Below are 144179 nucleotides of genomic sequence, written 5' to 3' on the forward strand. Positions count from 1 at the left end.
ATGTTTGTCAGGCTTGTCTCTAACTCTTGACCTCATGATCCACTCACCTCAGCCTCCCAAAGTGCTGGAATTACAGGCATGAGCCACTGTGCTGGGCCTATCACATTTTCTTTATCCACTCATTGGTTGACAGGCATTTAGGCTGGTTTCATATTTTTGCAATTGTGAATTGTGGTGCTATAAACATGCATATGTAAGTGTATTTTTCACATAATAACTTCTTTTCCTTTAGGTAGATACCCAGTAGTGAGATTGCTGGATCAAATAGTAGTTTTACTTTTAGTTCTTTAAGGGATCTCCATCCTATTTCCCATAGTGTTATACTAGTTTACATTCCCACTAGCAGTGTAAAAGTGTTCCCTTTCACCACATTCATACCAACATCTATTATTTTTTGATTTTTGATTATGGCTATTCTTGCAGTAGTAAGGTGGGATCTCATTGTGGTTTTAATTTGCATTTCTCTGACAATTAGTGATGTTGTGCATATTTTTCATATGTTTGTTGGTCATTTGTGTATCTTCTTTTGAGAATTTGTCTATTCATATCCTTTGTCCACTTTTTGATGGGATTATTTTTTTCTTGCTGATTTGAGTTTGATTCACAGTTCCACCAGCTTAACATGAGGCATGACTGGGAGGCCTCAGGAAACTTATAACTGGTAGAAGGTGAAGGGAAAGCAAGCATGTCATACCATGGCAGAGCAGGAAGAGCACTGAGAGAGTGAGGGGGGAACTGCCCCACACTTTAAAATCATCAAATCTCATGAGAACTCACTATCTCGGGAACAGCAAGGAGGAAATGCACCCCCATGATCCAATCACCTCCCATCAGGCCCCTCCCTCAACACATGGGGGTTACAATTTGAGATGAGATTTAGCTGGGGACACAGAACCAAACCAAAAGGTGTGTAGGTTTCTTTTCCTTTCTCCGTGTGCACACCAACATATATGAACTTATATACAGAGGGGTGTTCAATTACAAAGATAAACATGATTTTGTGACCTTTTCACCTAAATATAATGAATAAACTGCAAGCCAGCAGAGACAGATCAAATTCATGATTTAAATTGCTGTATATTTTTCCAACTACAGACACTGCTATGGCTCACTTCCTAAGAGGACCTCACTTGCAGTTTGCTGCAACAGACCTGCCGACCTCAGAAAACCTTAAAGGTGGCTCTCTAGTGAAGGGCTTTCCAATCTTTGTAGTTGAGAAAGAACGGCTGTTTGAAACTGAAAAATTCTGGGAGCAAAACAGCTCCTCACAGAAACACATCAGATGGTAAGAGGTCTCACAGGCCCATGAGAACTGAAGCCACTGCATCTCTCACCACTTAGTTTGCTACTGCCCCAGAGATGTGTATAACCGGCTGCTGGCGGATGCTGAGGAAATAATAGCTTGAGTAGGCCCGGAAAAGTTAAACTCACGTACAGGGCATGGGAAGAAAGATGACCAGCAAACAGAAATACGAGAGATGTCTAGTGAAGCTGAACAAATGGAAGAGACAGAAGAGAATTTTAATGAAAATATCATGGAATTATAGAACCGAAAAAAAAAAGATTTTCAGAAACTAAAAAAAAAAAACACCCAAACGATTTCTTAATTAAAAGTTCAACATCCAACAGAAAAAGAGAATGACTGACTTTGAAAATAACATTAGTGGTCAGAAGAATTGCTGGAGAAAATATCTCATAAGAGACCCAGTGCAGATAACCTGAGGGAAAAGACCAAGCTGCATGGAGGTCAGATCCAGGAGGCTAACTAAAGAGAAGGAAAGGAACATGAGAAGTAATAACTGAAAGATTCTCCCCGGGCCTGAAAGCTTGGGGGATAACTCCTGTCTCTTCAGGCCCGGTCCCGAGGTACAAGACAACTTGCCCCAGCAGTGTGGGTCAGCAAGAGAGCAGAAGCCGGAAGAGGGCAGGCCAGAAGACAAGTACCCCTGAAGACTGAAAGAGAGGCTGTCAATGTACCACATAGCCATTATGTCAGACTGGGATACTTCCTGTTTGCAGGAGACTATAAAACTCCTGCCTCGCCCTCACTTGGGGCTGATGCCATTTTAGGCCTCTGCTCATCGGCAGCCAGGCACTCATTAAAACGGCGTGTTGCCCCACACTGCCTTGTGTTGTTTGTTGGCGTGCTCTCGGGGGGTTTGAACTGATAATAGAGACTTGCATCTGGTGCCGAAACCCAGGAGGGACTCCAGTCCGCGTTCCGGTGGACCTACTCCTCCACCCTGGAGAGAAGGCCAGAGCAGCCAGACAAAGGAAGCCCCTCAGCCTCCAGTCACCTCTCTGTACTGCACATTGGTCACTGATCTCACCTACTGGTAAGTTTCCTGGAAGCCCAGTTAACAGAGAAAACTCCACACAGCCTCTCTTGCTTTCTCTGGTCCAAAAATCCAACATTGGTCCAAGAAGACTCCAGTGCATGCCAGGCACTCACTGATCATCTGGTCTTAGGGGCACGCCTCTAAGCCATTTGATCCCATTCCAGGAATGAAAAGGACAGCAGTGACGATCACTCCTTTTATTGTCTCCCTCCAGCCATCCAGGATGGTCTCCTTTTCCCTGTTGTCCCGAGCCTATCCTCAGTTAGGGGAACTTCCCAGTCTTGTGTTCCAAAGGACAGCCCTCTAGGCTGCCTCATAAAAAACCTGCAAACCTTAGGCCTCAGGCAAGATACCCGCCCTAAGCGCCTTGTCTTTTTTTACAATTCTTCTGTCTGGCCACAGTACAAATTGGATAATGGGTCCAAATGGCCCACAAATGGAAATTCGACTTTACAGCTTTAACTGACTTAAGCAATTATTGCCGAAAACTGGAAAAAATGGGAAGAAATTCCTATGTCCAAGCCTTTTTTGCACTCAGATCACAACCTGACTGCTGCAATTCTTGCTCACCTGTTCAAATCCTCCTCCTCCATTCTGGCCACCCAGATCACCTTTCTCCTCCCGACCCTACCTCTTTTTCTCATTCAATCCAGCAGACTGCTGTCCACCCCTCCCAGTCCCTGCCTCTCCCTCTGAACCACCTTCTCTACCCGCCCCCCAGCCTCCTCTTTGTCTTCTCAGCCACCATCTTCCCAGCCGCCATTTTCCCAGCCTCCATCTTCTGAGCTACAACCTTCCCAACTGCTACCTTCCCAGCAAGCACCACCTCCAAAAGTATCCACTTCTTTTCCTACACCATCCTCTTCTCAGGACAATTCTAGCATTGTATGTACCTATTCTCCTCTACCTTACACCCCTATTTATCCTCCACTGCCTATTAATTCAAGACTCGTTCCCCCTTCGAATCTTCAGCAGGAACCACTTCCAGGTTCTTCCTTCTCTCTGGCACATACTCAGGCATCATCTTTGGCCCATGCCCCACCCCTACTTCAGCGCCTGTGCTAGAGTGCCCTCTTTGGGAAGGAGCAGAAACTGAAGGATACGTAAGAGTCCATGTTCCCTTCTCCCTCACTGATCTCTCTTAAATTAATGAAAGACTCAATTCATTTCCAGAAGACCCTACCTCTTATATTAGAGAGTTTCAGTACCTTACCCAGTCTTATGAAATAACTTGGCATGACCTCTATGTTATCCTCTCTTCCACCCTCACCCCAGAAGACCAGGACCATATCTGGACACTAGCTCAGGTGCATGCTGATACAGTTCACCACCAGGCTTCTGCCCAGCCTATAGGCACAGAGGCAGTCCCTAACCCGGACCCCACTGGGATTAACAAGAGGGTCCCCCTGGATACCACCGTCAAGACCACATGATTGTGTGTCTCCTTGCAGGACTCAAAAAGGGTGCCTGTAAAGCAGTCAACTACGAAAAACTGAGAAATCACCCAAGGTCCCAACAAATACCGAGCCCTTTCTCTCTCATTTAACTGAAGCAATGAGAAAGTATACCAACTCAGGCCCAGCCAGCCCAGAGGAACCACTATCTTTGGTTTATCTCCCAATCCACCCCGGATATCCCACGCAAGCCTCAGAAACTTGATGATGGCCCTCAAACCCCACAATGAGACCTTCTTAATTTAGCCTTCATAGTCTTTAACAATCATGATGAGGAAAGTAAAAGGCAAAAACAGGCAGAGTTTCAAATGCTTGCCTCTGCCATCAGGGGCCCTGCAGGCCTATAGGGCCACAGCTCCACTTGGAAGCCACCTAGTAATCCACCTCCACCTGGTGCCTGTTTCAAGTGCGGCAATAAAGGCCACTGGGCCAGATAATGCCTAAACCCAGGTAAGCCTACCAGGCCGTGCCCCCTCTGTGGAGGACCCCAAGGGAAGTTGGACTGTGGGCGGCCTGGAAAGGACTGCCCCCATCCCTTCCTGAGCCAGCCAAAATCTCCTATTCAATCTAACTGCCTTGCCGCTGTAGACTGATGGTGCCCTGGAATGGAGCCCTGGCAACTACCATCTCTACATCCGAGCCAAGGGTAACCCTGATGGTGGCAGGCAGGCCAGTATGTTTTTTAATCGATACTGAGGCAACCTACTCTGATTTACCTAATTTTTCAGAACCCACCGGGTCCTCCAAAGTCTCTGTTGTGGGAACTGATGGACAAGTCTCCAAACCCTGAGCCACCCCTCCACTCTTCTGTCCCCTGAACACCTTTTCCTTTACTCACTCTTCCTTAGTCCTGCCCTCATGCCCAGCTCCACTCCTAGGCAGAGATATCCTTTCAAAACTCCAGACTACTCTCCATTTCCATGTTCCCCACAGTACCCAACACATCCACCCAGACCCCTCTGGTGCTTCTAACTTTCTTCTACTCCTCCAACCTCCCACCCTAAAACATGCAACCTTTCCTTATCCCCCATCCGTAGTTAACCCCGCTGTTTGGGATACTTCCACACCCTCAGTCGTGAAACACCACATCCCTATTTGCATTACCCTTAAAAACCCCACCCAGTTCCTATCACAGAAGCAGTATCCCATCCCCCAAGCAGCTCTCGTAGGCCTAAAGCCTATCATTTCCCACCTCCTCGCAAGTCACCTACTCTGCCCAACAAACTCACCTTTTAACACACCAATTCTACCTGTTAAAAAGTCAGATGGAACTTACTGCTTAGTCCAGGACTTCAGACTCATTAACCAAACCATACTTCCAGTATGTCCAGTAGTTCCTAACCCATACACTTTACTCTCTGTAGTTCCCTCCAAAACCACCCATTTTTCCATCCTTGACCTAAAGGATGCTTTTTTTCACAATTTCTTTGCTCCCTGATTCTCAAAACCTCTTTGCCTTTATGTGGGAAGACTCTGACACCCACTTTTCACATCAGCTCACCTAGTGCATACTACCTCAAGGTTTCAGAGACAGCCCCCACCTTTTTGGACTGGCCCTTGCTTGCCACCTTTGTACCTTATCTCTAAAACCATCCATTCTCCTTCAATATGTTGATGATCTGCTCCTGTGTAGCTTCCTCTCAAAAGGACTGCCATGCCCATACTATCTTTTGAACTTCCTGGCAGAATGGGGATATCAGGTTTCTCCTAAAAAAGCACAAATATGCACCTCCTCAGTCACCTACCTAGGCCTAGCCCCTACCCTGAAAACCCGAGGGCTCACAACCAACCGCATATCCTTCCAACTGCATGTCCCTCCCTCCTCCACACGCTAAGCAAGACATTCTCTTTTTTCTAGGACTACCAGGATACTTTAGGCTCTGGGTTCCCTCCTTTGCTCCACTTGCCAAACCATTATACCAAGCGGCTAAAGGTCCTCTCCATGAGCCTTTAAACCCTGCACAGCATTATTACCCAACCTTTCCTTCTACTCCAAAAGGCTCCCACCTCAGCCCCCGTCCTCACTCTCCAAGACCTCACCAAACCTTTCTCCCTTTATACCAACGAACAGTGTGGAGTTGTACTAGGCGTTCTAACCCAGTCTAAAGACCCACTCTCCAGGTTGTTCCCTACCTCTCCAAACAGCTTAAAGCCACAGTTCTCAGCTGCCTGCCTCCAGGCACTGGTGGCAGCTGCTGTCCTCACCCTTGAAAGCCTAAAACTATCTTTTCATGCCAACATTAACAGTTTATTCAACCCATAACATCAAAGACATGTTAGCTCACCACAGTGCACTAAGTCTTATCTCTCCTCCAACCGTATACTTTATTCATAGAAACTCCCCAAATCGCCAGGCTAACCAGCTCCCCTCTAAACCCAGCCACACTCTTACCTGAAGCTACTACCGCACAAGACCCTGCACACTTCTGTGTAAACATTGTTCAAACCTTTCTTATACATTTTCCAAACCTAACAGACCAACCCCTTCCAGATGCCTCCTTTACTTGGTTTGTAGATGGCAACTCCTTCCTATATCAAGGACGCCAACATGCTGGCTATGCTATAGTGTCACCCCCCACACTATTGAAGCCAATCCGTTTCCCCTAGGCAACACCTCCCAGAAGGTGGAGCTCATTGCTCTCACTCAGCTCTCACTCTAGCAGCCAGACAACATATTAACATATATTCAGATTCTCCACATAGTGTACTCACACTATTCCATCTGGAAAGAATGGGGTTTGCTAACTGCAAAAAACACTCCTGTCATAAATGGCACTCTCATCAGTAAACTCTTTCAAGCTGCCAGACTGCCACAGAAAGTTGCCATCATTCATTGCAGGGGCCGCCAAACACCAGACAGTCCTATATCACCCGAAAATGCTCTAGCAGATCAGGTAGCCAAACAAGTAGCCTTATAACCTGTGCAAGGCCAGTTTTCTGTCCCTGTCCTCGTTCTCTACTCTTTACTCCTTAGAAGAAAAGGAGGACTTCCAAGCCCAAACCTTTCAAATGCAAGGACAATGGTATGTCAAGGAAGGGCACTTCATTATTCCTCACTCTCAAACAATCCCCATCTTCCAAAGCCTCTAAAACTCTTTCCATGTCAGTTACAAACTTCTCTTGCAACTTCTCCGCCCTGTTCTCACTTGTCCTCACCGTTCTAGTCATGTTCGAGAGATTACTCAATCCTGCTCTATCTGCCACTCAGTGTCACCCCAGAGCTCCCTCTGGCTACCACCTTCTCCTATCCACCAAGCCCGGGGCCAGGTACCTAGGCAAGATTTGGCAAGTAGACTTCACTCATATGCCGCCCAATACAGAGCTCCGCTATCGGCACTTTCTCCAGGTGGGTAAAAGCATTCCCAGCAACTTCGGAAGGTGCAAATATCATCATGCAAACCCTCATCATGCATATAATTCCCTGTTTCAGACTCCCAACATCCATCCAGTCCAATAACAGGCCCGCCTTTATCAGCCAGATTACCCAAGGTGTCTCTACATCCTTAGGAATAAAATGAGTTCTCCACACAACCCTGCAGGCCTCAATCTTCAGGCAAAGTTGAAAAAGTCAACTCAGTTCTTAAAAGCCCAACTCACCAAGCTGGCTCTAGAAACCTGTAGTCGGTGGACAAAAAAATCTTCCCTTCACGCTCATGAGACTCCACACGACACCAAAAGCACCTTCTTTTTATAGTCCCTTTGAAATCATGTATGGCCGAACTTTTGTCCTAGGGCCTCCATCCTTACCAGACTCTGAGCCACTTGGGAATCACCTCCCCTCCCTGATCCAGACATGGTCTTTCATTTGTGAAGCAGCAAATGAGGCCACGCCTCTCCCTGTAGATACCTCCTCGTCCTCTCATCGTAACTGTCTTGCAGGCAAAGACATGTTTATCTGCCAACCTGACCCTCACAAAAAGCTACAACCAAAGTGGACAGGCCCCTACACTGTGATACTCAGCATGCCAACTGCAGGGAGAATCCAAGGACCCCCCACTGGATCCATCGCACCAGGGTCAAGCTCATCCCCGAGGCTACTTCTTCCTCCAGAACATCAACAGCTAAGTGGTCATCCAGGCCAATTTCTCCTACCAAGCTTAAATTAACCAAAAATTTTCTTAAGGACCAAAACTCCCTGGAAAGTCTAAACATGAGGAAGACTAATCACCTGCTTTCAGAAACAACCTGCATTGCCCCAACCACTTGCTGTGCCTCACTTCAAACCAAATTTTTTTTTTTTTAATTGAGATGGAGAGTCTTGTTCTGTTGCCCAGGCTGGAGTGCAGTGGCATGATCTAGGCTCACTGCAACCTCCACCTCCTGGGTTCAAGTGATTCTCCTGTCTCAGCCTCCCGAGTAGCTAGGATTACAGGTGTCCACCACCATGCCCAGCTAATTTTTTGTATTTTAGTAGAGACGGGGTTTCGCCATTTTGCCCAGGCTAGTTTTGAACTCCTAACCTCAGGTGATCCGCCTGCTTTGGCCTCCCAAAGTGCTGGGATTCAACCAAAATTCTTAATACAGAAATATCCCTCACGACAATCCTAATACTGTCCATAGCTGTCCTGCTGTGCACAGCAGCCCCTCCAAGCTGCATGAGTGTTATCAGTCTTTCCACTATGGAGGGAAAATGCAATAATCCTGTACTTACCATACTCATAGGGAAAAAGCCTACTATGGAACTTTAGTCAAGGAATGCGGTGAATCAGGGAAAAGTTATTATAAAGTAAAAAATCTAGAAGTATCTGGCAGTCGTAATGGGGCTATATGTCCAAAAGGTAAGCAGCAGCTTTGCTTCACTAAAATTGGACAATGGGGTGTAAACACTCAAGTGCTAGAAGACATAAAGAGACAACAGATTATAGCCAAAGCAAAAGCCAAAACCAACAACTCCCCCTAAGATCACCCATAGTAATTCCATCCCTTTATACAAAACTACAAGCAGACACATCCCTGCCCAAGCCAGGAAAAAAACGTGATCTAGGAGAACACATCGTGCTTGCCATGAACATGTCCAATTGCTGGGTACGTGGGGGAGCTTGTATGAGTGAACAGTGGCCGTAGTATGGGGTAGACATTCCCCCTTACTTACTATCATCCCAAAATTCTAGCTTCACTTTCTCTCCTCAGGAACACCTGAAGTCCTGGACACTTACCAACCAAGTAAGAGGGATGGTATGCATATCCCTCAAGTGGACTAATAAACCCCATCGCACCGTAGGTGAAAACCCCTGTCATTAAACCCTAACAGTCAATGCCTCCACAGCAGAGTGGTGGCCAAAGTTACCCCAGGAGCCTGGTCTCCTTCTAAGTTAAGCTACTTCAATTGTGTCTTGTCAAAAGAGGTCTGGTGCTGTACAAACACCACTAACCCTTATGCTGCATACCCCTGCCTAAGTGCATTATGGGACAATCCTATGAACACCAGCCTGCAATGGATTGCCCCTGACGGATTCTTTTGCATATGTGGAACCCGGCTTGCTCATGGCTACCTCATCACTGGCAAGGTACTTGCTTCCTAAGCACTATTCAACCTGGATTCTTTTTACTTCCAAAGCAGGTGGGCGTCACCCTCGGAGTCCCTGTGTATGATAACCTAAACAGAGAAAAACAATCCTTAAAGGTCGGAGGAAGCTAAAGATGGCAAGAGGATGAGTGGCCTCTGCAATGGATCATCAAATATTATGGTCCAGCCACTTGGGCTGAGGATGGTTCATGGGGTTATTGCACTCCAATACATATGCTAAATAGAATAATTAGACTGCAGGCTGTTGTAGAGATAATCACTAACCAAATCGCCTCAGCCCTGGAAATGCTGGCACAACAACAAAACCAAACACGTGTGGCAATTTATCAAAACAAACTAGCACAAGACTACTTATTAGCAGAGGAGGAGGGGGAGGTCTGTTGGTAAGTTTAGTATCTCTAACTGTTGTCTTAACATAGACAACAACGGAAAAGCAGTTCTAGAAATCACTTCAAACATCAGACAAGTAGCCCATGTACCAGTCCAAACCTGGAAGGGATGGGACCTGACAAACCTTCTAGGAGGATGGTTCTCTAACTTAGAAGGATTTAAAATGCTGGTAGGGACAGTAATCTATCGTTGGGCTCCTCCTGTTTCTCCCTTGTGTTATCCCATTGATAATAAAAACCATTACAACTCTTGTTGAAACTACAATTAACCACCAGGCAGTCCTGCTACGACGACACAATAGATACCAACCTGTCTCTCAAGAATACCCCCAAAATTAAGTTTCTCTTCCTTTTTCTGAGGTGCCCATGCCACCCCCTATGTCACACCTAAAGTAGTTACTGAGAAAGTTGTCCCTTTTCCCTTTTCCTATAACCAAATAGGAATGAAAGATTCTCCCTGGGGCCTGAAAGCTTGGGGTGATAACTCCTCCCTCCTCAGGCTGGGTCCCAAGGTGCAAGAACACTTACGCCAGCAATATGCGACAGCAAGAAAGCAGAAGCCAGAAGAGGGTAGGCCGGAAGACAAATACCCTTTGAAGATTGAGGGAGAAGCCGTCTAGGTACCACGTAGCAGGTATGTCAGACTGGGACACTTAACCATTTACAGGAGACTATAAATCCCCTGCCTCACCTTCACTTGGAGCTGACGCCATTTTAGACCTCAGCCCATCTGCAGCCAGGTGCTCATTAAAACAGCATGTTGCTCCACACCGCCTCGTGTAGTTTGTTGGCGCACTCTCAGGGTTTGAACTGATTATAGAGCCTTGCAATAATAACATAGATAATGGAAGAAAACATTTACAACTTAGAAAGTTTTGAGGCCCTGAATATCAAAGATAAAAGAGAAAATTCTGCAGATCTTTTAGTAGGGAAATAGGCTATCTGGCTCAAGGGCCTGGCTGACACTGAATTTGGGTCACACACCAGGTGAGTCCAATGTGTGTACTTAATGCTTCACATGGAAACAGTATTAAGCAGATTGTTAAATTCTTCTAGCATTCAGCAACTTTCCTTTGTCATGTTGTGTCCCTAGGAGCTAAATACCAACCTTAGGAACTTTATGGTAGTCTTTTCCTTCCAGTCTTTCTACCTAAAGTTGCAGGCACCAATTTTTAAATGCCATAAGCACAAATTACTTTGGTAACAGTAAAAAATTAAAAATATGAGAAAGGAGGTATTTCATGGGTAAGACAAATGCATTACTATTAAAAGAAACCACTATATTTATGAAATGGATACAAAGGTAGTATGGTGATAGTTAAGAGCAAAGCAGAGACTCTGGATGTCTGCCACTTAATAGTTGTGTGATTTTGGGCAAGTTACTTAACCTTTCCATGTCTTAGTTTCCTGAAAATTAAATGAGTTAATACATCAGCACAATTATTAACTCTGGCACAGAGCAAGTGCTTACTGGATCATAGCAGCGCTCCTGCTGGGCTGCTGCTGCTGCACTGGGAAAACAGCACTGTACACAGAACTTTAATGTTGCAGTCTTGAATTTAAATGCCAACTTTAAACTTAAGTTTCATACCACAGCCATGGTAGTTAATCCTTTATGCTTACATTTTTCATATCTAAAACAGGAGTATGAATACCTACTTCTTTCAACATCTGTCATTTAGCCATGAACATCAAGTGAGTACCTAGATACTAGTATGACTAAGACACATTTCAGCCCTAAAGGAGCTTACAGCTTAGTGAGTAAACTCAAGAGCCTTGCTTTCCTTTCACGTGGACATTTCTTACAGCTCCCTTTGCCTTAGGGGATAAAGAAAGGGCTGCAAGGGTCAAGTATGTTTTTTAGTACCATGAGTACTATGATTTTTTTTTTTTTTAAGTGACACTAATCTTGTTAGCAACTGTTGGGCAAAAAATGTGGCCAGTTCTGACACTGTATTTTGCTATTTTAAGAAAAATACTATGAAGTAATTGAGTCACTAGTAAGTAAGCATTTGTGGATGATATGACAGTCTTAAGAGTGAGGGGACCAGTGGGGACCAGGTCCCTATCTCTGATCAGAAAAGAGCATAAAACATTTTTAAAAGATATTTCTGTTCATAGGCTGGAACTGTGTAGTTTACAACCTGCCTCTTTTAGTGATCTTTTAAGACCTGAGTGTTCCTTTGAATTAACAGCTCTCAAGTCATTGTCCAAGAGGAGTCACTATCACTTGATCCTTTGTAAACCATGTCCATTCCCTTTTAGAGTATCCTACCTTGGCACACACAGTGGGAGATTACAGCAAACAAGTTCTTTGTCAACTTGGACAACTTCATCCCAATAGTAAAGACCTTATTTTAAAGCTTCTTGATGTTAAGAGTGCTTATTTTGATCATCCCCATGTGAGTTGGCCACAGAAAGGGTGGGATAAGCTGTTCTCCTTTAATCTTTTAGTTAACAAGGGGCTTTAGAATGTCTAAAATAATAATAATATCAGATAATCATTAGTATAAGATGAATAAAAGAGACTATGAATTCAAAAGACAACCTGAATGTCCATTCTTTATAAAAAAACGATGTATAACGTTTTCATGTGTCATTAGCAGTTGGTATTTAATAGTTATGACTTAAAATTGTATGCTTAAAACCTAACAAATTATAATGGCAACTCAGCATATACTTGAAGCAATATTTAGTATATTGAGACATTTAGTATCTTTAGAAAGTATGTAATTACACCATTATTAAAAATTAAAATTCAGAATATTTTCCTTTATGTTTATATATCACTAAAATATAAAATAATTATATACATTATTTAAAATCATACTGACAAAGATTTACTACAAATTCACTTGAATGGTGTCTACAGATATCACAAAGAATCTGACTTCTGTGTGTGTGTGTGAAAAAATCCTCTAAAAACCAATATAATTTAAAAAGAAATTAAACCAGAGATAAATAAGAATTATCCAGCAAAAAAGGAATAGTAATAACTATCCTATTTTAAAGTTTCAGTTAGATAAATTATGTTTCAAAAATCTTTACATAAAAACTCTAATACCATCATCCATAAATCATAAAATATAACAACTGGTAGTATATTTATTTTTCTACCGAATCACATTTTAGACTCAATAAAAATCTACTTAAAGAAAATAAATTTGACAATCTATTCAAACATGGTTACATAAGAAGTTTTAAGAAACTGTAAATAATTCTTAATACTCTCATTTTGATTTTCTGACTTCTCAAGACTATTTTGTATTTCTTTCAAACACACTTCCTGATGTTGTGCTTTCTAAAGAAAAAAGGAAAAAAATACAAATAAGCAATAATGGCATTCATTTCAAAGAACCAGAGTCATAATATTAAATATATATATATACAATAACTAGATAATTCTTTTTTATTTTTTAAAAGAAAGAATACTCACATCTGATGTGCTCATTCTTAGAGCTCACTCTTCTTTAAAATTAATAAAGGACACACATAGTTTATCTCTACTGATATTAATTTATAACACACATTCATTTAGCCCCAAATTATTACATATTTAACATGATTAACTTAATAAACAGGTTCTTTAAACTGTCATAATTTCTATATAATTTAACATATTTTCATATTACTTTTTGCCATTTTTCTGTCTAAAAGTTCAAATTTTATGCCAAATTAAATGTCTTAAAAATTGATAGAATTTTAGTTTTGATAATGTCAAGATTTTATTTTTAGAATCCCTTAAAAAATAAAAAGAATTCTTCATATTACAGTTGGTTTTTGAGGAAAAAATTTAAAACCCTGATACCTTTTTTTAACTAAGGTGCATATGAATTCCTAAGTAGGTAAGTTCACTGACAATGCTTTAGATAAATACAGGTTGCAAATATCATCTAGCTTCCAGTGAAAATATAGACACCTAGATAGATAAGAGAGAACTTTTACATCCTTCATATCAGATGTTCAATGACACCTGATACCTTCTGAAACTAAGCAATGCCCAGCTCAGGAAATGGGGTGGGAACAAAATAATGTGCTAGACTGGGCTCTACAAAGTCACAGGATGAATATAGTGAATCTTTATGGACATCAGTTTTACTCAATTTGTAAAGGCAAATAGTAACACACACTTATTTTGTAGGGTAGAATGTAAAATGTCAATGGATTTTAGGGTAATAATACATAAGACTTCAAAGACGTTTCAGGCTTCAGAAGGGGTGTCTTGGATTAAGCTGCTGAGGTCTCCTCAGATCTGTACACCTATCCTGTGCCACCCCATTAGGGTACTTGGACAGAAAATACAAAAATCCCTGCAGGTAAGCAGGGCACTGTGGGAGAAACCAGGGATATAGGCAACTATAAGACAGGCTCTCAGGGTGTTTACAATTCAAATGGGGCTGAAGCAGGCATATTAAGTAAATATTGCCCACTGAACTGTACCCTGGAAGGCACAAATACACAAACTCATTTTTCAGCAATGTTTAAATCTATGCTTAGAATTCTAGAATTTTACTAGTGCAAAAATTATCAGGCTTGGCCAGGCATGGTGGCTAATGCCTGTAATCTCAACACTTTGGGAGGCCGAGGTGAGCGAATCACGAGGTCAGGAGTTCAACCCCAGCCTGGCCAACATGGTGAAACCCCATCTCAACTAAAAATACAAAACATTAGCCGGGCGTAGTGGCAGGTGCCTGTAATCTCAGATACTTAGGAGGCTGAGGCAGGAGAATCTCTTGAACACAGGAGGCAGAGGTTGCAGTGAACTGAGATTGCGCCACTATACTCCAGCCCAGGCAATAGTGCGAGACACGGTCTCAAAAAAAGAAAAAAAAATTATCAGGTTCAACAAAACATCAGATCTTAAATCTATTTATTTTAGCAGCTTTAGACAAGTACTAGAGACCTTATAGCAAAACCCACTTTATTTATTTTTTCAGAGGCTTCAATTACACAAAAAACAGCACACATATTTTACAATATTAGAAACTCTAATGGTGAGTTAAAAAAATATATAGATATAAATGGAAGTTCTGTGCTAAATTAAAGGTGATGGACGTTTTGTTCTGATTAATTTGTCATGAAACTTTTGATGGCAATAAAATCAAATTGTGCATGCCAAAAATCACTTAACCTTTGAATCTTTTAGGTTTTCAACTTTTTAGACACTTGTGAATTAAACAGTAAATTTCATGGAGTCTCTGGATCCTGGAAAAAATAAAGTATCTATTCTGTATGTCATTAATAGATAATTATTAGGTAGTTTAATCATGACTAATGCTAGCTTTCAGAATATTCTATGACAATTGACTATTTCATTAGTATTCAGGAAAAAAATAGAAGACGAAATAAACACAGTCAATTTAGTATTTTCATTTCATGGCTGCGTGGACTAAAGCATCCATCTCATATACAGATCTAATAATACCGAATATTTAACACAAAATTGTAACTTTCAGAAATAAAATATTCATTATTCAAGACAAATGTAAAACTCACTTGTAATAATAGTTTAAATTGTGTTTATCTTTAAAAAATGAAAAATTCATATCAGGATGAAATGAAGATTATATCTATAATTTTCATTAAGTGCCTGTCATTGCAAAAGTAATATGTAGGAAAAGAGTCTGATGAGATTTGATGAGATTTGAGGGCAATCCAATACATGCCATCCAAGGAGGCAGAATAATACATTATTTGGCATAATATTTCTATTTTTTAAGTTTTATATTACTTTTTAAAATATTATCAGTAAAGTGATAGCCATGATTCACTTTGTACTTTAATCTACATGGTAAGACTGTTAAATGCTAATTTATTTTTTATGATAATATGTTAAACCATACTAATACTTACATTGTTCATTTTGCAAACAAGTTGATTTTGTTCTTCATTTTTCTTTCTAAGCTCAGTTTCCAGATCTAATATTTTAATTTGTAAAGCCCTCTCTCTAGATGACATTTTCTCTATTTCTTCAGCAACCTGTAATTTTTATCAAGAGTAAAATAACTAAAGTGCTTTCATTAACATATGATTTAAAGCCTTGACATAGTTATATTGTACCTCTTTTTTCTAAATAGATATTACTTGTATATTATATACAAGTTTAAAGAAGTTTTATCTTGAAGAAGCACATATAGCATAAGTATATACTATACTTATCTTTGCAGGATGAAATATCTGCAAAATTGGCTTGAGATGGAAGAGATGTATATATTTTCACTGCTCCATGACTTAGGAAGGTGTTTTCCCCAACAGTGTATTTTAAAAACAGACTGAGACCAATTGCCATTTTTATAGCATTTATATTCACCAGGGTGTTAAGAGCAGTGATGGAACATAGAAATTTCTCACTAAATGCTCATTATACACTTGGATTAATAGAATTGGGAGTGAATTGGTATACACACTTTCTACAAACACACACACACACACACACACACACACAGACTGGTTCTTCATTCATTCACTTCCAAACTGGTCTGAATTTGAATTTTCATATTTATCTGACTACTTATTTTAGCAGAAAGTCTAGCTTAGTTATGTTCATCCAAGGAATCAGATATGTGGAAGCCTATTTGTAAGAATACTGGGTTGGAGCCACAAGAATCAGAGTAGAGGCAGGGATTGGTCCAGAAACAAGGAGTTAGTGGAAAAGACTGTCCTCTAACCTAATTCCTATGAACTCAGTTCTAAGTTATTATAAAGATTTCTTCTGCATATATTCCAAGTGCAATTATGCATGAGAGATGACAATGTGATCTGAAGCTTATGGGAGAAAGGGCACTTAGGACAAACATCGATGCCCTTGGCACCATCCCCTCCGTGTGGACAATGGTAACAGGGCAGTGATGGCTCTCTCACATGGGCAGAAACTACAGATAGCCCCATATTCTACTACAGCAGGAGAAAAAGGGGAGGACAGACATACCTCTGGGACTCTAAACTCTTTAGGAAGGAATCTGAGAGCACACCTGGCATTTCCAAAATACACTTGGGCTGAACCCTACCAGACTATGCGAGTTCTGAGAGCTAAGGCCAGGTCTTATTCAATCTTTGCGTCTCAAGCACTAGCAGAGTGCCTGATACTGAAGTATTCATTGAATGCTAACCTAATGGGTGTAACTGAAATTTAATATTGTATGTATTCATTTATGCCACAATATTTGTCAAAAGGGACTTGAACTTTACAGCTCACTGAATCCTGATCAAAAATAAAATTTTCAATTATTTTCACATTCAATTTGGTAGTATATAAAAAAGGTATGGGAGGAGATTATGTCTTCAAAGTGTCTTCCATCTCTGCCCTTTCCCCAGCCACATTACCATTTATCTAGTGAAGTAACTCTAGCCCAGCAATATATCTGTTTTGCTTGAAAGGGAAGATAGTCAAAGAACAAAAATGTAGTTTCTTCCTTCACCCTGTCATCAGGAAAAAAACAGTAACTATAGGTTTGGCAAGATGTTTAAAAAGACGACTCTTTGGTAAATGAATTAAAAAGTTTCTAAATAAAGGTCATGTATACCTTTTGTCTTCCTGCTTCTAAAGCAGCTTCCAGTTGTCTGGCCAATGCTGTATATTCTGCAGATTTCTCTTTAAACTTAAGATTGCAGTGCTTAAGACATTCTTCTTCATTTGCCAGCTTCTTCTCAAGCTCTTTATTTTCTGCATCCATCTGTTCTAATTTTCTTTTTACAGAAAATATATATTTCAAAATTTTAGTGTGCAGAGAAATATGCAGCACCAATGTTAAATAATTTAATACTTACTGTTGAAGGTTTTCACACTTCAACTGAATAAGATAGTTTTCCTCTTCCAGAGAAAGCTTCATCAGAAGATTGTGATTTCCATCAACCTAAAAGGAAAAAAAAAAACACTTTTCTTAGTCATTTTCTTCACAGTCAACTTCCAAAGAAATCCACATAATTTACTGTTAGAACAACCACAAGCAACAAGGTATAAATGTTACTACTCTTACAGAGAAAGACACCAGGAATATGTTATATTGTTCAAATGGAAGTTTTAAATTCCTGGTTAAATTTAAAGAAGCTATGTTGCCTGTGTTGGAAAATAATCAACTGAAAAAAATTCAGGATGATGGCAATTAAAACATTGTAAAGGCAATCAAAACATCTGAACCTTATTAAAGGACATTTATTAAGTTGAAATATGAAAAATTTTAAGCAGTATTATTTCCTATTGTTGGATACCTAAAGGGTTTTTCTTATGGTTTTCTGTTTCACCTAAAAATGTTGATTAATAATTGAATATCTGTGAAGTTGAAACTGTAAGTAAAAAACATTTTTGATGGCAATAAAACATTTGAACTTTATTAAAGAAGGACATTTATTTTGTTAAGTTGAAATATGAAAATTTTAAGTGGTATTAATCTCCTATTGTTGGATACCTAGGCTTTCTCTTACGGTTTTCTGTTTCACCTAAAAATACTGATTAATAATGGAATATCTGTGAAGTTGAAACTGCAAGTAAAAAACATATTTTTGTGAAAAGCAAAATGAAATAAATCAACCAAAGTCACACTCACCCATGCAAAGACAGAATATTTGTTTCACTGCTTCAAAATCTGATTTAAATAATGTAAGAAGCTTTAAGGGAAAAAAATTCTCATAATTTCAATTAGTAATTTAAGCTAATCTATGTCATTTGATGTTTTCCTAGAAAAATATCTTCTCAGGAATTTAAACTCTAAAATTTTGTCTGCATATTTTTATCTTTTTGTAACTTTTAAGTTTAGGGGTACAAATGCAGATTTGTTACATAGGTCAACTTGTGTCATGGGGGTGTGTTGTACAGATTATTTCATCACCCAGGTATTAAGCCTAGTACCCATTCATTATTTTTCCTGATCCTCTCCCTCCTCCCACTCTCCACCCTCTGAAAGGCCCCACTGTGTGTTGTTCCTCTCTGTGTGCCCATGTATTCTCATCATTTAGCTCCCACTTATTAAGTGAGAAAATGCAGTAATTGGCTTTCTGCAAACTTAAAATCCAGATTATATTTGGAAGATAGACAGGGAATGCTTCCTAAAACTGTCTTGAAAGTAAAAGAAAAAAGACTTGTCACCATCCTTGAACTGTTTCTTTAAAAAAACTTCATTAATTAAAAAAAATTGAGTGCTTACTATGTGCTAGGCATTGAAGTACGAGATGGCTACATGATCCCTATTCTGATGGCCTAAAAAGTATACTAGAAAAAAAATAAAACAGACTGGAAAAAATCCCCAAAAACTTAACATACGATTCTAGTTAAATTCTAATTTTTGTAATGTAAATTTCAATAATTTACCTTATCCTGACATCAAGGAACATATATGTAAGTATAACTTTTCTCCTTTCAATCTATTACCATGTCTTCAAATATCTATAGATTTGCATGAATAAAAGAGAAATTTTAATTACCAATTTTTCACCATAAAATACTAAAAGAATAGTTTGCAAAATAATATTATAGTATCTGCATGAAGTTGATGCTTTACCAAGTAGATGGGAATTTAAAAATCAAGCCCTGACATGAGTGCCCTCAACTGGTGAAATCATTCCAAAGCATTCTTTAAACGCATTTAGCAAAACTCAGGACTGTTGGACACCTGGCCCTGAAGCTCCCTAATGGTGTGTTCCTGGTCTGCACATTTCCCCTTGCAGCACTGCAGACTCTCCTGACACTCGTGAAGCCTCCGTTTGGCCGCCGTCAAGGAATCGCCGACATGCTCTAACTCCTTCAGATGAGACTCCATCTGGCCTCTCATCTGAGTTGTGGCAGTAGAGAAATAAGTGCAAAATCACATTCAGCATTAATATTTTTTATTACCTTAAATACCAGATATGCGTGTAACATAAGTATTCTAGGTATAATGGTTTTAAATAAGAAGACAACTGAATAAATATTAATTTAAATTCTGTTAAATAAAAATGTATAACTAAAAAGTGGGATAGACTTTAGTTTTCAAAAAGTTTCTTGAGCACATAAATAGGGTAAATTAGCTGGCAGGGTGGATGTTTAACTAATTTTTAAAAGCAAACTTTTAAAATCCTGACATTATATTCAAGCATAGACTATCACTAATAATCACTGCTAATAGAGCTGTAGTTGTCTACTGCCCAGCTATCAGTTCTAAAGGAATTGTCACTTTTCATCATTTGATCTTATAACTCAGATACTTACCTAAATTAGAGTAGCTTGTTTCATTCATCTTAGCCAAAACTGGTGGGGTTTACTGTTTATAATTTAAAAATAGCTACCATCATCAGTTCTCATTTGACTTTAATTTGGCCATTAATGTTACTATCAACAAATCTCTCTAATTTCATCTACATTCATCTGTTTTGGCTACTGCAGTTACTCACTGCAGCACTGTTGTGGAGATGTGAAAAGCAGCAACCTTAAGAAATGTTTGCACTGCTGATAACCAAAAATAGCCAGACTCTTTCCCCGAGATTGGAACACCAAATAGTTTCTGTATAGTATGTGGCAATCTTGATTATAAAAGATAAAACCAGAACAAAGGATCTCTCAGTGTCCCTAAAACATCTTAGTGGCCATGAGAAAACCAGGAGACTTAAAAGAGTGAAATAAGAAAAAGAAAAGTTCCATTAAAAAATAGTTTTCTTGTTAAATACCAGTAAGAAAACATCATGACCTCACAGTATCTGAAAAAGACAGGCTCCAGCCATTTCTGCCATTTGAACAGGTTTGTAAAATATGCTTTTATTTACAGTGCTGCCTAGCAGAAGAGGAGACGTTTGCATTGGTATGTCTCATGAGAAAAAGAGACCAAAAGACATGAAATGGTTTCTTCTTGGCCTGCTAAAAATAGGTGAAAAGTAATTCCATGAAAGCAGTAAGTTGTGCATTCAGTGGGCTATCTTTAACTCTGTATAACTGGAGGATGCTTGCTCTGGCTGACTTCTTCTTCACATTGTTGCCTCACTTTGACTTCTCAATCCTAAGACAGAGGAGCGACCCAAAGAGAGTGACCTTACTAGATTCAGTTGGAACTGACCACTAACACCCCATGACCTCTGCTGCCAGGAATCTGCATCCTACAACTTTCACTGCTTCCTTATGAAAACAACACAAAAAAACAAACAGGGATGCGGTTTCATTTAAAAACTTTAAAATATTCACAAAAACATCAAAACTTGCCAACACTGGCCTTCCCTTCATTCTGTTGCAATAGAGCCAATGAAAGGAAATGACAGTTTTTTAAAAGATATTATTTTTCTTCAAAAATGCATTTAGCAGATAATATTGGCTTTGCTTTTTTAGACATAAAAGATTTAGAACCAGAAAAAAGGGGTGAGATTAAAAATGTTAGGTACTTAGGTTTGAATACTATTGATTGATAATCATTTTTTGAGCTATTTAAAGTCTGCTGTTGCATCGGAAAAATTAAACATTTATGCTATTTTCCAATTATTAAGAAAAAAGTGAAAAAACATTCACATAAACGAACAACATTTCCAGCCTGGAAGAAACATTATTTCCTTGGAAAATGAACTCCTACAGAGGTTGAGACAAGCTCTTACCCAAGTATGAACTAGAGAAAATGACCAAAATGAATAAATTTGCATACTATTCATAAAATAAAAAACACATAAATATTATTTTATTTGAAATTCCAAACGTACCTTCTCTACATTTTTATTTTTGGTTTTTATTATTTGGTTGTTTTTACGTAGCAAATTTTCACATCTGTTTTTTACTATTTCAGCTGTTTCTTGCAACTTTTGTACCTGAAAATAAAGTATATTGTTAGAGAAACATGTATTTTAGAATCATGAAAAAAAATCTAAAATTTAAAATTTCATTTTAAACAAGTCATTATTTTCCTATCAATGTCATTGATTGGTTCATCTAGTGTTATTCCTTCTTTAAATATGGAGTCACGCAGTGCTCTAACCCACAATGTTTATCTGATTTACCTGTCTTCTCTCACCAATATTTCTAGACTCTTTACTTGAGCTTTGAAGATTACAAAGATCTTCATTTGCAGATCAATGTCACTTCAAAGAATCAGTCTCTGGTCCAAACTAGCTTCCATTTAAGCTGTTTTTTCCACCAAATCAAATCTGCTAAAAAAAAATTATAGGCCCTGCACTCAGAATATGGCAACTCAACCACAGTATTCCTGCTGGGGGATTAAACCCAAATAACCAGCTGGAAGACCCTGATGAATAACAGGTTCCACAGTCCACCACAACCTCCATTCCTATCTCAGACCTGGATGGCTGCTTCTAATTGGATGTCTCAACTCTAGATGCAGCCTCTTCCTTCTTGCCTACACTTTGTTCCCCTTAAGCTTTCATCCTTAGTTCATTCTTCTTCCTTTTTTTTTTTTTGGAGACGGAGTCTTGCTCTGTTGCCCAGGCTGGGAGCACTGTGGTGCAATCTTGGCTCACTGCAACCTCCACCTCCTGGATTCAAGCAATTCTCATGCCTCAGCTTCCTGAGTAGCTGGGACTACAAGCACATGCCACCACATGTGGCTAATTTTTGTATTTTTAGTAGAGACAGGGATTCACCATGCTGGCCAGGCTGGTCTCAAACTCCTGACATCAACTGATCTGCTCACCTCGGCCTCCCAAAGTGTTGGGATTACAGGTGTGAGCCACTACACCCAGCCAGTTCATTATTCCTTAATTCAAACTCTTTCTTACTGACCAGTGTGCTACCCATTACGGAAGGACCTGCATAAGTTCCATCTTTCTCATGAAGTTTTTTTCTTGAATACTATATTTCCAAAAAATAAAGGTTTTCTATAAATTACCACTGAACATATGCTGTATTTCATATATATTGTCATATGTCCTTTTCTTGGTCTTTCATGTGAATAAATCTGAATTATACTTTATTGAGAAAGGAGGCATAATGAACTTTAATGACCCTAGAAGGGAGTCGTTAATCTAAATCAATACTATTAAATATACAAGATGACAAAAAAAAAAATCAAAAACAAGATTAATAAGAATACATTAAGGGTCACATTATACCTATGCAATTAATTTTAAATCTACTTTTAGGAATATCCAGTATATCCATATGCAGTGTTTTAATCAGGAAACAGCAGAATCATTTATTTATAAAGATATCTGGGATCTTAAAAATTTTTGAGACATTTTATAACCCACAATAATAGCCCCACCTCTCTTCAGTTCTGTTTATTTAGACTGCAAACAAATAGTGTTTTAAATTGTCTACCAATTTTAGTAAACACTACAATAAATGCAGTAGTCACCTGAGTTTTATACATTTCAATAAGTGTTTTCTGTTTTTTTTCTACTTCTTGCAATTCTAGTAGTTCATTTTCAACAGAAACAACTTCATCCTTCAAAGAAGCAAGTGTAGTCTAGCAAAAAAGATATAAATAGATTTTATAAGTCATTAGAATACATTTATACTCCAGTGCTAAGGAATTATTATAAAAACATAACTCATGTATTAACAAAGTTAATAAAATAATTATTTTTGATTGCATGCAATTACCATCTAAAATTTAGAAATTTCAAAAAGTAAATGACTAATACTCATGAACAACCTTATTAAGATTTACACCGGACACATGATTTTTAAAACTTTTAAAGTTTACTGACAAAAAAAAAAAACAAAACTTGGAACGTAGACCATGTTCCTAGATATGAAAAATAAATACTGTTGACATTATCAGTTTTTTCCAAATTAATTTAAAACCACAATTTCAAACAAAAGTATAACACATGGGGAAGGAGGATATGACAAAACTAATTTAAAACTAATATAGAAGACTAAATAGGAAAGAGTGACACCATTTTGAAAGGAATACTAGGTGAAGAATCTCAGTACTTAGTAGATATTAATATGTATAAAGAATTAAAATTATTAAGATACTAACATTTGAATATAGAGGTTAATAAAAAAGAAAAATACACAAAAATTATACTTAGTACATGATAAAGGTTAGATTTTTAAATCAGTGGAGGAAACATGGACCACTAAATAAATGGCAATAAGACAACTGTTTATTAGAAAAAAATAGGTTAACTACCTGCCTCAACCCAACACTAAAGAAGCATCAAATGAATCAACTAAAAACTTTTAAAAATTTCAGACAATTTGGTAAAACTTTATTTCTTTTCAGAATAGCAAAACTCCTAAAGAGCATAAAATTAAAGGAAGATAAAGAGAAATTAAAAGTCTGAGATTTTATCTTCCTTGCAAGCTTACTAGTTAGCCTACTGAAGTTTCATGGATGCTAGCAGAAGGAACAAGATTCCTGGATCAGATGCAGGGGACTTAGTACCCACAGCAATAGGAGTAGCAAGACTGTCAGCAATGGTATCAGTTTCCTGAGCCTCAATTTCCACAGAGCAACCCAAAGAGGCCAGGTGGCAACTGCATGTGCAGTCAAATGCACTACAGAAGAAGAAACCTGAGTTTAGGAAACCCAAATTTCTCACAGCAGGCAGTGAGTATGTCTACCTATGCTCCTAAGGGAGACACAGTTATCATAGTCCAAGGATATCTACTATACAAGCATCCTTGAAAAGACAGTCTACATGGACAATGTCTCTGCTTACAAGATATGCACAACTGTGAGAGCACTCTCAAAAGAAGCTATTTTAAAAAATGTGAGTGTATCTCTTTCCAAAATTTCATAGCTTTCCAATATAAACAAAATATGAAAAAAATATTGGCAAATGACAAATTGGATGTCTTGTCAAATGACATTTGTCATTAGAAAAATAAAACAATTATAAGATTATATGCTTAATATATAGTTATATATTAATTAGGACAAAAAACAAGTATAAAAGATAATGAGTACGTAATTCAAAAAAGCATAAATGTGAATGATCGATGAATACATAAGCCAATACGTTCACTAGTTAGTTTTTAAAATGTTGTAGGCACTGAAGTTTCTATTAGTGAACAAAACAGACAAAATGCCCTTGCTTCATAAAGCTTACATACTGGAGGGGCGGGTAGACAGACAAAAAACAAGAATAAGCAGTAAAATATATCAAACACAAAAGCAGCTAAGAGTGACGTGAGGGAAGGCCTCCTGAGAAAGAGACTTTTGAGTAAAACTGACAGAAGTGTGTCTGTTTAAGGGAAAAATATTCCCTTAAGGGAAAAAGGCAACAGTGGGAGGAGGCCTAGCAAGTTAGGGGAAAACAACAAGAGAGCCGGTAGAGTAGAAATAAGAGAAAAAAGGGGAAGAATGGAAGGAGATGAGAGTAGAAGAATAAGAGAGGTAATAGAAAACTAGATGCTATAATGCCTTGTAGGTATTTGTTAACCAAGATATCTCTGAGGGGGGCGGGGTTGAGCAGGGGAGTGACATGATCTGATTACATTTTTATAAGAACAACTCCACTGCTATACTGAATGCTGCCTGCAGGGGCCAGGGCTGAAGCAAGGAGAATGGTCAGGAGGTCACAATAACAATGAGAGATGATGGAGGCTTGAATTAGGGTAACAACAGTGGTGCTGGTGAGAAGTAGTCAAATTCTTAATATACTTGAGGTAGATTTGATGACAGACTGGAAGCAGCATATGAGAGAAAGGATTATTTTCCATTAACTGGGATGAGAAAAACTGTAGAATTAACTATTTTGAGAAACATCAAAAGCTCCATTTTGGACATGACAACTTTGAGACACCTGTTAAATTTCAAAGTGGAGATGTCAAGCAGACAGCAGAATATATGCCTGGAATTCAGGGGCAAGGTTAGATTAGAGGTATAAATTTGAGAGCCTAGAGCACATAGATGGTATGTAAAGCCACAAGACTAAATGAGATTACTTATAAAATTTGGAGAGACTTGTTTTAAAATTAGTACTTTTAATTACCTAGTACTGGAAAATGTATAGGGACTATTTTACTTATGGTATACACATTTATGTTGGGCAATTTGGAAATATAGAACAATATTAAAAATGAGTCGGTCTTTTGACCATACAAGTAAATATATCCTAAGAAAACAGATAAGCAAAAAAGACTCAAAAAACATTTTATTTACAATAGTAAAAAACTGGAAGTAGCATATATATTACCTTTAATTAATATGTATATTAATATATACATATATTAATAAAATCAAAAATTATATATATACTAAAATATTAACCTCAGTTATCTTTCAGTTATGAGATTAAAGATGACTTAATTTTTTTTATGCTTTTCTGTTTTTTCTAACTTTCTGTAAGAAACAAATACAACTTTTTAACCTTCCAAATAAACTTTCTGTTGTGTCTAATAGGGGAGATTGCTGGGCCTTGGAAGCAGTATTCAGTTTATTTTTCATTTGCAACTTTAAAATCTAAAACTATTCTAAAGTAATTAAAAGTAATAAAACACAAACATCTAGGCTGCAAAAAAAAAACTGCATTTACACTGCAAAAAAACATATGCCAAACATATTTAAATGTTTTCCTTAAAAATCCAGAAAATAATGCATTAAAAATACATTTCTTAATTATTAATAGGATATGCTAAGATACAAACTCTAACTCAATGACTTTTGTAGTCTATATAATTCCTTCATCATTTTATCAAAAACTAGTTTATAATTAATATCTTTCTAATCCTTTCTCTCTGAAGGATTTCAATAAGAAAATAAACATTATAAAATTGCTTCTTCTTTCCAAATAGAGTAATTTAAGCATTCATTTAATAAATATTCATTGAGAATTAAGTATATATCACACCATCCCTGGGCAACCTGTGTGTAGATAAAGATAGGAGTTTACAAGGAGCGATTCATTGAGAAGAATTTGGAAGGAATTTGGGAGGAAGTAGCATTAGAGCTAAATTTTAATGGAAAGGTAGGATTTAGATACTGAGAAAAATAAAATTCTAAAGTATAAGAATAGGAAAACTATAGGAGTAGAGGCAGAAAATATGAAACAATTGCAGAAAATGAGATTTCATATTTGTCTAGAGCTCAGAATAACTAGAAGACCACATTCCCTAGTCTCCCTTGCACCTAGGTGGGGGTCATGTGCCTAAATAAGTAAAAGAGTTAAGTCATATGGGAATCTGGGGAAGGTTCCTTAAAGGAGAGGAAATTATTTTTTAAAGAGAGGTATGCATTTTTGTTTTCCTCCATCCTGTTGCTTGAAACTTGACTACCATGACTGAAGCTCCAGCATCTATTCTAGATCATGAGAATGAGGGTCATGACCTAGGGATGGCAGAACAGAAAGCTAAAAAGCTAAAGAGCCACATCAGCTTTGAAGTGCCAACTCTGGACTTTTTCTGCATAATAACTATCTCTATCTTACTTAAGCCACTTAATTTGGGTTTTCTGTTATATACAGTGAAGCTGAATCTTAACTAATATAAGACTTGCTGAAAAATTTAAAATACTTCCCTAGAGTTGCTAGTGTATTTTGTTTTCTGGAATTTTCCAATACATTTTCTAGCAAACTTTATATAACTTAAAATGTGAGACAAATCAAATTTCTAACTATAAAATGTGAACAAGATTGTGTCTACTATTCTTTTCCTGTCTTCTCCCAAATTCTAATTCTGGCTTTGCCACTAAACTAGTTGTATGATCTTGTGCAAGTTATTTAATCTCTCTGAGCTTCAATGTATTCATCCATAATTAAGAAAAGTATCTTTATTATGGTATTACATGAGAATTAGAAGTAAAAAAAAATGTAAAGTACTTATCAAGTGCCTCCTACATTAATGGTAATTGACAAATAGTAACCATTATGGTTGCTACTCTCCAGAGTCATTTATTAAATAACTAATATATTCCAGGCACAGTACTAGGCACTAGAAGTAATGGGAGGATAAAACAATCCCTGGCCCTGGTATGTGGAGGATGTAGGGAAGAATGGCCCTCAGAGGGAGACAAATTATACAAACAAGTAAGTATAATGAAGTTCTACCCGCAAAATTAATATAGAGAGAATAAAACAGAGTAAAAAATGGGGAAAGGTTAGTAATGTGCCCTATCAGAGAGAATGTCCTAGGTTTAAGGAGTCTTTTGCTGGAGAACTAACCACATTTTAAAATCTCCCTTCATTCCCAAGACCAAACTAATATAAAGGAATAAGATGTTTATAAATCAACCTAATAAAAATAACAGACCAGGGGCCATCAAAGGACAAAATATTTTTAATGCTTCTGGAGAACTGATGACTGACTAATGAATCAGGAGGGTCTTTAGCCAAGAAGGAAGTTCATCCACCTGCTGAATCTAGAGAGGCACAGGGTTAAGGGCAAGAGTGAGACTTAGATTTGAAAAAGATTAATTCAAAGCTGATGAATAGAACAGCTAACTACCACTACCCTCTACCCTCTACTCACACACTCAAGGCAGAACACCTGGAACTAGGAGTTTACTTCCTAACAAACAAAAATAAGAAAAGTCCTTCTCTAAAGAACTTGAATTAACTGTTTGGGAAGAACAGAGGGATGGTGTTGGTGACCCAGAGCAAAGACGGGTCATTTGTATTTTGGCATTTTTTTTAGCTACCAGTAAACTGCTAGTTTTCCAATAGTTGAGAAAAGTGAAGCGAAACCAATCAAGTGACAAGAACAATCTGCATATCCATTTAGTTTTCTCCTGTTTTGCTAGTCTTTTTATTGTCTCATTTGTAAATTCTTAAATGTCAGAGTGGCTTGCATCTGTAATCCCAGTACTTTGGGAGGCCAAGGTGGGAGGATCACTTGAGCCCAGGAGTTCAAAGGCCAGGAGCCTCAGCAGCATAGTGAGACCCCACCTCCACACATGCACACAAATTAGCCAGGTGGTGGCATGTGCTGTGGTCCCAGCTACTTGGGAGGCTGAGGTGGGAGATCACTTGAGCCTGGGAGGTCGAAGCAGCAGTGAGTTCTGATAGCACCACTGCACCCCAGCATTGGCAAAAGACCAAGACTCTGTCTCAAAAAGAAAAAAGAAAAAAAAGTGTCAGGAGGAAACAAATAAACTGAAACACTGAAAAGAAAAAAGAAAAACGAAAAATCCTTATAGGTATTTTTAGATACTTGACGATAGGAACACTTGGGGAATACTTTTTTAAATTCTTGGAAATTAAACTTTTAAAAGATGGATTAGAAGATAATGACCAAAGAAGTCTGCCCCCAAAATTGAACAAAAGCCAGAAATTGAAGACACAGTATCCATTTAGGAAGTCCAACAAATCAACAGTACAATCAGTAGTACACCCAGACAGAGACTGGAGAAAATGGAAAGGGGCAGGAGAGAGTATTACCAAAGAAATAATATAAAAGAATTTCTCAGAGGTAAAATAACTGAGTCTTTGGATTTACAAGGTCTACAAAGTATTTAGCACAAAGGACTGGAAGACACATCTAGATGTGTGTGAAGTTTCGAAATACCAAGGATATGGGAAATCTCTTGAAAATTTCAAGAAAAATAAAAAATGTCACTACAGAGGAATAAGTATCAGACTGGTGGCAGATTTTCTCTACCAGCAACTCTGACTTATAGAAGACCATGGAGCAAAGCCCTCAAAGTTCTCTGTAAAAAATTACTTTCAATCTAGGATGCTATACCCAGCTTAAACCATTAATCAAAATGAGGACAGAATAAAGGCATTTTTAGACATGTAAGACCATTTAATGTTTGTAAGACCATTTAATGTTTACTTCTCATTTTCTTTTTCTTAAGGGAATACTATTTGCAGATATATTCCAGTAAAAAGAAGAAGAAGAAACAGGATGTGGGATCAAGGAAACAGTGGAACCAGGATAGCAGTCAAGAAAATTCCAGCATGGCATCTGGGCAGCAGGCCTAGAGACTAACTCATTCAGATGAAACAAGAAGACAGAAGGTCCCAAGTAGAAGAAATCTGGGGAAAATAGGTTCTTCAGAGAATAGAGACAGGATGAAGAATTTCAAGAAGAAGAAAAAAAAACCCAAGACTATGATAAGGGCAAAGGGTACAACAAGCAGGGTTTTTGGAAACTCCAGGAAAAATTTAAAAGTTGTAAAATTTAAAAAAATTATAAACATATTACTTGACTGTGTAGTGAAAGAACAACTATAAAAGTCATTGTTATTAATATTTAGAATCAGTCTATAAAAAGAGCACTTCAAGTTACAGAACAACTTGTCAATTTAACAATACTGGCAAGGTAAAAGGAAATTGCAAAGTGAACGTGGGGAGAACAGGTAGTTGGAAAATATCCTTATTTTCCAAATAAAAGGTGAAGATACATAATCTGTCCTGTGTTTCACTTTTCTGTCAAGTGAAGGTCATCTTACAGTATTGGTAAGCAGGGGAATGATGTATAGCAAAGAACTAACTTTTGTTCAGATGTAATTTTTTCTAGTTTGTTAATTAATTGTCTGAACCATGTAAAAAACATCAGCTGAATACAAAGTACACAAACACAGCTGAACACAGCAAGCCACAGAGGTACACAGCACTCTACATAAAGCCCATATACTCTATGTTCATCCTCCTCTTTATTCTCTTTGATCATGAGCCCTACCTTGGAAGTGCTTATTGTATATTGCCCTTATGTTCATATCTTCTGTCCATAAAAATCTTAACTCTTTTAGCTTCTTATATCAAACTACCTTCACTTATTTTTTAAAAAGGATAAAGTTATATGTTTGTTGTAGTATTTATTAGGAGTTTGACATGTCTTTTTAGTTGTATTAGTATTTATATTATCATTTATGTTAGCACTCTACTAATTAGAAAGTCAATATAATTGACTAAATTTGACAAATCAAGGAATAGTAGCATAAGTATATATTTTACAGATATGCAGATAACCATCAGAAGAATAAAAATAGAAATTGTTTAGAAATTCATTTTTACCTGCCAAATTAGCAGACACTATAAGTAAAAAAAATACATTTCATTTCCCGTGCTGATGGGGTATAGAGAACTAATCGCAATAAAATACGTTTTTAGAAGAAATGTAGCAAAGCATATCAAGAACATTCAAAATGTTCATATTCTTTGACTCAATAATTCTACATGGGAATAGAAGCTAAAGACAATACAACAAAAAGTTTATGCACAAAAAAAATTCATCAGACCATTATTATTATTAAATGTTAAAAACGTTGGGAATAACCTGAATGACTAACAAATAGGGAATCTCCTAACACTTCTATATGGAATATATATTACAGAGTAATTAAAAAAGATGCTTATAAAGAGTGTATATGTTATATATATATATATCACATCTGTTTCCATTTTAAAGTGAACAAGGCAAGACATTATTTTAATGACAACTATTAAAAAAACAGAAGTATTACAAAATATGGTTATCTCCAAGAAATATGGGATCAGTGATCATTCTGTTCTTTTCTTTCTATATTTCTACAGTTTCCATTTTTACTGTAATGAGTATATATTTGTCACTCAAAAGATAACACTGAATAAACTGTTAGAAGTTGGAGGAACTATGTTCACTGAATAACTGAACTTCTTTTATTAAGAAAACACAAGAAGTTCCTATTTCTTGAAGGACTATAAAGGACTTAAAAAATTTCTTGAAGGAAAAAGTTCTAATTCAGAATAATGTCACTGCTAAAAAAAAATGCTATTAAGGTAAATTGCAATTTTGATTTTTTAAAATCTTTCCTAACAAAAAGTAGCCAAAATAATTGTATTACTAAATACATTAAAGGTGAGAAAAGAAGACCTTGCTACTTTCTATGACGTATATGACTTAGATTACTATTTCCTCCACTCACTCCTGAAGGAACACAGCCAACAGGACTAGTAATTTCAAGTCCTCCACTTCAAACTAGTAAGAGTCTTTCCACTTGGAACAAAACAGGCTTGAGATTTGTGAGCCTAGCCTTGTCCCATTGGTCTAAAGGAGACTAAAACTCAACATCAAGATACCAACTTTATAAACCTACAATGGGAAAGAACCTTTTTGGCTTGGGCAATCTGTTGTCTTCTGCAATATATAATAAACAATCTTTAATTACTATACATTGTACTGCTTTATAAAGTTACCAACTTTATAAACCTACAATGGGAAAGAATCTTTTTGGCTTGGGCAATCTGTTGTCTTCTGCAATATATAATAAACAACCTTTAATTACTATACATTGTACTGCTTAACACTATGTATCTCCCACAAAGACAGATCAGTATGTAGACTATAGATTGGCTCCCGGGAAAATATGCTAAGACCTACAATGGATAAAATTCTTTTTCCAGCACATGACATTTTAGACATATAGCGAAATAAGGGTTTAGAAAGAGTAAAAGACATTTGGATGTATCCCCAGTTTCCTTCAGAAAAGTAATCTTTTAAAAAAGCATTTAACCGCACCTGGAAAAAAAATAAAAAATAAAGCAATTCAGAATCTTAAAGCCTGGAATGCTATCATTTTATTAAAATAATTTCCTTTGGTGATGATTTTAAATTATGTATATTTTTTCTCATAAACAAACTCATTTTTAAAAACTCACTGCAGTTTTTATATAACGTCTACATAATTCTAAACAGCCAGTAATTACGTTTCCAAGAAACCAGTGCATTTCTAATGCAAAACAAACAAACGAAAACAAACCTTAACTCAGAAAAAAAAAAAGCCTTAGATCTTCACTTAAAGATCTTTTCTCTCAAGGATCATGAAACATATCTGCAATATCTTTTAGGAATTTAACATGTATTAAGAACATCTTAATATACAGAATAAATGTATTATCATTTAGTTAATTCTAAATACAGTGATAGAATTAAACTGTTATAAATAAAACAAAACAATGTTAGATGCTTATTTTACAAGTTACTCTAAAATGTACTCTAGCTACTAATATATTATTTATCCTGTGCACACAAACTTTATTTCATGGTTTAAAAAGATTCTTTTCTGCCTTCTATTTTCTGTCCTCTAAAAGTATTATTATGGAAGTGAAAATCATGCCATCATCTTTCAAGTTCCATCTGGTTGTTATATGTATCTCTGGTTGACTGTAAACTCAAATATCTTTTTTTCTCAGAAAGTTTAAAAGCTTCTCCCCTGTCTCTCCTCTGGTACCTATGGAAAGCAATGACCCGTAGGATTTGAGTAAGTTGGAAAATTCTTTCTGGTTATAAAGCAGCCAAGAACATACTTTCTGGTTTCAAACAGACCAGGCCTGAGGCTATATCCTATCGTAACCATGACACTTAGAAATAATCTTATGTACTAAAGTTAATGTAATTTGGATGATTCATTTAACTGCTAAAATTGGATAGTAAATCATTTATTTTAAAAGTTGAGGCAAAGAGTCAGCTTCATAAATCTTATTTAGTACTGCTGAAAATATATCCTGACAAGCATAAAAGACAAGAGCACTGTTCTAAACATACTCTTTGTTCAAGCTACTTCTATTAAGTAGACTACGGTCATTACATAATATATGCCTGCACAAACATACATACATAGTACCTTTAATTTTGTATTCTCAAGATTCAGAGTTTCATTTTCATATTCAATTGAGTGAATTTTTCTAAGAATTTCTTCACATGAATTTTTTCCATGGTCTTCCATTTTCTTCAAATCTTCCAAAAGATTAATGATTTGCCTTTATAAAATGAATAAAATATTTTATAAAAGTCATAAAAATTTTTACTCAAACAACATATTTTAAGTGTGTTTTTGAAATCACTTTGGTAGGGTGTACTGTTTCAAATAGGGAATATACAAAAAATAAACAGAATTCATAGAACAACAAAAATAGGAAGTCGTAATCTAAAAGGGTACAACCAAAGCAAATCATTAGAAACAATTACCCACTGATGATACTGAAGAAAAATTATACAACATGCTCTTTGATGTTCAATAAAACTTCTAAACTATTATCCACAAGTATGCACATCTCTCTCTTCCTCTCATAAACATGCGCAAATATACATACAATTTTAGGGACAAGGTTAAAGAAAAGAATCAAGTAAGGCAGTAACAACTAATCTTTAGAAATGAATTATATATGGTAGTTTTCAATGACAAAACTGAAGAGAAGACACAGAAAACACTTAAAATCAAATATTCAGAGTTCATTATTGTGTCATCAGTAATACATTTCAAATAATAAAATACATGCATTTTTACTTTTCATTTTCTTTGTTATGCATTTAAGTCACTTTAATTAAGGAACAATAACTTTTAGAATTTTTAAAACAGTTATAAATTTTTAAATATATTTTTACATATTTTTGTTTAAAAGAGAACATCACCTCCATTTAAGACAAAGTAAATATTAACATTTACTACAAATAACAGATGGCATACTGAAATAATGAATGATAATCTACAAGTTTAAAATTTCAAAATGTGAACACCAATTCACTTTTAATGAGCAATCATTGTAATTATTTTTAATAGTAGAGTAAGAAAACTTTATAGAATTATAAATAGGAAAATATCAAATCACGTAAGTAGCACCTTTACCATATATAATCTAAAAAAATCGAAATACAAACAACTCAAAGAGTTAAAAGAAAAAATGAAAATTCTTACTAAATAATAAAAGATTCTAAATTTCTTCTTACTTTTTCATGGTTTCAATCTGTACTTCCAATTCAGTTTTTTCTATTACAATTTTCTCATAATGACTTTTCCAGGCATTGGAAGCTGAAATTGTTTCAGACAACTTGGCTTCCTAAAGAATACATAAAAGTACTCGTCCTATAATTTTAAAACATTTTTGTTTTGTTCAGAACTCTAAACACAAATACATTATAAACAAGGAAGCAGTCATCCAAAAAGTATGAAACTTTAAATACAGAAAATTGTACACGCATGTTTATAGCAGTGCAATTCATTATTGCAAAAATATGGAACCAGCCTAAATGCCTATCAACCAATGAGTAGAGAAAATGTGGTACATATCCACCATGGAATACTACTCAGCCATTAAAAGGAACAAAATAATAGCATTTGCAGTAACCTGGATGAAGTCGAGACCACTATTCTAAGTGAAGTAACTCAGCAATGAAAAACCAAATATCATATGTTCTCACTCATAAGTGGGAGCTAAGCTATGAAAATGCAAAAGCATAAGAATAATATAATGCACTCTGGGAATTGGGGGGAAGGGAGGGAGGGGAGTGAGGGATAAAAGACTACACATTGTGTACAGTGTACAGTGCTCAGGTAATGCGTACACCAAAATGTCAGAAATCACCACTAAAGAAGTTATCCAGGTAACCAGAAACCACCTGTCCTGCAAAAACTATTGAAATAAATAAATAATGTAAGTAGACAACTTTGAATAGGAACATTTTAAAGTATCTATATTGCTATCATTTTATATACACATAGTGGAAGTTTCAACTTAACATTCTAACTATTTTTAAACAATATTTCACAATTAAAATAATTTCTTTTCTTTTTAGCGAACTTTCCATTTTTTTAATATTCTTTTGCCCTGGCTGAAGTGCAGTGGTGCGATCATGATGGCTCACTGCAGCCTCCAATTCCTGAGTGTGAGGGATCCTCCTGCCTCAGCCTCCCTAGTAGCTAGGGCTACAAATGTGTGCCACCACTTTATAGAGGTCACCCCATCAGCCTTCAAACGCTGCTACTGTCCACAAAGATATAAAAGTGGTAATAGTGGCTTATCCATTTTGAATGTGAACTCCATGAAGTAGGGATTTTTATCTGCTTTTGTTCATGGCTGTATTTCTAGGGTCTTGATTGATAGTATATGGAGCACAGCAAACACTCAATAAATAGCTCAAATAACTCTCTGCAGATCCACCTAAAGAGCTGTGCCTCCTGTCTACATTCTACAGAAAAACAAACACATTGGAAGGCAACAATGCCAGTAATTATAAATCAAAAGGCCCAGAAACAGTAATGATAACAATTAACATGTATTGGGTTTTTCTTTCTTTCATCATTAATCCATTTACTGAACAAGTATTTACTGAGAATCTATTATGCACAAGACTTCTTAAAATTTTTTCAAAGTAATACTTTTGATATATTGAAGACTAGCTTGTTTTCATATTTTGTATATGAAAACATTGTTTTCATATTTTGTATAAAATAAGCTTTAATATAAATTATGAAGTATAAGTTTATAATGTAAATTAAGATATTTAGAAGGTTTATCAGTAAGAAAAGAATTTATGTATTAGCAATATAATTATTACCTACTTCATTAGTATGACATTCCCAGATGTTGAAACTAGTCAGTGATGGAATCACCTTCCTAGAGATTTTTAGAGTTGGCCTACCTTTTCTCTTTACTGTAGAAAACATCTAAGCCACCAGAAGAAAAATGAGGATCTGTCTAGTTTTCAAAGAAGGAAATGGGATAATTCTTCAGTGTGCAGAATTATAGAGCATTTAACATCCTGGCCCCTGGGCACTAAATGTCAGAATCAGTTGTCTCTAGTACTTTCAAAATCCCCATTTCTTCTTTCATCTGTCCTTATAACATGCAGATATAAAGCAAAATCCCCCTTTTAACCTTTCCTTCCACTGCATTGGAACTGCATCTGAACTAGTACTAGTGACCTTCTAATTACCAAAGACCATAGACCCTTACAAATCCTCCTTGTCCTTGATCTCTCTTTCTGTAGTCCTTGGTAAAACGTAGGCATTGTGTAGATATGTGATAACATTTTGTTAAACTATCATTTAGCCCTTGTTGCTGAACTGTTCATGTTTTAGACTTAAGATACTGTTTTAAATAATGGTACCCTTACCTTAGGTGAACAGGATAGTAAGCTCCTGCCTTCTGAGACTTATATTCAAGTAGAAGTAAACAGTTAAAAATAAAACAAAACACAACAGCAATGATAAATGGAAAAAATAAATGATATGGTTTCAGATTATAGTGAATGCTATAAAAAAATTAAGACATTGATATGATTGTTTTGGGACTACTTCAAAAGGATTGGACAAGAAAGGCCTCTCTGAAGAGATGTCAATTTAAAAGATACCTGAATGATTAAAAAAAGAAAGAGCTATTGTGAGCCAGAAACGAACATTAAAGCCAGAAGCAACAACAAACAAGAAAAACAACAAAACAAAGAAAACACTTCATGCATTAAAGGAACAGAAAGGAGGACAGTGCAAAAATGTATTTTCTTATTTATTTCTCCCTGCAAACACATGAGAAAGGGAGTATTATGATCCCCTATTTTATACATGAAAAAATTGAAGCCTAAAGAGGTTAAGTTCCTTATTCCAAGTCACAAGGTTAACAATAGGAAGAGCCTTATATCTGGGGTGTGGTAGTGATGCTATTTAAGTAAAATCCCAAGAATGTTAACAACTCAATTAGTTTTTACTACTCAAGAATCTTTTCAGGCCTTCAACCAGGTCTACAACTTTCTAGACTTTAAACCTATTCTTCAATGTTTTTATCTAGTTAAATTCTTCTGATGATAGGTTATAAATATTAAGCCTTAGAATGTTAATGCTTGAGCTTATAAAATACTATTTTGTTTACAATAAGCTTTTATACAAGTCTGTTTTCATTTCTGAAAGCCTCTAAAAATTCTATAAGCCCATAAGTTCTTAAGAAGCAGGATATCAGTGAGACATTTTTTAATAAAATCAATTAGTAATTGAATAAATATAATTTGTCAAAAACAACAAAACACTATGCCCATTTTCAAATTTGTACTATAGCCAAAGATATATTTTACATGGCGTGTTTATTTCAGCATATGGTTTTAAATGTATTACAGAGATTAAATGAGGTTACTGAATAAAGTCATAGGGTCAAACGACATAAATCAGCATTTCTCAAACTAGTGTTCCTCAGAACCAGTTCCAAGAGTTGCTTTGTGGGTAAAGGAATAGCTCTGTGGTTAAAAAAGTGTGGGAAACACTTAGTTCAATACCCTTCATTCCACTGTTTCTGAAAGCCTTCTCAGAGCCTTTAATTTGCTAACATGGACGATAATGTTCCAAGTGGAAATATGTATGAAGTATTACCCTTAGTTAGTTAGCCAACAGAACCTTTTTTTTTGTGCCTGGGGACAGGGGATACACTTAATATTTCCTGTAAGTAAAGTTCCCAAGGAAATGCTGATATATTTCAATATGAAAATTTGACATTTTATGTAATATTCCAAAATAAAAGATTAAAGCAAAAAGTGTTAGGTTTTTCTGATATTAATAGCATTAAGAGAAGAATAAAATTACTATATTAAGCATCATGATATTATATAAACTAAGTACATAAAATATATCTTTTAAAAAGAATGCATTTACATACCTGATCTCTAATTTGGGAAGTAAGCTTTTCAATAGCTCCTGTAAAATGGTCAAGCCTTTGTTTGTAAACTTTAGATGCCTTTTTTAAAGCTACAGTTTTTTGCCTACTTGCTTCTTTCATCACTACAGCCTCATTCTTATTCATTCTCAGTTGCAGGTTCCACTTGGCTATCTTGGTTTCTAAGCTCTAAAAAAAAAAAAAAAAAATTGACAACAATTAAAGTGTTTCAGAACTCCAATTTTTATGTAAACACTGTAAAAATATGTATATAATTGATATGGTTTGTATATTAGTCCATTCGCACACTGCTATAAAGAAATACCCAAGACTGAGTAATTTTAAAGGAAAAAGGTTTAATTGACTCACAGTTCCACATGGCTGGGAAGATCTCAGGAAACTTACAATCATGGTGGAAGGCGGAGGGGAAGCAAGAACCTCCTTCACGTGGTGGCAGAAGAGAAAAGAGTGAGGAGCAAAGGGGGACAAGCACCCTACAAAACCATCAGATCTCATGAGAACTCACTATCATAAGAACAGCATGGGGGAAACCAACTCCATGATCCAATCACCTCCTACCAGGTCTCTCCCTAGACATGTGGGGATTATAAGGATTACAATTCAAAAATGAGATTTGGGTGGGGACACAAACCACAGCATTTTGCCCCTTGGCCCTCCCAAATCTCATGTCCTCACATTTCAAAACACAGTCATGCCTTTCCAACAGTCCACCAAAGTCTTAATTCATTCCAGCATTAACCCAAAAGTCCAAGTCTAAAGTCTCATTTGAGACAAGGCAAGTCCCTTCTGCCTAGGAGCCTGTAAAATAAAAAGCAAGTTAATTACTTCCAAGAAACAATGAGGGTACAGGTATTGGGTAAATATTCCCATTCCGAATGGAATGAATTGGCCCAAAAAAACGGGCTACAGGACCCATGCAAGTCCAAAATCCAGTGGGGCAGTCATTAAATCTTAAAGCTCCTAAATAATCTTCTTTTACTCCACGTTTCACATCTAGGTCATGCTGATACAAGGGATGGGCTCCTTCAGTCTTAGGAAGCTCTGCCCCTGTGGCTGGCAGGGTACAGACCCCTTCCTGGTTGCTTTCACAGGCTGGCATTGAGTGCCTGTTGCTTTTCCAGGTGCATGGTGCAAGCTGTTGGTGGATCTACAATTCTGGGGTCTGGAGGACGGTGGCCCTCTTCTCACAGATCCACTAGGCAGTGCCCCAGTGGGGACTCTATGTGGGGCTCCAACCCCACATTTCCTTTCCACACTGCCCAGCAGAGGTTTTTCCATGAGGGCTCCATCCGTATAGCAAACTCTTGCCTGAACATCCAGGCATTTCCATACATCCCCTGAAAACTAGGCAGAGGTTCCCAAGCCTTAATTCTTGTTTTCTGTGTACCCGCAGGCCCAACACCATGTGAAAGTTGCCAAGGCTTGGTGCATGCACCCTCTGAAGCAATGGCCTGAGCTGTACATTGGCTGCCTCAGCAGCAAGGCCCTGAGCCCAGCCCACAAAACTTTTTCCTTTTAGGCCTCTGGGCCTGTGATGAGAGGGACTACCATGAAGACCTCTGACATGCCCCAGAGATATTTTCCCCATTGTCTTGGCAATTAACACTTGGCTTCTCATTATTTATGCAAATTTCTACAGACCACTTGAATTTCTCCCCTGAAAATGGGGGTTTCTTTTCTATTGCATGGTCAGGCTGCAAATTTACCAAACTTTCATGCTCTGTTTCCCTTTTAAACATATGTTCCAATTTCAAACCATCTCTATGAACACATAAAACTGAAAGTTTTCAGAATCAACCAGGTCATATCTTGAATGTTTTTCTGGTTAGAAATTTCTTCTTCCAGATACTCTAAATCATCTCTCTCAAGTTCAGAGTTCCACAGATCTCTAGAGCAGGGGCAAAATACCACCAGTCTCTTTGCTAATGCGTAGCAAGAGTCATCTTTATTCCAGTTCCCGAGAAGTTCCTCATCTCCATCTGACACCATCTCAGCCAGAACTTCATTGTCCATATCATTATCAGCATTTTGGTCAATCCCATTCAACAAGACTCTAGGAGGTTCCAAGCTTTCCCGTATCTTCCTGTCTTCCGAGCCATCCAAACTGTTCCAATCTCTACCCATTACTTAGTTCCAAAGTCGCTTCCGTATTTTTGTGTATCTTTATAGCAATACCCCACTCTCTGCAGTACCAATTAACTATATTAGTCCATTCTCACATGCTATAAAGAAATACACGAGGCTGGGTAATTTACAAAGGAATGAGTTTTAATTGACTCACAGTTCCATATGGCTGGGGAGGCCTCAGGAAACTTCAATCATGGCAGAGGGTGAGGGAGAAGCAGGGACCTTCTTCACGTGGCAGCAGGAGAGAAAAGCATGAAGAGTCAAGGGGGAAGAGCCCCTTATAAAATGATCAGATCTCATGAGAAGTCGCTCACTATCGTGAGAACAGCATGGGGAAAACCATCCCCATGATCCAATCGCCTCCCATCAGGTCTCTCCCTAGACACGTGGGGATTATGAATATTACAATTCAAGATAAGATTTAGGTGGCGACACAGCCAAACTATATCAGTTTGGATCCATTCCCACCCAAATTTCATGTCAAACTGTAATCCCCAGTGTTGAAGCTGGGGCCTGGTGGGAGGTGGTTGGATCATGGGGGTTGTTTCTTATGAATGGTTTACAGCATCGTCTTGGTGCTGTTCTCCTGATAGTGAGTGAGTTCTTACAAGATAAGGTTGTTTGAAAGTGTGCAGCACCTCCCTACTTGCTCTCTCTCTCTCTTGCTTCTGCTCCAACCATGTGAGATGCCTTACTCCCCCTTTGTCTTCCACCATGATCGTAAGTTTCTTGAGGCCTCCCCAGAAGCTAAGCAGATGCCAGAATCATGCTTCCTGTACAGCCTGTGGAACTGTGGGCCAATTATACCTCTTTTCTTCATAAACTCTGCAGTCTCAAAGGAGCAATACATTCTTAAATTATTTTTAAAAGAACTAAATCCCATAAAACGTAAGTAGCTGGGAAAAACACCAGTACAATAAGTGGACATAAGACAAAAGAGCATCCCACAGGAAACACTGCTGTCATTCCTCTAAAAGTCCACACGGTGTCATCATCACACCATGAATGGTTGCTGTCTCAGGTTAAAAAACTTTTTAACATGGAAAGTAAATTTTCTTTTTGAAAACGGTTCCAGACACAATCATCACACCATATTTATCAAATCCCACACTTATGCACTATCAAGGAATACACTGAAATGATAAAATTTTTATAATTCAAAATAACCTCTCTCAAGTAATTTGCCAAATGAATGAACACGTTTTTTTTTTTTCTAGACGGAGTCTTGTTCTGTCACCAGGCTGGAGTGCAGTGGCGTGATCTCATCTCACTGCAACCTCTGCCTCCCGGGTTCAAATGATCGATTCCTCTGCCTCAGCCAGGCATGTACCACTCCACCCGGCTAATTTTTTGTATTTGTTTTTACTAAAGACGGGGTTTCACCATGTTGGCCAGGCTGGTCTCAAACTCCTGACCTCGTGATCCACCTGCCTTGGCCTCCCAAGTGCTGGAATTATAGGCATGAGCCACCACACCCGGCCATGGACACATATTTAAAGTGAATTGTCTGTCTTTTTCTATATCTAAAGGAGTGTCTGTATACACGTCGAATTTTATGCAGAGAATTATTCTCAGTCTTTTCTGAAAATATAAAAATGTTCTAACTCTAACTGCTACATCACAAAAATCTAGAAAGAAAAACTGGTTCATGGTATCTTTGGGATAGTTCCCAGAGACTTACAATGTAAATTTTTAAAATATCCGATACAACATTACTCAACACTAAAAAAAATTGAGATTAATGCCAAAGTGAGTTCATTGGGTTTATACTCTTAAAAACAAAAAACGAAAAACTGTCAAACCTAAGTCAAAGAACTAAATTCTGAACCCCTTAATTACTTAATGCCTTAAATCCAAAAGTGTGTGAGAGAAAATGTGGAAGAATCAGTAAACTCAGACAGTTTCTTTTAATCACTTCTTAACAGTGGCATTTTGGTAAAGGAATTTGAATTTAAGTTATTAGGAGAATTTCATAGCAAAATTTTAGGATTTTAGCCTTCTGTTCTTTCTCCAAATTATCATGGTTATAAAAAATAACTACTCTCATGCCTGTAACCCCAGCACTTTGGGAGGCCAAGGCGGGTGGATCACGAGGTCAAGAGATTGAGACCATCCTGGTCAACATGGTGAAACCCCGTCTCTACTAAAAATACAAAATTAGCTGGGCATGGTGGCGCGTGCCTGTAATCCCAGCTACTCAGGAGGCTGAGGGAGGAGAATTGCCTGAACCCAGAAGGCGGAGGTTGCGGTGAGCCAAGATCGTGCCATTGCACTCCAGCCTGGGTAACAAAAGCGAAACTCCATCTCAAAAAATAAATAAATAAATAAATAAAAATAACTACTATGCTTTCTTTTTAAAAGTTATTTAATATTTCATTTTTAAACTGAAGAAAGTATTTTCAAAAACTTTCCCAACTGTTGTTTGAGGACATAATTTAAAATTATGTAAGATAAATTGGGGAAGCTGATTATCTGCATTAAATCACACATCAGATGTATTCAGTCACATGTGTTCTCTTATATTTACTATGACAGAGCACTGCAATTCCAACTCAAGTTCGTCTGTAGTTCCCTAGCATACAAAATTTACATCCCCCATAAACCAGCTTAATGTCCCTTTAAAGGAAAAACACACCAAGAAAAACCTCAAGTACAGTTTTGAAACGTGCTTCAGGTTGCAGATATCTGCTCTGATTCAGGAATGCAAAAACAAACAGAAATCTAACTCAGAAGTCCACACACTCAATGGAGTCTGAGTCTCTGTAACTTCTGAAGGTGGGAATATTGCTTCTTTGGCAGAAGAAAAACAGTTACCTTATATTGTATGATTGCCACCTCAAATTCTTATTTCAAAGTGACTTTGACTCCAAAAGAATAATGAAACCAAAAAATTCCCCTTAATTATACTTCTACAAAGCTGTTTAATAAGGGAATTACTTGAGTTTGTGAACATCAAAATTGGACTGTTTTTAAGATTATTACGATTAGTAAAAAAAATAAACATTGTACTGTTAACTGTGAGGAAGCATGAATGTATATATGTATAGATGTAGAAAAAAGACTGAAATAATGTACACCAAAATGCTAACAATGATTTTGGTGTATTTAAATTTATTTTATTTTCCATAAATTTTCCATAACAAATATAAATTAACTATAAAATAGAAATGATTTTTAAAGTAATTCAATCCCATAAATTCTTCCTAGATTGGTATTAAACAGAGACAGCATTTTTATATTGGAATTTGGACCCAAACCTTTAGGTAGGCCACAAATATTAAGGTTTACCTTAAATATGTATTTCCCATGTCAACAATTGTGTATTTTTAAACCACCAAATTCTAGAATTAAGGAATGGCTTTATAGCCTTTCATTAATTTTATCACTTGAGATATAAAAATGGATATATATTTATAAATAACCTTCACATATTCTTTCAACTTATCATTCTCAGCTTCCTTTTTATGGATTTGGAACTGTAGTCGTTCATGTACTACTTTTACTGATTGAGAAAAACGGTTTGCTTTCAAAGTATTTGCCTGTAACAAAGAGAAAGAGAAAACCAAAATACATATATGTAATATATATTATATAATATATATAACATAAAATATATATTATAATATATAATATAATATAGTATTTGCCATGTCAATATATAATATATATATTTTATATAATATATATATTATATAATATACTCTATATTTATATTTTATATTATATATAATTATACATTTTATATATTTTATATAATATATAAATATATTTTATTTATATAACATATGTAATATATTTATATATATATTTATATATTATTATATATAATATATAATAATAATATATATTATGTATATATATTATTTGCTGTATCCCCAACCCAATATCTTTCATTTTACTCCAGTTTAGGCACAATCTAAAGCACTACTTTACATAAACTGCCATCCCTATTACAATTGTATTTCATGCCAAACCAGGGGTAAGATTTTCCCCCCAATCTTTTTGATTTAATGGCTCCTGATAATCATCTCGTTTTTAAAACTCCCATCTATCTTCCTAAATAAAGTTAAGGGTATACCTAAATTGCTCCTACAAATACTAAAATTCCTTAAATTTTTCCCCAATTGAAATACAATACAAATTTAAAATATTTCCTAATATGAAGTGATTTATGCGGAGTATCCTGACAAACACCATAAAACTCTAAAAAAAACTTAGTAAAATTAAGATGCTATATTTGATAGGTAAAATCTGTAAAATATCCAAATCATCTAGAATTTCAAAACACTTTTCTGTGTTTACTTCTGAGGAGTTGGGGCCTGGATGGGGGAAAAAAGGGAGTCAATATTAATATAATGAATTAAGCTCACAAGTGCAAATTTTGCTTACCTTTTCATTCTGAAACAAACAAGAAAGTTCTTGGATATGGGCCTCCTTTTCAAATACCTTCTTCTTAAGATTCTTCAGCAAATATAAAATAAGAGTTAGAAATTTCACAACTTGTATAATATTGGCTAATATTATAAAACCAAGCAGTATGCAAATAACAATGACAGAAAGAATGAACACAAAGTAAATGTGGAAAGACTTACAGCATTTTCACTTTCATTATCAGTTAGATTTTCTAGCAACATGCTGGGTAAATTGTTTCCTGTCTGAAAAAAGAACATTATAAATCAGTGTTCACAAATTATATTCCTCTATGTAAATAAGTAGGAAGTGGAATAAGCATTACTCAAGAAATTAATATGACTTTTAATTCAGATTTTTAAAAGAGTTAACCATTGAAAAGATTTTTGTCCAAGTATTCCAAATTCTTTTTGGTCTGCAATTTATGAAATTAGTTAATTTACTAAGTTGATCTAACAAAAAATGCTTCTGAAAGTATAGGCCAATGACACTAAAATCACAAAAACCCTCTATACAAAAGAAGCTCAACACAGTGCTGTTTATCAATAGGCAACAATTATCAACAGGCAACAATTATCAACAATCTAAATTCTAGCAATAAGAACTCTCTTAAAAAATTACAGCAAATCAGTAACAGAATTCTATGTAGCCATTTTAAATGAGCCCATAGAAGATTCATTTTTATTCATTTTTGAGAGTCATACTTCTGCTTTAGAATGTAAAAAAGCTATCAATTCTTTTCACCCAAAACCAGGTATACATGTACATATAATGCAAAACTGTACATGGAATTTCAGAGGGCTCATGGATTTCATAAAGGCCATCCTTGGATTCTATAAGGGTCCAAAGAGCTCAAGTTAATATTTTTTTCTATTAAAAAATATTCAATACATGAGAAAATATTGATGATACAGTGTTAAGTATAAAAGTTACAAAACAAAGAGAGTAATTATACTCCATTTTTCTAATACATCACGCATATATGCACACATAACATATATACAGTAAAGAAACAAAAGACTGCAAAAGATACACAACATAAAATTAACAGTGCCTAATAGCGATTCTTCACTGTGTTGAGATCAAGAGAATTATTAATATTTCTCTGCTTCTCTAAATTTTCTATAATAAGCATGGAACTTTTTAATTACAAAAACTATTACCTAATATTAGATAATTTTCACAATTCTGAAAAAATTTTTATCATAGGAAAAAGCCAAAAGGGAGTCAGAAGAATAATTTAGGTGATGTAAAGGGTATAGGGTTTTCTTTTTGGAGTGATAAAAATGCTTTAAAATTGACTGTGGCGATGGCTGCGCAACTCTGAATACATTGAAAAACACTAATTTTATTATTTAAATGGGAGAAATGTATGGTATGTGAATTATAGCTCAATAAAGCTTTTACCAGATTAAGAATATATAGATATGTATAAATATAATGTACACAGGCGCTTAAACTCACAAAGTGCATATTTTATTAGAATCAGCTAAATTAAGTATAATAAAGTTTTTGAGATAAAAATAAAAATACATCTTTTATAAAAACGTGGTTTTCATACAGAACTATTTATGAAACATTAAAGGTAGGGATTAATGACTGTCATTTCAAATAAAAATTCAAAGAATTATTTCCATTTCAAATATACCAATAATTTCTACAGTTTAAAAATAATGTACCCTTCAAATGAGAAACAATAATATTTAATGAGTGCTTAGTGTTGATGCCTTACTTGTTTGTAGTCTCTCTTTCTAAGAAGATGTTCTAAAGCTAGTTTTACATTTTTGAAGGTGTCTAATTCTTCTGTTAATATTTCCTTCTGTTCGGAAATCTTCAAATTCAATGCAGAAAGATTAGCCTGACAAATTATAAGAACCACATATATATATTTTAAGACATAGCATTAATTAAAACCCTCTAAAATATATTACCAAACAATATTTTTTACTAACAAAATCATTCTTTTGTGCACAGTAATAAGAAATGTTATAAAATTTATTATTAATAAATTAGATTTGTTATATAGTACATTAAAATAAAATGAAATCAAAATAAAGAGCTTAAATGGCATTTATTTAAATAAAAATTATAGACGATAATCTATTGTTTGTCCCTAAACTTTAATATGCCGAAACTTACAAATAGTTCTCTATTCCAAATAATACTATAGAAAACAGATATATTTCATCTCTCAGAAGATTTTAGTTTTAAATTCACTCTTAAAAAAAGCTGATTTTCTAGTTCAACTCCAGGTAATTCAAGCACCAAAATACATTATTTCTAGCTTAGCCTTTTATCAGGTGTATGCCTGAGATTATCTTTCAGGAAAAGAATTGTAGTTAATTACATGGGAATAAAGAATTCTGAAAAACCCTCATTTTTCACATTAAATACTCATATGTGAGCATACCTACATAAGATATGAAACCTAGGTTAATGTATTCTGAGTATTATACTAGCTTTTCATTTTATTACATATTCATAAGTTACTCACATTTTCAAAATTAATCTCTTCAATGGTGTCCTTTAATAATGGCAAAAGTAACTCTACAGAATGAGTTACCAACTCTGCTTCCTTAAGTGTTGCTTCCAGTTCAGTCTTTTCATTTAGGATGTCCTGCTTCAGGCTAATTACAAAGGCACATACAAAATTTAAGTTAAATCCAACTTCATTTAAAAATGCTCCTCAGAAATGCCATATTACCAATACAGTACTCTTAACAGCAAGGATAACTTTTAGTCCAAAAGTATCTGGAAACTTGGACTTTGAGTGTAAGCAAATTTTAAGAATATCTTCAGTAATTTATTTTACTTACATTTTACTTGTTTGTAATCACAAGAGTTATCTGGATTAAACATATATGTAAATTAAGTTTGAAGGAGCATTTTCAGTATCTATAAATAAAATTCCAAGTGATATGAAAACACTTTCTATAATTGGCAGCTTTTCTCTTTCTTTGTAAAACATAATATAATGGCTCATTAATAATTGATGGCATCTTAGAGGCTATGTCAAAAATATGCGTGTTCTTAAGTACAATTGGCTTAAAGTCATGAGCCTAAGAAGATTCTAGCTATGAATGACACCTGCCCCTTATTAAAAACCATGGGCAGAAAGTCAAGTATGATTATAGATGATAAAATATTTTCACTCAAAACAAGTTAAACCAGAAGCTGGACTAAACTACCCATACCGACAATAATGGTATACTAAAATTGCCATTTAGTAGGGGACAATAATTCATGTAAATAACAAGTGTATTCCCCACTCTAAAGAAGTATGACAAGTATTTGCTATACAGTAATACACCAAAAGACAGTGAATTCACATTCATTAACTACATTTCTGATATCACATATTATATTTTCATTTATCTTAAATAGCTTTATTTTATAAATTCTTAACAGATGAGGTTTTCATTTTTTTTTTTTTTGAGAGATGCAGTCTTGCTCTGTCACCCAGGCTGAAGTGCAGTGGTGTTATCTCCACTCACTGCAACCTCTGCCTCCCGGGTTCAAGTGATTCTTCCAACACAGCCTCCCAAGTAGCTGAGATGACAGGTACACGCCATCACGTCCAGCTAATTTTTGCATTTTTTCTTAGTAGAGATGGGGTTTCACCATGTTGGCCAGGCTGGTCTTGAACCCCTGACCTCAAATGATCCACCTGCCTCAGCCTCCTAAAGTGCTGGGACTATAGGCATGAGCCATTGCACCTGGCCAGGTTTTCATTTTTAATTGCTTTCATTCAGATTCAAAAAAACTAGCTGAATTCTCCTAGATGAGTACATTTGTAATCAGATTAAATTAATATATTTTAATAAATAAATACTAGACTTGAAGAAGATACTCTTAAAAAAATGCTGTATTTGATTCAAATAATTTATATTATGGACTAAACAGGAAATCCTGAAAGTGGAAATTTAGATTTCCCCTGATACTGATGAGAATACCAGCTGAGATGACTTTCACTGCTCCACCGTGGTAAATCTTCTTTCTCTGATATAGTTTTAAGATGGGAAAAGAGTTCTTCTGAATGACTTCCATCATTTATAGGCTTCTCCATAATTCAGTAAATGGATTTATATGTGGCTTCACAGCAACTTCTCCACATAAGCTGAAAGCTAGGAAATATTTTAGTAATTAAACTTATTTCAATAGAGATTTTTTGTCATTACTCTCTCCCAAAAAATAAAGGTTATAAGGATGTGTAAAAGAATAATATTTCAAAGACGAAATAAAAATTATAACTGCTGCTCATTTTTATACTAATTCAAAATGGTAGCAAAATTGCATAGCACAACCACTCAACAATGGCCAATTTCCATATACTGTTTCCAAAAGGCCTGATAATTCCTAAATAATGAGTGTAAAAATCTTTATTAGTCTATTTCTTGAAGTATTACAATAATATTTTAATCCAGCAGAACTATAAAACAAATATAAAAACCATGGGTTACCTATAGTCTGTCTTATTAGGCCCATGGCATAAGAAATATATGTTATTCATGCCTAGATCTATAGAAATTTAACTTTCAAAGTACTTGGCAACAATAGCTACAAAGGATATTCGATTGCAAGTAGACTTTTCAAAATTAAACTCATTTACTCCTATTCCCAACTCAATCTGGAATATTCTTGGTGATAATGAAAAGAACAGACAGATGATATTACTTCCAAATTTTACAAATCTAATTGTTTTTACTCACACCTGTAGATGTCACTTTAAAAATGTGAATATTTATGAATATTATTAATTTCTTCAAACTACTCCAATTTAAGTAATGAGTTGGAGCTTTAGCAACCATATGGGCTGTATTTTCCCAACTCTAGTAATGCATGGTAATGTGTTCCCCAACTTTATTTTATGTTAACACAAAATCAAAGGTTATATTTAAAGTTTTCTACTTTTTTTCTCAGATATTTACCTCTTTGTAATTTAGTTTTACATGTCTGTATTACAAAACATATTATATTCAGGAATTTTTAACATTTAAAGTAGAAGTGATATTACAGGTTGAAGATGATTTTTATTTAGTTAGCCATTCGGAAACCTTCCAAAGTGTCCATAAAATGTATATATTTTATTTGAATGTTCTATATACTGAAGAGACAAATATCTAGCAAACAGGCCAATGAAGTATGCTTATATTTTTTAAATACCAGAAAGTGAAGTCCAAAAGGAACTGCTAAATAACCAACAGATAGTCTAGAATGATTCCCTTGAATGCTGCAAATATGCAATATCTATCACAAGAGTATGACAATATTTTGAGCTATCTATAGACTAAAAGAATTACAAAAATACAAAATCCAATAAAAAAACCAAACCTAACAAAAATTAGAGAGAGAGATCCAAGATGGCTGATCACTAGCAGCTCGGGCTCCTAGCTCCCAGTGAAAGCGCAGAGAACGAGAGGACACCACACTTTCAGACGAATATTTGTTGCTCACGGATCAGGAGATTCCCAGCAGAGAAGCCCCACGTGTTGCCAGGGCGACTCTTGTGGCCGGCGCGGCAGTTTTGCTGGTGCCTCAGCGCGCCAGTTTTTGGTGCAGAGTCTGGATATTCCCGGGCAGAAAAGCACCATCAATCTTAACACCGCGGTTTTGGCTGGCGCAGTGGACTGCTCAGATTTCGGCGCTGGGAATTAACAAGTTGGACGTCTGCTCAGAGACATAGTTAGAAAGTCGGTAATTACAAAGACAACAGACGGATAAATATATAATGAAGGGAAGAAATCAGTGTAAAAAGGCAGAGAATACTCAAAATCAGAATGCCTCTCCCTCTACAGGGGATCGCAATTCCTCATCAGTAATGGAATAAGGCTTAATAGATTACGAGTGTGTTCCAATAACAGAAGCAGGCTTCAAAACGTGGGTGATAAGAAACTTCTGTGAATTAAAAGAACTTGTTCTAACTCAATGCAAAGAAACTAAGAACCTTGAAAAAAGGTTTGATGAAATGTTAACGAGAATGGACAATTTAGAGAGGAATATAAGTGAATTGATGGAGCTGAAAAACACAACACGAGAACTTCGAGAAGCATGCACAAGTTTAAACAGTCGAATTGATCAAGTAGAAGAAAGGATATCAGAAGTCGAGAACCAGCTCAGTGAAATGAAACGAGAAGACAAGATTGGAGAAAAAAGGATGAAAAGGAATGAGCAAAGTCTCCAGGAAATATGGGACTATGTGAAAAGACCTAATTTACGTTTGATAGGTGTACCTGAATGTGACGAAGAGAATGAATCCAAGTTGGAAAATACTCTTCAGGATATCATTCAGGAAAATTTTCCCAACCTGGCAAGGCAGGGTAATATTCAACTCCAGGTAATACAGAGAACACCACAAAGATATTCTTCAAGAAGACCAACCCCAAGGCACATAATTGCCAGATTTATTAGGGTTGAAATGAAGGAGAAAATACTAAGGGCAGCCAGAGAGAAAGGTCAGGTTACCCATAAAGGGAAACCTATCAGACTTACAGCAGATCTCTCAGCAGAAACCCTACAAGCCAGAAAAGAGTGGGGACCAATATTTAACATACTTAAAGAAAAGAACTTTCAACCCAGAATTTCCTATCCAGCCAAACTAAGCTTTATAATCGAAGGAAAAATTAAATCCTTTGCGAACAAACAAGTACTTAGAAAGTTCACCACCACTAGGCCTGCTTTACAAGAGCTTCTGAAAGAAGCACTATACATATAAAGGAACAACCAATATCAGCCTTTCCAAAAATATATCAAAAAGAAAAGAACATTAACACAACGAAAAATTTACACTAACTAATGGGCAAAACAGCCAGCTAGCATCAAATGCTAGTATTAAAGTTATATATATTCTAATTGGATAAAAAGCCAAAACCCATTGCTATGCTGCATCCAGACCCATCTCACATGCAACGATACACAAAGACTTAAAACAAAGAGAAGGAGGAAGATTTATCAACCAATCAGAGAGTAAAAATAAACAAATAAAAAGCAGGAGATGCAATTCTCGCCTCTGATAAAGTAGACTTTAAAGTAACAAAGAACAAGAGAGGCAAAGAAGGACATTACATAATGGCAAAAGGATCAATGTAACAAGAAGAGCTAACAATTTTATAGATCAACGAGACAGAAAATTAACAAGGACGTCCAGGACTTGAACTCAGACCCAGAACAAGTAAACTTAATAAACATTTATAGAACTCTCCACTTCAAATACATAAAACATACATTACCACCTCACACCTATTCCATAAATGACTACATAATTGGAAGTAAATCACTACTCAGTAATCGCATAACATTTCATAGGTTTAAATGAAATATTGGTTGGCTGTTCGTTTGTTATTTTCTTCCCTTATTCCTTCCTGTTTACATCAAGTATAATTATTGGTATAAAAGAGGTTTTCAATACCCATTACTAAACTGCATTCTAGCCTGGGCAAGAAAGCAATACTCCCATTCTCTCTCTCTCTTTCTCTTCCTTTTTCCTCCTCTTTATTCTTTTTCTTTCTTTCTTTCAAAAAAAAAAAAAAAAAACCCAAACCTAAAAGTTAAGAAGAATATGCTTGGGATAAGTCACTGCAATCAAAAGAACTATCATCTACCAATTTGTTCAGTTACAATAGCTATCCCATACAGAAAGCAACTGTTACCAACGCTTCACTTGTTTAAACATTTGTCATATTTGTCTCTTGGTAGACTGGAATCTCAAGAAAGAATGTCTTTTTTATATTTTAATCCTCAGCACCTACAAGCCTCATAAAAGCTAAGCAATAATTTAAGGAAAACACATAAGGCTTAGAGCTCTTAATGAATATAATGACTAAAGACTGTTTGCCTTTTTTTTAAATTCACCCCTTGATTTATCTTTTCAGGGATCATTAAAAGAAAAATGGTTCCTATATTTGGAATAAAGGTTTAAAACACAATGTAAGAAGATAGAGATTTTCAATTTGTAGAAAGTATTTTACAAGAGACTAGTTTGGTATTGGTATTTTATACAAAACTTTCTAAAAGTTTTATCATAAGATAAAGTCATACAATTTTTCTGCTTCATCACCTATAATTGGTATCTTAAAGGGTAAACAAATAAATAAAATCAATACACTGTAAAAACAGGAATTTAGAATGACTTTCTGCCTAACATTCTAAGCTTTTGTGTTGTGATAATAGTATAACAAAAAATATGTGTTTAAAAAAAGTAATAATTTTATTTAGCATAAAAAGTCGTACTTTATAAGAAATGCTATCATTTAATTGGACCAAATGTATTCTTGTATAGAAAAGCAGACATTTTACAATAAAATGTTTTCAATAATGTGGAATATACTGTCAACTGACAAATGTATTGTACTTTTGTACAACTTGTCAGTGGTGAGTGAAACAAAGACACATATTCTGCATACATGCTTAATGATTAAATCCTTTTAAAGATAATTTTAAAATTCTTCAAACTGGTGGCTGGGCACGGCGGCTCACACCTGTAATCCCAGCACTTTGGGAGGCCAAGGTGGGAGCATCATGAAGTCAAGAGATCAAGACCATCTTGGCAAACAGGGTGAAACTCATCTTTACTAAAAATACAAAAATTAGCTTGGTGTGGTGGTGCACGCCTGTAGCCCCAGCTACTCACGAGGCTAAGGCAGGAGAATTGCTTCAGCCCAGGGGGCAGAGGTTGCAGTGAGCTGAGATCATGCCATGGTACTCCAGCTTGGTGACAGAGCAAGACTCCGTCTCAAAAAAAAAAAATCTTCAAACTGAACTATAAGAGTGACACAACCTATCAAAACCTCTGGGATACAGCAAAGGAGGTGCTAAGAGAAAAATTCACAGCCTTAAATGTCTACATCAAAAAGTCTGAAAGAGCACAAACAGACAATCTAAGGTCACACCTCAAGAAACCAGAGAAACAAGAACAAACCTTCTTACCAGCCGAAGGCAGGAAATAAACAAGATCAGAGCAGAACTAAACGAAATTGAAACAAACAAAAAAAATACAAAAGATAAATGAAACAAAAAGCTAGTCTTTTGGAAAAGACAAATAAAATTGAGAGACCATTAGCAAGATTAACCAAGAAAAGAAAAGATTCAAATAAGCTCAATTAGAAATGAAACGGGAGATATTACAACTGACACCAGAGAAATACAAAAGATCATTCAGGCTACTATGAAGACCTTTACACACATAAACTAGAAAACCTAGAGGAAATGGATAAATTCCTGGAAAGATACAACCCTCCTAGGTTAGATCAGGAAGAAATCAGAAACTGTGGACAGACCAACAACAAGCAGCGAGACTGAAATCATATTTTTAAAATTACCAACAAAAAAAAAAGTCCAGGACCAGATGGATTCACAGCTGAATTCTACCACACATTCAAGGAGTAATTGGTACCAATCCTATTGACAATATTCCACAAGACAGAAAAAGAGGGAATCCTCCCTAAATCATTCTATGAAACCAGTATCACCCTAATACCAAAACCAGGAAAGGACATAAACAAAAAAGAAAATTATAGACCAATATCCCTGATGAACATAGATGCAAGAATTCTTAACAAAATATTAGCTAACCGAATCCAACAACATATCAAAAAGATAATCCACCGGGCCAGGCGTGGTGGCTCACGCCTGTAATCCCAGCACTTTGGGAGGCCGAGGCGGGTGGAACACAAGGTCAAGAGATCGAGACCATCCTGGTCAACATGGTGAAACCCCGTCTCTACTAAAAATACAAAAAATTAGCTGGGCATAGTGGCACGTGCCTGTAATCCCAGCTACTCAGGAGGCTGAGGCAGGAGAATTGCCTGAACCCAGGAGGCGGAGGTTGAAGTGAGCCGAGATCGCGCCATTGCACTCCAGCCTGGGTAACAAGAGCGAAACTCTGTCTCAAAAAAAAAAGATAATCCACCATGATCTAGTGTGTTTCATACCAGGGATGCAAGGATGATTTAACATTCACAAGTCAATAAATGTGACACACCACATAAAAACAATTAAAAATAAAAATCACATGATCATCTCAATAGATGCAGAAAAAGCATTTGACAAAATCCAGCATCGCTTTATGATTTAAACCCCAAGCAAAATCAGCATACAAGGGACATACCTCAATGTAACACCATCTATGACAAATCCATAGCCAACATAATACTGAATGGGGAAAAGTTGAAAGCATTCCCCCTGAGAACTGGAACAAGACAAAGATGCCCACTCTCACCACTTGTATTCAACATAGTACTGGAAGTCCTACCCAGAGCAATCAGACAAGAGAAAGAAATAAAGGGCATCCAAATCAGTAAAGAGGATGTCAAACTGTTGCTGTTTCCTGATGGTATGATTCTATACCTAGAGAACCCTAAAGACTCCTCCAAAAAGCTCCCAGAACTGATAAATAAATTCAGCAAAGTTTCAGGATACAAAATTAATGTACACAAATCAGTAGCACTGCTATACACCAACAGTGACCAAGCTGATAAATCAAGAACTCAGCCACTTTTACAATAGCTGCAAAAATAATACAATACAATACAATACAATACTTAAGAATACACCTAACCAAGGAGGTGAAAGACCTCTACAAGGAAAACTATAAAACACTGCTGAAAGAAATCGTAGACAACACAAACAAATGGAAACACATCCCGTGCTCATGGATTGGTCGAATTAATATTGTGAAAAGGGCCATACTACCAAAAGCAATCTACAAATTCAATGCAATTCCCATCAAAATGTCACCATCACTCTTCACAAAACTAGAAAAACCAATCTTGAAATTCACATGGAACCAAAAAAGAGCCCACATACCCAAAGCAAGACTAGGTGGAAAAGACATCACATTATCCAACTTCAAACTATACTATAAGGTCATAGTCACCAAAACAGCATGGCACTGGTATAAAAATAGGCACATAGACCAATGGAACAAAATAGGGAATCTAGAAATAAACTCAAATACTTATAGCCAACAGATCTTTGACACAGCAAGCAAAAACATAAAGTGGGGAAAGGATACCCTATTCAACAAATGGTGCTGGGATAACTGGCAAGCCACATGTAGGAGAATGAAACTGGATTCTCATCTCTCACCTTATGCAAAAATCAACTCAAAATGGATCAAGGACTTAAATGGAAGAACTGAAACTATATAAATCTAAGAACTGAAACTATGAAAATTCTAGAAGATAACATCAGAAAAACCCTTCTAGACACTGGCTTAGGCAAGGATTTCATGACTAAGAACCCAAAATCAAATGCAATAAAAATAAAGATAAAGAGCTGAGAGTGAATTAAACTAAAGAGCTTTTGCGTGGTAAAAGAAATAGCAGAGTAAACAGACAACCCACAGGGTGGGAGAAAATCTTCATAATCTATACATCCGACAAAGGACTAATATCCAAAACCTACAACAAATTCAAATAAATTAGCGAGAAAAAAACAATCCCATCAAAAAGTGGGCTAAGGACATGAATAGACAATTCTCAAAAGAATATATACAAATGGCTAACAAACACGAAAAAATGCTCAACATCACTAATGATCAGGGAAACACAAATCAAAACCACAATGGGATACCACTTTACTCCCACAAGCACAGTCATAATAAAAAAATAATAGATGTTGACATGGATGCAGTGAAAAGGGAACACTCATACACTGTTGGTAAGAATGTAAACTAGTACAACCACTATGGAAAAGAGTGTGGAGATTCCTTAAAGAACTAATAGTAGAATAACCATTTGATCCAGTGATCCCACTACGAGGTATCTACCCAGAGGAAAAGAAGTCATTAATATAGAAAAGATACTTGCACATGCATATTTATAGCAACATAATGTCCATCATCAATAAATAAATAAAACTGTGATATATATTTTTTTCTCAAAAGAATATATACAAAATCCAGCATCCCTTTATGATTTAAACCCCCAGCAAAATCAGCATACAAGGGACATACCTCAATGTAATAAAAGCCATCTATGACAAACCCATAGCCAACATAATACTGAATGGGGAAAAGTTGAAAGCATTCCCCCTCAGAATCCTATCCTCTCTATATACATATATAGGAAACCAAACATCATATGTTCTCACTCATAAGGGGGGGTTTAAGCTATGAGGATGCAAAAGCATAAGAATGAATCAATGGACTTTTGAGACTCAGAGTGAAAGGGTGGGAAGGGGGTGAGTGATAAAAGACTACAAACTGGATTCAGTGTACACTGCTCACGTGATGGGTGTACCAAAATCTCACAAATCCCTACTAAAGAACTTACTCATGTAACCAAGTATCACCTGTTCCCCAAAAACCTATGGAAATAAAAAATTAACCAAGAAACCGTTTAAAAATCCTTAAAGATGAACAATTTTAAAATATTTTTAAATGTTTAAAGATTTAAATTTCCTATACAGAGACAATTTTGCCAGTCTATTGTCAAGAGGACATGTACTTAAAGCTTTTTCCAGGAGTACTCGTAGGTTATACTGATCCAGCTATGTTCACTGAACTAATGTTCCATTTTGGCCAACAGCAAGCATTGGGGGACAACTACTCAGGAACCATGGTCAGAGAAAAAGAAAGATCATGGTCCATGACCTTCCTTAACACCTAGATCAGACTAAGTAAACTAACCAACTTCAGATGAATATGTATTTTAAAACAATCTCTCTGAAGAGAATAGTATATAAATCCTGCAGATTTTGTTTTGCCAAACATAAATTCTTAGAAAACTAACTTCCATTGTCTTCAAACACAGCTTCTACTGAAAAAAAACACCACGAAATATTCAGCAAGGAATACAAAGTAGATGTAGGAATTTTCTCCCCCCTACTATTCTGGACACCCGTTAAATGTTTACTAGAGAGGTAATTATGTTAAAAAAAAAAAAAGCGAGTTATTTGTAGGGGGTCCCTGAGCAAGATGGCCAAATAGGAGCAGCTCGCGTGCGCAGCTCCCAGTGAAATGGTTGCAGTGCAGAAGGCGGGTGATTTCCACATTTCCAACTGAGGTACCTGGTTCATCTCATTGGGACTGGCTGGACAGTGGGTGCAGCCCAAAGAGGGCAAACCAAAGCAGGGTGGGGGCATCACCTCACCCGGGAAGTGCAAGGACCTGAGGAACTCCCTCTCCTAGCCAAGGGAAGCCATTAGGGACTGTTTCCTGCACTCTGGTCCAGATACTGCATTTTTCTCATGGTCTTCACAACCTACGAACCAGGAGATTCTCTCTGGCACCTACACAAGTACTAGGGCCCTGGGTTTCCAGCACAAAACTGGCTGGCCATTTGGGCAGAAACCGAGCTAGCTGGAGCATTTTTTTTTTCATACCACACTGGTGCCTAGAACACCAGCAAAATGGAACTGTTCATTCCCCTAGAAAGCGGGCTGAAGCCAGGGAGCCAAGTGGTCTGGCTCGGCGAGTTCCACCCCAACAGAAACCAGCAAGCTAAGATATCCTAGCTTAAAATTCTCACAGCCAGTACAGCAGTCTGAGCTCAATCTGGGTCATTCAAGCTCAGTGGTGGAAGGAGCATCTGCCATTGCTGAGACTCGAGTAGGCGGTTTCAATCCCACAGTGTAAGCAAACCTGCCAGGAAATCTGAACTGGGCGGAGCCCAACACAGCTCAGCAGCTGCAGACACTATCTCACCAGATGTCCTCACTGGGCAGAGCATCTCTGAAAAAAGGCAGCAGCCCATCAGGGACTTATAAATAAAGCCCCCACCTTCCTGGGACAGAACATCTGGGAAAAGGAATGGTAGTAGGTACAGCTTCAGCAGACCTAAATGCCCCTGCCTGGCAGCTCTAAAGAGAGCAGTGGATTTCCCAACACAGTTTGAGCTCTGATAAGGGACAGACTGCCTACTCAAGTGGCTCCCTGACCCAGGTGTATCCTGACTGGGAAACACCTTCCAGTAGGGACTGACAGACACGACACACAGGAGAGCTCTGGCTGGCATCTGGTGGGTACCCCTCTGGGATGAAGCTACCAGAGGAAGGAACAAGCAGCAATCTTTGCTGTTCTGCAGTCTTTGCTGGTGATTCCCAGGGAAGCAGAGTCTGGAGTAGCCCTCCAGCAAACTCCAGCAGACCTGCAACAGAGGGGCCTGACAGCAGGAAAACTAACAAACAGAAAGAGATCGTTTCAACATCAATAAAAAGGATGTCCAATCAGAGACCCCATCCAAAGGTCGCCAATCTCAAAGACCAAAGGAAGATAAAACCATGAGGATGAGAAGAAACCAGCGCAAAAAGGCTGAAAACTCAAATAACCAGAACACCTCTTCTCCTTTAAGGGATAACAGCTCCTCGCCAGCAAGGGAACAAAATTGGACAGAGAAAGAGTTTGACAAATTGACAGAAGGAGGCTTCAGAAGGTGGATAATAACAAACTTCTCCGAGCTAAAGGAACATGTTCTAACCCAGTGCAAGGAAGCTAAGAACCCTGAAAAAAGGTTGGACAAAAAGCTAACTAGAATAACCAGTTTAGAGAACATAAATGACCTGATGGAGCTGAACAACACAGCACAAGAACTTCGTGAAGCATAAACAACTTTCAATAGCTGAATAGATCAAATAGAAGAAAGGATATCAGAAGCTGAAGACCAATCCAATGAAATAAAGTGAGAAGACAAGATTAGAGAAAAAAGAGTGAAAAGAAATGAACAAAGTCTCCAAGAAATATGAGATTACGTGAAAAGACCAAATCTATGTTTGATCAGTGTACCTGAAGGTGAAGGGGAGAGTGAAACCAAGTTGGAAAACAATCTTCAAGATATTATCCAGGGGAACTTCCCCAATCTAGCAAGGCAGGCCAACATTCAAATTCAGGAAATACAGAGAACACCACAAAGATACTGCTCAAGAAAAGCAACCCTAAGGCACATAATAATCAGATTCACCAAAGTTGAAATGAAGGAAAAAATGAAGGGCAGCCAGAGAAAAAGGTCAGGTTACCCACAAAGGGAAGCCCATCAGACTAACAGATCTCTCGTCAAAAACCCTACAAACCGGAAGAGAGTGGGGACCAATATTCAACACTCTTAAAAAAAAGAATTTTCAACCCAGAATTTCATATCCAGCCAAACTAAGCTTCATGAGCAAAGGAGAAATAAAATCCTTTACAAATAAGCAAATACTAAGAGATTTTGTCACCACCAGACCTGCCCTACAAGAGCTCCTAAAGGAAGCACTAAACATAAGGAACAACTGGTACCAGCCACTGCAAAACATACCAAACTGTAAAGACCATCCATGCTAGGAAGAAACTGCATCAACTAATGGGCAAAATAACCAGCCAGCATCATAATGGCAGGATCAAATTCACACATAATATTAACCTTAAATGTAAATGAGCTAAATGCTCCAATTAAAAGACACAGACTTGCAAACTGGATAAAGAGTCAAGACCGATGATTGGTGTGCTGTATTCAGGAGAACCCATCTCACGTGCTAAGACACATATAGGTTCAAATTCAAGGGATAGAGGAATATTTACCAAGCAAATGGAAGGCAAAAGCAGGGGTTGCAACCCTAGGCTCTGATAAAACTGACTTTAAACCATTAAAGATCAAAAGAGACAAAGAAGGGCATTACATAATGGTAAAGGATCAATGAAATAAGAAGAGCTAACTATCCTAAATATATATGCACCCAATGCAGGAGCACCCAGATTCATAAAACAAGTTCTTAGAGACATACAAAGAGACTTAGACTGCCACACAATAATAGTGGGAGACTTTAACACCCCACTGTCAATAGTAGACAGATCAACGAAACAGAAAATTAACAAGGATATCCAGGACTTGAACTCAGCTCTGGAAAAGCGGACCTAATAGACATCTACAGAACCCTCCACCCCAAATCAACAAAATGTTCATTCTTCTTAGCACCACGTTGCACCTCTTCTCAAATTGACCACATAAGTGGAAGTAAAACACTCCTCAGAAAATGCAAAAGAAAAGAAATCATAACAAACAGTCTCTCAGAACACTGTGCAATCAAATTAGAATGCAGGATTAAGAAACTCACTCAAAACCACACAACTACATGGAAACTGAACAACCTGCTCCTGAATGACTACTGGATAAATAACGAGATGAAGGCAGAAATAAAGATGTTCTCTGAAACCAATGAGAATGAAGATACAACGTACCTGAAACTCTGGGACACATTTAAAGCAGTGTGTAGAGGGAAATTTATAGCACTAAATGTCCAAAAGAGAAAGCAGGAAAGATCTAAAATCGACACCCTAACATCAAAATTAAAAGAACTAGAGAAGCAAGAACAAACAAATTCAAAAGCCAGCAGAAGACAAGAAATAACGAAAATCAGAGCAGAACTGAAGGAGATAGAGACACAAAAACTCCTTAAAAAAAATCAATGAATCCAGGACCTGGTTTTTTGAAAAGATCAACAAAATAAATAGACCACTAGCCAGACTAATAAAGAAGAAAATAGAGAAGAATTAAATAGATGCAATAAAAATGATAAAGGCAATATCACCACCAATCCCACAGAAATGCAAACTACCATCAGAGAATAGTATAAACACCTAACACAAATGAAACAGAAAATCTAGAAGAAATGGGTAAGTTCCTGGACACTTACACCCTCCCAAAACTAAACCAGGAAGAAGTTAAATCCCTGAATAGTCTAATAATGAGGTCTGAAATTAAGAGAGCAATTAATAGTCTACCAACCAAAAAAAGTCAAGGACCAGACGGTTTCACAGCTGAATTCTACCAGAGGTACAAAGAAGAGCTGGTACCATTCCTTCTGAAACCATTCCAAACAACAGAAAAAGAGGGAATCTTCCCTAACTCATCTTATGAGACCAACATCATCCTGATACCAAAATCTGGCAGAGACACAGCTGAAAAAGAAAACTTCAGGCCAATATCCCTGATGAACATCGATGCAAAAATTCTCAATAAAATACTGGCAAATCGAATCCAAAAGCACATCAAGAAGCTTATCCATCATGATCAAGTTGACTTCATCCCTGGGATAAAAGGCTGGTTCAACTTACACAAATCAATAAACATAATTCATCACATAAACAAAACAAAAGACAAAAACCACATGATCATCTCAACAGATGCAGAAAAGGCCTTCGACAAAATTCAACAACCTTTATACTAAAAACTCTCAATAAACTAGGTATTGATGGAACATATCTCAAAATAATAGGAGCTATTTATGACAAACCCACTACCAATATCATAGAGAATGCATGATTCTCTATTCCAGTTTTTAAAAACTGGAAGCATGCCCTTTGAAAATCAGCACAAGACAAGGATGCCCTCTCTTACCACTCCTATTCAACATAGTTCCGGCCAGGACAATCAGGCAAGAGGAAGAAATAAAGGGTGTTCAATTAGGAAAAGAGAAAGTCAAATTGTCTCTATTTGCGGATGACGTGATTGTATATTTAGAAGACCTCATTGTCTCAGCCCCAAATCTCCTTAAGCTGATAAGCAACTTCGGCAAAATCTCAGGATACAAAATCAATGTGCAAAAATCACAAGTATTACTATACACCAATAACAGACAAACAGAGAGCCAAATCACTAGTGAACTCCCATTCACAATTGCTACAAAGAGAATAAAATACCTAGAAATACAACTTGCAAGGGATGTGAAAGACCTCTTCAAGGAGAACTACAAACCACTGCTCAAGGAAATAAGAAAGGACACAAACACATGGAGAAACATTCCATGTTCATGGTTAGGAAGAAACAATACCATGAAAATGGCCATATTGCCCAAAGTAACCTATAGATTCAATGCTACCTCCATCAAGCTACCACTGACTTTCTTCACAGAACTGGAAAAAAACTACCTTAAATGTCACGTGAACTCAAAAAAGAGCCTACATAGCCATGACAATTCTAAGCAAAAAAAAACAAACAAAAAAGAACAAAGCTGGAGGCATCACGGTACCTGACTTCAAATCATACTATAAGGCTACAGTAACCAAAACAGCATGGTACTGGTATCAAAACAGAGATACAGACCAATGGAACAGAACAGAGATCTCAGAAATAATGCCACACAGCTACAACCATCTGATCTTTGACAAACCTGACAAAAACAAGCAATGTGGAAAGGATTCTCTATTTAATAAAAGCTGCTGGGAAAACTGGCTAGTCATATGCAGAAAGCTTAAACTGGATTCCTTCCTTACACCTTATACAAAAATTAACTCCAGATGGATTAAAGATTTAAACATAAGACCTAAAACCATAAAATCCCTAGAAGAAAATCTAGGCAATACCATTCAAGACATAGGCATGGGCAAAGATTTCATGACTAAAACAACAAAAGCAATGGCAACAAGCCAATATAGACAAATGGAATCTAATTAAACTAAACAGCTTCTGCACAGCAAAATAAAATATCATCAGAGTGAACAGGCAACCTACAGAATGGGAGAAAACTTTTGCAGTCTACCCATCTGACAAAGGGTTAATATCCAGAATCTACAAAGAACTTAAACAAAATTTACAGGAAAAAAACAACCCCATCAAAAAGTGGGCAAAGGATATGAACAGGCATTTCTCAAAAGGAGATATTTATGCAGTCAACAAACATGAAAAAAAATCTCATCATCACTAGTCATTAAAGAAATGCAAATTAAAACCACACTGAGATATATTCTCACACCAGTTAGAATGGCAATCATTAAAAAATCAGGAAACAACAGATGCTGGAGAGGATGTGGAGAAACAGGAATGCTTTTACACTGATGGTGGGAGTGTAAATAAGTTCAACCATTGTGGAAGACAGTGTGGCAATACCTCAAGGATCTAGAATTAGAAATACCATCTGACCCAGCAATCCCATGACTAGGTACATACCCAAAGAATTATAAATTGTTCTATTATAAAGACACATGCACACATACGTTCATTGCAGCACTGTTCACAATAGCAACCCAAATGCCTATCATTGTTAGACTGGATAAAGAAAATGTGGCACATATATACCATAGAATACTATGCAGCCATAAAAAAGGATGAGTTCATGTCCTTTGCAGGTACATGGATGAAGCTGGAAACCATCATTCTCAGCAAACTAACACAAGAACAGAAAATCAAACACTGCATGTTCTCACTCATAAGTGGGAGTTGAACAATGAGAACACATGGACACAGGGAGGGGAACATCACACACCAAGGACTATCTGGGGTTGGGGGCTAGGATAAGGATAGCATTAGAAGAAATACCTAAGATAGATGATGGGGTGATGGATGCAGCCAAACATCATGGCACATGTATACCTATGTAACAAACCTGCATGATCTGCACATGTACCCCAGAACTTAAAGTACATTTTTTTTTTTTTAGAATCTGATAAATTTTATTAGAAAGACTAAATAGGCATTAATAGGAAAATGGAGAAAAAGAAGATGAAGGATAAGATATTAGCCATACAAAAATTTTAACCTTGTTGGAAAGTTACATAATTAAAACAAAGTGGCAATAGTATTATCACAAACATCAGGTCAATGAGATAGAATCAAATAGTCTAAAAGTGGACCCTGCAAATGAGTTTGTATATTGCATGAGAAAGCAGTATAAATCAGACAAAATAAACAGTCTGTGATGATCTTCCATTTTTTTTTTATTGCATTTTAGGTTTTGGGGTACATGTGAAAAACATGCAAGGTTGTTGCATAGGTGCATACGTGGCAGTGTGATTTGCTGCCTTCCTCCCCTTCATCTATATGTGGCATTTCTCCCCATGCTATCTCTCCCCAACTCCCCACCCCCCGCTGTCACCCTCACTCCCCCCAAACAGACCCCAGTGTATAGTGCTCCCCTCCGTGTCCATGTGTTCCCATTGTTCGACACCCGTCTATGAGTGAGAACATGCGACGTTTGATTTTGTGTTCTTGTGTCAGTTTGCTGAGAATGATGGTTTCCAGGTTCATCCATGTCCCTACAAAGGACGCGAACTCATCGTTTTTGATGGCTGCATAATATTCCATGGTGTATATGTGCCACATTTTTCCTGTCCAGTCTATCATCGATGGGCATTTGGGTTGGTTCCAGGTCTTTGCTATTGTAAACTGTGCTGCAATGAACATTCGTGTGCATGTGTCCTTATAGTAGAACGATTTATAATCCTTTGGATATATACCCAGTAATGGGATTGCTGGGTCAAATGGAATTTCTATTTCTAGGTCCTTGAGGAATCGCCACACTGTCTTCCCCAATGGTTGAACTAATTTACACTCCCACCAACAGTGTAAAAGTGTTCCTATTTCTCCACATCCTCTCCAGCATCTGTTGTCTCCAGATTTTTTAATGATTGCCATTCTAACTGGCGTGAGATGGTATCTCAATGTAGTTTTGATTTGCATTTCTCTAATGACCAGTGATGATAAGCAATTTTTCATATGCTTGTTGGCCTCATGTATGTCTTCTTTTGTAAAGTATCTGTTCATATCCTTCGCCCATTTTTGAATGGGCTTGTTTGTTTTTTTCTTGTAAATCTGTTTTAGTTCATTGTAAATTCTGGATATCAGCCCTTTGTCAGATGGATAGGCTGCAAAAATTTTTTCCCATTCTGTTGGTTGCCGATTCACTCTATTGACTGTTTCTTTCGCTGTGCAGAAGCTGTGGAGTTTGATTAGGTCCCATTTGTCTATTTTGGCTTTTGTTGCCAATGCTTTTGGTGTTTTGGTCATGAAGTCCTTGCCTACGCCTATGTCCTGAATGGTTTTGCCTAGGTTTTCTTCTAGGGTTTTTATGGTGTTAGGTCTTATGTTTAAGTCTTTAATCCATCTGGAGTTAATTTTAGTGTAAGGTGTCAGGAAAGGGTCCAGTTTCTGCTTTCTGAAAATATGGAACGCTTCACGAATTTGCATGTCATCCTTGCGCAGGGGCCATGCTAATCTTCTCTGTATCGTTCCAATTTTAGTATATGTGCTGCCGAAGCGAGCACTTAAAGTACAATTTTTTTAAAAAAGTGTAGGAAACTGGAAACAGGCAAAAAGCTGGAAAATAAATCTTATGGGTAAAAGCTATCAAAATGGAAAAAAACATTTTCTGATACAGAGAGATTAGATTAGATAACGAATTAGCTAATGCTTCTCTCCAATGAATAAAGAAGGATGTATATTTAAAAGATAGGCTGCAGATTGGATAATATAGGGGTAATAGTTGAGAGCAAGAGTGACTGGTCTGTAAACATAGGGCATGTACTTCAAAGCCAACATCCCATTTCCTTCTCAAAGTATTGCCCTGATTTTTCTAGCCCAGCAAGAACTCTAAACAACATTATTTTCAGAATCATATAGTTTAGAATTTAATTGCTCCATAAATGCTCATATTTCAGTTTTATTTTAAACTTGCTACTAACTGTGAGGACAAATATACACATCACTCTCTGCCCTAAAAAATTACCTAACACTGTGGGGAGCATAGATTAGGCTCTCAAATATAAGTTAGGGTGACTAAATTATTTATTGTTTAAATCCGGACACTTTTGAGATGTAGGGGCCCCATGTAGAGCCTAATTACCCAGAAAAAGACTGGGACAAAAATGTTCAGAATATTCTAATCCCAAATAAAGTCAGCATCCTTTACCAGATGTTTATAAAGGATATTCATTCCTTTCCTTCAACATGATAACTTGCCATTTACTGAGCAGAGCATTGACTGACCTTATAAACATCTCACAAAAAGGGTTGCTATTAAAAAGCTATAAATAAGGAAATTGAATCTCAGAGGGGTTAAATAGCTTGCCCAAAATTACAAGTAAGGAATTGGTGGAACTCAGTTTTTAATTAAAAGATCTACAAAGCAAAAACACACAAACGCGCCTTAAGTCAGTCAAGATTTTAACACTCATAAATTCAATTTAGATTCAAGAGATGAAAACTGTTCTGGAAAAGAAAATGAGTAATGAATAAGATTAAGCTACCTAAAAGCACAGACTATAAGTCTAAAGAGAGCAGACTGCGACCAGATCACTAAAATCCATTGTCCTAAAATTTGTCACAGGGAACTTTTGGGACAGAAAAACTACACTATAAATACACATCCATTGTGAAGTTAGCAGATAAAAATGAGAAGCAAAAAACAGATCATAAACATGATGTCATTCTTACTATAAACTGAAGAATATCAAACTAATTTCAAAAGCAGACAGATTTTCTGCGGTTTGTTCCTTTAACCATAACTAAGTTGCACTTAAAACTCCAACAATAATTCATTCAAAAACACTTGAAACCGTTCTACGCGTTGGGTAATGAAGAAACTCTCTTCGAAATAGACTTTATCCCCAACAGCAGGCCCAATATGGTTATTCTCAGTAAACAAGCACCACCACTCACTAACCACCTATCTTTGGTGCCACCTTAATGGCCCTGCGTTTACTTAATCTCGTGTTACAACCACCCCAAAGTGATGATTAGTGTTTCCATTTTACAGTTATCAGTAAGGAAGCCAGGAAGGTTAAATGACCTAGACAAGGCCGCACAGCTGGCTCAGTGGCAGAGCTGGGACTGAATGCAAGTCGGCCTTTAGCACTCTCCACAAACCTAGGCCAATCCCGCACTACAGGGGTCGCCTATAGGGTCTGGAACCTAGAGGACTCCTGGTGAAGGAATTATTTACTGAGGATTCCTGAAATATGCCTCACTGACAAAGCCCCAAGGGCTTCCCACAATCTGATATATAACATGATGGGCGCTTAAAAGCCAACCGAATGATTAAGAGAGCACTATTTCTGAAAGAAACACAACCATATCCAGGAACGGCCCGGTCAGGACTTCGTTCTGGACAAGTCCACCTCACGCTAACATCTGCCCTGATGTCTCAGGGACCACACCCTTCCAAGGAGTGTGTCTCCATGCCCTTTACCCAGGCCGCGTAGTCAGCCTGAGGCAGGTGGAGGGTTTGTGCGGAAGGGGCCGGGTGGGCGCGAGAGCCCTTTACTTCCGGTACCCACCACTGCCCTCACCTCCAGACCTCCCAGCGCTGCCCGCGGTAGACGCCTAGAAGTAGCTGAGCTCTCCACAGAGTCGTCCCCAACCCAAAGGCCCTGCCGCTGCGTCAGCACGTCGTCCTGACGTCAGCCCGCCGTCGCCGCGCTATAGAAACGATTAGAGGCGCCACAGCTGCTGCACTGGAAACCCTGGCAATCCTACCTGTGCTCTGGGTCGGCTAGGAGGGAGCGAGACGCAAGGGGCACTACAGTGGGTACACTAGGAAGGAAGGCAAGGGACGCGAGGTGGGAAGCAGGCGAATTCCTAGACCTGCTTGCCGAGGAAGAGTGCCCGCAAGTGGAACAAAAGCGCAGCTAGTAACCGGCTAGTGGCTTCTCTGGCAACGGCGGCCCGCCCCTCTCGTCAGGCCCGCAGTCGGCTGCCGATTGGCCCGGGTTAGGGACCGGGCGCAGCGCCTGTAGCTATTGGCGAGTGTGAGAGGCGGGGCAAGGAGGGCAGCTTTGTGTCTGTCTTTGATTCTCGGATAAACCTTTTTTTTTAAGCGTTTGTTTCTAGAAAAGGACAGCACTTGTGTACATTACCGAAAATCATAACTGAGCCCAACTAGAAAAGGAAATAAAGCCAATTCCGAGTTTTCTGGCGCTTGGTCTGGATGTGCCCTGCTTTTGCTTTTTAAGGGGGAGATTTGAAAACCTGAAGGCAACTGCGACCGGAAGAAACCTCTTTTCAAATATATAGTAGTATTTTTAGCTGAGATACCTTCCTGGGCCTCAGGCTTTTTCCTGTTAAATGAGGGAGGCTGAGGATATTCTCCAGAAAAACTTCAAGGTCTCAGATTCTTTCGTATCTGCAGCTCCAGCGAGCTGGTCTGGTTTATAAAGTCCTGAACATGCAAAAAAGATTTTATTTGGAAAAATAAACTTTATTCAATGCCTCTACTTAATGTTCATGTTAAGAATTGTACACAAACATTTAAAGTCACAAGTAGAGCAACTGTCAACTGGAGCAGTAACCATGTCATGCTGCTGCCTAGTAATTGGTTTTACTAAAGCACTCCAGCAGTGCTTTTCTCCCAGTACTGTAATTGTCCCTTTCATAATTTAAAGCGGGAGACAGAATGAATAAATTTTCAGTAAAGGGCCAGTGATATGGTTAGGCTTAGAGTCCCCACCCACATGTCATCTTGAATTGTAATCCCCTTAATCCCCACGTGTCAAGAGAGACCAGGTGGAGGTAATTGAATCATGGGGGTAGTCATGCTGTTCTCATGATAGTGAGCTCTCAAGCGATCTGATGGTTTTGTAAGGGGCTCTTCCCCCTCCACTGGGCACTTTTCCTTTCTGTGACCTTATGAAGAAGGTGCCTGGCTTCCCCTTCACCTTCTGCTATGATTCTAAGTTTCCTGAGGCTTCCCCAGCCATGCTGAACTGTGAGTCAATTAAACCCCTTTCCTTTATAAATTACCCAGTCTCCAGCAATTCTTCATAGCCGTATGAAAATGGACTAATACAGTCAAATAGTAAATGTTTTATTAATAGGTTTTGCAGGTCATATGGTCTCTGTGATACTATTTAACTCTGCTTTTGTTGAACCAAGAAAAGCCATAGATGATACATAAATGTAAACATATGAACTCACTAGTGGTACATTTGTGTGTAGGATGCAATACTACAGTGTTGGATAGAAATTGTGATTTCCACCTTCATGGCAACAAATAGGTACTAGAATGTAAAAATAGCAAACAGTGAAAGAGAATAAAGATACTTGAATACAAATAAAACTTCAAAATTAAAAAGCAACATTTCAGATAACCTTCTGTTTGCACAGGACAAACAGAAGATTAAATGAAAATGTAGTGAGAATCATCACCTTTACATCTTTGCAGTCTTTAATAGTGCCACTAATCACTGGAATTCCCCTAGGACTATGGTATTGGCTTTGGTTTAATCTTTGTAGAAAAGGACAGTTCCAAAGGCTTCACTTTGTCTTCCTATTATAATAGTCGTAAGTCAAAAAGCCAATGTCAAGATGCTGTAAATCTCCATTAAGGTGATTACACTAAAGTCTCTTCATTGGTTCTGGTAAAATTTTTTGTTTTACAAATTAAGTAGAATCTTAGTAGACTCTCCATTTCAATTTCTAGGGACACTGATTAATTATCAACTGCTAAAGATCCCTTCTAGTCAAACGACATGATAGGTCCTGCTGATATCATAGTAACTACAGATATCTCATCTCTGATGGCTCTGAGGTATCCCTTGGCCTCTGTCACTTTGGGATCTTATATTTCTATTAGGGAATTAGGAGTTTCAAGCAATGGCAGCATCTTCATCCCTGGGCTTATAGAATAGCAGCTACAGAGCTTTTAAAGAATTCTGGCATTCCCTATATTTTCTCAATGCTTTCGTAAAAAGAAGGTTCTTTGGCCCTCTCAGAACACCTTTGAAAGGTGATGACTGGGTCACACATGATAAATCCATTCCTAAAGTACTATTCCCCAAGTCTTTTTAAAAAATCAATACATACTAGATGTACATATTTTCAGGGTACATGCGATAATTGGATACACTTATATGAATGTGTAATTTGTAAAGATCAAATCAGGATAATTAGGATATCCGTCACCTTAAATATTTTTTATTATGCTATGAACATTCAAATTATTCTCTTCTAGTTATGTTGCAATGTACAATAAATTATTGTTAACTGTAGTCACCGTACTTATCTGTCAAACACTAGGTCTTATTTCTTCTAACTGTATGTCTGCACCCATTAATCAGCCTCTCTTCATTACCCACTTCCCTAAGTCTTTTAATTCAAGCCTGTAAAATCAAGAGATTTCTAACATCTCAGCTTTATTTAGTTTCAATCAACCAGTTGAGCAAACACTGACAGCCACTCCCAGATGTTCAAAGCAAACATAGTGAATCATGATCTCTGGTAAATGTATTCATATTAATAATCTGGTCTCATCAAAAATATTCCTTCATCCCTGGTCTGCCACACTTGGAATTCATTATCACTTTCTATAGGTTTCTGACAATATAAATAAGCAAAATCTTGCACATTTTTTGGTACAAAAGACTTCTCCCAGGTCAGATCTTTTATTGTTCCCTGGAACATATTGGGATCTAACTTTAGATCTAGATCAGTGGTTCTTGACTTTTTTTTTTTTTTTTTTTTTGCCACAGCCAAGAGGGGAGGGCAGGTGTCCTACTGGCATCTAGTGAGTAGAGGCTAGAGATGCTGTTAAACATCCTACAATGCACAGGACATCCTCCACAACAAAATGTCAGTAGTGCTGACATTAAGAAACCCTGGTCCAATATGAAGAATACAAAGACCATCAACCACCTATGGCTATTTCAAACATTTGAAATGTGATGGTTCTGAATTAAGATATGTTGTAAATGCAAAATACATACATATTGTCTATGAAAAAGAACATAAAATATCTTGATTTTCATATTGAGTATGTTGAAATGATATTTTGGAAGGCAGTTATACTCACCACTATACCACCATGCCACCAGAAATGATATTTTGTATATATTGAGTTAAATAAAATACATTACCAAAATTTAACTACAACTATTTCTTTCTATTTTAAAAGTAGATAGTAGAAGATTTTAAATTACATATGTGCTTCACATTATATTTCTACTTGGTGATGTGGTCTAGAGATGTAAAGAAGTATTAACAGTTGAGTTTTGAGAACAATCAGTTCTTCTCAATTGATTCACAAGGTAAATTCCTCAGATGAAGTTCAGAATTTTCAAGGAAGACAAGACCAGCCCTATAAGACAGGAAGGGAGGAGTTCTTCAGAAAGCAAAAAGCTCTGTAATGTCTGTGTATTAAGATAATAGAGCTATCCGAATCCACCCAGCCTCTCTATCACAACTCTAAAGATTCAACTCCTTCCCGATCAATGCCTTAATTTCTCACATCAGAGACCTGATGAGTCTGTTTATTCAACTTACCTTGTAATTTAGGTCTTCACAGAATTAATACTTGATTTGGATGAATCATCCCAGCAAGTAATAAAGTTTTAAAGTAATCATAGATGCTCTCTGGGCCTCTGAGCTTATCACATTTTTCCTTAAGCATCCTAGTACAGTCATAAATCGCAAAATCACCCCACAATCTTTGTATTCTTCATTCCTGTCATTCCCAACAAAGGTGTGCCTTCAGTGACTACTTAATACCTGAGGACTACAGGCCACTTTTAAATTGAGATATAATTTATATTCAATAAAGTACGTACATATTAAATGTTCAGGGTATGAATTTTGCCAATTATATGATTATATATGCTCATGAGAATAGCTAAAACAAGATTTAGAACATTTATATCAGCCCAAAATGTTTATTTGTATCTGTAGCTTGTCAGTTCACCAAAACTACCCTCATGCCTCTCCCTCCTCCCCTAGCCCACACACACAGAGACCACTACTTTCTAATTCTATGACCAGAGGTTAATGTTGCCTATTCTTTGTGTTCATATAAATGGAATCACACAATATTTATTCCTTTTTGTCTCTTTTTTTATTCAAATATATATATATTTGAATATATATATATATATATATATAGAGAGAGAGAGAGAGAGAGAGATTTATCCATGTTGTTGTAGGGGTTTGTTTGTTTTTGTTTGTTTTTTTTTTTTGGCTGAGTAGTTGATATAATTTGCATCTTTGTCCTCTCCAAATTTCATGTTGAAATTTAATCCCCAGTGTTGGAGGTGGGACCTGGTGTTGGAAATGCTGGATCATGGGGGCATATCCTTCGTGAATGGTTTAGCACCATCCCCTTGGTGAAAAGAGAGTTCTTGGTCTGAATTCATTTAAGAGCTGTTGTTAAAAGTGTGTTGCACCTCTCCAGTCCCAACTCTTTCTCCTGCTCCCATCATGTGATGTGGCTGCTCCCCTTAACCTTCTTATAAGCCATAATTATAAGTTTCTTGAAGCCCACACGAAGCCCAGCAGATGTTGGTGCAATGCTTGTACAGCCTGTAGAACCATGAACCAATTAAACTTCTTTTCTTTGTAAATTACCCAGCTTCAGGTATTTCTTTGTAGCAACGTAAGAACAGCCTACTCTATAGTAGTATTTCATTGTATAAATACACCACAATTTGCTTATCAGTGCTCCTGTTGAATAGACATTTAGGTTGTTTGCAGCTTTTACTTATTATGAATAAGACTGCCATAAGCATTCTTTAAAAGGCATTTTATTAACATGTGCTTTCATTTTTCTTAGCTAGGAGTGGAATTACGGGTTATAAGGTATAAGTATGTTTAACTTTACCAGCAGTGTATGATGCTTCCAGTTGCTTCACAGCCTCACCAACATTTAGTAGAGCAGTATTTTTTATTTTAACTGTTGTAGGGGTGTGAGGTGGCAGCTCATTATGGATTTCAATTTGTGTTTTCTTGGTAACAAATGATGTTGAGCACCTTACAGTTATTGACCATCCGTACGTCCTTTATGAAGTGTTGCTCAAGTGTTTTACCCATATTTGTATTGGGTCATTGTTTCATTATTGATTTTCAGGAGTTGTTTACATATTCTGAAAAACTATTTTGTCAGGTATATGTAGCTATTTTCCTCCTATTTCTTGTCTATTTATTTTCTTAGTAGTATCTTTTGAAGAGCAGAAAACTTTTATTTGAGACATCTAACTTATCAGTATTTTTCTTTTATAGTTTAATGCATCACAACTTCACATTTGTGAAGTCACCACGTTTTCTTTTAGAAGTTTTATCATTTGAAGATTTTATAAGTAAGTATATGATCTATCTTGAATTAAGTTTCATAGGAATGATGTAAGGGGTCAAGATTCACTTCGTTTTATACAGATATCCAATTTTGCTACCACCATTTATTTAAAAACTTTCTTTTCCCCACTGAATTAATTTAGTACTTTTGTTGAAAATGATTAGACCATATATGTGTTTGTTTATTTCTGGACCATCCATTCTATTCCAATAATTTATAATAGAAACATTTGCCAACATCACATTCTTTTGATTACTGTAGTTTTACATAAATCTTAAAATTGAGTAGACTCCGTTTACTACAAAGACGGTTGTCCACAGGGTAAGTCAGACGAGAATTGAGCAAAGTCTTGGGGGAACAGAACAACATTATTTTTTTGCAAGATTAGAGTATCAGCATGTGTCTTAGTTTGGACTGCTGTAACAAAAATATAGACTGGGTGGCTTAAACAGAGATTTGAGAAGTCTGAGATCAAGGTGCCAGACAATTTGGTTCTTGGGGAGGGTCCTCTTCTTGATTTGCAGAAGGATGCCTTCTTGTAGTAGTCTCACATAGTAGGGAGAGAGAGAAAGGAGGGTAGCAAGCTCTTTCATGTCTCCTCCTTTTGTAAATAATAACATCTTTTTTTTTTTTTTTTTTGAGATGGAGTTTCTCTCTTATAGCCCAGGCTGGAGTGCAATGGTGTGGTCTCGGCTCACTGCAACCTCCGCCTCCCGGGTTCAAATTATTCTCCTGCCTCAGCCTCCCAAGTAGCTGAGATTACAGGCACCCACCACCACACCCAGCTAATTTTTGTATTTTTAATAGAGACGGGGTGGCACTATGTTGGCCAGGCTGTACATGAACTCCTGACCTCAGGTGATCCACCCACCTCTGCCTCTCAAAGTGCTGGGATTACAGGTGTGAGCCACCGTGTCCGGCCAACAGCTGTTATTTGTATAGAATTATAAATTACAAACTATTATTTTGCTTAATCCTTTTAACCAACATGTGAGGCAGGCAGGCTGGGTGATATTAGTTCCCATTTTACAGACAGAGTGAAAACACTGCAACCATATTTAGTGTAAGAGCTGGGATATAAGATCTGGGCTTCCATACTCACAACTGCTTTTTTTCCATGACTTTGTGATACATCATTTAAAAGTAATCTGATCTCACGGTGTTTTACAGTGTAAGAGTAACATCTATAGTATCTATTCCTAGCAGATTAACTGTGGAGCCAACCAACCTAATTGATTGCCTCATAAACTGGCACGTTTTAAGGCATTCTTATACATCTAACTCAATTTCCAGCTATGTTTGATGGCTCCGTAAGCCAAAATGCAGAAAGCTGTTCTGAAAGGACCAGGAAATACAATGGTCAGGGATGTTTTGAAGTCTAACCTAGGCCTGGCACATCCTCATCAATTGCTCAGATGGCAAGCTGAGGCAATTGAAGGGAGTGGTACAAGGATCCACTTGTGAGGATCCACTTAGAGGTGAATACTGATGAAAAACACGAGCAGTATCAGACCCACTGTTTTCAGGAAATCCCTGAAAGCCCTGTTGCTAGTTTTCTACATTATTACCAGCAGGACAAAGGGCAATACTTCTGGAGACTAGAATATGCAAGGAAAAGGTTTATTAAGCTGCCTGCCTGGGGTCTAAAAAGCCAAACAGTACTAACTTATCCATGCCAAACCAAGAAAAAGGTTCATTCCTTCCTGATTCGGGTTTTAAGGAGAGTGCTGATCATCAGAGAAACCAGGTAATTCTATCCTGAAGCCCAGGAGAGAAATGGTGGACATTTCCCAGAGTTCTAGGAGGCACAGGGGGCCATATAATCTGCCATGTGAAAAGAAAAAGCTACCTTGGTATGCTTCGGTCTTCCACAGGACATGGACCCAGAAATGATCAACATCAGGGCCTGGGTGACCAGTCCTGATAAGTGCAGGACTTCCTCACATAAGGTGCATAGGTCCCTGAGGAGAAGGGTCTAAACACCCTAAAACTGAAAGCAAAATTTTGAGTGTGTACATGTTTTTCTGCTGAAGAGGTCTTTCATTCTCAAATCCTGAGCTTTTAGAGAAAAAGGCTAAGCCAGTTGCAGGCTGAAATACAAAAGCCACCAGATATACTTAGAGTCAGCCAAGTCTGAGAGCTCTCAGAGCCATCACTGAAAAGTTGGAACACAGATGCCCAGCAGAGACAACTGAGCGCTTCTTTTTGTGTCCTTCTTCCTAATTGTATTTCAAGTCTTTCAAAAACAAGGCCTTAGGAACCCCCAGATTCAAGTATGCAACTGGGCTTGGTACACTGCTGCAGGAGTCTCATACAAATGCTTGAGTTATTCACTCATCAATATTAAACCCCAGGATAGAAGATATGACAAATCAGGACTCCTTTCTCCATGGCATGTGCTAATTTCAGAGGATGTGGCAGCCAATATGGAGAACATGGAAATTTTTCCTTAGAACCGGACTGTGCTGAGAGGTGCCTGCCATGAACATAACCTGCTGTCTTTTCCCAGACCCTTCCCTTCAGATTTTGACAATAGAGCAGGAAATAATCTTCTCTGAAGGTACGTGATAACAATTCTGAAAAGCAAAAACATATGCTTCCAATGCACTAATATCTGTGTTTTCAGGTATTCTGGGGCTAATTCAGCTGGTGGATGAGCTGATTCATACCTTCACTCCGATAGCCAGGTAAGCCTATTACTCTGAGGAAGACCACCCTATTATTCCTGGTAGCATGACAGGCCACCAAGAGGTGGAAAGGGTGCAAGAACCTTGAGATCTCCTGAAAATACTTCCCCAGGAAGGCAATTTCATGAATGAGGTCTTCCAAGCAAATAATACCAAACCTCCCCAGGTGCTCCCCAATAACGTGTTGTCTGCCAGAAGGAATAGTCTTATTCTTGTCCTTGGCATGCCCACATTTAAAGATGAGTTCCTGGAGAAACTTCAGATTTGGAAATCCCCAGGTAACATAATGTTCCACTATATGCAGCATTTTTAGGCTGAGAGTGGAGGGTGGAGAGGCGATGACTTCTACAAAGACACCACTGAAAAATGTCTTCAGGCAAAGTCTTATGATGGTTCTCTGCACCAGTAAACTCACAACATTAATCCTCTCCATGCATACAACAAAGACCAAGGAGTTTTTATGTGGTTGTTCCAAGGCACAAGGTTTTACATCTAGTCATCTGAGTTGCATCTTGTGACATTTATGCTGCCAGGAATCATAGTAATAATTCTAGGTGCTTAAACCTGAGCCCTTTTCCCTTCCTCTGCTCCTTTGCTGAAAGTGCCTGCTTTGCCTGACTGGCTTTGAGGACTTGATTTCCTAGGACCAAAGAATTTTTCTTTGCTCTGGCTCTGCCAACTTTCTAGTGCTGCAGCTAGTGACCATGCCTACCCCACTGTCATGTCTTTTCTTATAAGGGCAATAATCCCATCATGAGGGCTCCACTTTCATGGCCTAATCACCTCCCAAAGGCCCCATCTTTAAATTCAATCACATTCAGGATTAGAGTTTCAACATATGAATTTTGGGGAGTGGGGAATACAAACATTCAATCCATAGCAGTGGATAATATGCTACCTTGAACCTTGAAAGGAAGTTCTTACCAGAAATCATCCAGAAAGGCACTAACTACCCCAGCACTACACTAATTAAACTTTTGGAGGTAGGCCAAGTGTGGGCCTTGGGTGAGGGTGAAATGGGTTGTTACAATTACACAGTAATTAGCAGCAAGTGTTTTGTAATCAGACCAAGAGGTATTCATGTTTTCTACCAAGAAGCCTTGGGAAAATTACTTTTCTGAGGTTTGTTTCTATATTTGAAAACTAAGGAATAATTCTACCCATCTGATAGAATTGTTGTGATAACTGAGACCATATTTGTAGAATACATTTTGCCTTATATCTGATAAATCTTACATGCTCTGTAAGTGCTAGGTATTGACAATGATTGCTTTAAGGTGCAAAGGACATGATACACAATCAAGAATGTTTATCTCTTTTCAGCCAGATATTTTCCACATAAGTTGTAGTCTTCAGATGTGAGCCTTTTTCAAAGGAGAGTAATAGTATATGTGAATCCAGTTTTCCCTCTAACTATAAATGATTCCAGTAATTGCCATAAATTGAAAAAATCCAGGATGTTTGACCAGTTAAATAACTACTGTCAAACTTAGCTCACCTTATAGCATATGTTCAATGTCCACAGTCAATGGAATTAGGTCAGGTATTAAACATTTAATGCATTGTATTACATAACCAGCTTTTAAATCAGTTTTTGTTAAATGCTATTCAGAAAATGACACCGTTTAACCTAATATTTTAAGCTTAATATTCTATCCTCTGGGACATCAGTGTTTGGCTCACCAAAGGAAAATGGTGCCTGTGGCTTTTTTAATGTGAGGTAATGTAAGCAACCTAAGTCTCATGGCATAAAGATGCTGTGTGGTCACAGAGAAATTAGACACTTTTTTATTATTCTTGTATTGTTTGAAAATCCACTAGTATAACCAAAAATTAATTTGAGAGCTAATGAACTATTTAAAGAACCATTAGAAAATGATGGACTCCTAGGTGCCAAGTACAAAGAAAAAACATTTATAGGAAGACAGAAGGTGGTTCTTTGGAGACAGAACCTTAATAATGCAGGGATGCAAATATGAAATTACCACAGTTAGCACTTGTATGGTCTAGCACACACTTTAAGAAAAGCTTAAGAAACCTAAATAATTACTTTGCTTTTTCTCTTTTTTCTTTTTAACACAGGCTTGTCTACTTTGGATGGATATTTTTCAGTAGGTCTTTCCCTAGCCTATTAAGCTAAACATGATCCTTTTATTTGGAAAAGAAAAGCATCAGTCAGAATTTTGCCTAGGGGCTGAAAATAATATTAATTTGTTCATCAAAATGTTACATAGTTTACAGATTAAACCACTTTATGTACATGTTTCCAACCACTGACACTTATAAGAAATGTCAATGCTATTTTCTGAAGTGCCTTTATCAATTGTTATCAGCTTCAGCTGGAAGTAACAGGATACCCAACTGTTAAAGCGGCTTAAAGAAAAGGGGTTCATGACTACTCACAGTGAAGTCGAGTTAGGTGCTCCTGGGTTGGCGTGGCAGTTAACCGGTGTCATCAGGGACACTGGCTCTTTCTGCCTTTCAGCTCTGCTACCCTTTGCTTTTTTACTGTCCTCCCCACATTTTACCTGACAGTCACAAAGCCTCCCTCAGCTTTTGACACCATGATAAGAAAGAAGGATGGGAGTTTTCCAGACTTCTCTTCTCAGGGAGAAAAATCTTTTCTATGAACGATCCCAAAACCACCACCTTCTTCTCTTGCACCTCCCTCCTGCTAGTATATCCTATTGTCAGGTCACATACTCCTGCCCCAGTATAAGGGAGTATTGGAATAATGAGCATTGGACATTTGAACTCTCATGGAAGACAGATTCTGCCAGCAAGAAAGAGAGAAGGAGAATGGTGATTGGATAGGCATTAACAGAACCTACGCAGAGGCCACACACATGGGAGACCGGCGATAAATTAATAGAGATTAATATCTATTAAACTCTTAACTCTGGCCCAGACATAGTTTTATTCACTATATGTACCATTTAATTATTACATCAATTTTACAGATGTAGAGACTGAGGCATAGATCTGTTTAATAGATAAGGCCACACAGCTAGTAAGAGGCAGAGCTGGGATTTCAATCCAGGCAGACAAACTTCAAAGCCCAATCACTTAACCATTTAACCACTGCTTGCTTCCACAGGACTGTGGTAACACAGGAGTAGCAGGTGAAGGCCAATACAAGTTCTTATAATTGAAAACAGAAGTGGCAGGAAATTTCAATGTATTCTTAGACTCTGGAATTTTATTCTTTTGACTTTATCCCCTGCTTAGTAAGTAATCTACAGTGTGTGACTAATTGCTATAATCTGGATTTAAGTCATTCAAGTGGAGGTAAAGTATGCATGTGATGTAATATCACTTAGGATAAGTTATGACACTGAAATAATTATTCTTTAAAAAATAAAATGCTTCTTGAAAAGTTTCTTTTCAAAACTGTGTCACTCATAGCCATTGCTTTTAAAAGACCTAATATTTTTATAATATGAATATTTGATTTGGATAAAATTTACTACACATGGGCTGGGCGCAGTGGCTCAAGCCTGTAATCCCAGCACTTTGGGAGGCCGAGGCGGGTGGATCACGAGGTCAAGAGATCGAGACCATCCTGGTCAACATGGTGAAACCCTGTCTCTACTAAAAATACAAAAAATTAGCTGGGCATGGTGGCACATGCCTGTAATCCCAGCTACTCAGGAGGCTGAGGCAGGAGAATTGCCTGAACCGAGGAGGCGGAGGTTGTGGTGAGCCGAGATCGCACCATTGCACTCCAGCCTGGGTAACGAGAGAAACTCCATCTCAAAAAAAAAAAAAAAAATTCATTTTCCTTTTCCCTAGTTACCAGACTCTAAAAATATCTACTCAAAAATATCCCATTACTTTCTAATAGAGAAAAAATTAAAAACTGATATATTGTGAAAGATACCTACTGATTTTTTTAAAAAGTTGTTCCCTAGACTTCTTAGGGGAATATAGAAAAAGACAGAGGAGAAAGTACTCATATGAGAAACACAAAAAGAAATGGTGAGAAATAAGGAATAAGATCAAAGTGGTCTTAGTTTAAGCAGGACCTTCATTAGAATTTTCAAGCAAGCCACACCCAAAACTCTTGAAATAATCACAACAGGAGATTATTCAAGAAAACTGGGATCAAGGTAGAGTGCTAGACATGGTGGGTTATGGGAAGAACTCTGAGACCTTACTCTGAGACCTTGGCCATGCCCAGCTAGTTAAAGGGAAAATGGCAACTTTAGAGAATAGAATTGATATGTCACAAGATAAAGAATGGTAGAGGAGAAAACACTTCAATGTTAAATTCAGAAGAGAATAAATACAGGTCAACTCTAGTCCCTTTTGAAGGCCCCAGGAAGATGAGTGCCTTTATCAGAATAGTCTTTTAAAGCTCTTATTGAAGGATCTCTCTTGGGGAGAGCACTTGGTAGATGTCTGGGATGGAGGGAGCTCTTCTACTTCTATCTTGCCTGGGTTTTGAGTGAATGGTGCTTAGGATTCAGAGGAGTAGGGCACAGGCTCTGCATGAGGCCAGGCAAGGCTTGTTTTGTTGATGGTTGGTTGGATGGTTTTACTTTTCAAAGTGAGGAAGAAAGAAAAGAGAGATGAAGATCCCTTAAGATAGAAAGAGGTTGAGGCAAATTTGGGGCCAAGGAAGATCCACATTTGTGGAAAATTTAAAGAATGTTGCCAGCCAGGTGCGCAGTGGCTCATGCCTGTAATCCCTGCACTTTGGGGTCTGGGATAAATGGATTGCTTGAGCTCACAAGTTAAGACCAGCCTGAGCAACATGGCAAAATCCTGTCTCTGCAAAAAGTACAAAAATTAGCCAGGCATGGTGGTGTGCACCTGTAGTTCCAGCTACTCAGGAGGCTGAAGTGGAAGGATAGCTTGAGCCTGGGAGGCAGAGGTTGTGATGAGCTGAGATGGCATCACTCTTGTCTCAAATAATAAATTTAAAAATAGGCCGGGTGCGGTGGCTCACGCCTATAATCCCATCACTTTGGGAGGCCGAGATGGGTAGATCACGAGGTCAAGAGATCGAGACCATCCTGGTCAACATGGTGAAACCTCGTCTCTACTAAAAATACAAAAATTAGCTGGGCATAGTGGCGCAAGCCTGTAGTCCCAGCTACTCAGGAGGCTGAGGCAGGAGAATTGCTTGAACCCAGGAGAAGGAGGTTGCGGTGAGCCGAGATCACGCCATTGCACTCCAGCCGGGGTAACAAGAGCGAAACTCCGTCTCAAAAAAAAACAAAAAAATAAAAAATAAATAAATTTAAAAATAAATAAAGAATTGCCAGGTTCTAACTGAGGTTCGAGGGGAGTCAGTGGGTGAGTGGCAGGTAGACAGAAAAACACTCGAGGAATCATAGGCAGTTTCAACATGGCTTTACTCTGGGCGTGAGTGAACCATATTACAGAGTTAGGAGGGAAATTATAACTTTTCCAGACAATAGTGGCTCCGAGCCCTAATGCGCCTCATGTAGATGGTTACGTAATGTGTAGGGTTGTGTGTCGGCACTCCAAACCCACTGAGTCGTGCTGCGCCAGAAGCCCATCTCAGCCTACTCCTGACTAAAGTTCAGCCATATCACTCACACTCCACCCGCTAGACTGAGAGCATCCTCCAGGCAGGGATACATGACCATAGGGTGGAGATCTGAATCCATATCCCACAACAACAATACAGAGAGCAACAGCTCACTACTAGGATCCCAGCTATGCTACTTATGACTATTAGGGCCCAGTGTAGGCCAGAGCCTAGGGATACCACCATCTCTGCATGGGGTCATCTGTAAGGCTCTCAACTGCCTTAATCACCCTTAAGACCCCTTGCAGGGCTGCTGTTAAATTCTGCTGATTGTCAGGGATAAAGGTACAACACTGTGTTCCTAAAAGGGCACAGGTACCTCCTTGGGCAGCAATTATTATGTCTAAGGCCATTTGTTTTGCCATACCACTTTTCTGATCCAATCAACCTCATCTGTTAACAGGATGAGAGCCCCTCAGGTATAATTCAGAGCCCAAGTGTTGTGCTCTGCAAGAGCAGTGACTTGTGCTTCTACAGTTATGACACCTACTCCAGGGACAGTCATTGCCAAGGGGCAGAACCACCAGGGGGCTTGTCACACTTGCAAAAACCAACAGCGTAGCACCTCCTAGTTATGCAGACATCTGAGCAACATGGAGAGAACAGTGGCAAATACATAAGGCTACCCTATGTACAACATCCAATCCAGTCATCTGGTAGGTAAGGCCACCCTGTGTCCCCACAGACCCATAAACTCTCAGAGGCAAAAAGTCCGTTGGGGCCCAACCTTGGTGGGGCCGTTTATTCCATCATACCTTCAGTGTGGTGACATGTTTTATGTTTGCACAGGCTATGACAGGTACCCATCCCACAGTGGTGTTACCCCAGTGTTGCTCTATGCACTACTGTGCCTGGGTCAGGGGTATTACATGTTCTCCACTAGCCAGCCCCACCTGTCATAAATGCTACGGGCAGCCAGGGGGCGAGTGTATCACGGGTCTTGCGACATCCTTGTCCAAAGCTTGCCACATTGCATTCCAGGTGTCAGCCATGGGACCCCAAGTTTCCAACCATGTCCAGTTCTCTGCAGACATGGGATGCATGTGCCAAGGCAAGCCATCCTCAGCTGCTGCGGGAAGGGCGGTTCAGACCCAACAGTTGAAAACATTGGTCACCTCAGCGCAGGTCCACAATGCAGTTGGAGCATGTTAAGCTATGTCGAAGTAACAGAGCAGGCACAGGTACTAACAGGGTAAATCACGTCCCTCAGGCAAAATACATGCTAACCTTTCATCCCTGGATAACAATGCAGCCACCAAGGGCTTTTGCCCTGGATGATGGTACCATACCTTCTCAGCTACCCATTGTTTCTTTGAGTCCTGCATTGTGCCAAAGTCATGGGGGAGCTCATAATAGGCCACACAGACCATACAGACAGTACATATGTCCCCCAGAGAAGGGCTCCTTCCCCAGCTTCCCTACCCCACATGAACAGCCAACCACAGGTGCCATGCATCAAACACCCAAGGAGCGACATGCAAGTCACACTGCAGGCCCTCCCTACAGGGAGCTACGATGGCCAACCACTGGCAGTCGGGCCTTGGAGAGTCCATGGCCGCAGCCAGGTTTTCTGTTCCCCTGGGTGTTAGGGCAGGCAACAACAGGTTACCATTCGTCCCCATACCTGGTCAGAGGAGGTCATCCTTGGTATGTATCTACAACTGAATGGGGATGTTGGCCCAGTGTAACAAAGCCTCCAGCAGGACTGGGCTGCCTTTCCATGTTCATTCATTCAAGGTTTGGAGCACCATGTCCAGCCCAGAACTCCAGCCCCACAAAGATGGGGGTCTGACATGCAAGCATAACCCATTCTTCAAGAGCCCATTATATCACTCAATCATACGCACAGCTTGTGAGTCATATGGCACATGGAATCCCCACTTTATGTCCATTTGTTGTGCCCATTTTTATACCTGTTGTCCAGTGAAATGTGTTCCCTTATCACTCTCAACGGTCAGAGGGTGACCACACAGGACACATAAGTGTTGCAGGGTCTGGATGGTGTTCTGTTGGTTGGCCACCCTGCAAGGGTAGGTGAACATCAGACCTGTGGCCATATCCACAGCTGTTAGCACATGTGTATACCCCAGTGGCTTCGGCAGCAACCAGATGTAGTCTACTTGCCACCTAGTCAAGGGCACTTGCCCTAACATTACTTGTTGTGTAACACTGGGCAGCTGCCTCTGATTACGGTATGCCTAAGGACATGCTGGGCATTTCTGACAAGCCTCCCAAATATCTTGCATGAGCAGGGACAGACCCCAACACATATTGACCTGTTGCGTCAGTTTACCCCCTGCATGTCCCAGTTTCTGGTGTAGCCACATGGCCACATCTCATGTAGGAGCCAACTCTAACCATCAGAACTTGGTCAAGACATTTGCCTCATCATTGCTGGGGATGGCCAAAGGCATATGGCCTGACAGATGATAAATAGTTACATCTTTCTGATGACCCATTTCCCCGAGGTCTTGCCATATGGCTTGGCCCCAAATGGGTCGGTGGCTGACTAGCCACTTCTGTATTTTCCTGGTAGTTAACCACCAGGTTAAACCTCAATAGACCACCCAGCTATCGGTACAGATGATTACTATAGTTTTCACCTCCTTGGTGATCACCATTCATACTGCTCTATGTTCAGCCCATTGGCTACTTTGTCCACACCCAGTTTCAAAACATATGGTGTCAGTACTAGGTTGGACTGCAACAGCGGTCCAGGCAGAAGTAGCACCTTGGCTAGACCCATCTGTGTACCATGCCCCATCGGGAATGGGGGGACACCCTTACTTAAATGGTGAAGGCTCAGGGTCTAGGGGTGCCTCAGGCCTCATCTTGCATTAGGACTGCGGATCCCAAGACCTCTTGTGACTCTGCTGCTAAGGGGCTTGTACTCATCATACTCCTCTGCTCCAAGTAGGCGCCCCACATTGCCAAAGTGGATGTCTGCACCGTTCTAGTCCAGGGGGTCGTTACCCATAAATGCACCCATCCTGCTATTGGGTAAGTCATTCACACAATGCAGCCCATCCTGTTACACTCTCACAAGCCTGAAGGGTGGCATATACAGCTGCCAGCTATTTCTCTATCAAGTAATACTGGAGCTCAGCTACCTTCCATAGGGATCAAAAGCCTACTGGCAGTCTCAAGTGCTCCTTGTGCTACCAGAGGCCTCAACTGAAATCATCTGTGGTCACATGCACATCCAGCTCAAACGGGTGCCTCTGGTCAACTACCCACAGGGCTTGTGCCTGCTGAATAGCCTCCTTGGCTGCCAGAAAGGCAGTCTCAGACACATCATCCTAATCCCAGGTAGTTCCCTTGTTAACCAATGCAACTGTTTTATCATTTGAGCTAAATGGGGCACAAATGCCTGCCAATATCCCAGGAGGCCCACAAAAGTTTGCAGGTGCTTCACTGTGGTGGGGAGGGGATATGCCTGAATCTTATCAATGATAGCCTCTGAGATGGCCTTTGTCTTACCCGATCAGATTACTCCCAATACTTTAACAGATAATCTAGGCCCTCGGACCTTGGATTCATTGACGGTCCAACTGCATACTGCAAATGTTGCTGCAAGAGGGTTGCTGCCACCTCTAAATCTGCAAGAGAATCAGAGGTTAACATAGTATCATCAATATAATGGAATAGGCAGACCTCTTCTGGACATTGCCAGGTGGCTAAATCTGTGGCAACTAGACCATGACATATGGTGGGTCTATGCACATAGCCCTGTGGTGTAAAAGTCCATTGTCGCCCATCTCATGTGAAGGTGAACTGTTCCTAGCTTTCTGGAGTGATGTCTATGTAGAAAAATGCATTGGCCAAGTCTACTACATAGTGGTACTGTCCCAGTTGCATTGTCAAATGGTCCATCAAATTCATGATTGACAGTACAGTTGCATGCAAAGGGGGTGTTACTTAATTCAGTTCCTGGTAGTCCACCATCATCCACCAAGTTTCATCAGGCTTTCTAACTGGTCACACTGGAGAACTGTAGGGGTTATAGGTGCCACACGCTATCTGTACCTCCTCCAGCTTTTTAATTGTCTCAGTTATCTCTATATGCCCACCTGGCAAATGGTATTTATTGACGGGTGGAAGTAACCTGTTGAGGTTGTGGCAGGACCTGAGGCTACCGATGGGTATGTCTATGCAGCACCGGCTTCCCCACATGCACTCGGAGTCTGAATTACCCTGCCATGGTTTGTAACACCAGGCCATGTAAAATGTCCACCCCCAGAATGTATTCTGATATGGAAGAGACATACACAGTACACAAACGAAGAGCCAAATGGCCGATGCCAAGGTGCAATACAGGTTTCACTTTCACTCACCGGCCTCCATAACCATCACTGTAAGCAGGTTTGCCTAGAAACTTATCCAGGTTCCCATAAACAAGGCTGCAACCTGTGCCAGTATCCACCAGTGCTAGCACCCTGCTGTACATTGGTCGGGGAGCAGTGGATCGCTAATTTCACATGTGGCCTCTAGCCATCTGGTGTCCCCCCAAGCTGGGGACCTCAGCCAGTTCCCTAATCAAACAGAAAAGGTCTACATTTCCACCTAGCTGCAGCAGGTAGTCTTTGAGCTGAAGCACCCGAGTGGGACCAGGTGGTGCAGCAAAGTCCTTCTCTCCCTTGGGCATTTTGTGGAATTGCTGCTCCGAAGACAACTGTCTTCACAAAGTTAAGAATACTTCATTGGGCTGCTTATCAATTTTCTCTTGGCCAATCCCAGCCAAAATCAAATCTATCCACATCTGTGAGTGTGTCACTCGTTGGGGCCCCCTTTTCTCCCATGGTGGGGCCCCCTGTGGGTGGGACATCTTCCCTTTCTTTACAGTGTGGACCCCTTGGTCCCACCAATGGCCTTCTGCTTCTCCGAGAGCTGCCACAGCAGTACTCACTTCATGTAGGCAGCACACTACGTTCGGGATGAGGACAGCAGCTAGGAAACCAAAGGCACTTGGGGGCGCAGAACGCAATACGAGATCCCTCATGTGGGAGGTGAAACGATCATCATCTGGACCCTAGGTATTCAGGTCAAACATAGTGTGATGGTTAATACTGAGTGTCAACTTGATTTGATTGAAGGATACAAAGTATTAATCCTGGGTGAATCTGTGAGGATGTTTCCAAAAGAGATCAACATTTGAGTCAATGGGCTGGGGAAGTTGGATCCACCCTTAATCTGGTGGGCACAATCTAATCAGCTGCCAGTGAATATAAAGCAGTCAGAAAAATGTGAAAAGGAAAACACGGGCCTAGCCTCCCAGCCTACATTTTTCTCCCATGCTGGATGCTTCCTGCTGTCTAACGTTGGACTCCACGTTCTTCAGTTTGGGGACTAGGGCTGATTCTCCTTGCTCCTCAGCTTGCAGACAGCCTACTGTGGGACCTTGTGATAGTGTAAGTTTTAGTACTTAATAAATTCTCATATATATATCCTATTAGTTCTGTCCAAGAGAACCCTGATTAATACACATAGCTTGCAGCATACCCATCTCCCAGATGACTTGCACTAAATCTGCATACAACACATTGATTTAAGGTTTCAAATATTTCACTGGTGTCATTCCACATAGTCCATATGGCTGCCCATAGCCACTCAATCAAGGTGTGCTCATCTTGCCCTCGTGCCAGCCACCTGATCACCTGTAACTGCTGATGGAAGGAGGGGTGAGTCGTGATAGAGGCCAACTTTTCCATCTCAGAGGCAGAAGAGGAGACATTATCTGCTTTCTCTTCCCACAAACAAAGCATCCAGGTGGGCAGAGGTTCCCTTGGATGCTGGCAGCACTGCTTGCCTAACTCCTGCAACTCAGTTGCAGTACAGTTGCAAAAAAAGGGGGTGTTACTTAGTTCAGCTCCTGGTAGTCCATCATCATCTGCCGAGTTTGATCAGGCTTTCTAACTGGTCACACTGGAGAATTATGTATACGAAGTATGTTGCATTACGGTGGGGAGTCCCTGAGATTGCTCATGTGGCCCCAATGGCTGCTCATGATCTACCTTCTGATGGGCCACGGGGAGAGCCCACAATGGGGGTTCTTCCTCCTTGGTATCAGACCAAGTGGAGGTCTCTGGCTGAGACAACCCACCCAGATCTGCATTCACAGCAGCTGCTGCTTCCTTTTTTTTTTTTTTTTGAGACGGGGTCTTGCTCTGTTGCTCAGTCTGGAGTGCAGTGGTGTGATCTCAGCTCACCGCAGCCTCCATCACCCAGGTTCAAGCAATTCTTCTACCTCAGTGGCCCAAGTAGCTGAGATTACAGGGACACACCACCACGCCTGGCTAATTTTTGCATTTTTAGTAGAGAGGGGGTTTCACCATGTTGGACAGGCTGGTCTCAAACTCCTGACCTCAGGTGATCCACCCACCCAGCCTCCCAAAGTACTGGGACTACAGGCATGAATCACCGTGCCTGGCCCATGTCAGCTTCTAATTCCTTTTCCAAGCTCTGTAGCCAGGCCTCCAAGCACCCTGCCTACACCTGGAGGTCCCCATTCGTAGCAGCTTCTAACTCTTTTTCTGAGATGTGTAGCCAGGCCTCCAGGTGCCCCGTCTGCACCTGGAGGGGCCTTACCTGCACTGTATCCCTCAGGGATTGGATGTGTACTTCTCGTAGTGCAGTCAAAAATGCCCATTCAACCCTGCCAGCAAAGCCTTGTTCCTTCTCAGTGCTCTGCACTTCCAGCTACTTCAGTGCCTTCTCCATGCTCATGGGGGACCCAATCACTGCCGCCCAGGTTTCCACTGGAGCCCATCCAAGCAGCACAGTTGCCACTGGGTACCACAACCCATGTTGCAGCTACATGGCTGACCTGGAATCAGTGGGGACCAAAGGCTCACGCATCTCAGGATCCTGTTCATAATGCCAATTGTCAGGTTCTAACTGAGGTCCGAGGGGAGTCGGTGGGCAAGTGATGGGTAGCTGGAAAAATATTCAAGGAATCATAGACGGTTTTGACATGGCTTTATTCTCTCTCTGGATGCAACTGAGCTGTATATACAGCATTAGCAAGGGAACTATACCTTTTACGGACAATAGTGGCGCCAAGCCAAGCACAAGCTCATGTGGGTGATCACCTAATGTGTCTCACATGGTGTGGTTACATAATGCACAGGGTTATGCACCTGCATTCCAAACCCACTGAGTCATGCTGCACCAGAAGTCCACCTCGGCTTATTCCTGACTAAAGCTCAGCCATTTCCCTTATAAGAATGTTGCCGTTTTCACTTAATGCTAAAGTTTTATTTTTTTTCTGCAACATAAATACCTCTCTAGTTCCGCCATGAACTCTTTAATAAAGTCTAAATTGCTGCAAGCACAATATACCCATGTTTCTTTGAGAAATTCCAAAGCTACATTTAAGACAGTGTAGTGAAGCAGCAGGTATGGATCTGGGAAGCAAAAGTTTTGAGAAGTCAAGCATCCAGGGTAGTCGCGGAAATTTAGGAGGGGCTTGGTCTTCCACAGGCCATGAAATTGACAAAGGTAAAAGCCAATTATACCTACGTTACTGAGGAGCAGAAGAACTCCAGCTGACAATACTGATAATTATACTAATTAATAATTACTGTAGAATTAGCTACCATTTATGGAGCATTTATAGATGAAGCATTAAGAACCACAGTCTTATAAGCTTAAACTTGGGCTACATTTTTATGTCATTTGACTACCAATGACTATGGGTCTCAGGTTATTTTTGTCATTGTTTCTCATTTTTTCTCTTGTCAGTCAGCATTATGTTAAGGCCATCTGGGCAGGCAAAGAAGTATGATTCTTCCCTTTAATAAGCCTATAAGCTGAAAGACTTTTATTTCACCCACACAGCAACAATATTCAATAGGGAGGGGAAAGGAAATTCCAAGAAAGTTGGAGGAAGAAGACAACCCAACCTGTTGTCTGAGCTTTTCCTCCATTCCTCACTGGCATTGTAGTTACACCCTCCAACTGGCCCCACCTCGCTTGCGACCTCCTCCCATCGACTTTCAACTCAGCAGCCAGAGTGGTCCTTACAAAAAGAACGTCTGAAGGTCATACTATGTCACTCCACCAAATTCACTGATTCCCCATTTCAGAGTAAGCTCCCATCCTTTACATAAAGGTGCAAGCTTTGCATGATCTGTGCACCAGAGGTCACCTGGATGCTTTGGCCTCTCCAGAGCCAGAAATTTCATCTCCTTTCTCACTCCACTCTCCTGTGCCCATTCCACTCCAGCACCAGCCCAGTCTCAGCCTCCTGCCCTTCAACCTGCGGTTTTACTCTCATGTAGTTGCATGATTTCTCCCCACACTCCTGATAATCTCATCTGTGAGGCCTTCCTCGCACCACCTAACACAAAATAGCAAACCCCAATTTCCACCCTCTCATTGCCTCCCCACTTTATCTGATTTCTTATTCTCCACAACATATTACATTATATTTCTTTGTTGTCTCTCTCCCTTCTCTGGAATGTAATTCCATCAGGACAGGACTTGGTTGGTTTTGTTCACTCATATCCAGCACACAGAAAAGTGCCTGGCATTTAGTAGGAACACAGTTTTGTTTTTAACAACTTTATTGAGGTACAACTGACGCAATTTTACTTTTGAATGAATGAGCGTGCAAAAAGAGAAAGTAAGAAAAGTTAAAGGCAATCATTGAAAATTACTTGTTTGAGGCTATGTGTTAGAGATCACCAAGGAAGTATAAGAAGTTAAAAAAAAAGCGCCCATTAAAACAATTTTATCACGGCTCACATATGATCAATAAGAACATAGATGGATTGAACTGGGGGGTAGGACTTTAATAATAGAGAAGTGATTGTGAATTTTAAGATTCTAAAACCTAAACAATGGTGTCACCATAAAAATGCGTAACTATTCACCTGGACCATTTCAAACTGTTCTTGTAAAAAAAAAAAAAAAAAAAAGCATAACTAATGCAATGTTTTTCTCCTGAATTCTGAAGAATACACAGGACTTTTCCACAGAAGGTAAAGATGTGTTTAAAGACTACAAAGACTACCTCTTTCTGGTGTAAAGGTGATAATCGCAAAGTAAATCCCTAGACATTTCCCAGGAGTTCTCCTGACCCAGAGGTTACTTCAGGTATGGATCAAGGACCAATGGCCTCATCCACATAAAGAAGTTTCCAATATATATTTCATATATTAGTTAGATTGAGTTTAGCATAAGTTATTAATGTATAATGATTTATTCATTCTTTATGGGTAATCCTCACTTATTAAAGATATCATTGATTGGCTGAAATTAACAATTTCCTGTTAATTCATAATTCATCTTTTAGTGATGACTATAAAATAAAACAAAGGCTGCATCAGTCATAAATTAATTTACATTTATATTGGAAATGTACGGGAGCATACTGAAAGCTTAATAGACATGTAGAATGTTGGTCTCATCTTACTGAGTCAGAATCTCCATTTGAATAGGTGATTCTTGTGTATAATAAAACTTGAAAAGCACTGTTCTAGACAGCTTTTGGTACATTTTGGAAGGGAGGTCTGTGCAGGCCCGTTCTGTTGCTGAGAATTTGTTTAGATTCAGAGCCCCAGATACCTGCACCCCAAGAACACAAGGGGGAGCCCTAATACCCCAGTTGCCAGATCTTTCAACTGGTTGTAGTTGCTTCCTGTTCTGCACAGGGCAGGCAAAGTGAAATAGAGTATCAGAAGCAGCAGAAGTAGAGAAAGGAGAACAGAAAATACCTGCTACCCCTTCCCAGCGGGGTTGCGGCCAAGAGGAGAATCTGGCAAATCCCTGGAGTCTCAGAAACATATGGAAGCCACTGTCAGAGCAGGAAGCAATCTAGGGAAAACTAGGAAAGAACAGAGTCAACATCTTGTGCTGCTACTTCTGTGTGCTGTTCGGAGTCTCCCTGGTTATTTTTCATCTCTTTAATAAGTTTCCCTACATTTCTGCTTTCTCTTTTTTTCCTCTCAAAAGTAACAGTAATAATGATAATATCTTACATGATGCTGTATACTATCTGGTACATAGTAGATACAACAGACTTTTACGAAAGGCAAGTTTGTGGCTGTTTTGCAAATGAGAAATGTTCCGTATCCTTTCTCCCATTTTTTAAATTGGGTTATCATTAAAAGTATTTCTTGTTTCTCATTCATTTTGACACATTTTGGAGGGTTTGGGTGTGTTTGTGTACACATAAGATAATCTGTTGAGTTATTGCCACAGTGAAATGAATGAGGAAAGTGAGGAAAAATAATACTATTAAGTAGATCAACCCCCTTATTTTGGCTAAAATAAAACCAAGCCTCAAGAGTTTAAGTGATGCAACTCGGATCCTACAGCAAGAGAGTAAAACCAGTATCTCCCATTCTTTACATTCCAAGGTACACTCTACTGATACGCAGAGAAGATTTAAAGATATCATGGGAGCTCAATATTAACTTTATGTCCAAGACAGATCTCACCTAAATGGTCCTTTAAAAAAGATAGCTACTCTTACTATTCTTTAACTTCCACAGAAGCAGAATTTCTAAGTTCCTGTGACTCTTGAGATACACTATGATGGAGAAGGGCTTTGAAAAGTGCAAAGCACCATACAAACACGAGAGATTGTTCCTAATAATGACTGGTGCCCATAAGCCTTTATTGCTGAGAGTGTCTTCACAATATCCAAACTCAGTGCCTCTTTCTGCAATGTGAGACAGTCCCCATTTTTCAATTTTGGAGGCTTTTCACCATCAGGTTCTCAAGTAGTTGTCTCTGCAGTCACTGGTTTATCCTGACAGGCTCAATTCTGACCTTATGTTTCATTGTGTTTCACTTTTGCTCTTGATCTCCATTCTTTGGCATGGTGGTGATTTGACTACACAAATGGCTTCCCAGACCCTAACTGGACCATCCACTTTGTCCCTTTGCTTTGAAAATGAATTTAAATTGGAAGGAAATGGGATAAAGGAGGTAGAAAATGTACCATCTGGGCTCTTGGCAAACTCTTTGTTTTGTTTAAATTCTTAGTCTTGACAATTTGTCTCACTTCTTTTCTGATTTATTTCACAGGAATTACATAAACTAACGTGGTCCATGAGCTGTGTAGCTCAAATCTGTACAGTATACTACCTTTTCTTCTTCTAAATGGGATTGTTGAAACCAATGCCTGAGAGGAAATCATCCAAAATTTTCTTTGAATTCCCCAAGCTGTCAAATCTCCTGACTTCTGTGACACCAATTGGATGTTTTATTCACTTAGATTGTGAGTCTGTACCAGCTGACTCCATGAAAAAGAATAGACAGGCCCTTCTGGGGCCAGGTTGAACTGCAGAGTCAGACAATGAACAAAGATGTGCTTTAGATTCTTCAGTTACTGAAATTGAATAACTCTTATTTTCTTGAAAGCAAAATAAAAGCAAAGCAGATTCCTAGAGTTTATATAACATTGAAATAAAAACTTGAAAACTGTATTCCTCCTTTCTTTTCCTTTACATATATTTTCTTTCTCAGATATTATAAAATCTAAAATTATAGCTATGACCAGTGATTTTTTTTTAAAGAAAGGATAAAATGTTCACTTTATTGACAAAGTCACACTTTACAAAAAGATGCTGTGCTCAGATATAATTTCTGATTCCTTTAGTCAATTCCATTTTCTCCACCTTTATAGTTGTGTCTACTGTAAGGTCAGCCTGATGACAGGAGAAGGCAGTAAAAAGAGACCTTCAGCTGGCCTGGTCCCAGGCCTGGTTGCTGATAACAAAAAAGCTCCAAAGGCTCTGTCAGTAACTGTGACTCATTGAGCAGAACAATGCACTTCATTTCAAATATCCTTGGAGTTTATTTTCTTATGCCAACCTCTTTGATTTTAAGAATAACAAAAAGGGGCTCTGACTTATAAGCTAAAAAAAAAAAAGCAGATAGACAAGGGTGGATATCATGCCTAGACTCTCAAAGCAGGCTGAGCGAAGCCTGAGTGAGCTTGTTCAGGTTTCAACCCAAGTGAAGTTGGACAAAATTGGTCATTTGTGGCTGTTCTTTATAAAGCTGCATGTACTCTCTAGCCAGTATTCTCCACCCTCACATCCCAAGGGAACCATCATAATGATAAAAGCAAGTGGAGAGAGTGCTGAATGTCAGTCCTCAATCACCCCCTCCCACAGCAAATAACCTATACAAGTGTCAAAAAGAAACTTCCCTGGGTGTTGGCAAAAAAGCCACCCTTATAGTGTGCTTAGGAGTTTAGTTTTTGAGCATATTGCTTTACTGGTGGGAATATTTTTATTCTTAAAATCATAAGAGGTTGGCACAAGAAAATAAACTGCCAAGGACATTTGAAATGAAGTGCATTGTTCTGCTCAATGAGTCACAGTTACAGACAGAGCCTTTAGAGCAACCACACCTCTGCCCTTCTACTCTAAAGACACAGTTTGAACAAGTAGAAACTATCTATGACTGGGAATTCGGTTTAGAAGACAAGTCAGATAAACCGACCTTTGAACTTTAGGGTGAGACACTTGGGCAGCCATGTAATGACCACCGCCATCTCATTCTCCAGGGGTGCGCCCTACCCAAGCACTGCCTGTCAAGAGGTAGCAAGAGGGAAACTGCTCTAGAACAGAAGAGATGCCTTCAAAAAACAAGAATGGGGGGAATAGTTTTTACACTGTAATCCCGTGCTCCTTGACCATCTGTTTTTATTTACTTCTGACTCCATTCATGCAGTCATTCGACAGAGAGTTTACTGAGCTAGGTGCTGGGAAAGTACTGAATAAAAACAGACCCCATTCCTTCTCTCATACAGCAGGAAGCTGACAATCAATTATATGGTATAAATGTGACATTGTTACCATGTTCAGGCAGCAAAGGTGAGTTATCTGATGGTATGGAAGCATGAAAGAAGGGAATTTGACCTAGTTAGGAGCTCAGGCCGGGCTTCCAGGACCCAGCTGGCATTTGAAGGAAAAGCAGGTGAGAAAAGGCAAGAGAATAGGTTTCAAGCAAGACAGCAAGAGGGAAAAAATCTCCTCAGCATCTGTCAACAGAGCAGTACAATGTCAAAGCCCAGGCTCAGAAGAAGCCAACCTTGGTGGGAAGAAGAGTGACATCACACTGGCCATGAAGATGGAAAGCAGAGCAGAAAAGAGACAATGTTGGTGATGAAATCCCTGTTGAGAGCAAGACAGACCCTTTCCTAACTGCTACACTCCCCTACCCAGCAACTTTCAGAGATGGAGCCACAGCAGGGAAGATTGTGCAGGTGGTTCCAACGCTCAGGTTTTGCTGGCTGTGGACCTCTAACCCTATGAATAAAACTTTTTCTTTAGTTTTACAATAGCTGTCACTGTGCAGTGTTCTTATACACAAAGAAGAGGGAGAGAGGAGGTTCCTAAGATAATTTAGTAGCTAAGAGAGAACATATATACTGAAAAACCATGGAATTTGGAGTCGGTTGGTTCATTTTAGTATGAAGATGATACTCCCAACCTTGAACAAGTTACTTAGAATGTTTTGAGCATTTTCTGTCACCCACAAAACAGGCATAATAAAATACATCACCCAATAAATGTTAGTTTCTTCTCTCACTGGCTAATTTTCATAATCAGAATTTCTGAGACTCAGTGTCTGTCTTCATTTGAAAAGTAAAAATTATACCTGCATCAGAGTATTGATATTTAAGTGAGCTTGTTTATAAACTTTAAAGCATGAGGTAAATATCAGGTATTATGAATGGGTCATAAAATATTTGTGAAGGTTACTATATATTAGATCCTATTTTAGGTCCTGGAGAAATGGAGGGTTGACTGAGGCAGGGCCTTGCCCTCAGGAGAGATCTGAAGGAGAAATCTATTCTTCTTCTTGATACAGAGACAAAAGGTAGCAAGGCCAGAGGGAGAGGACTGCACAGGCACCCAAGTTCCTGGCAGTTGGCCCTCCCTGGGGGATATCTGATACTTGATCCCCAGCCATCAGCTGAGAGCTTGCCCAGACTGTCTGACCCAAGGTCTCTAGGGACTGGGCTGAAGAATGGATTTCTTAATCTTCAAAATAAACAGGCAAGGAAATCTTACAACAAATGAAAAATTAGGGCAGTAGAAAGTAGTTGTGCCAACTGATGGAGGAGGTTATGAAAAACAAGGAGAGGAAATCACTATAAACTTCTGTGTTTCTACTGCAAATGGATTGAACAATTCAGATATACTGACCTCCAGCCCAGCCAGTCAGATTTCCCACTTTTAAGCTCCTTTGGTCTTATTCCCCTCTTCTTTCTGAGAAGTTATAAAATGAATGAGGGACAGAAGGTTTCTTGCCCAACCATGATTCAGGAAGCAGCTCAGCCACAGAACAGGCAAGTGTAGCACTGCCTAGAGAAAAGGGACTTGTTGAGGCAGGTCCCAGATGGATCCACCCCAGATTTTTCAAAGAAGACACCTCCTTCATCTTATGTTCTAAAACCTTGCAAGCTCAGGAAGAAACCACCTGCTTCCACACTGAAAACTTGACACAATGTACGCAGCCTGCTCAGTGTGAGTGAACTGGAGACTTCTTTACAACATGACCCAAAGGAGTAATGCAGGTCCTATTTGTAACCTGAAGTTTGTGACTCTCCTGGTTGCCCTAAGTTCAGAACTCCCATTCCTGGGAGCTGGAGTACAGCTTCAAGACAATGGGTATAATGGATTGCTCATTGCAATTAATCCTCAGGTACCTGAGAAGCAGAACCTCATCTCAAACATTAAGGTGAGTGGAAATTATGAAATTAATATGAGTATCCCATTTGATCAGACCTGTAGCCTTCTTTAAAAAGCTAACTACCCTGCCTTGTTTGTATTTGAGTAATAGAACAGCATTTATAAAGGATAGTGCCACAGCTTTATGATTATGGCTAACTAAGCCAGTCTGTTCATCTAATTCTGTGTAGTCTCAGCTCAGAGTGTTGATCTAGTCTTCTCTTTTGTTATTGTTGGATTTTTAAATCTTCAAAATAAACAGGCAAGGAAATCCTACAACAAATGAAAAATGACTTGAGGGCAGTTAAAAGTAGTTGTGCCAATGGACGGAGGTTATGAAAAACAAGAAGAGGAAACTGGGGAACTGGAATAAACTGGGAAGAGTTAGTATTTAAGCTCCAACTAAGTGTCAGGAATTTTACATTGTTGGTTACTACTAATTTCAGCTCTTTTGTTTTCCTACATGACTGTTTTCAGGGTAGCAACTTACAAAAATAATAACCCATTGTGGCAACAAAGATTGAATATTTAACTAATGAACAAGCATGATAACGAGCATGCTTGTTAAAATCATATTGCTGGATTCCATCCTGAGGGTGAGAATTCTTAGGCAGAAAGAGTGAAAGTCTGTGTGGAGGGCCAAAAAGCAAAATTATTTCTTTTCACTTAGTGTGCTGTAACATAATTGACCATTTTTACTTTAATATGGTAAGGGAGGATCATAGCTCTAATATATAAGAGCCTCCTTTTGGTATTGCGTTAGTGAAATCAATACCACCACAAGGTGTGGTCTTGAACATGCCCACAGGTGTGACATGAAAAGGATTTGCTCAGTAACAGCTTAAAAGCCTTTCTCAAAATTGGGAAAACTATGAAGGCAAGCACAGACATATAATTACTGTCCTAAAATCTTCCAGATAATCCTTTAAAGTTGAAAAAAAAATGATTCTATGTTTTCCAAAGTCTAGTGCTTTCTCTAAAAGAAATGGGTCTCTTCAAATTATTTTCAATATTTTTTATTACTGTTTAAGCATAAAACCAAAACATACAGGATTTACAAATGATAAAATCAGTTTTTCTTTTGTCTGGCTATAGGAAATGATAACTGAAGCTTCATTTTACCTATTTAATGCTACCAAAAGAAGAGTATTTTTCAGAAATATAAAAATTTTAATACCTGCCACATGGAAAGCTAATAATTACAGCAAAGTAAAACAAGAATCATATGAAAAGGTAAGACTCCAGGATTTCATTCAATGATCTTAAGGGGAAAAAAATACAAAAATATATTGTGCTCAAACTCTAAAAGTGAGAAGTTAAGTAAAAACAAATCATGGGTATTAAAAATATAAATAATATTAATGGGCAGAATATTGTCACCAAAATATCTAAGAATAAATGAGTGCAAATTGTGGAGTAAAAAAATGAGTAAAATGCCATTGCCTAAGTAGCTCCTCAGAAGATCTCTTTATTTTGTAATTTACAGAGTCTTTTCTGAAAAGTTTGATTGAGGATCAGGAACTAGTTGTAACCTATTGAGGATGAGCTGCAAAAAGAGCAGTTGCAATTATGACTATCTCCTTTTACCATCCTGTCGGGGACAATAAACAAGCATGTCCAGACAGAAATATAAAGCACCATGCATATAAAAATATGACTGCCTTCTCATGCCATGGGCTAGATTATCAGAATTTCACATTACCTCAAGTCCAGGATACTGTTTTAGAGGAATAAGGAGATTAGAAGGAAGGGAGGAAGGATGTGGAGATGTGGGTAAGTAGGGGAATGGCTACCTTTTTTTTTTTCCGCATCAAAGAACTTCACCTTGAAAGGCTCTCATAAGTTGCAGATCATGCTTAAGCACCCATGATGATGTCTGGTACATGCTACTCTGCACACTATAAGTAAATGTTAAATAATATAAATGGTAAACCACTGTTTGAGTCAACTGTGAACAAGAGCCCACTGCAGCTGCCAGAAGGGCCAGAAGCAAAGGCATTGACAACTTAACTCAGTGTTTCAGCAATGGAGTGGGTTTGAGACTGTAACTGCATCTCTAACAGAATGACTCAAACATGTGGTAAAGCTTTCCCCTTTCCTTATTTCTGACCCTCAGTATGAAATTCCCTAAGTCTGTTTCATTCTTAGCTCTCCTTCAAAGTTACTCTGTCAGAAATTGAATGGTATAGCAATCCAGATAGGTACCTCGATGTCCTGAAGAAGTTAAAGAGCCTGTGAAAAGCGTGTAATTTATGACTAGATGAAAGCATTTGACAATGCTTGCACATGAAGATAGGATAGGTGGGGAACTGGGGTAAACTATCACATAACTTAAAATTAGTTTCCGTGATCACAAATTAAAACACTGGGGCTCGAATGGACTTTGTCCCAAATCAAACAGCTAGTAAATTACAGAGCCACAATTTGAATATTTGACTCTAAAACCCATGCTTTTTGCACTAAGCTTTGTTGTTGCTAGCTGTCAATAGAGATTACATTCATCTACTTGGCCTTCAATAGAACTAAGAGGTATTGGAGACAACAAACACCAAAACCAAGTTGCCAAAGTAATACTCTTGATAGTAATGGAGGGTAGAGAAATAAATAAGTAAAGCAAAAGTGAAAATGTGAGTGAACAGAAAGACCAAAGGAAACAATAGTCACTGAATGCTGTTCATACATCTGTTGGATACCAATTCTTTAACCCCAGAATGTCAATTAAGCAAACACTGAGTGCATGATCATTATGTACGGGGGCCATGCTAGGCACTGCAGAGAACCCAAGGGCCAGCAAGGTAGTTCTCGTCCGTGCAAGTCTACAATGTGGTGTAGCTAGGTAGGAATCAGTGAAGGGGGAAAGGGTTAGGAAAAGTAGATAAGAACTGAATTACTGTGGTCTATAAGGTTTAAGGTAACCCCAAACAGCCTCTGGATCCATGAAAAGCACTCTTTCCTTTTTGCCTCAGGACAAATTTTCAGACATAGGAATGAGGTTTTATCCAAGTGAGGACTAGCCAAGAGCATGACCTCTTCAGCCTTTTTTGTAGGTTCTTCCTTGTAATGCCCCAGGCTTGAATTCTTATCTTTCTAAAAATAAGTGTTAATTATTATAAAAGTAATTCATGCTCACTGCAAAAAATTAAATAATGTAGAAATGTGGAAAAGAAAAATGAAAAATATTATTGTCCTCTTCTCAGTGGCACGCACATAGACACAGATGCACACACATACACACATGCCAACATATATATATATATATAGTACATAGAGTGATAATTATATATATTGGATCATATTAGGTATACTTTTCCAAAATCAGATTTTTAAAAATATTAACAGCATATTTAACTGTTAAGGGCATGTCCAGAACAATATGTTATCTTTCTTCCTGAAAATAAAAGAAACAATGTTATATATAATATTTTATTGTCTTGATAGTTATATGACTAGATAATTCAGTTTTGGACTTAAAATATGTTTTGACAACAGTAAGGGAAATGATCAGGCCATGAGATAAAATATAACTTCATTGGAATTAGTTACAGGAAACAAAGGACAAATTTCCAAAGAAAAACGTCCTATTGTCTTACACCAATAAAATAACCCACAGAAAGTTGTTTACAAAAGGCTGTAACATTTTATAATATGGTTCTGAATGATGTATAAATGCTTTTAGAGTTTCTTCACATATTTTAACTATATTTTTATAGTGTAATTCAGTGTTCTGTTAGATCAGACTTTTACAGGATTGACTTTTGAGAATATTTTAAACTGGAAAGTAGAAAGGTCAAATGGAAGTAATGAAGTTCCATAAAAATTTGTTAAGCTTTTATAACGTAGACCTTTTTGAAAATACCAAGTGATTTTATTGATATTTAGCTGTGCGTGCATTTTAAACTCCATATACAAGGTGTTTTTCTTCAATTCTGTTTTTAAATTGGGGTATAATTACATACAACAAAATGCACACATCTTAAAAGTGTACAGTTCAAAGTGCTTTAACGAATATATACATTATGTCACCAGCATCAGAGTTGAGAAACTATTACAAGGCATTTCTTTTAATTTAGGCAAATGTCATAGTGACTGACTGGTATGGGGCACATGGAGATGAGCCATACACCCTACAGCACAGAGGGTGTGGAAAAGAGGGAAAATACATTCATTTCACATCTAATTTCCTACTGAATGATAACTTAACAGCTGGCTACGGATCACGAGGTAAGTGGGACCAATGAAACAGTAGCCATTGGACAGTACTATTTATAATATTCTGTGCTTGGTGCTGAAAGGGACTCACTCACAAAACCTGAAACTTGTCAAGGACTTACCACTCAAATAGGGAGATAGGCCTTATACCCATGCCAATATGGGGGACTAAAGTAAACCAGAAAGAGTTCAGCACCAGATTAGTGACCCAGAGAGGATTGCTATAAGAATTCGGTCAAGGAAACGTCATTTATAGCCAAGGGTGGTAGGAAATGACCTCACAAAGGAAAATGTCTTCAAGGTTGAACATCATTTTGATAAACAGAAAGAAGGGGGAAAATAGAGGGAAGACTATAAAGAAAACTGTGGCAGCCAAAAAATCAAAGGCATTGGAGAGACAGAGACCCCGATGATGGTGCAGGGAGACTGTAGGCAGTGGGAGAAAATGCTGAAATGCACATGAGGCTGGGTGATGCACTAAAATGGCCACACTCAAGGTTTCTACAGAAGTGACTCCATCAAAGCAGTGTTTTAAGATTAATCTGGCTCCCTCTGATCAATGGGGGAGAAATGGATATCAGGAGAATAACTGGAAGAAGTTGAGGTATAGGGCCGTAAGACTTAAAAATGAGTGGAGGCTCCCAGCTATTCAGGAGGCTGAGGCAGGAGAATTGCCTGAACCCAGGAGGCAGAGGTTGCAGTGAGCCGAGATTGCGCCATTGCACTCCAGCCTGGGTAACAAGAGCGAAACTCCGTCTCAAAAAAAAAAAAATGAGTGGAGGCAGTGAGATGGAAGGATAGTCATAAGGACAATGAGGATTTTCTATGTGCTAGGAGCTCTGCAATTTGCTTTTCAAATGTTATCATACTTAATTCTAGCAACTCTAAGTGATGAGAAATATTCCAGAGATAAAAAACAAAAAGAGGTCTGAACTGCTGCAGAATGAAAGGAAAGAGACATGTGGAGACAGCTTTAAGGAACAAGGCACACACCAGGTTTTTGTCAGACATGGACAAAACCAGCGTAAAGAAGAATTCCCACAAGTGTGGATCTAGGCAAGTTCATGGTGAGGAGCAGTAGATTATGCCAGGGAAAGTGGTTCAGCCTATGGTTGGATATTGATGGCTGGAGTTTTGGAGAGAAGTCAGGGTAATAGGCCTAGAGACTGGTAGTTAGTGAATGAGATCTGAGGGAGAAAATAGTAAGCACAGATCACCAGTCAAGGACTATCTATCCCAATCTTCATTTTTTGTTTTTAATTCAACTTAACAGTAGTGCCTTTCAAGTGATGTCTTAATTTTCTTTTTTAACACTAGTTAAATCTAAACTAGGGTTTTGTTAACGAGAATTTTGTTATCCTCTGTATAGTTAGCAGGAAGTGGAGTGGCACACTCCATAAAATACACTTTACAAAACACTTTATAAATCTTTAGAAAAACATTGTTTTTTTCTTTCCTAGTAACCATGAGATGGTGATAATCTCTGCTCAAACATAATTTCATCAGCACTTCTAAATTTCATGAGTAGGCACAATCTTTCCCTCAACACTCACAGCTTGTACTGTTACCCTCCCTTCCTTTCTCTCAAGGTCCAAAAATTACACAATATGCCACAGCCTGAGTCAACTCAGTGCACACTTCCTAGTTCCCAGAACTTAAAATAATTCAGAAGAAAGAAATGTGTGCTTTGGGAGGGATGTTCATCTGGAAAGCTTATATGAGAAAGTTGTGGTCTGAATTTTGAAGGAATGTAAGATTTAGAGAGATAGACATTTTTAAAGGATCTCATGCTGAGGATGGGGGTTTCCCGGACCTACAAGCTGTAAAATAAGCATAAATATGGAGAATAAGGAATAAAATAAGAGAGAAAGGACCATCCAGGGAGAAGATTCTGTGATCTCCTTTTTGGCTCCTTCCTCCCTCCCCAGTCCCTAGGTTTCAACCATTGCTCTAGATAGACAAATTACCTGTGAGAAAAAAAAAAGCAGGCTTGCTTGGATAGCTCAGACAGAAGATGAGGAAAGTTTTATTTGCATGTCTGGACATGCTTCTTTCCCTTTCTCCAAACCCTGAATTTAGAGGCCTCTAGGAAGCTGAATAGAAACCTGTTGGGCAGCTTCACTGGGGCAGACTACTGACTAGCTTCAAATAGATGTGCAACAAGTAAATTACTGCTTTTACGAGACTAAACACATTTTCATGCTGCCTTTTTTATGATGGTAGGGGGTGGAGTGGGAGGAGATGGGAATGGGATAGGGGAAAGAGGGAAGTAACTTAAACTCTTTGGAATAAGTATGTGTAGTCGAGAAATGTTAGTCTTCACTAGTTAGCAAGGCACATTGCTGAGATTTTAGAAGCTCAAAAGCAAAAGCTCTTTCTTCCACAGGCCGAGTGTTTGTCCATGAATGGGCCCATCTCCGTTGGGGTGTGTTCGATGAGTATAACAATGACAAACCTTTCTACATAAATGGGCAAAATCAAATTAAAGTGACAAGGTTAGTACTCTTTCTAATGTTATAATTCATTATTTATTTGACTCTAAAATTGCTTACAACTTAAGCAATTAAATTATTGCCTAATTTTATTAAGCAATTAATTTAATTGCAGCTAAAACTTAATTGAGAAGAAAGAGATCCTTTCGTTTTTCAGTTCTTAAGTTATATGGCATTTTAAAATTGGTATTGATGTGTTTCAAATATCAAAATAATATAAACAGTCATGCTTGTAGCTGTCTTGCTCACAGCATTATCTTCACTGTTTCCCCTCATGCCCTCTAAGTAACCATTTTGATTAGTTTCTTGTTTATTTTTTCAGTATTTCTTCAGGCAAATTCAAATGAGTAGAAATACGTGTTTTTCTTTGCTCTGTGTTTTGTAATTGCATAGTGTTCCATTATGTGACTGTATCATAATTTATTCAACCAGTCTCCTCTTGGTGGACACATAGGTTGCTTCCCATCTTTTGTATTATCAATAACACTGCAGTTCATAGCATTACACATGTGTCATTTCTCATGTGTGCAGATTCACATATCAAATTCTTCCAACAATTACTGGTGAAAAGGGTGATTTTGGTAGATATTGACTGATTCTTCTCCTAAAAATGGCACTATTTTTCATTCCCATCAACAACATTTGAGATTGCTTATTTAGGAAAGAATCCTGTTAAATATTATCATTACATGTTCATTCCCTTTTTTTCCCTGATGGCAAGTGGAAATGAACTCAAAGGAACGCTGACCCAGGATCTTGCCATTCATTCCCAAAGTCCATCTGGATTTCCTGGCATCTTTGGCTTTGATCCTATTTAGTCATTAAAGCCCTTGTTAATACAGAACCCCTCCATCAAGATAAAATGCTTTTAAATAAAGTAGAATGCATTTCTAAATTAGTGAACTTTCTTAATAAAGCAGTTTTGTTTTTGTTTTTTGTTTCTGAGACGGAGTTTCGCTCTTGTTGCCCAGGCTGGAGTGCAATGGCGTGATCTCGGCTCACTGTAACATCTGCCACCTGGGTTCAAGCAATTCTCCTGCCTCAGCCTCCTGAGTAGCTGGGATTGCAAGCACCCACCACCACGCTGGGCTAATTTTTGTATTTTTAGTAGAAATGGCGTTTCACCACGTTGGCCAGGCTGGTCTTAAACTCCTGACCCCAGGTGATCCACCCACCTCAGCCTCCCAAAGTGCTGGTATTACAGGTGCGAGCCACCACGCCTGGCCAATAGAGCAGTTTTTAAAGGTTTGTATGTATCTTGCAGGCTACAATCCTTGAAACAATTATATAAGCTAGTCAAGAAGAAACATAAGTGTTTCTAAAACAGACCTAATTCCCAGTTTCTCTTTCCATTTTTAGGTGTTCATCTGATATCACAGGCATTTTTGTGTGTGAAAAAGGTCCTTGCCCCCAAGAAAACTGTATTATTAGTAAGCTTTTTAAAGAAGGATGCACTTTTATCTACAATAGCACCCAAAGTGCAACTGCATCAATAATGTTCATGCAAAGTTTATCTTCTGTAAGTATGCCCTTGGAATGACAAACTCTTGCAGGATTTCTTCTCTTCCCATGTTTCAAGTATTTAAATTATAAGACAATTAAGATGCACTATACTTTAGAACTTGGGGGACCTTAGAGTTGATCTAGATTTTATTCTACAGATTTAAAAACTGAAGCCCCCAAGAAAATTACTAAAATAATACCTTTAGGATTGTGACTATTTGCTTTCCTGGGAGGTTTAACAAGGGGACTCCGGGGACCATGAAATAAATTGTTTATATGGTGGTGTTCTTGTATCCTTTCATAAGAAATTACATTGGGTTAATGAGAGTGATATAACAAATGATTATATTTCTCTCCTTTCTTAAAATGCTACTTATAGCAGACCACTCTGAATTTGAAATGCAGTTCCTACATCTCTTTCCTTTGTTTTGAATAGTCTAGAACCTAAAAAGAAAGGTAAGGTATCACTAGGGGAATTCAACCAACTCTCTGCTTTGCAGGTTCAGAAACCCAACTTTGTCAATATTTCATGCTAACTAACTGACAAGAGACTATCATACAAATCCAGAATATTGTTTTTAAAATTATTATTTTAAAAGAGCACTCTGTCATAGGGATCTCATACTTGCATCTTCCGGCCAACTTATTTTCTCTCTGGATGAAGCAGTCTGAAACAGCCAATTCTCACCAGATGCTTGGTCTAAGAGCATGGAATTGGAAAAGAGGGAGATAGGTGATCCAGAGATTTAGTGGCATCAGACTTCATGGCCTGATATATCTATCTAAGTTTACAAAAACCTATAAGTCACATCTGTGGGTCATCTATTCACAGATCTGAAGGCACAGCCCACATGTGCCTCTGTGGAGTTTTTTCTTTGTTTCCATAGCTGACCAATGTCCCTTGGGTTAACAAGCTATTTTATTTCAGTCTGGTTTTAGTCAGGACTAGGAGTTATTTTGTAACTCTAAGGCAATTTTTCATACTTCTTATCTCATCCATTATATTTTTAATTTATAGCTTTAATATCTGAAACTAACAATGTATTTGATCCACAATATTTGTGACTAGGTACTATCTTCATGATTTTTTGAAATACCTACTCATAAATATCTTGTCAGAAAAGTTTAACAATCCCATAACCATAGTCATGAAATGGAAGAAAAAGGGTTAAACAAGGCAAGGGAAAACCAGGTTCTGCTCCAGTCCCCACACTTCCCTAAGAAACTTAGGTCCTTAAGCAGTTATCAACCTTTCAAAGTTTCAGCTTTCTCTTGTATGAAATTAGAGCTGAGATAAGAGAGGCTGTTCAGTTTCTTCTAGCTCAAAGTTTCCATGGCTCTGTTAACAGGAAGTATTGACTCTTTGTAGGAATAGAGCCACTGGGAATAGATGGTGATGCATTACTTAGGAAAGCAAACCATATTTTTAAGTGGGATATTGGCATAGGTTCAGTATCATTCAGTGAATTATATATATATTTCTGTGTATTATATCTATATTTCCAAATTGGGTGAGGGTGAGGGGGGATCAGGAAGTAAATTTAAGTTGTTTATCCCCTTATCCTATTTTTATGGATATCAATATTTGAGCTAGAGCAATATACCCTGACTGATCAACAAATAAAGGTGCAGTGGTCATTAAATATTATTCCAAGGCATAGGCTGCTGAAGATAACTTCTCCTGGCTGTTTTCTTAACACAATATTGTGCTAAGGAAGGAGGGAGATCATTTTGCTTTGTTTTTTAAGACTAAGATTATGTGTGTATGTATATATATATACACACATGATTTTCTCTCTGTTATCCAAATAACAATAAACTTTAATAGAAATTGCTCTCAGTACCACAAAGATGCTAGTGTTTCCAGCAAGAATGCCAAGGTTTATTTGTAAATTTGATGTCATTCTTGAAGGAAAGAGATATATCACTGTAGCACTTCTGATTTTCTTTCTTTCAGTTCACCTTTTCTTTTACCCATAGTTCCTTGAGAATGAGAAGTTTGTCTGGTATGGGAGAAGTGTCTTTCTTTTAAAGACTGTTTTTATTACCAGGTGGTTGAATTTTGTAATGCAAGTACCCACAACCAAGAAGCACCAAACCTACAGAACCAGATGTGCAGCCTCAGAAGTGCATGGGATGTAATCATAGACTCCACTGACTTTCACCACAGCTTTCCCATGAATGGGACTGAGCTTCCACCTCCTCCCACATTCTCCCTTGTACAGGCTGGTGTCAAAGTGGTCTGTTTAGTGCTGGATGTGTCCAGTAAGATGGCAGAGGTAACGTTTTGAACTAAAATGAATGTAAATGTTTATCATTTTTTTCTATCAGTTCTTTATAATTTTGTTTTATTTTATTTTAAGTTCTAGGATACATGTGCAGGACATGCAAGTTTATTACATAGGTAAAGGTGTGCAATGGTGGTTTGCTGTACCTATCAACCCATCACCTAAATATTAAGCCCCACATGCATTAGCTATTTATCCTGATGCTCTCCCACCCCACTGTCACCCAGGCTGGAGTACAGTGGTACCCAGGCTAGAGTGCAGTGACACAATCTCAGCTCACTGCAGCCTCGACCTCTAGGGCTCGAGTGATCCTCCCATCTCACTCTTCCAAGTAGCTGGGACTATGGGCACTGGCCACCACACCTTTTCTATCAGTGTTTAATTATTTTTCGGGAGGTAAGGGTGAGAATTGGAGGAGACAAAAGGTTTGGAATAGTCAAGGACATCCTATTTTGAGGGGTGGAGGGAGGTGGGAGGAACAAATTCAGAATGTGGCCCAAAAGTTGAGGTCATACAGATAAATGAAATCCACAAATAATTTCTAACCGTCATTTTTGCTACTAATTGAAACTCTTTCCAACCAAGATCTTTTCCCAAAATTCTTATGTGTAACGAAAAGTTCCGACTGGCTACTATCTACTCACTGGTAAATATCCCTGGTTGAGGAAGCAGACTGTGAATCTGCAGTGAAAATGAATGTCCAGTATATGGAGATATTCCATGTCATTGTATGCAGAAGACTATATCTCAGTCATCTGGCAATCTAGCAGTCTCCAGCTACTTTAAGTGATTAAAGGCTTAGTCTCTGCAATCAGGCAGCTGTGCTTTCATCCTGGCTCCTTCACTATTGTATAATATGTCTTTGTTATAAAGAGCATCATGGCCTCTCTGAAGCAGTTTTCTCATCTGGAAGATAGAGATAATAGTGCCTACTTTCATGAGAGTCAACTTTTAAAGTTTTAGGAAATCTGTAAACCAGTAATTAAACATAGCTATTAATAACAAACCATGTAAGCTTACAATAAAATATATGAAAACAAATATATGAAATACTCAAAACTCATCACTTCTTAATTTTTCCCACAATTTTTTACTATTATCTATGCCCAGGGTCAGTAAACTATGTCCCACTACCTGTTTTGCATGGCTCACAAAATAAGGATGGATTTACATTTTAAATGGTTAAAAAAAAATCAAGAGGCTTTTTCATGACATGGGAAAATTATATGAAATTCAGATTTCACTGTCCATAAATAAAAATTTTATTGGAATATAGCAATACTCATTTGTCAACATATTGTCTATGGATACTTTATTCCTTCAATAACAGAGTTGGGGAGTTGCAACAAAGAACTTATGGCCAGAAAAACCTAAAATATTTACTATCATCTGGCCCTTCACAGAAAACTTCTGCTGACCCCTGAGCTAAATTCTTGAGGTTATTTCTGGTCTATTGCATCTCCATGGTGTGCTACTACAATTTCATCCCAACTGTGCACTCACTAACATCACATTGACAGCTCGAAATCAACCATGGTTTCACACATGGGAGAATATTTACCCCACAGAAACTGGCAGTTGCTATGAATTAGGCCTGCCTGCCTGCCTGCCTGCCTGCCTTCCTCCCTTCTTCCCTTTTTCCCTTCCTTCCTTTCGTTCTTCATCAGAAAACAGTTATTAAACATTTGCCAGCATACCACTGTCTACTTCATAGGGTTATTGAGGGGGGAGTAAATGAGGTAATATGAAATTTTTAGTTCATAATAAATAATAAGTGGTAGCTGTTTATTTTAATAGTACTTATCCAAGGAGAGAATTTATCCCCTTGTGCTCTCTGGATCAATAGTCCTGGAATACTTGCCTTTTCTGGCTTATATCGGAAACACTAAAAACTCCACAAATATAGCCAGCATTTGAATAGTTTTGACATGTTGCCTACTTGCAGTTGACTAGGGCATGCTTTTCTCAAATATGGTCTCAGATTGAGCAGAATGGATGAAATGAAAAGGAACAATGATTGTACTTAAGAGTAGACCTGAAGTATGTAGAAGAGAAACAAGCCCAAAATAACGAACTCATGGCAAACCAAACTTTCCTCCATTTTCCTGCCAACAACAGTCATTGAACCATTATGGCCATTGATTCATCAGGTGCCCACACTGCACTGGCCTAAGGGATATGGAGATGACAAGAACAGGGTCTCTGCTTTGAAATGCTTACAGCTAATGAGGGCCACATGACACACACATGTGACTAGATACAACACAACGTGACCAAGCTCCACAGAGGTGTGAGTTACTATGGGAGCACTGAGGAGGCAGCACCTAGTGCTGTAGAATAAAGTGGTCAAGGAAGATTTCACTGAGAGAATCCACTTAGAGTTGAATCTTCAAGGAGTCAACTAGGTGCTTGCTAGGTTGAGTGATGTAAGGAAAGAGAAGGAAGGAGGACGTTTGTGGGAAGGGAAAAGTATATGCAGTGGCAAAGAGGCAAAATAAGAGGGACTTGGTCAAGGGAAGGGCATTCACTGGTATGACTATGACTATAACTAATACTGGGTGGATCTAAGAGGTGGTGAACGGGATAGAGACATAGGTATGGATTTGAGAGAAATTTAAGGCACTGAATTTTTGGGACCTGTTTAAGAATATGGAGACTGGTAACATAGGAATGGTAAGAGAGAGATTGGAGTTGCTGGCTTAGCTACCTGGGAGTAGAGATCAAGACTGGGAATGATAAACTGATGACCGTGAAGGCGGCAATAGCTATTCTATTCTGAGTGCTTACTCAGTATCCATTTTCAGATGAGAAAACTGAAGCTAAAAAAACGAAATAATTTTACTACGATCACATAATTAGCAAAAGTTAAAGGCAGAGTTCAAAGTCCTTGTTTTACCCCCTTTACAACTTCCCAATATTGTAAGAGAAACAATATTTGAATTTAAAGTGTAGATTTGCCATCTTCATGGTATCAAGTCATCACTCCCAACTAGTTAAACCAGAAACCTGTGTCCTAAGAAGTGTGAAATGCAGGTCCAGATCCACCCAGGAGGATGCCCAAGTTAGAGATGGAGATCAGGGTCATCCTGGAGAAGGTGGTCATTGAAGCTCAACTTGTCGCTCCTCTCTTTTCCCAGAGCCTTCAAAACAAGTGACCCTAGTGAACTAATTAGTAGCATCACCTGCCTAAAACTGGTCACTAATATTACTTTATACCTGGTTAGTCCGTCATGGTATAACTATACTGCCATATATGTATCTCACTTGATCCTCACAGCAATTCTAATTTAATAAACAAGAAAGCTATCGTCCTCACTCTACAGATGAAGTACCCAATCTAAGGTGACCACAATAGCAGCGGGTAGTGCCAGGGCAGATCATGGGTCCTCTAACTGCTACTCCCCTCTAGCAAAGGTCTCTTTGCAATGTTTACTTTTACCCAGACTTGCATTTTTTAAAAAGCAGTTACGAACCTCGTCTCAGCTGGGTCCATGGATCTTTAAATTCTGGGTTGGAGATAAATAGTGGGGCTGATGAGAAATAGAGAGCAGTAAATTATGAAAAGCTTGTTGAGGACAGAGCTCCAAGTCACTCCCTCTTCCCTGAAAGCAGGCATTTTGTGAGCCTGTAATTAATCAAACAATATTCTAATATTAGGTTATTTTTTGAAGCTTAAAAAATTATGATGCAACATCTCTAAACAATTAGCAGAGATGTTTGCTAATTGAGTTACTTAGTCATACTTTTGTCTACCAACCAAATGTTCTCATTTTCTTTTTTCCTTTTTGGGACACAGGCTGACAGACTCCTTCAACTACAACAAGCCGCAGAATTTTATTTGATGCAGATTGTTGAAATTCATACCTTCGTGGGTATTGCCAGTTTCGATAGCAAGGGAGAGATCAGAGCCCAACTACACCAAATTAACAGTGATGATGATCGAAAGTTGCTGGTGTCCTATCTGCCTACCACTGTAACAGCTAAAGCAGAAGTCAGCATCTGTTCAGGGCTTAAGAAAGGATTTGAGGTACAGTAGAGCATCCTAAGCCTTGGATCACCATCATTTTCCTTTCCCTTATTTGGTAATATAAGGTTTCCTCTGATGAGGGGCAGTCTGTTACAGCATGGTCATAATAGCCTCAACTATGAAAGTAGTGCTGGATTATCTTTCAAGTCAGGAACCATGCCTTATTCACCATTGTACTCCTTGTGCCTAGCAAAGTACCTAGCATACATTAGTTGCTTAATAAATGCTTGTTGACAGAATGAGCAAATCAGTGAATACAATGGCCAAGACTAGGGGACCTAAACAACATCTGAGCATTTTCTAAACTGTTCCTAGCCATTCTGGGGCTGTCTCAGCTGTGGCCATGTTTACCCCTAGATTTTCTTGTGGAAATCAGCATGTCTGGCTTCTGTTGATAGTCATTCTAGACTTCAAGAATATCAGAACCAATTAAGGCCAGAGGTATGTTTCAGGAATGACAGAGTTTATCTAAACCAACACAAGTTTGAATTCAGCATCTGGGATGCTTATCTGATAGCAAACAAGACACATCAGCTATGGTTGTTGCTGCCCGTAGTCTAAACTGGCTATCTATTGAAATCACCTGGGAATTAAAAAATATAGTAATGCGTGAGTCTCACCCCAAGAGATTCTGATTTAATTGATCTGGGATGTGATCTGACCATTAAAATTTTTTAAGTCTCCCCATCTGATTCTAACGTGTAGCCAAGACTGAGAACCACTGCCCTAGGCCCTCTTATTGGTCAAACAATAGTGTATCCCATAGCCTCTATGATGGATACAATTGTAAACTATGGGGACATCTTGATGACTCAAGTAGGAAAATTCCCTGCTCACAAGCAAACTGGCAGTAGGATGTAGGGTGACAAGTGCTGTGATGGGGTGAGGTAAAGCCTGAGCGGGAATGGGCATGCGGTGTAGGGAGCTATGGCAGGAATTTGGATGAGAGCGAATTCTGCTCAATAAAACAATTTGAACTACATTTCCTTCCAAATGACTAATTCTCTATGTTTAGGTGGTTGAAAAGCTGAATGGAAAAGCTTATGGCTCTGTGATGATATTAGTGACCAGTGGAGATGATAAGCTTATTGGCAATTGCTTACCCACTGTGCTCAGCAGTGGTTCAACAATTCACTCCATTGCCCTAGGTTCATCTGCAGTCCCAAATCTGGAGGAATTATCACATCTTACAGGTAATAAACATCTATAAATGTATCTTTTAGAGAATTTCCTTTTAACTTGAATATCCAAGACACAATCATGAAACTCATTGTAAGTTTCATGGTTGTGTCTTGGATATTCAGTTTTTTGCACACACACACATTTTGCTTTTTAAACACACATATACACATATTGCTAAAATCTGTCAAAATTTTGCTGATTTTCTTTTTTACATTTTCCCTAAAGGTCCTAATTATATACATCCAAAAAATAATATTTTATAATTCTGTGTTAAGCCAGTCTGAACATGCATAATCATGCAGCTAAAATGTATGTTTAAGAGTAAATGCTCTGTGGCTGGGTGTGGTGTCTCACACATGTAATTCTAGCACTTTGGAAGGTTGAGGTGGGCGGATCATTTGAGGTCACGAGTTTGAGACTAGCCTGACCAACATGGTGAAACCCCACTTCTACTGAAAATACAAAAATTAGCCGAGGATGGTGGCAGGCTCCTATAATCCCAGCTACTAGGGAGGCTGAGTCAGGAGAATCACTAGATCCCAGGAAGCAGAAGTTGCAGTGAACTGAGATTGCACTACTGCACTACAGCCTGGGCAACAGAGTGAGACTCCATCTCAAAAAAGAGAAAAAGATTAAGTGCACTAACTTCTAAAATAGAAACACACACAGTGTTTTAAGATACATGTCTTTTTATACTAAATGAGGCACAGAATAAATTTATCTTATATTCCTTATTCAGTAAAAAAATGGGCATGCTGATTTGACAACTGAAAGGTTTTACTGAATTATCTTTAAAAGCAATGTTTTCACAATATAAGTGTAAACATATAGAAATGTAAATAGTAATTAACCGAATTATCTAAAAATTACCTTAATCTTAAGACTATTTAATAAATGTTTATTGAGTTCTTATGTACTGTGCATAAGTTCTATGCCCTGGCAATACATCCATGAATAGAAGAGCTGAAACCACTCACCTAGGGCCACTTACCATGTGGTTGTACAGAATGTCAGGCAAAGCAAGTCAAGCACAGCTCGCATTTCCCCAAAACACTGTAATGTAAAGAAAGTTTGTTGGAAAAGGCCTAACATTTTATTTTTATTTTACACATTTTAATAGTTAACATCCCTATCATGTATTTCAGGAGGTTTAAAGTTCTTTGTTCCAGATATATCAAACTCCAATAGTATGATTGATGCTTTTAGTAGAATTTCCTCTGGAACTGGAGACATTTTCCAGCAACGTATTCAGGTCAGAATTTTCTCCATGTTATATTTCCTGGTGGGGAATGGGAAGGGAGAAGGAAACAAAGGAAATCAACAAATTGTGCTACCTGCTTCATTAGCCTTACTTGAATATGTAATGGCCTGTGTATGGAAGGCTTTTAAAAGGCTGCTTGACATCACCAGGGCCAGGCTTTCAGCCCTAGGAGCCATTTTCCACAATCACCACCTCAGCTTTTCAAAGTCTGTGAGTGGAGCTTGCTCCTTCCTTGTGGCTCAAAGTGCAGGTGGGGGTGTGGTGGAGGCAAGGTGCAGAAGAAAACTAAGAAACTGTGAATTTAGTTTTAGTGTCATAATGACTTTCCATCAATCAGAATTCATCTTATTTTTGCTTCTTCAACATCTTTGAAGCTCTTCCTTGTATAAGGGGGATCAACTATTTCATTAAATTCTAACTACCACAAATATCTAAATATCTCTTTGACTACCATAGCTTGCATAATTTTGCTCATAAAAGCTTCCTCTAATTTTTAAAGTCATTTTTAAAGGGCCATTTTTTTCTAAGTACTTTAAAGATAATTTGGACATAAGTGAATAATGCTTGGAACAAAATTTTCATCTATAGTTTCCTCACAGATGGCAAGTGTACCTGCCAAGTTAATGGCTTGATGTGACCAATGCAGCCTGTCAATTCTTGTTGGGAAATATTTAACATGATGATTGTATTTATACAGTGAAGGCAATAACCACAATTTCACAATAAAAAGTAAAATTGTGAATTATAGATGACAACATCTAGTACAGATTAGGTTACAATTGACTCTTCTAATAATGCTCAATCTTTATGCCCTGTGACTTCCTCTTCAATAATATGGAATAAAAACAAATGTTTAAAAAAGTAAAAAACAAATTTAACAAAATATTACTCATATGGGATCAAATTATCATTAACATTCCCAAACTGGTCCCCTCCCCTGAAGCTGTTGGAGTCATTAGCCCCACTAGTCTGAGATGGGAACTATATGTAATGGCCCCTTCAACAGTCCAGGGCCCAGCACAGCATGTGGCACAGCAGTCAGCAATCCATAAATATTTCTTAAATTGATTTGAACAAACAATCTACAATGTCTGCTGTTACCCACCAATATAATTTTACATGCTTTGCAGGTTTGAGCAATTTAATGAAGCATTACTAATGTGTTTATTTAATAAATGTAAATTTTCAAAGTTATTTACAGACTTGTATCCATTGCAAATACATAGTGATTAAATGCAGGGGCTCTGGCGTCGGGCCCACTGGGTTTTATCACGTTCCTATTCCTTGCTATGTGACATCGGCAAATTACTTCTCTAAGCCTACTCTTCTCATCTGCAAAATGTGGTTAACAATAGTATTTATCACAGAGGAGTTTTATACGGCTCGAGTAATATTGTAAAGCCCTTAGCACAGTGCCAGGCATATGTTTGCACTTTGTACATGTTACACATGCATGTGCACGCACATGGCTTATTGTGAATGACTAAATAATTTTTTTTTTTGAGACGGAGTTTCACTCTGTCACCCAGGCTGGCATACAGTTGCACTATCTTGGCTCACTGCAACCTTCACCTCCCTGGTTTAAGCAATTCCCCTGCCTCAGCCTTCCAAGTAGCTGAGATTACAGGCACATGCCACCACGACTGGCTAATTTTTTTGTATTTTTAGTAGAGACGGAGTTTCACCATGTTGACCCTACTGGTCTCGAACTCCTGACCTCAGGCGATCAGCGCACCTCAGCCTTCCAAGGTGCTGGGATTACAGGCATGAGCCACTGCGCCTAGCCTAAATAATTTTTTAATGTAATAAAACCATGCCAAAACCCAAGATTTTATTTCTTATCGAAATATGTAAAAGGATCTGGACAGATTATATATAAATTAATAAAATTTGAGCATATTCACAAATGAAAATTTTAAAAAGCTTGTTATTATAATTGCTGATCTGAGGCCAATGTTGGTTTGGATGAGGGATAATATGAGGACAGCTAAAATCTCTTAACAAAGAATAACGAAATGATACTTGCATTAACTACAACAAAATATTTTATACCTACTGTACTTAAATAACATGCAATATTTTGCTTTGCAAAATATTTTTACATGAAAAATTATGAATAACTATAGTACCTGTCAGAATTAAATTATTTTTATTTTTAAAACCAATTCATTGTTGTTTGTTATAAGTGAAAAAGATGAAACGATTATGCAAACACCAGAAACTCTCATATATATCATCTTTAACAGCTTGAAAGTACAGGTGAAAATGTTAAACCTCACCATCAATTGAAAAACACTGTGACTATGGATAACAGTGTGGGCAGTGACACTGTCTTTCTAGTTACGTGGCAGACCAGCGGTCCTCCTGAGATTGTATTATTTGATCCTGATGGAAGAAAATACTACACAAATAATTTTATCACCAATCTAACTTTTCGGACAGCTAGTCTTTGGATTCCAGGAATAGCTAAGGTAGGTGTTGTGAGCTTGTTCCTAAGGAGAACATTCAGCCAAGTTTGTGATTTTCAGTTGAATCACGATTAAATACATTGTGTAAAGAAAGTCTTGTTTTAATATATCAAAAGTTTACTTTAAACTTATGAGGCCATTTTGTGAATATTAAAAGTTTTAAGAGGAATAACTAAGGTATATTTCCAATTTTAAATATTAGATACCATATATTTAAACACTGGAAATTAGTATTTCCACGAGTATTACAATTATTTTTTTTAGCTTACATCTTTCTTTACATAATCCATATAAACCACTTTTCTTTTTTTGAGACAGAGTTTAGCTCTTGTTGCCCAGGCTAGAGTGCAATGGTGCAATCTTGGCTCACCGCAACCTCTGCTTTCCGAGTTCAATCGATTCTCCTGCCTTGGCCTCCCTAGCAGCTGGGATTACAGGCATGTGCCACCAAGCCCAGCTAATTTTGTATTTTTCTTTTTTAGTAGAGACAGGATTTCTTCATGTTGGTCAGGCTGGTCTTGAACTCCCAACCTTAGATGATCCACTTGCCTCAGCCTCCCAAAGTGCTGGGATTACAGGCATGAGCCACCACATCCAGCCATAAACACACTTTTCTAAATGCTTACCAAAAAACCTTTATTTAGAATTTATAATATGAATACATGCAATGCATATGATTTTTAGCATCTACTGGGTGTGCTGGGTCTTCTTCTAGGTACTTTACAATAAAATGCCATTGTAAGAGTATAAACAGGGTACTATCAGAACATACAAGAAGGTGGGAGGAAGAATGCTTCCTGGAAGTGAAGACATCAAAATGGAAACATAAAGAATAATGGGGCCAGAGATGGGTATGATATTCTGGGCAGAGGAAACAACACATAGACTCAGATAAAAAGACCATGGCTGTTCACAGAACTAGAGTAGTTCAATAGAGTAGGGTAATCCATAAAGTAGGGATGTAGACAAAGGAAGGAGAGAGGAGTAGTGAGGCTAGACAGATAAACGGGAGCTGTATTGGCAAGGGCTTTGCACAACAGTAAAGGGAACAGGGGCTTGAATCCTGAAAGTGAAAGGGACCCCTTAACGGTTCTAATCAGAGTTGTAAGTTGATCAGATTCACTCTTGCACTGCCTGAATTCTGCACCTCCTCACATGCTGCCTCATCCCATTTTTTTTTTTTTTTTTTTTTGGAGACGAAGTTTTGCTCTGTCGCCCAGGCTGGAGTACAGTGGCACGATCTCAGCTCACTGCAACCTCCACCTCCCAGGTTCAAGCGATTCTTCTGCCTCAGCCTCCTGAATAGCTGGGACTACAGGCATTTACCACCATGCCTGGCTCATTTTTGTATTTTTTGATAGAGATCCAGTTTCACCATGTTGGCCAGGCTGGTCTCAAACTCCTGACCTTAAGTGATCCGCCTGCCTCGGCCTCCCAAAGAGGTAGGATTACAGGCGTGAGCCACCACACCCACCACCCTCTTGATGGCCCCTTAACTAGCCTCCTTGACTCTGAACTGCCATCCCTCCAGTCCATTCTTTACCTCTGTCAAAGTGATCTTTCTGAAGCACAAATCAGCCTGTCTCTTGTTCAAAAACTCCTTGGTGGTGTCAGAATAATATCCAAGTGGTAACTCTTATATACCAGCCCTTTATGTTTTGGCTTCTATCCAAGCCTCTCTCTTAACTTCTTTGATGCTCTGCTCCTATTGAACTTTTCTTCAAATTCATCATGTTCTTTTCACACCTGTGCATAAGGGCCAGGGACACTTTACCTACTTCTTTCTCCCCTTGCCTGACCTCTTGGTCTGGATTCGACGCCCTGTATCGAAACATTTATTACACTCAGAGAACTTTTTGATGTGGAGGTTCCTGCCATGCATCTGTCACTAATGTTATGATTCCATAAAAAGAACACATAGTGCTTGAATCATGACTTACTGAAAAATAGTAAAGCTCTTGAATCCCAATGAAGAAAGATGGCTAGGGTCTGGTGCATCTTAACTCTCCACCCTGAGTTACACTTCAACCCCTCGCTTTTCTGTTCTTCCTTCTGCTTTGTTGTATTTCTCTTGTTACTTCTGGGGGTTTGATAAGTAGCAGCAACAGAAATCAGGAAAAAGCAACATCAAAAGGACAAATTTCTGCTATATTGTTATTTTAGTCTTTTTCTTTCAGATTGTCTGTTGTAGGTTTTCCCTAGGCAGATAGGCAAGAGTGGTGTTTAGCAGTATTTCTATAAATTACTCAACTTAGATATTGTGTAATCCTGACCTATTAAAAATAGTAGATCCTTTTCTTGGTCCCTAATAGGGTATGTGTTTTTTGTTGCTTGAGATTTCTGAGTGTAGAGTTTTGTGGGAAATGGAGTGAAAGAAGGATATTGTTGCCTTTTTAGTCCACAGTGTCCACATAAATTGTAATGGTCCACTTAATTTGATGTAATTTTCTTAGTTTTAAAATGAAAAACACTTACATTCCTGTTTGGGGAAAGGGCTCAAATTAATATCTGTAAAGTACTTTGAAGCTGGAGACTGTTGTTACTTTCTAAATATGGGGATTAATATGTGTCCTCCCTCACTCCAAATAAATCCAAGGTGTAATTCCCTAAAGAATTACCTAGCAATAAAGGTGACTTATGCTATGAAAGCCATGGAAATATGAATTTATTCATCCCTTAGCCAGTGCTACTTTTCCTGAAGTTTTTTGTAGTATTTTTAAAAGTGCATCATCAACAAAGCCAGAGCAAAATTCTCCAGAAGCTTAGATGTATGCTTTAAAAATAGGGTTGATTTTCTTTCACCCTTTCCAAAACAGTAAGACTTGTTTTGCAGGCTGGGCACTGGACTTACACACTGAACAATACTCATCATTCTCTGCAAGCCCTGAAAGTGACAGTGACCTCTCGTGCCTCCAGCTCTGCTGTGCCCCCAGTTACTGTGGAAGCCTTTGTGGAAAGAGACAGCCTCCATTTTCCCCATGCTGTGATGATTTATGCCAATGTGAGAAAGGGATTTTATCCCATTCTTAATGCCACTGTTACTGCCACAGTTGAGCCAGAGACTGGAGATCCTGTTAAGCTGAGACTTCTTGATGATGGAGCAGGTAACAAGGAATTTCATGACATTTTATCATGTTCTCAACAGCTGCTATGATATGATGCGGTAGTATCAATATTAAGCTTATCTGTAAGATTCCTTCAGTTCAATTATCTTTCTTAATCTTACAATATTCTCAAATTCTTACAGAATTACTGATATCCTGAATAGCTACAGGGTGACATGGAAAAAGGCAGTCCTCATGAGGCTCCTTGTAGTGTCTGTGTTTGAGCAAAGGGTGGGAGGCTGGACACCTTAGTCCTGGCTTCCGCTTGATGAGGTCATATAGGAACAGGCTTCTATGTCCTTATGACATACTTATTTTCCTCTAAGAGTCACCAACTTTACTTTTCACTGAAGTAATCAGATTGGACTGTTAAAATAGCAAATGAAAATCAGAAGGGAGGTGCAGTGACAGCAAGCCCACTTTTTCCCTTTGGACCCAATTGTGAAGAAAAAATTGGAAAGTGAACTTGTGACCTATAAGTTGACCCTAGACCCAAGAGGCTGGGTTGATTAAAGGTCACAGCTCATTTCTAGCACAGTCAATGTGTTTTACGTGTGTAATTTGGTCCCAAGAAGACCCAGCCTGCAAGCCTAGTAGAATCAAAATAGAGAAAAGCTCTCATTCTGCACATGCAGTGTTCAGAGCCTTTTATACGTTATACATACAGACAGTACAGCATCCAGCCAGGTAAATAGCAGCATTTGGGCTCTTTTAAAAACAAATTCCTTTGTTGTTCCATCTTTCCTATTTGGTTATTTTCCTAAATTACATTCTCAGAATGGCAGTAGGCCTGCCTCTGTTGGCAGCCCGAAGTATTTGATCTACTAACAAAATTAGATTCTTTTGTCCTGTTTCTTCAAAGTTAATCTTTTTTCAAGAGTCTTAGGTTTGGCAGCCCATTACTATCTTGCCATGGCAATCACGTATGATGTGCAGAAAAACAAAAGTTCATTCAAAGGGTTTTGGTTCAAGTCCACCTCAGGGGGATACCAGAGAAGTCTTCTTGTTTTGCCCATTGGATTGGATCCAAATGAACTTCTCATGCTCTGATTGCTTATCCATGGCTTTCATTTTTTGTTTATGGTCCAAAAATGCACTTTTGCAGAATATTTGTTTATGTTCCAAAAATGCACCCTTGCCCCAGCCTGTGGGCTGGCCTGGAGAACAGATCCTACTCTCCTAGGGAAAATCGTCTGAAATAGCTCAATAGGTTTTTATATTATTCCCTAGAACTATTTATTTGTTTGATATCTAAATGTATACCCTAAAAATAGAAACAATAAAAAATACTGCTCAGGCATCAAAATGTAAATTGTTTCCTCTCCAATCGATGCTTAACATATATGTACATAGTTGTTTAATACTATTTTTATAATGGAAGCAGTATTTAACTGCTCAGTAAATGAGCTATAATAAAATGTATACCTCTGAAATGATTTACAATTTAAAATGTACTTTTCTGTGCATATTCTAAAATAATCATCACAAAAACTCTGCAAGATAAGTTATCTCCATTTTATAGATGAGAAAACTGAGGCTCAGAGACATGAAGCCTCATAGTTACTAAGTGACAGATACAGGCCTTCAAACCAATTCCTCTGTCTCCCAAGCCAAGGTTCTTTTTCTATTTCTGTCTTCCTCAGTGATTAAAAGAGGTGGCAGTGGTGACTTTAATATGGAGAGGTTTTCCTTTGTAATTTCTCAACAAAGACAAACCTTATTAATCATTAAACCACTAAATATTAACATTTAATTTCTTACAACAGACAAAAAAGAATTCTAAAACTAACTTGATACTAAAATGTTTAGCACTTCTGATTTAATTTAAATATACTCCTACTTTTCTTATGTTAAGGAGCCCTGCCTTTGCAGTGGGGAAGAGGGAGATTCTGGGGGCACTTTAGCAATGATACACTGCTGGTGGGCAGGGCTGTGTCTGTGGTATGAGAACTGCATTGACCTCTAGGATAGAGGACAAGCTGCTTGCCCAATATGGCCACCTGCAATTGAATGGCGAATGTGATCTGCACTTGGGCTAAGCTGGACTTCCCTCTGCTGTACTGGCGTCTAAGCCTTTCTGCCATTGAGTCATGAAGTTGGGTTGAAATTGAACTGCTCTCTGAAGATCAGTGCAAGAGGAAGAAAATACAGCACTGGCTAACCTTTCAGAATGCCCCCTGAAGCAAAGCACAGTGGATGCAACCAAATTCTGTCAAACTCCAGGTCATCAAGCCCCCTAGAATCTAGAAAAACAGTTCCAAATACCCTCTAATGAGGAAATTAAGTAATTTCACACTATTTTATAAACTATCAAAGTTTTTGTTTATTAGAGGTCCTTAATCAAGTGACTTCAAGACATTCATATAACCATTGGGTCTGTATGAAAATGTGCATATGTGCATATATATTTATTCCTAGAGACAAAATAGCTTTTATTAATATCTCAAAAGGGTCTATGACTATAAGCAACCCTAAGAATGTGCTTGATTCCTAGAAAAAACTAATATTACTTTCAATGGTAAGAACAAGAATGTTAAAGGTGATTATTAAATGTTTTATTAGCATGGTACAAACTCATTCACCCTTAGAAAATCATTTTTCTGAGATAAGAAATTTTAGGGAGAAATTATGGACCCACTGGGTTTTTCATCACCTGAGAATATAAAAAGTAGGTAAGAGCATGATAATATATCTTATATAGAAAGAATAAGGAGAGTAAATCTCATTTTAATGACTTAAATATTAGTAATCTACTATGATAACAAATGTTGACATTGTGTTTTTTATATATACAGGTGCTGATGTTATAAAAAATGATGGAATTTACTCGAGGTATTTTTTCTCCTTTGCTGTAAATGGTAGATATAGCTTGAAAGTGCATGTCAATCATTCTCCCAGCATAACCACCCTAGCCCACTCTAATCCAGGGAGTCATGCTATGTATGTACCAGGTTACACAGCAAACGGTAAGAACCATTAGCACTGTTATTTGAGTAACATCATTTTGTGTACATACCTCTGATGGGTGTATGTACGTACTGGGGTGGCAGGGAGTAAAAGAGAATTTCAAAACTCTTTATGCTTAAGTCCATATGTAATTTGTGGACTGTTTCTTCAATCCTCATTGATTCTTGGTAGTAACAGGAAGGCAATAGGTAATGCCCACAGATTATACGTACCCTCATTTTAGTCATTATGTTGACCTTTTTCTTGTTTCATCAGAATTACAAATAGATAAAGAGATTTATTGGGTTTTCTCAGTTTCTGCTTCTGTGTTTATTCTATAGAGGTTTAGGCAAGAGAAAAAGGCAAGAAGTTATTAACAGTTGAAAGAAGGAGGCCAACAGCCGAAACAGTCCAACAGGAAATGAGTTCCTAGATAAATATGAACTTGGATGTTACAGACAACTAAGTGATTCCTGAAGATATTCTGTTTTCCTTCAAGATAAAAGTGAAAAATAAATGGGAGATACATATCTTTTTAACACCATTATAACAGTTCCTGATAGGAAGCAGTGTTTAAAGTATAATAGACAAACAGAAATATATTATGCTATAGTCTTTAAAAACAATCTCAAAAAAGACTTCCAAGCATTTTTATTTCAAAAAATACAGATTCTTTATAAATATTATTCATGTATTTTAGAAGTTACAACTAATCATTTAGACTATTCCATAACATGATTCTATTTTTCAGTCTTTATTCTCCCTGACCTCATCAGTATCTGACACAGCCAATTGATCTCTCCTTTGCCATTTCCTGGTTTCTGTGATAGCTCACTCTTCCGATTACCTCTGATTTTCTGGAATTTTTTTATCAGGCTTTTTTTTTCCAGTTCCTTTTTTTCTACCAGGCCTCTAAATGTTGGCAATTTTCAGAGCTCAGTCCAAAACTTCTTACTCTACTGTCTGGAGCCACATTGCCTGGTTTTGAAACCCAGCTCCTCCATTTACTAGCTGTGTGACTTTGGGCAAGTGGCTTAGCTTCTGTGTGTCTCAGTTTCATCATCTAAAAAAATAGGGGTAATAATTGTACCCTTCTCATGGCCTTGCTGGGAAAATTAAATATTTGATGCATGTAAGGCCTTAGAAAAGTGCCTGGCACATAGTAGGTGCTCAATAAACATTACTTATCATTACAGTAAAAATTATATTAGTTAATCTCTTTAATCCATATGCCTTTAATAACATCTATCTCTGTACAACCTCCAAATTCATAACTTTAAAATTCTTAAATTTTGCTAAAATTTGTTTTTCAAGCTTAAAATCCATATTTAAATGGCTCATTAACATCTTGAATTAGATGTTTTACAGGAATCGCAAACCTTGTAATTTAATTTTTGGTCTTTTTCCCCTTAGCCTGCTTCTCCTCCCAGCTTGCTCATTTTAGAAACCTGGATGCTTTCTTTTTCTTTTAAACCATTTTCCTCTTCTTCACCATTCTATATTCATACCCATCACCAGCTTTTGCTTGACATCTTCAGAACACACCTTGAACTGCCTCTTTCTTGCCCTGCTCTCCATGCTATCTCCCATCCCAAGCTGCTCTCATCTGGACTGTTGACTAGCTAAGTGGCCACCTCATTGCTTGTTGTGCTTTAATTCATTCTACACCAAGCAGCCAGAGTGTCCTATTAGAAAGCAAATATAATATTGTCACTCCCCTGCTTCCCTACAGCACGTAACATTGAAATCTAAAACCACTACATTGGCTCATGAGGTCCTGCGTAAACTTCTCTCCTGCCTCATACCAAATGACTCTCTGCTTTTTTAAAATTTAGCTTTTTTTTTTTTTTTTTTTCCTGAGATGAAGTCTCCCTCTGTCAACAGGCTGAAGTGCAGTGGTGTAATCTTGGCTGGCTGCAAACTCCACCTCCTGGGTTCAAGCGATTCTCCTGCCTCAGTTTCCCAAGTAGCTGGGACTATAGGAGCACACCACCATGTCCAGCTAATTTTTTTATTTTTAGTAGAGATGGGATTTCACCATGTTGACCAGGATGGTCTTGATCTCTTGACCTCAAGTGATCTACCTGCCTCAACCTCCCAAAGTTAATTTAGCTTTTTTAACTTGAAACCTCTTTTCATTTCAGGGTTTGCTGTTCCCTCTGCCTGGAATGTTCTTCCCACCCTTCTTTACCTGGCCAATTCCTACTCAATCTTTAGGAAACCTTTCAATGTTACTTCCTTGATATCACTCTAAATTATAGACTCATGTTATTTTCTTTCATAGCATCCTGCCTTCTTTCCTTCTTACACTTATCATACTGTGTAAATATATGTTTATTAATATGATTAACATGACTATAAATTCCATGAGGGATACTGTTTTGTCTGTAATTATTGGCACAGCATATGCCCTCAATAAATATTTACGGAGGCCAGGCATGGTGTCTCCTGCCTGTAATCTAGCACTTGGGGAGGCCGAGGTGGGTGGATCACCTAAGGTCAAGAGTTCAAGAACAGCCTGGCCAATATGGTGAAACCCTGTCTCTACTAAAAATACAAAAATTAGCCAGGTGTGTTGATAGGTGCCTGTAATCCCAGCTACTTGGGAGGCTGAGGCAGGAGAATTGCTTGAACCCAGGAGGAGAAGGTTCCAGTGAGCCAAGATTACACCACTGCATTCAGGCCTGAATGGCAGGGTGAGATTCTGTCTCAAAAATAAATAAATAAATAAATAAATATTTACTTAATAAATGGATGAATTAGTGAACAAAGGATTGTACAAATATGCTCAGTTAATCTAAAGATGTAGTAAAGAAAAAAAGTTTAACAAAGACTCATTGTGTCAAGAACAAGCTGTTCAGGAGCTTTATAATTTGTTGTTTTGCCTATTTTTCTCTTTTGTGTCTCAGGTAATATTCAGATGAATGCACCAAGGAAATCAGTAGGCATAAATAAGGAGGAGCAAAAGTGGGGCTTTAGCCGAGTCAGTTCAGGGGGCTCCTTTTCAGTGCTGGGAGTTCCACCTGGCCCCCACCCTGACGTGTTTCCACCATGCAAAATTATTGACCTGGAAGCTGTAAAAGTAGAAGAGGAAGTAACCTTATCTTGGACAGCACCTGGAGAAGACTTTGATCAGGGCCAGGGTAGGTTTGCTCATTTCATTACCTATTTTTCCATAAGACAGCATTTCTAATAACTAGTTAGTTGAGTTAAAATAACTTTGGGCGTTTAGAACTGAAAAAGGTACAGAGGATTGTTGTGAAAAGCCCTGAGTTGCTGATAAGGCTTTAAATCCTAGAGTCCCAGAAGGACAGTATTTAGGCTACCCCTGTACTGAGGAGGCCCTGGACAACTCATTGATACTAATCACTCAGAAACCTTGTCTAGAAGCATAAACACCACGTGCTTATGTGTGTCTGTTCAGCAGAAATGGGTTCTGTACTACAGAGCATGTGCTTCCCAATACTGGAGGTGATTTATTTTCTGAAAGTTGGGTAGTGAATATTTATTCATATATTTATCAGTAGATTTTGGGGAATTGTTTTCATAACTCATGCAAATCTTGGTGCATTTTTGTTTTCTACTTCAGGCCATTATTTTTGTTAGGAAGGCTAGGACCAGTCCCCTGATTCAGGGGATTCTTATCGTTGCTTGGATAATCATTTGACAAAGTACCTTCTTCTATTTTCCCTTGTCTAAGGCTTATGTTAACTTTAAGGCTTCCACCTCCATCATATTTTTCCAGATTTTTTTACCCAGTTTTCACACCATTTATTGAGACATTTTATTTTTCTGCCATTAACTTGAATTCCACCTTTATCGTGTACTAAACTTCTGAATGTGTTTTGGCCTATTGTTTGGTATGTCTATTCATGCGTCAGTAAGTACCACAGCATTTTAATTATTGAGGTATTATAGCATTTGTATATCTGGTAGGGTTAGTCCTTCCACATTGCTATTTTTTAGACTTTGTATGCTCATTTTTGATTGCTTAATTTCCATATGAAATTATCATAAACTTGACTAGGTAAAGCAGAAATGAGGCATTTTAAGTAGAATCATATAACATTTATAAAATAACTTAGAAAAAAATAACATCTTATATGTTGAATATTGCTTTTCAAAAAAAAATAAGTTCTAGAGTTTTAGTATGAGTTTTTGTGTAGTGATTTAAAGTTTTGCTTGTATTCATATTTCTTGTTATGTTTATTCCTAGATATATGTTGACTTTTTGTTGCTATTTTCATGAGTAATTTCTAATAAAGTAGAAGATATACTCAAGCTGACTTAAGTTTCCTGTTTATATTTTTAATTTCAGCTACAAGCTATGAAATAAGAATGAGTAACAGTCTACAGAATATCCAAGATGACTTTAACAATGCTATTTTAGTAAATACATCAAAGCTAAATCCTCAGCACGCTGGCACCAGGGAGATATTTACGTTCTCACCCCAAATTTTCACAAATGGACCTGAACATCAGCCCAATGGAGAAAATGAAAGCCACAGAATTTATGTTGCAATACGAGCAATGGATAGAAACTCTTTAAAGTCTGCTATATCTAACATTGCCCAGGCATCTCTGTTTATTCCCCCCAATTCTGCTCCTGTACCTGCCAGAGATTATCTTATATTGAAAGGAGTTTTAACAGCAATGGGTTTGACAGGAATCATTTGCCTTATTATAGTTGTGACACATTGTACCTTAAACAGGAAAAAGAGAGCAGACAAGAAAGAGAATGGAACAAAATTATTGTAAAAAAAATACAAAGTGTCTTCCTTCTTAGATTTAAGACCCATGGCCTTTGACTACAAAAACATACCAACAAAGTCAAATTAACATCAAAACTGTATTAAAATGCATTGAGTCTCTGTACAATACAGATAAGATTTTTACATGGTAAATTGACAAATTCTTTTTCAGGGGAGATTAGAAAACCCTTAGACTTGGCTACGAAAAAATAATAAAAATTATTCTTCAAAATAATGTCTTTAAGACAAAGGCAAGGGTATAATTGGACCAGTGTGAAAAAAAGTTTGTTTTATTGAAGTGGAAAAATAGCCCCAAGTAGAGAAAAGGAGGGTGGGTCTGCATTATAACTGTCTATGTGAAACAATCATTTAGTTACTTTGATTAATTTTTCTTTTCTCCTTATCTGTGCAGAGCAGGTTGCTTGTTTACAACTGAAGATCATGCTGTATTTTATATATGAAGCACCCATTGTAAAGCTCTTTACCTCTTGCTATTTTGTTATATGTATTACAAATGAAATCCCACTGCTAATGCTCAGAGATCTTTTTTTCACCATAAGAGGTAACCTTTAAAAATATGGCTGTTACCCTTGTCTCTTCATATTGGTTTTGTAACAAAGGTCTATTGAATTTGTTTATAAGTTTCTACTCCAATCAAAGCAGCTTTTTATTGCCTTGGGTATTATGGAATGATAGCTATAGCCCTTATAATGCCTCAACCAAGGAATAAAAGACATTCTTCTGAGCTTGTTTTAATATATATGACTGATGGAGGAGTTCCAAGACGGCCGGGTAGATACAACTCAGAATTGCAGCTCCGAGTGAAAGTGCAGAGGGTGAGTGGACGCCGCATTTCCAGACGGATTTTTATTGCCCACAGACCAGGAGATTCCCAGGCAGAGGAGCCCCACGGGTCCCGACGGCGGCTGTTTTGGCCGGCATGGTTGTTTTGCCTGCACCCCAGTGCAGTGGCTCCCAGTGCAGAGTAAACGGGACTGTGTACCCACTTAGCCAGCAAGGGGAGCTGAAACAGGGAGCCAGGCCAGGAGATTCCAGGGCAAAAAAAGTGCCATGAATCTCAGAGCCGCAGTTTCAGCTGGCGCAGTGGGTTGCCGCATGAGAAATCACACAGATCCCGGCGCCTATTCAACAGGTGACCAGGACACCTGGGAGAGAGCTGACTGTTCAACTAAAAAACAAATGGCTCTGAAACAGGGAGCCAGGTGATCAGGGTCGGCTGATCCCTCCCCCACAAAAAACAAAAACAAAAACAAAAAAACAGCAATTGGAAACGCTCAGAGTTGAGAGTTTCACAGCAAGCACAGCTGAACCCGGGACAGTCCAGCTCTGTGGGGGAGGGGCATCCGCCATTACTGAGGCAGCCTGCTGTTGCCTAGGCAACCCGCCGTTGCCGAGGCAACCCGCCATTACAGAGAGAGTCCGTCATTACGGAGGCGGGCCAACATAGCGGAAGCAGTTCTAACTACACCCATATAAACAGGACTGCAGGGAAGTTCACAGGCAGCTGGGTGGAGCCCACAGCAGCTCAGCGAAGCCTCTGCAGGCTGAGAGTAACTAGGCTGCCTCCTTGTGGGCAGGGCAGCCCTGAAAAAAAAAGAAAAAACAGGCAGCAGCACAGCGGAAACTCATAAAGCCCTAACTCCCTGGGACAGAACACCTGGGAAAAAAGCGGGGGCGGGGGTTATGAGTCCTGCTGCTGCAGACTTAAATTTACCAGCCTAGCAGCTCTGAATGAACAATGGGGCTCACAGCTCAGCACCTGAGATAATATAAAGGACAGACTGTTTCCTCAAGCAGCTCCCTGACCCCCGTATATCCAAAGAGTCACCTCATAAAGGAGAGCTCAGACTGACATTTGGCAGGTATCCTTCTGGGACAAAGCAGAAGGAGAAACTGGTAGCAACCTTTACTGTTCAGCAGCTGCTGCAAGTGATCCCCAGGCAAGCAGGGCCTGGAGTGGACCTCAGCAGTCCTACAGCAGAGACGCCAGACAGTTAAAAGGAAAACTAAGAAACAGAAATAACTTCATCGACAACAAACAGGACATCCACTCAGAGACCCAATCAGAAAGTCAACAACTACAAAACCGACAGGTGAATAAATCCACAAAGATGGGAAGAAACCAGCGCAAAAAGGATGAAAACACCTGAAACCAGAACACCTCTCCTCCTACAAGGGATCACAACTCCTCACCAGCAAGGGAACAAGACTTGATGGAGAATGAGTGTGATGAAATGACAGAAGCAGCCTTCAGAAAGTGGGTAATAAGAAACTTCCGTGAGCTAAAAGAACATGTTCTAACCCAATGCAAAGAAACTAAGAAACTGAAAAAAGATTTGACGAAATGCTAACGAGAATGGACAACATACAGAAGAATATAAGTGAATTGATGGAACTAAAAAACACAACATGAGAACTTCACAAAGCACGCACAAGTTCCAACAGCTGAATTGACCAAGCAGAAGAAAGGATATCAGATGTCGAAGATCAACTCAATGAAATAAAATGAGAAGGCAAGATTAGAGAAAACAGGGTAAAAAGGAATGAACAAAGTCAACAAGAAATATGGGACTATGTGAAAAGACCTAATCTACGTGTGATAGGTGTACCTGAATGTGACAAAGAGAATGAATCCAAGCTGGAAAATACTCTTCAGGATATTATCCAGGAAAACTTCCCCAACCTAGCAAGGCAGGCCAATATTCAAGTCCAGGAAATACAGAGAACACCACAAAGATATTCCTCTAGAAGAGCAACCCCAAGGCACATAATCGTCAGATTCACCAGGGTTGAAATGAAGGAGAAAATACTAAGGGCAGCCAGAGAGAAAGGTCGGGTTACCCACAAAGGGAAGCCCATCAGACTCACAGCAGATCTCTCAGCAGAAACCCTACAAGCCAGAAGAGAGTGGGGGCCGATATTCAACATCCTTAAAGAAAAGAACTTTCAACCCAGAATTTCATATCCAACCAAACTAAGCTTCATAAGTGAAGGAAAAATAAAATCCTTTGTGAACAAGCAAGTACTCAGAGACTTCATCACCACCAGACCTGCTTTACAAGAGCTCCTGAAAGAGACACTACACATAGAAAAGAACAACCAGTACCAGTCACTCCAAAAACACACCAAATGGTAAAGAGCATCAACACAATGAAGAATCTGCATCAACCAATAGCCAAAATAGCCGGCTAGCATCAAAATGGCAGGATCAAATTCACACATAACAATATTAACCCTAAACATAAATGGACTAAATGCCCCAATCGAAAGACACAGACTGGCAAATTGGATAAAAAGCCAAAACCCATCAGTGTGCTGTATCCAGGAAACCCACCTCACAGGCAAGGATACACAAAGGCTCAAAATAAAGGGATGGAGGAAGATTTACCAAGCAAATGGAGAGCAAAAAAAAAAAGCAGAAGTTGCAATTCTCATCTCTGATAAAATAGACTTTAAAGCAACAAAGATCAAAAGAGACAAAGAAGGACATTACATAATGGTAAAAGGATCAATGCAACAAGAAGAGCTAACGATCCTAAATATATATGCACCTAATACAGGAGCACCCAGATACATAAGGCAAGTTATTAATGACTGACAAAGAGACGTAGACTCCCACACAATAATAGTGGGAGACTTCGACACACCATTGTCAATATTAGACAGATCAACGAGACAGAAAATTAACAAGGATATCCAGGACTTGAACTCAAACCTGGACCAAGCAAACCTAATAGACATTTACAGAACTCTCCACCCCAAATCCACAGAATATACATTCTTCTCAGCACCACATCACACCTACTCTAAAATTGACCACATAATTGGAAGTAAATCACTCCTCAGCAAATGCAAAAGAACGGAAACCATAACAAACAGTCTCTCAGACCACAGTGCAATCAAGTTAGAACTCAGAAATCAGAAACCAACCCAGAACCACACAGCTTCATGGAAACTGAACAACTTTCTCTTGAATGTTGACTGGATAAACAATGAAATGAAGGCAGAAACAAAGATGTTCTTCGAAACCAACGAGAACGAAGACACCACATGCCAGAATCTCTGGGACACATTTAAAGCAGTCTCTAGAGGAAAATATATAGCAATAAGTGCCCACATGAGAAGCAAGGAGAGATCTAAAATTGACACTCTATCATCAAAATTGAAAGAGCTAGAGGAGCAAGATCAAAAAAACTCAAAACCTAGCAGAAGGCAAGAAATAACTAAGATCAGAGCAGAATTGAAGGAGATATAGAGACACGAAAAACCCTTCAAAAAATCAATAAATCCAGGAGCTGGTTTTTTGAAAAGATCAACAAAATAGACAGACCACTAGCCAGATTAATAAAAAAGAAAAGAGAGAATAACCAAATAGATGCAATAAAAAATAATAAAGGGGATATCACCACAGATGCCACAGAAATTCAAACCTCATCAGAGATTATTACAAATAACTCTATGCATATAAACTAGAAAACCTGGAAGAAATGGATAAATTCCTGGACAGTTGCCTCCTCCCAAGCCTAATCCAGGAAGAAGTCAAAACCCTGAATAGACCAATAACAAGGTCTGAAGTCGAGGCAGCAATTAAGAGCCTACCACCCAAAAAAAGCCCAGGTCCAGATGGGTTCACAGCCGAATTCTACCAGACATACAAAGAGGAACTGGTACCATTCCTTCTGAAACTATTCCAAATAATCCAAAAAGAGGGAATCCTTCCCAAATCATTTTATGAGACCAATATCATCCTGATACCAAAACCCGGCAGAGACTCAACAAGAAAAGAAAACTACAGGCCAATATCCATGATGAACATAGATGCAATAATCTTCAATAAAATACTGGCAAGCCAATTGCAACAGCACATCAAAAAGCTTATCTACCATGATCAAGTAGGATTCATCCCAGGGATGCAAGCCTGGTTCAACATATGCAAGTTTATAAATATCATTCACCACATAAACAGAACCAAAGACAAAAACCACATGATTATCTCAATTAATGCAGAGAAGGCCTTCGACAAAATTCAACAGCCCTTTATGCTAAAAACACTCAACAAACTAGGTATCGGCGGAACGTATCTCAAAATAATAAAAGCTATTTACGACAAACCAACAGCCAATATCATACTGAATGGGCAAAAACTGGAAGCATTCCCTTTGAAATCGGGCACTAGATAAGGATGCCCTGTCTCACCACTCCTATTCAATATAATTCTGGAAGTTCTAGCCAGAGCAATCCAGCAAAAAAAAGAAATAAAGCGTATTCAATTAGGAAAAGAGGAAGTCAAATTGTCTCTATTTGCAGACGACATGATTGTATATCTAGAAGACCCCATCATCTCAGCCCAAAATCTCCTGAAACTGATAAGCAACTTCAGCAAAGTCTCAGGATACAATGTCAATGTGCAGAAATCACAAGCATTCCTATACACCAATAACAGACTTAAAGAGAGCCAAATCAAGAACGAACTGCCATTCACAATTGCTACCAAGAGAATAAAATACCTAGGAATACAACTAACAAGGAACATAAAGGACCTCTTCAAGGAGAACTACAAACCACTGCTCAATGAAATATGAGAGGACACAAACACATGGAGAAACATTCCATGTTCATGGTTAGGAAGAATCAATATCATGAAAATGGCCATACTGCCCAAAGTAATTTACAGATTCAACGCTATCCCCATCAAGCTACCAATGACCTTCTTCACAGAGCTGGAAAACACCTTAAACTTCATATGGAACCAAAAGAGAGCCCGCATAGCCAAGTCAATTCTAAGCAAAAAGAACAAAGCGGGAGGCATCACACTACCAGACATCAAACTATACTACAAGGCTACAGTAATCAAAACAGCATGGTACTGGTACCAAAACAGAGATATAGACCAATGGAACAGAACAGAGGCCTCGGAGGCAACACAACACATCTACAACCATCCGATGTTTGACAAACCTGATAAAAACAAGCAATGGGGAAAGGATTCCCTGTTTAATAAGTGGTGTTGGGAAAACTGGCTAGCCATATGCAGAAAGCAGAAACTAGACCCCTTCCTGACACCTTACACTAAAATTAACTCCAGATGGATTAAAGACTTAAACATAAGACCTAACACCATAAAAACCCTAGAAGAAAATCTAGGCAAAACCATTCAGGACATAGGCATAGGCAAGGACTTCATGACCAAAACACCAAAAGCATTGGCAACAAAAGCCAAAATAGACAAATGGGACCTAATCAAACTCCACAGCTTCTGCACGTCAAAAGAAATAGTCATTAGAGTGAATCGGCAACCAACAGAATGGGAAAAAATTTTTGCGGCCTACCCCTGACAAAGGGCTGATATCCAGAATTTACAACGAACTAAAACAGATTTACAAGAAAAAAACAAACAAGCCCATTCAAAAGTGGGCAAAGGATATGAACAGATACTTTACAAAAGAAGACATACATGAGGCCAACAAGCATATGAAAAAATGCTCATCATCACTGGTCATTAGAGAAATGCAAATCAAAGCTACATTGAGATACCATCTCACGCCAGTTAGAACGGCGATCATTAAAAAATCTGGAGACAACAGATGCTGGAGAGGATGTGGAGAAATAGGAACACTTTTACACTGTTGGTGGGAGTGTAAATTAGGTCAACCATTGTGGAAGACAGTGTGGCAATTCCTCAAGGACCTAGAAATAGAAATTCCATTTGACCCAGCAATCCCATTACTGGGTATATATCCAAAGGATTATAAATCGGTCTACTATAAGGACACATGCACACGAATGTTCACTGCAGCACAGTTTACAATAGCAAAGACCTGGAACCAACCCAAATGCCCATCGATGATAGACTGGACAAGGAAAATGTGGCACATATACACCATGGAATATTATGCAGCCATCAAAAACGATGAGTTCGCGTCCTTTGTAGGGACATGGATGAACCTAGAAACCATCATTCTCAGCAAACTGACACAAGAACACCAAATCAAACACCGCATGTTCTCACTCACAGATGGGTGTTGAACAATGGGAACACACGGACACAGGGAGGGGAGCACTATACAATGGGGTCTGTTTGGGGGGAGTGGGGGGGAAAGCGGAGGGTGGGGAGTTTGGGAGAGATAGCATGGGGAGAAATGTCACATATAGGTGAAGGGGAGGAAGGCAGCAAATCACACTGCCATGTATGCACCTATGTAACAATCTTGCATGTTTTTCACATGTACCCCAAAACCTAAAATGCAATAATATATATATATATATGACCATATAGTTTTACTCAATTTCTACCAAAGAAGAGGAGAGTAGGGAGACAACCAACCTTTAAAAATGATTAGCTGACTCTGTTTTTTGGTTAAATAAGAGTCTAGAATCCTTTCTCCATCAAGAGTTACTTACCAAGGGCAGGGGAAGGGGGAAAAGAGGTCACAAGGAAATAAAAAACATCTTTCATCTAATTTTACTACTTCCTCTTATTTTTTAAAAAGATTATAGAACAATAAAATCATTTTCCTTTTTAATTAAAGAGTTTAAAACTTTATTGAAGAATATATGCAATAATGTAGACTAGATCTAAGTTTTATAACCAGGAGCAATTAAGAATAAAAATTAGATTATGTTTTGGGCTGGTGGAGAGGGAAATGTGGGGAATTGGGACAGGAAGAAAGAGACAGCATGAAGCCCTACGTGAGAGACTCAGACGAGTCTGAGATAAAGGGAAAAAAACAACCAGCAAATTTCTCTACCCAGGCGCCTCCTTGTAATTTATACTGACCCAGTGTGTGGCCTGTTACTTTCTAAGTCTCTCAGTGCCTACATTTTCACAGATGGAAACTTCAAGACCCTTGCAGCTCAATTCCTAGCTGGCAGTCAATCCCTCCTCACTCTATCACTATTACACTTGCTAGCATGGAATTTGCTTCTCTCTAGCTTCTAACTGGGCTAGTGAAACACAGAGATGGATTGTAGTGGGTTTCCAGTTCTCAATATTTTCCTCATTTTACAGACAGGAAATTGGAGGGTTCAGTGAGTAATTCGAAGTTTTATACTGGTTAATGGCAAAGCTATATAGAGGTAGAGCCAGATTCTCAGACTACTCCTTTACTCCTATCTATTTAAGAAGGTGTGGGCAGATGTCAGGGATTCTACCTAGAGATATTTGTTTCATGACAAGTTAGCAGGACAGCAGATCCAGCTTTAAAGAAACCTGGTGGGTTTTGTTGTTGATGTGGTTGTTGTTTGTCTTCCACTTTGTGGGTGCAGGAATGGAACAAATAGACTTAAGTCCAGAAATTAGTGAGTATAAAAGGCAAAACTAAGGGGTTCTAAAGATATTAAAGTAACAAACAAATATAACAGGGTAGAAAGAGTGATCTCATGAAGTGCATAGGGTTAGGGTAAACAATGTTCAGTGATTGTAAGGAGTGAAAATATTAAACAAAAAGAAAGATGTAGGAAAACACAGATTTATAGATTCCAGCAATCAATAGAACAGAGTCAGTGTAAAGGCCCTGTTGATTCTGAATACCTGATAAAAAATAGAAACAATAGGGCATTTGGCCAAAAAGAATGAAAAACTATGATGTGTTTACTGATCACTAGTGCAATACCATGATGTCAATACAGTGACATCATCAACAATTTAACCTAAGATTGCAAGAGGAGGAAGACTGTGGCCCAGATGCACAGTTATCTGAGAGAAAGAAGTCTATGGAATTAAGACAATATGGGCAGATGTTATTGTCAAATTCCAGAATAGTCGTTGTTATGTAATGGATATAAATTTGTTCCGGAAATTGAAGAGAGAATCCCCCCATTTTTTGCCCTGTTCTTTTAGGGATAATAGAGAAAGATTACATCTCAATGGAAGAGAGACAACAGTAGAGGATGGGGGACTTTTAAGAGCTATTGTGATAGCCTATGCACTGAGCAGGATTTCAGCAACTGCCTAGTACTGGAAAGAAAGAGTTCAGGGTTCAACCCTACCTATGTTAGAGGGGTTTAGCTTCCAGTGAAACTCCAGAAAGGCCACAGTAGGAGTAAGGATCATGTTCCCAGATGAAAGATTATGCCCTAGAACTAAGGACAAAAGTGAAATAAATATGCTCTGACAAAGTCTAAAGCCAAGTCACCACAGAATCAAGATGATTTGTCAATGGTTTACCCCTAGAACATAACTCAGAGGAAGATAACATACCTATCTACAACATATCATCCAGTATATAATTAAAAAACACTAGACCTGCCAATAAGCAGGAATTCTGTCCCCAACTGGAAAATCAAAAAATAATCCAGATTTGGAATTAGAAGACAGAGTTTATAATAACTATTATAAATATAATAAAGTATAGAAAAGATGAATATAAAAATGAAGACAGGAGGAATTTTAGGAAAGATACAGAAACTCTTAAAGAAGCAACTGGAATCTTAAAATTGAAAAACTGAATATAAGAAAAAATATTTTGTAATGAGTTAACAATAAATTGGAAGAAAGAATCAAATGATTTAAGACAGGAAAATAGCACCCAAACTGAGACATTGTTTTAAAACATGAAATAGCAAAAATGACCTGTGAGATAATATCAAGAAGACTAACACACATATAAGTATGTCCCAGAATTAGAGAAGAGAGGAAAGAAGGCATAAAATATTAAAAGAAATATTGGCTGAAAAAAAACAAATTTGATTTAAACTATCAATCCATAGATCTTAGATATTCAAGTGAATCTAAAATAGGATCTATACAGAGAAAACACCTACACATATATCATAGGAATGGTGACTGACTACTCATCAGAAACAATTGAGGCCACAAGGAAATAACATAACAATTTTTTAAGTGCTCAAAGAAAATCTGTCAACATAGAATGATTTCAAGCAAAAATGTCTTTCAAAATGAAGGTAGATAAGTAAAAGCTAATTTTTGCCAGCAAGAAATACAAAAGAAATTTCTTTAGGCTAAAGAAAAATGATGTCTGATGTACATATAGAAATATAGCACTGAAGGATTTTTAGAAATTATAGGCCAGGTGCAGTGGCTCACACCTGTAATCCTAGCATTTTGGGAGGCCAAGGCAGGCGGATCACCTGAGGTCAGGAGTTCAAGACCAGCCTGGCCAACGTGGTGAAAATCTGTCTCTACTGAAAATACAAAAATTAGCTTGGCATGGTGGCAGGGGCCTATAATCCCAGCTACTCAGGAGGCTGAGGCAGGAGAATCGTTTGAAGCCATGAGGCAGAGGTTGCAGTGAGCCAAGATTGTACCACTGTACTCCAGCCTGGGCCACAGCATAAGACTCCATCTCCAAAAAAAAAAAGAAATTCTAAATAGGTAGATAAGTATATGTGCTGTTGGTTTGCTTTACCCAATTCCTTTAAAAAACAATTAACTATGGCAGAAATAAAAACAATATATCGTGGTATTAATAACATGAAGAAGATATATGACAATAAAGGCAGAATGAACATGAATGAATGAATTATAATATTGAAGGGTACTCTAATTATACATAAAGTGGTATGATATTAATTCAGAATAGACTGGGATAAATTAAGGATGCATACTGTAACTCTTAGCACCCATTAAAAATAGAGAATGGAGGCCAGGTATGGTGGCTGTAATCCTAGCACTTTGGGAGGCTGAGGTGGGAGGATTGCTTGAACCCAGGAATTAGAGACCAGCTAGGGCAACAAAGTGAGATCCCATCATTACAAAAAATCAAAAACTTAGCCAGGTGTGGTGGCACATACCTGTAGTCCCAACTACATAGGAGGCTGAGGCAGGAGAGTCACTTGAGCCTACGATGAGCTATGTTTGTGCCACTGTACTCCAGCCTGGGTGACAGAGTGAGACCCTGTCTCAAAAATAATATTTAAAATAAAAATATCTAAAATAAAAATATGCTAAACATCCTACAATGCACAGGACAGCCCCTGTTAGCAGCGGTGAATCCACATGGGTCTGTAGCAACTCAATTCTCACCCACTTGAAGGAAAGAATTTGACCGAGGGGCATAAGCCAGAGTAAGAGACTGGGGCAAGTTTTTGAGCAGAAGTAAGAGTTTATTAAAAAGCTTCAGAGTAGAAACAAAAAGAAGTAAAGTACACTTAGAAGAGGGCCAAGTGGGCAACTTGAGAGATCCAAGTGCCCTGTTTGACCTTTGACTCAGGGTTTTATACATTGGCATGGTTCTGGGGTTTTGCATCTCTCCTTTGTTGATTTTGTCTTGGGACAGGCTGTCTGCAATCACAGTGGCCTGCCAGCACTTGGGAAGGGAGCATGTGTAGTGTGTTTATGAAAGTTGTGTGCATGCTCATTTGAGTCATGTTTGTCCTTACCTGTCTAGTGTTCCTAAAGGAAGGTCAGATACCAGTTAAACTCCACCATTTTTCCTCTTAGTGCACATGTTTGAGCCCACCCACCCAATTCCTGAGATCTTACTGGTAAGCTGCTGATCACCAGCTTCAGGTGTTTTCTATCTATTGGGAAACTACCTTCTCCTGGTGCTGGCTGCAACCAATTATCATTTTAGAGAGACAGTTTAACAACTGCCTGACCATCACCTGATGGCTGCCTGACATTCGTGATGAAGGGTGGGGGGTCTGTCTCCAGTCCTACTCATGTATGCCTAGTTACCTACTCTAACATGCCCACAACAAAGAATTATTTAGCCAAAATTTTCAATAATGCTGAGGCTGAGAAACCTTGCTTTCTAAGGAGGAAGAGGAAGAGGCAAGGATATTTGATACATAAAGAAAAGAAAAAGTGGCCTTATTGAGGGGAAAAACAGGACAAGATTGTGAACCAGATCCGAATAAAGTAGATAAGATAAGAGAGAAGAAAATATACATTTATAACAAAATTAAGATGGTCCATAATAGAGGATTGGATGTATAAGAGTGGTAGAAAATCCAACTCATGAAAAATAAAGATGGAATGTATATAAAGTTGGGTGGATGCTTCATTCTGTGTTAAGATCTGCAAATGCAATAGATAGGATGATCCAAGAGATAGATAGGACATCCAAGATGGCTGAATAGGAACAGCTCTGGATTTCAGTTCCCAGCAAAAATGCAGAGGGTAAGTGATCACCGCATTTACAAACAAATGTTTACTGCCCACAGACCAGGAGATTCCCAGGTGAAAAAGCACCATGAGTCTCCAGCATGGCTGTTTCAGCTCACGCAGCGGGTCTCTGCACAAAAACTCACACAAATCCAAGTGCTGTTTCAACTGGCAACTGGAACACCTGGGAGAAAAAGTCACCCATTCAACTGAAAAAAAAGGGGGCTGAAACAGGGAGCCAGGTGATCTGGCTCAGCTGGTCCCACCCCCACAAAGTTCAGCAATCTAAAAAGCTCTGGATTGAGAGTTTCACAGCAAGCACAGCTGGACCCAGGATGGTCCAGCTCTGTGGGGGGAAGGGCATCTGCCATTACCACGGCAGTCTACCACAACCGAGTCAGTCCACCATTACTGAGGCAGTCGGCCATTACAGAGGCAGTCTGCCATTACTGAGGTAGACTGCCATTACCAAGGCAGTTCTAACTATATTGCTATAAACAAAACTGCAAGGAAGTTTATACAGCAGCGGGGAAGAGCCCACAGCAGCTCAGCGACACCTCTGCAGACTGTGACTAGGCTACCTCCTCACTGGGCAGGCCATCTCTGAAAAAAGGCAGCAGAATGACAGGAACTTACAAATAAAACCCCACCTTCCAGGACAGAGCACCTGGGAAAAAAAGGCAGTTGTGAGTTCCGCTGCAGCAGACTTAAACATACCTGCCCAGCAGCTCTGAACAGAACAACGGAGCTCACAGCTCAGGACTTGAACTCCTATAAGGGACAGACTGTCTCCTGAAGCAGCTCCCCGACCCCCGTATATCAAGAGACATCTCATAAAGGAGAGCTCAGGCTGACATCTGGCGGGTATCCTTCTGGGACAAAGATAACAGAAGAAGAAACTGGCAGCAACCCTTACTGTTCTGCAGCTGCTGCAGGTGATCCCCAGGCAAGTAGGGTCTGGAGTGGACCTCCAGCAGTCCTACAGCAGAGGGGCCTGACTGTTAGAAAGAAAACTAAGAAACAGAAACAAGTAACTTCATCATCAACAAAAAGGAATTCCAGAGACCCCATCTGAAAGCTACCAACTACAAAGACCACAGGTAGATAAATCCACCAAAAATGGGAAGAAACCAGCAAAAAGAGGATGAAAACGCCCAAAACAACAATGCCTCTCCTCCTCCAAGGGATCACAACTCCTCATCAGTAAGGGAACAAGGCTAGATGGAGAATAAGTCTGATGAATTGACAGAAACAGGCTTCAGAAGGCAGGTAATAACAAACTTCTCTGAGCTAAAAGAATATGTTCTAACTCAATGCAAAGAAACTAAGAACACCGAAAAAAGGTTTGATGAAATGTTAACGAGAATGAAAAGCTTAGAGAGGAATACAAATGAATTGATGGAGCTGAAAAACACAACACAAGAACTTCACAAGTATACACAAGTTTCAATAGCTGAATTGACCAAGCAGAAGAAAGGATATCAGAGGTCAAAGATCAACTCAATGAAATAAAATGAGAAGGCAAGATTAGAGAAAAAAAAGTGTAAAAAGAAATGAACAAAGCCTCCAAGAAATATGGGATTATGTGAAAACACCTAATCTACGTTTGATTGGTGTACCTGAATGTGACAGAGAGAATGAATCCAAGTTGGAAAACACTCTTCAGGATATGATCCAGGAGAACTTCCCCAACCTAGCAGGGCAGGCCAATATTCAAGTCCAGGAAATACAGAGAACACCACAAAGATATTCCTTAAGAAGAGAAACGCCAAGGCACATAATCATCAGATTCACCAAGGTTGAAATGAAGGAAAAATGCTAAGAGCAGCCAGAGAGAAAGGTCGGGTTACCCACAAAGGGAAGCCCATCAGACTCACAGTGGACCTCTCAGCAGAAACGCTACAAGCCAGAAGAGACTGGGGGCCAATATTCAACATCCTTAAAGAAAAGAACTTTCAACCTAGGATTTCATGTCCAGCCAAACTAAGCTTCATAGACAAAGGAGAAATAAAATCCTTCATGAACAAGCAATTTCTCAGAGATTTCATCACCTGCTTTACAAGAGCTCCTGAAAGAAGCACTAAATATAGAAAGGAACAACCAGTACCAACCACTCCAAAAATATACCAAATGGTAAAGAGCATTGACACAATGAAGAAACTGCATAAACTAATGGGCAAAACAACCATCTAGCATCAAAATGGCAGGATTAAATTCACACATAACAATATTAACCTTAAATGTAAATAGGCTAAATGCCCCAATCAAAAGACACAGACTGGCAAATTGGACAAAAAGTCAAAACCCATGGGTGTGCGGTATCCAGGAAACCCATCTCACATGCAGGGATACACACAGACTCAAAATAAAGGGATGGAAGAAGATTTACCAAGCAAATGGAGAGCAAAAAAAAAAGCAGGAGTTGCAATCCTGGTCTCTGATAAAATGGACTTTAAACCAACAAAGATCAAAAGAGACAAGGGGATTACATAATGGTAAAAGGATCAATGCAACAAGAAGAGCTAATGATCATAAATATATACGCACCCAATACAGGAGCACCCAGATACATAAAGCAAGTTCTTAATGACCTACAAAGAGACTTAGACTCCCACACAACAATAGTGGGAGACTTTAACACTCCACTGTCAATATTAGACAGATCAATGAGACAGAAAATTAACAAGGATATCCAGGACTTGAACACAGACCTGGACCAAGCAAACCTAATAGACATTTACAGAACTCTCCACCCCAAATCCACAGAATATCCGCTCTTCTCAGCACCACATCACACCTACTCTAAAATTGACCACATAAGTGGAAGTAAACCACTCCTCAGCAAATGCAAAAGAATGGAAACCATAACAAACAGTCTCTCAGACCACAGTGCAATCAAATTAGAACTCAGAATTTAGAAACTAACTCTGAACTGCACAACTTCATGGAAACTGAACAACTGGCTCTTGAATGTTGACTGGATAAACAATGAAATGAAGGCAGAAATAAAGATGCTCTTCAAAATCAATGAGAACGAAGACACAACATACCAGAATCTTTGGGACACATTTAAAGCAGTGTCTAGAGGAAAATTTATAGCAATAAATACCCACACGAGTAGCAAGGAAAGATCTAAAATTGAAACCATATCATCAAAATTGAAAGAGCTGGAGGAGCAAGATAAAAAAAACTCAAAAACTAGCAGAAGACAAGCAATAACTAAGATCAGGGCAGAACTGAAGGAGATAGAGATGCCAAAAAACACTTCAAAAAATCAATATATCCAGGAGCTGCTTTTTTGAAAAGATCAACAAAATAGACAGACCACTAGCTAGATTAATAAAAAAGAAAAGAATTAAATAGATTCAATAAAAAACAATAAAGGGGATATCACCACAGATTCTACAGAAATACAAACCACCATCACAGATTACTACAAACAACGCTATGCACATAAACCAGTAAATCTGGAAGAAATGGATAAATTCCTGGACACTTGCATCCTCCCAAGCCTAAACCAGGAAGAAGTTGAAACCCTGAATAGACCAATAACAAGGGCTGAAGTTGATAGCCTACCAACCAAAATTAATAGCTTATCAACCAAAAATAATAGCCTATCAACCAAAAAAATAACCTACCAACAAAAATAATAGCCTACCAACCAAAAAAATTCTAGGTCCAGATGGGTTCACAGCCGAATTCTACCAGATATACAAAGAGGAGCTGGTACCACTCCTTCTGAAACTATTCCAAACAATTCAAAAAGAGGGAATCCTCCCCAAATCATTTTATGAGACCAACATCATCCTGATACCAAAACCCAGCAGAGACTCAACAAAAAAGAAAACTACAGGCCAATATCCATGATGAACATAGATGCAAAAATCTTCAATAAAATACTGGCAAACCAATTGCAACAGCACATCAAAAAGCTTATCCATCACGATCAAGTAGGCTTCATCCCGGGGATGCAAGGCTGGTTCAACATATGCAAGTCTATAAACGTAATTCACCATATACACAGAACCAAAGACAAAAAACACATGATTATCTCAATTGATGCAGAGAAGGCCTTCGACAAAATTCAACAGCCCTTTATGCTAAAAACTCTGAATGAACTATGTATCGAAGGAATGTATCTCAAAATAATAAAAGCTATTTACGACAAACCCACAGCCAATATCATACTGAATGGGCAAAAACTGGAAGCATTGCCTTTGAAATCTGGCACTAAACAAGGATGCCCTTTCTCACCACTCCTATTCAATATAGTATTGGAAGTTCTAGCCAGAGCAATCAGGCAAGAAAAAGAAATAAAGGGTATTCACTTAGGAAAGAAGGAAGTTGAATTGTCTCTATTTGCAGACGACATGATTATATGTTTAGACAACTCCACTGTCTCAACCCAAAATCTCCTGAAACTGATAAGCAACTTCAGCAAAGTCTAAGGATACAATATCAATGTGCAGAAATCACAAGCATTCCTATACACCAATAACAGACTTAAAGAGAGCCAAATCAAGAACGAACTACCATTCAAAATTGCCACAAAGAGAATAAAATACCTAGGAATACAACTAACAAAGGATGTAAAGGACCTCTTCAAGGAGAACTACAAACCACTGCTCAACAAAATAAGAGAGGACACAAACACATGAAGAAACATTCCATGTTCATGGTTAGGAAGAATCAAAATTGTGGAAATGGCCATACTGCCCAAAGTAATTTATAGATTCAATGCTATCCCCATCAAGCTATCAATGACCTTCTTCAAAGAACTGGGAAAAACCACCTTAAACTTCATATGGAACCAAAAGGAACCTGCATAAGCAAGTCAATTCTAAGCAAAAAGAACAAAGCTGGAGGCATCCCACTACCTGACTTCAAACTATACTACAAGGTTACAGTAATCAAAACAACATGGTACTGGTACCAAAACAGAGATATAGACCAATGGACAAGAACAGAGTCCTCAGAAATAACGCCACACATCTGCAACCATCTGATCTTTGACAAACCTGACAAAAACAAGCAATGGGGAAAGGATTCCCTGTTTAATAAATGGTGTTGGAAAAACTGGCTAGCCATTTGCAGAGAGCAGAAACAGGACCCCTTCCTGACACCTGACACTAAACTCCAGATGGATTAAAGACTTAAACATAAGACCTAACACCATAAAAACCCTAGAAGAAAACCTAGGCAAAACCACTCAGGACATAGGCATAGGCAAGGACTTCATGACTAAAACACCAAAAGCATTGGCAATGAAAGCCAAAATAGACTAATGGGATCCAATTAAACTCCAGAGCTTCTGTACAGCAAAACAAACAATCATAGAGTGAACTGGCAACCAACAGAATGGGAAAAATTTTTGCAATCTACCCATATGACAAAGGACTTATATACAGAATCTACAAAGAACTAAAACAGATATACAAGAAAAAAACAAGGAAACCCATTCAAATTGGGCAAAGGATATGAACAGACACTTTTCAAAAGAAGACATATATGAGGACAACAATCATACGAAAAAATGCTCATCATCACTGGTCATTAGAGAAATGCAAATCAAAACTACATGGAGATACTATCTCACACGAGTAAGAATGGTGATCATTAAAAAATCTGGAGACAACAGATACTATAGAGGATGTGGAGAAACAGGAACACTTTTACATTGTTGGTGGGAGTGTAACTTAGTTCAACCATTGTGGAAGACAGTGTGGTGATT

General features: G+C 38.4%; 3 protein-coding genes and 1 non-coding gene across 12 annotated transcripts; 2 read left to right on the plus strand and 2 right to left on the minus strand.

The window, feature by feature from the left end:
- Positions 1-8041: 8041 nt before the first annotated feature.
- On the plus strand, positions 8042-8693 carry ERVH48-1 (endogenous retrovirus group 48 member 1, envelope). The gene is given in 3 exon segments (XM_021666434.2): positions 8042-8053; positions 8287-8386; positions 8389-8693. Coding segments are annotated over 3 exon segments (417 nt in total).
- Positions 8694-12253: 3560 nt separating this feature from the next.
- ODF2L (outer dense fiber of sperm tails 2 like) lies at positions 12254-67734 on the minus strand. Of its 9 annotated transcripts, none has more exons than XM_012464782.3 (18): positions 67609-67734; positions 48406-48576; positions 46947-47079; positions 46185-46310; positions 44635-44697; positions 44432-44503; positions 43465-43581; positions 37898-38083; positions 34209-34318; positions 33106-33241; positions 31863-32000; positions 22963-23073; positions 21356-21460; positions 19315-19473; positions 17477-17562; positions 17233-17395; positions 15563-15688; positions 12254-13010 (listed from the first exon to the last, which is right to left on the minus strand). In XM_012464782.3, exons 2-18 carry the CDS (start codon positions 48516-48518, stop codon positions 12882-12884), a joined length of 2073 nt encoding a protein of 690 aa, XP_012320205.2. In that variant the 5' UTR covers positions 48519-48576; positions 67609-67734; the 3' UTR covers positions 12254-12881. The 9 variants fall into 9 exon arrangements, with proteins under 9 accessions (XP_012320205.2, XP_012320204.2, XP_064228664.1 ...); XM_012464781.3 differs by lacking the exon at positions 67609-67734 and adding an exon at positions 67422-67511; XM_064372594.1 differs by lacking the exon at positions 67609-67734 and adding an exon at positions 67422-67440 and having other exon boundaries at positions 48406-48569.
- Positions 65293-65399, minus strand: LOC135273571 (U6 spliceosomal RNA). Its single transcript, XR_010341345.1, has one exon. It is a non-coding gene; the product is annotated as a U6 spliceosomal RNA (small nuclear RNA).
- A 27816-nt stretch (positions 67735-95550) lies between the features above and the next one.
- On the plus strand, positions 95551-127106 carry CLCA2 (chloride channel accessory 2). Its single transcript, XM_012464789.2, has 14 exons — positions 95551-96139; positions 97225-97362; positions 100200-100350; positions 102725-102833; positions 104190-104349; positions 106385-106612; positions 110418-110648; positions 111664-111841; positions 112976-113082; positions 115338-115562; positions 118393-118663; positions 121459-121629; positions 124519-124752; positions 125928-127106. Exons 1-14 carry the CDS (start codon positions 95954-95956, stop codon positions 126365-126367), a joined length of 2829 nt encoding a protein of 942 aa, XP_012320212.2. The 5' UTR covers positions 95551-95953; the 3' UTR covers positions 126368-127106.
- The last annotated feature ends 17073 nt before the right edge of the window (positions 127107-144179 follow it).

The sequence above is a fragment of the Aotus nancymaae genome, unplaced genomic scaffold (genome assembly GCF_030222135.1).
Source record: "Aotus nancymaae isolate 86718 unplaced genomic scaffold, 86718_ANA_hifiasm-v0.15.2.pri h1tg000007l, whole genome shotgun sequence".
In the NCBI taxonomy this organism is placed as follows: Eukaryota; Metazoa; Chordata; class Mammalia; order Primates; family Aotidae; genus Aotus; species Aotus nancymaae.

What these genes read in the sequence shown, in the direction of transcription:
- CLCA2 (XM_012464789.2), top strand. Translation starts at nt 95,954, where the DNA reads ATGACCCAAAGGAGTAATGCAGGTCCTATTTGTAACCTGAAGTTTGTG. An exon ending in TGTCCAGTAAGATGGCAGAG is followed by an intron (nt 106,613 to 110,417) that starts GTAACGTTTTGA and finishes TTTGGGACACAG; the next exon opens with GCTGACAGACTCCTTCAACT. An exon ending in ACTTCTTGATGATGGAGCAG is followed by an intron (nt 118,664 to 121,458) that starts GTAACAAGGAAT and finishes TTATATATACAG; the next exon opens with GTGCTGATGTTATAAAAAAT.
- ODF2L (XM_012464782.3), bottom strand. Translation starts at nt 48,518, where the DNA reads ATGGAGAAGCCTATAAATGATGGAAGTCATTCAGAAGAACTCTTTTCC. An exon ending in AGTTGAAAGAATATGTGAAG is followed by an intron (nt 38,084 to 43,464) that starts GTTATTTATAAA and finishes TTTTTTTTTTAG; the next exon opens with AGCTTAGAAACCAAGATAGC. An exon ending in AAGTGTGAAAACCTTCAACA is followed by an intron (nt 17,396 to 17,476) that starts GTAAGTATTAAA and finishes TTCTGTAAAAAG; the next exon opens with AAAATTAGAACAGATGGATG.